This window comes from Sarcophilus harrisii, chromosome 3 (assembly GCF_902635505.1).
Source record: "Sarcophilus harrisii chromosome 3, mSarHar1.11, whole genome shotgun sequence".
Lineage (NCBI taxonomy): Eukaryota > Metazoa > Chordata > Mammalia > Dasyuromorphia > Dasyuridae > Sarcophilus > Sarcophilus harrisii.
Window position 1 is genome coordinate 302,258,415 of NC_045428.1, and position 126,247 is coordinate 302,384,661.

At 35.8% G+C, this 126,247-nt stretch overlaps 2 protein-coding genes across 2 annotated transcripts in view; one reads left to right on the forward strand and one right to left on the reverse strand.

The window, feature by feature from the left end:
* Positions 1 to 1,179, forward strand: part of NDUFB4 (NADH:ubiquinone oxidoreductase subunit B4) — a 9,166-nt gene extending 7,987 nt beyond the window's left edge. The window contains exon 3 of the mRNA XM_003763614.4: positions 1,006 to 1,179. Within this exon, the coding sequence (XP_003763662.2) occupies positions 1,006 to 1,068 (63 nt within the window). The 3' untranslated portion in view covers positions 1,069 to 1,179. The remainder of the gene's footprint in view (positions 1 to 1,005) is intronic.
* A 43,329-nt stretch (positions 1,180 to 44,508) lies between these two features.
* On the reverse strand, positions 44,509 to 121,419 carry HGD (homogentisate 1,2-dioxygenase). The gene is made up of 14 exons (XM_031959711.1): positions 121,190 to 121,419; positions 104,375 to 104,446; positions 103,591 to 103,679; positions 88,748 to 88,853; positions 82,744 to 82,803; positions 79,750 to 79,841; positions 77,422 to 77,456; positions 74,178 to 74,257; positions 71,829 to 71,928; positions 69,834 to 69,958; positions 63,669 to 63,773; positions 57,401 to 57,527; positions 50,646 to 50,827; positions 44,509 to 44,842 (listed from the first exon to the last, which is right to left on the reverse strand). Exons 1-14 carry the CDS (start codon positions 121,205 to 121,207, stop codon positions 44,693 to 44,695), a joined length of 1,341 nt encoding a protein of 446 aa, XP_031815571.1. The 5' UTR covers positions 121,208 to 121,419; the 3' UTR covers positions 44,509 to 44,692.
* Positions 121,420 to 126,247: the final 4,828 nt, after the last annotated feature.

Below are 126,247 nucleotides of genomic sequence, written 5' to 3' on the forward strand. Positions count from 1 at the left end.
TGTTCCTAATTCCTGATTTGTTCAATATTAAACTATTTTAGTCATTTGGAAAATTAATTAATTATTAGGGAAAGAAGTTCAGATAGACTCCTTATAATTTTTTTAATAATTACTTTCAAATTAAATATGCAATGGATGGATTGAAAATAATTTATGGAAAGTTTGTATTTTGAGGATTTCTTGTACTTTAATGTTCAGAATGTTGTTTCAGCAATCAGGATGCTGATCATGTTTTTAAAGTAAGAAAAGGCATATTTATAGGTATAGAAAAGCTTTTGATAAAGTTACTCTTAATTCTACCTAATTTTCCATATAAAGAGAAGCATCACTTTAATTGGAGTACTGCATTCTCTCAATATCTTAATAGAAGCTTTGTTGTATTTAGTAATTCAGAGTATCATTCTGTTCTCTAAGTTTCCAAATACCCTATTGAGATATTCCATGAAATCTACTTACTATCTAAGTATAGCATGCTCTGAAATAACTTCTCTTTTTCAATACTTTCAATGAAGGATAAGGGTTGGGAAAGCAAAATTTTCATTCCTGAGGAAGGTTATTAGATTTCATTAAATTTCATCATCTAATTATCTGTTATATTGAAGTATGAATGACTTAGAGGTTCAAGGTAGGATATATAGACTTAACAGTAATATAATATTACCAGTAATTACCAATAATCATTATTTAGCATCTATTTTCTCATCTCTAGTATTGGGGGTGTTATAGTTTATTGACTCAAATCAGCCACTGGTTAGTATAATTAGAACTGTGAGAAATCTGAGGAGAGAGGTTTCTGCTTCTTCTTTGCTGACTCTATAGATGTCCTTCTATTTCAGAGTGTCTTCTGGGTGTCTGGGACTAAAGTAAATATTCAAGCACAAACAAACCACAAACTGGATAAAGATGTTTATCTTCAATAATCTTTGACTGTTTTCTTATAATTGGATTTTGGTTTTATTAGAGTACATTTATATATTTAAATTTTTTTTTTTTCTGTCTTTATAGGACAGGAAAGAAAGACTTATTCAAGAAGGAAAATGGGAAAGACCACTGAGCATTACTTACTAAGTCTGAAAAAATATGATTGCTATGTATTTAAATCACTGTATTGCACATCTTGAAAAAGATGAATTCTTGCTTAAATAAATTTTATGATACTCATTAAACAGTCTTTTTCTTAATAGTGTTTTTTATTTTTCTTCAGGGTTTTCTCCTATATTTTCTCATTTGTTTTTCCTGATAATACAACAAGGGAGGTAGAAGAGGTACTATCTCTATTTCATATTATTTGGCGGTAAAATCATATAAAAAGCAAAGATTGAAAGCATATTGCTCTCTTTTCTATAATGCTTCAATGTGAGGGTGTCCCAACACACCTTGAAATACTACATGAACTTGTTGCTAATCCTACCAAAACAATCCTTTTGCTATATGGTACTTTATCTGCCTTATATAATATGACTGCAGGTTTAAAAAGTCCCCTTAAAAAAGAGCTTGATCTCACACTAAATTCTTATTACTAATAAAGATGGAAAGACTCAAATGGGCAAACTTCTGCCTTGGTAGTAGTGAAAAAGGCCACCAATAGCAAAATGAAATTGAAGTCTTATTTCAAATGATACTTTTTAAAAAATTATGTAAAACAATATAAAATTTTAAAAAAACATAAAAAGAAAGAAAAACAGAAAATGGGGAAAATTTGTCATAGAGAATTCAAAATATATAACAAATTTCCATTTCGAGAAAACATATAATAGAAGACGTTATATTCATAGTGTCCATCTTTCTTTGTCTTTGTGTAGATTACTTATTTGTTTTCTGCTGTGCACTTTTTGCTTTATTCTTTTTTTCCCCTTTCATCCTCTCCACCTCCCTCAAGCAGGCCACAATTAAGCACAAATATATATATATATATATTTTTTTTTTTTTCACATTTTTAATAGTATTTTATTTTTTCAAATACATGCAAAGGTAGTTTGCAATATTCACCTTTGCAAAACCTTGTGTTCAAATTTTTTTCCCTCTCTTCTACCCTCCCCTCTCCTCAAGACAGCAGGCAATCTGATATAGGTTAAATATAAGCATTGCTATATTTATGTGTATGTATGTATACATACCCACATATAAATGTATGTGTATGTATTTTGTGTGTATATTCACCTGGATATAGGCACATATCTATAGACATATACCTACATGCATGCGTGTGTGTGTGTGTGTGTGTGTGTGTGTGTGTTTGTGTTTGTGTATATGCATTTACATGAATTTAGACATTTATATAAAACAATATGGTTGATATGTAGATTTCTCTCTTGGTTGAATTTTTTAGTTTGACTTTGAGATCAAGGATTACTAGTCCTACTTTTTTTTCCTTAATAAATTCTATTCCTGATCTTTGTTATTCTATTTGTGTGTATCTCTTAATTCCTATCCTTGCTAGCACTTCTACTTTAGTTGTAGTCTTTAACTTGCCTTGCTGTTATTTAACCTCCCACCTACCTATTACATAACCCTAACCCCATCCTCACTTACATTCTTTCCCTCTGGTTTTCTCCCTCTTTTATCCTTTTCCCATTAATCTACACACTTAATTCTACTGCTTTCTGTATTCCACCTTATCCTATTTCTTCCCACCCTCATTACTTTATAGATTTTGAAGAGTGCTATACCCTTCCTGGTATACACACACACACACATACACACACATACATATGTCTGTGTATGTATGTGCTGGGTCTTCTGCATTTCATATAATTACTGCTTTTATCTTACTTTTTTAGAGTCAGATCAGCTTTGCCCCAATCTTTTAAACTATGCAATTACTGATGTCAGTCTTAGACATATGACTTATATTTCTACATATAAAATATAAACAGTTTGTCCTTGTTTGGTCCCTTAAAATTAGCTTTTGGTGTTGGCTCTTATATGTTAAATTTTCTATTGAGTTCAAGTTTGGTTGAGACAAAATCCTGAAAATCTGAGAGTTTGTTGATGTGCTTTTTTTTTTTCCATTCAATACTATGGTTAATTTTGTTGGGCATAATATTTTTGACCATGGGCCTAGTTCTTTTGGTTGTCCATATATGTTATTCCAGACCGTGGTTTTTTTAATTGTAGCTGTTGATAAATCCTGTACAATTCGAATTGTAGTTCCAGCATATTTGAATTCTTTTTTCACATTTTAATAGTATTTTATTTTTTGTTTGTTTCTTTAATCTGGAGGTTTCAAAATTTAGCAATAATTTTCCTATGTGTTTTTCTTGTAGGATTTCTTTCAGGAAGTGGTTAGTGATTTTTTTTTTTTTTTTCTATTTGTACTTTTTCCTCTTGTTCTATCACTTCAGGATAGTTTTCTATGATTATTTGATTATTATGTCAAGGGTTTTTTTTTTTTTTTGGTCACAGCTTTCAGGTTGTCCAATTGTTCTTAAGTTTTCTCTTGATCTTTTGTACAGATCTGTTGTTTTTCTCATAAGAAATTTCACATTCTATTTTTTATATTTTGTTTTGTTGTTTCTTAGTCTTTTGTAGCTTTATTGACTTCCCCTTGCACAATTCTAATTTTCAAAAAAATCATATTCTTTTAAGATTCTGGATGGTCTTTTCTAGTCAGTTGACTTTCTTTTTATAGTTTGTTTTTGTTGGATGATTTTTTTTTAAAGTTTTACCTCAATTTTTTTCTTGATTTCTGAAGTCTTTTTTGAGTTCTTTAATAAATTCTTTTTAAGCAGGTAGCTATTTAATGTAACTCTTTGGGGTTGGAGAGATGTTTTTTTACTTCAGTGTCCTCCTCTGAAAGTGAACCCCAATGTTTCCTATTCCCATAGTAAGTTTCTATAGTTGGCTTCTTTCTCCTTTGTCAATTTTTTTTTTTTTTTTTTTTAATGAGAACTTAATTAGTGTAACCATCTCTAGTCCTGAAGTTGGGGAGATGATGCCTCTGGCTTCCCATCAGTTCTTCCCTCTGGTCTGGAATCCCCAACCAAGACATCCACCCTCCTATAAGTTCCTGCAGCCAGCTTTCCTTCCAGGACTGCATCTCAGCAGGGTCTGGCTTTATCAGGTGAGGTTCCCTCAATCCTTGAGGTAGAACTACCCCCACTCCTCAGGGTGTCTGGGAGGTGAAAGTTCCAGTTGTTTGAACTGAGGTGACTTCCAAACCGAGCTAGTCCCAGGGCTCCCCCTTTGCTATTTTAGTGGAGCTAGCCTGGAGGTGATTACACTTCATACCAATTACCTCTTTCCTGGACTTTTTTTTTGGGGGGAGGGATATGGGGGGGTCCTCTCTGGTTGTCTCTGGAAGGCCCCTGTTATACCTCTAGTTTTATTTTTCACCAGTGTTCATCTATAGGTGTAATTTTGTTTTGTATTTAGGGAGAATCTGGAGAGCTTGGAATTTTCCAATCTGTTCCACCATCTACCCAGAATCCTAACTATTCCAAATGACTCTTGAGGGTTTTGATGAAATCTTGTATTTGGGAGCTTGCCTTCCCTCTATCTCCTACTTTCTCAAAGAAAAAAAAAATGCCTCTTTGTCCTCTTAGTTCCTGCTAAATATAAGCTGCAAAAAGGAGGACTAGATTTGCTACCATTATAATTATCCATCGCAGGAAAATGATGGCTTCTCACTAAGTGTAGTTTGGATAATTTTTTACTTGAGAGAATGCTGTGGACAGAAATAATCATGTACAATAGAAACATAAAATAATGTTGGAAACAATTGGTGGCCAGTCTCATAACCCAACATATTAATAGTCCCTTTTTACCACGTACCACTCAAGAAGAATACTCCTAGGCATAGGGAGCTCAGTACCTTATGGGACTGTTCCACTTGCAAATAGTAAGTTCTCCCTTATATTGAGCTAAAAACAGTATGTCTATAACTTTCATTGATTTTATTTTGCTCTTGGGAATTGTGCAGAGCTAGTCTAATTTCCTTTGTGTAGTAATTATTTAAATATTTATGGAGTTATGTCTTCGTCAATTTTAGATTCTTTTTATTAGGCTAAACATCCTCAATTTCTTCAAGTGAACTCAAGATAGTTTTAAGTTGTTGCCTTCATGGTTCTTTCTGCCTTCCATTTTGTCAAATTTTAATACCTGTTTGTTGTTTTGTTTTATTTTTTTAATGAAATTTGAGCTACATTGCATTTTAATTAAGAAGCAGCCAATGCAGCCCTTTTCATATGTCTAGAAACTGGAGATTGAATGGATGCCCATTAATAGGAGAATGGCTGAGTAAATTATGCTGTCTAATGTTTTGGAATATTATTGTTCTGTAAGAAATGACCAGCAGGATGATTTCAGAAAGGCTTGGAGAGACTTACATGAACTGATGCTGAGTGAAATGAGCAAAACCAGGAGATCATTATACACAGCAGCAACAATACTGTATGATGATTTCTGCATTTCTGATGGACGTGGCTCTCTTCAACAATGAGAGGATCCAATTCAATTCCAATTGGTCTGTAATGAAGAGAACCGATTACACTCAGTGAAAGAACACTGGGAAATGAGTGTGGACCGCAACATAGCATTTGCATTCTTTCTGTTGTTTGCTTACATTTTTGTTTTTCTTCCCAGGTTTTTTTTACTTTCTAAACCCGATTTTTCTTACGCAACAAGATAACCGTATAAATGTGTATACATATATTGCATTTAACATATGCTTTAACATGTTTAACATGTATGAGACTGCCTGCCATCTAGGGGAAGGGGTGGGGGGAAGGAGGGGAAAACTTGGAACAGAAGGTTTTGCAGTTGTCAATGCTGAAAAATTACCCATGTATATGTTATGTCAATAAAAAGCTATTATAATAATAAAAAGAAGCAGCCAATGTCCTCTGGTCTCCTTTGAGAGCTTGCCTTCTCTCTCTCTCTCTCTCTCTCTCTCTCTCTCTCTCACACACACACACACACACACACACACACACACACATCTTCATTCTCTCCTCTCTTTGCTCTCTATAACACTCAAATCTATCCATACTTAGGAAGCTTTTGCTTTAACCTACCATCTCTTTAAGCTGTCACCCTCCATCTTCCTTTTCTTTCATAGCCAAAAGAGGAAAAACTGCTTGCTTTTCCTCTCTCATGTCAAACTCTGCTTCCTGCAGATCTGGCTTTGGAACACATTGCTCCACAGCTGTCCAAGATTCGCAATGATCTTGTCACTGGTACATTTACCTTTACTTAGTCCTCATCCTTCCTGAGCTCTCTACTTCCCTTCCACACCATCTCTTTGGATTTTCCTGTCATTGCTTTCGCCTGGCTCTCATACCTATATAACCACCTTTGCTGGCTCCTCATCCTTGTTCTGCCCACTCTTGTATGGATATCCCTCAAGCATCTTTTCTAAACTCTCTTTTCACTTAATGAGCATCTTTTCTAAACTCTCATCATTTAACTCTTTTCTCTCTTAATGATCTCATCAGTTCCTATCACTTTAATATCTTTTGCCAACTGACTCCAAGATCAATATATCTAACCCTAGCCTGTCTCCTAAATACTAGTTTTGTCTAATAAATCCACAAGCATTTATTAGAGATCTATTATATGCTAAGAATTTGCCAGACAGTGGAAATACAAAAATAAAATTGTCCTTAACCTCAAAAAGCTTACCTTCTAGAGGAAACAGTATGTATATACATAAACATGTGCAAAATCAACATGAGGTGGAGGAAGCATGCATAGCAGCAAGGGCATCGGGAAAGGTTTCAAAAAGAAGGTAATGTTTGAGTTGAGCATTGAAGGAAATGGAGGGTTTTAAAACAAAAAAAAGTGAGGAGGAAATGCTTCCAAACATGGATGACAAAGGTACAAAGCTCCAAGATGAAATGTCATGGGAACAATAATTAATCAAGTTTGGGTGGCCTAAAGGGGGCAGGAAGAAAAGGAATGTGTAATAAGCTTGGACAGAATGGTGCAAGCCAAATGGTGAAGGGCTTAAAACAGCAGAGGAGTTTGAATGTATTTTAAAGGTAAGAGGAAGCCACTAAGGATTGCTAAGCAGGGGATTGTCAGTGTCCAGAATATATTTCAGATGTTTGAATGTATAAGCAAAATAGAACCATAGTTTGGCACTCTAGCTAAAAACGTCCTATAATACTTCTCTGAACTTGGTGCTTCATCTCCTATCCTTACACATTCTTAGAAACCTGGGATGTACTTTGTGCTCGTTTCTATCTCCTACAATCCCAAGCTTTCTTCAAGGCTTATATCTTAGCTGGTATTCCATTTACAAAAATCCTTTCCTGATCCCCTTAGCTATTAATTTTCTTTCCATTTTCAAATTATCATGCACATATTTTATTTGTTTACATGAAAATTGTATGAAGATGCTGCCTCTGTGTTCATCTGAGGCATTAATAAAAACATCTGCAATACGGGGCTAAAAATAGAGAATTCTTTGGTACATTACTAGAGTCCCTTCCAGGTTTTCATCATTCCATTCATCAACATTTGGATCCTGGCTGTTTGACTAGTAACGAACCATGTATCTAGCTTGCCTCTCTCTATCTTGTCTATTTTGTCATGAGAAATTGTTCAAGACTTTATCAGAATGTTTTTCTTTCCCCAAATAATTCAAGACTTGTAAAAATTTAGACATGGCATAAAGAATTCTTTTTGAGTAAAAGTATGAAATAGTGATCCAACTTGAGGCTCATGTTTGGTGTTATGTAATGTATTATTACATAATGTATAATATACATAATGTATGTTGTATTATGTAATTTTTATGTAATGTAGATTTATTATGACTTTTTTGCTATTGTTGAGCTGTGTCCAGCTCTCCATGACCTCCTGGACCATAGCATGTCAGGTCCTTGTCCTTCCCTCTCTGTTCAAATTTATCTTAATTGTTTCCATGGCACTCTCTAGCTATCTCATCTTCTACCACCCCCTTTTCCTTTTGCCTTCAGTATTTCCCAACTAAAGGGTTTGTGTATTTTTTAATAGTTATAAATAAATTCAAATAATTTAAATTACCTAATTTGGATCCAAATACAGATGTCAATACAACATATTATGGAAATAGGGGAGCTAGGTTGGCATAATGGATAGAGTGCTAGGCCTGAAGTCAGGAAGACTCACCTTCCTGAGTCCAAATCTGGACTCAGACATTTCCTAGCCATGTGACCCTTGGCAAGTCATTTAATCCTGTGTGCTTTAGTTTCCTCTTTTGTAAAAATGAGCTGGAGTAAGAAATGGCAAGTCACTTTGATGTCTTTGCCAAAAAAAAACCCAAAAAAGGTCATGAAGAATCAGACATGAAAAACAATTGAACATTGTTAGAATTAGTTAAGTAACAGATTTCTAATTTTTTTTTTAAAAATGAAGTCTAAAACCTTTTAATGATCAAAAAATAATTTAAGAATGAGTGAGAAGTCACTCCAGTTTTCAATAAATTCTGGAAAACAGAGCTAGAACGGCTATACTACTATTGAAACAGGCATTCTATGGTAAACTAGAGAACTTGGGTAACAGGACTGACACTTGGGTTAGGGAACTTGGGTACAGGACTGACACTTGGGTTAGGGAAGGTCTCTGGAGGATATCAGAGCCAAGAAGACAAATACAGAAAACCAGAGTTTAGGAGAGCCATACAGACTGTGCCCCAAACTCCCTAGTCTGGCCTTTAGAAGGCCCAATCTTATGTGGCCCCTGACAGCACTCCTTCTAGTCTCGTATGATATTTTTGCTTTGCTCTAAATTTACCCTTCTACTGATTTATTACTTTCTAACACCATATGAGGTATATGTGTGTTCACATGTACATACATACATAATTCTTGGATATAACTGAGAAGAATAGATTGTTTTGTCCTAGCTTACTCTAAATTATAAGTCCAGTGTCAATACCAGGTATGGGACTGGGGCTCTGGGTGACGGAGCAGGGTTAAGAGTCAGGCAGTTATTTGATTTAAAAATAAGGTAAGAAGGAGTTTGATGGATAATTTTTTTTAAATTAAAGCTTTTTATTTTCAAAACATACATGGATAATTTCTAACATTCACCCTTGCAAAATTGTGTTCCAGATTTTTTCCCTCTCTTTTGCCCCCTTCCTATCCTAGACAGCAAATAATCCAATATATGTTAAACATGTACAATTCTTCTATACATATTTCCACAAATATCAAGTTGCCCAAAACAAATCAAATAAAAAATGAGAAAGAAAACAAAAAGCAAGCAAAGAATGACAAAAAGAGTGAAAATGCTATGTTGTGATCCACATTCAGTCCCCACAATTCTCTCTCTGGATACAGATAACTCTATCACAAGTCTATTGGAAGAGGCCTGAATCATCTCATTGTTGAAAAGAGTCCAAGTTCATCACAGTTGATCATCAAATAGTCTTATAGTCTTCTTGTTGCCATGTATAATGCTCTCCTGGTTCTGCTCACTTCATTTAGCATCAGTTCATGTATGCCTCTCCAGGTCTCTCTGAAGTCATCTTGCTGATCGTTTCTTATAGAGCAATAATATTCTATAACACTCATATAACATAACTTATTCAGCCATTCTCCAACTGATCCATTTAGTTTCCAGTTCCTTGCCACTACAAAAAGGGTTGTTAAAAACATTTTTGCATATATGGGTCTTTTCCCTTTTTTATAGTCTCTTTGGATACAGACTCAGTAGAGATACTGCTGGATCCAAGGGTATACAGACAGGATGGAAATTGTTTCCACTGATGCAGACCTCTAAGAATTATCTTAAGTGAATTTCTTCTTGGTTCACTGAGAGCCTGTGACTTGCTATATATATGTAAGAGGCATAATCTAAACCTGAGCCTTATTGATTCTAAGGCCAATACCTCATTCCTACCCTCTCACTCCATTTATATCATAGTTTCTAATATAAGAAGTAATGTGGAAAATTGGAAATTAGTATGGCAGAAATTAAGATAAGATCAAAATGGGTTCAGGATTTAGACATAAAGAGTGATATTATAAGCAAATTAGAAGAACAAAGGATTGTTTACCTCTCAGATCTGTGGAAAAAGAAGGAATTTGTGGCCAAAGAAGAACTTGAGTACACTAATGAATGTACTCCAACAAAATGGATAATTTTGATTATATTAAGTCTAAAAGTTTTTGTACAAACAAAACCAATGCAGACAAAATTAAAAGGGAAGCAATAAACTGGAAAAAAATTTACATTCAAGAATTCTAATAAAGGCCTCATTTCTAAAATATATAGAGAATTGACTCAAATTTATAAAAATCCAAGCCATCATCCAATTGATAAATGGTCAAAGGATATGAACAGACAATTTTCAGATGAAGAAATTAAAACCATAGCTATGACTACATACAAAAAGGTGCTCTAAATCATTATTGATCAGAGAAATGTAAATTAAGACAATTCTGAGGCACTACTTCACAACTCTCAGATTGGCTAAAATGACAGGAAAAAGATAAGGATGAATGTTGGAGGGGATGTGGGAAAACTGGGACATTAATACATTGTTGGTGGAATTGTGAACTGATTCAACCATTCCGGAGAGCAATTTGGAACTATACTCAAAGGGCTATCAAACTGAGCATATCCTTTGATCCAGCAGTATTTTTACTGAGCCTGTTTCCCAAAGGGATGAAGTGATTCAGACCAATTCCAATGGTCTTGTGATGAAGAGAGCCATCTGCACCCAGAGAGAGAACAGTGAGAACTGAATGTGGCCCACGATATAATATTTTCACTCTTTTTATTGTTGTTTGCTTGCATTTTGTTTTCTTTCTCATTTTTCCCCTTTTGAATCTGATTTTTCTAGTGCAGCAAGCTATTTGTGGAAATATGAATAGAGGATTTTGAAAATACATATAGAGGAATTGCACATGTTTAACAATATATTGGCTCACTTGCTGATTGGGGGAGAAGATGGGAGAAAGGAGGGGAAAATTAAAACAGCATTTTGCAGGGGTGAATGTCAAAAATTATCCATGTATGTATTTTGAAAATAAAAAATTTTAATGGAAAAAAAAGAAGAAAAGTGGTATATTGGGAAGAATTCATTTGGAATCAAAAGATTGTAATCTTAAGACTTGTTACTTAATTATCTATTTGTAGCAAGATTTTACACCTCTATGTGTATACTGGAATTATATAACATTCAAAATACTTAGGATCTAATAAGGATCTAATTCTTAGGATCTAATAATAAGATCTAATAAGAGAACCAAATAAGGTAATATTCATAAAGTGTTTCCTTAAAGCCCTGTGTAAATGTGTGCTTAAAAGTACAAACACTATTTCAGAATGTTCTACAGTTCTGACTTTTACCAAGCCTAGACATTGCCCTACCTTATTTTTCTGAATTTATTAAGTTTTACTATGTTTTTATTAATGTTGCAAAGATTTCATTTGTGCTGGTGGCTGGGATTGGAGATAATTTCCCATCATTTTCCCTCTGGCTGCCTTGCCCCTGACTCTCATTGGCCCAGACAGAACCTCTTCATGCTTGATAACTTTTGTGGTCTTGGAAAGAAATGGCGATCTGTCACTCTTCTTCATTGGTATTTCAGGGCTGGCCAGGCTAACCTTCATCTCTTATCACCTGCAAAGCACATGGTGCCTCTCAACACTGAGCTTCAAACCTCCAGCACAAAGGAAAACGAAATGAGAACTTCCAACTTCTGAAGCCTATTGGAGAGGAAACTGGGGTTTGAGTTTTTGAGACTATGGAAATAAGCCTGATGTACCCACATACAGCTAGCTCATCTTGAACTCTTACTGGTCCAGAGGAATACCTTTTTTTCAGTGGGTTCATTTTTTTATCCAGCTGATTCTGGTGCAGTGTGGGGGGGAAATGGTTCTAGGGTATTATTTTTTTTCTAAAAAGTATTTTTGACACTTTTATATTCTGGAAAAAATATCAATCACTTATCAATTTTTTTTAAATAGCTTTTAATTTTCAAAATACATGCAAAGACAGTTTTCTACATTCATTTTTGCAAAAAAAAATTGTGTTTCAAGTTTTTCTCCCTCCATACTTTCCTCCCCTAAATAGCAAGTAATCCAGTATAGGTTAAACGTGCAATTCTTCTAAACGTATTTCCACATTTGTCATCCAACTTCTACTCAGTTTTAATATCTGCCCATAACTTTGTATCCAAGTTCTAGGATGATTAACTCTGCCACTAACTAGCACCATGACCTTAAGTCCCCTTATGTTCTCTTCCCCTCAGTTTCCCCACTTGTTAAAAAAAAAAGAAGTGAAGGGGTTGGACTGAATAAAACTCTAAGGTTTATTCAGACAGCTATGTGGCACACTGGATAGAGTTCTGGGTCAGGAGTTGGGAAGACCTAAATTAAAATCTTTACTAGTTGTGTGACTTGTTTCCTTTAATTTCCTCAGTGGTAAAAAGGGAATAATAATAGCATCTACCTCCTAGGTTGCTATGAGGATCAAATGAGATAGTCATTATAAAGCACTTGCCTACATATCATAGGCACTATATATAAATGCTTTGTTGTTATTCAGTCATTTTCAGTTGTATCCAGCTCTTTGTTTTCTTAGTAAAGATACTACAATGGTTTGCCATTTCCTTCTCCAGCCCATTTTACAGATGAGGAAACTGAGGCAAACAGGGTTAAGTGACTTGACCAGGGTCACACAGCTAGGAAGTGTCTGAGGATGGATTTGAACTCAGGAAGATGGGTCTTCCTGACTCCAAGCCTGGCACTCTGTGTGTGCTATGGAGCCAGCTAGCCACTCTGTAAATGCTCATTCCCTTCTAAGGTCTTCTGCTTTTTATGTCTAATTAGAGTAGGGAGAGCACTGAATTTGGAATTAGAAGACCTAGGCTTGAGTCCCAGCTCTAACCTCTCATAGCCTCAGTTTCTTCACCTGTATAAATGTATTATAGCATTTTGTACAACTTAATCCCCAAAAGATTGTTGTGAGAAGATGTTTTGTAAGATGTCAAGCATCATGTACATGTATTCTTAACTTGGCCCCCAGGATCCATCCAGGCCGGCACTCCTGAAAAAAGGGACCGATCTTCTCTTCCTCAAATATAGACCCATATACTTTGGCCATTCCACACCCACCTCAGGCTGACCCAGCAACTGCTTCACTGTTTCAGTGGTTGAGATGGATTAATCTTGAGACCTTCTAAAATTGAGAAACCCACCCCCTCAAATAAAAGGCTTCCAGGCTTTTAATAAGGATTTTATGAATTCCCTCAGATGAATCCAGTGTAAATAACCCTCCTCTAATAACCACATTCTAGCCAGACTCTTTTTAAAAATAATAGCTTTTTTTCAAAACACATGCAAAGATAGTTTTTAACATTTACCCTTGCAAAAACTTATATATATACATATAGAAATATGTATAGAAGAAACAAATTTTTCTCCCTCCCCCCTCCCTTGGTCCACAAGTAATCCAATATAGACTAAACATATGCAATTCCTCCAAACATTTACACATTTATCATGCTTCACAAGAAAAACCAAATCAAAAAGGAAAAAAAAAACACACACACACACAAACTTACAAACAACAACAAAAAAGGTGAAAATGTTATGCTGTGAGACACATTCATTCCCCATAGTCCCTTCTCTGGATGCAGATGGCTCTCTCCATCACAAGACCATTGGAATTACCCTGAGTTACCTCATTGTTAAAGGAGCCATGTCCATCACAGTTGGCCATACATAATCTTCTTGTTGCCGTGTACAACGATCTCTTTCTGACTAGACTCTTAATGGCAGTGTGTACTGAAGGCCCCTCATTACTAAACTCTCTTACCAGAAAAAGCTCTGTCTTCCTGTAGGAGTCCTGCAGATCCCAAGCCCTAAGTGCTCAATGCTCAGTGAGGGTCATGGTGGAGTGAGAAGTGATGGCCACAGAATCAGGAGATCTAGATTCTAGTCTTGGTTTTGCCACTGCTTGAATATGTGGCTTTAATTTATGATATTTATATAATATTATATAATTATATGATAATGAGGCATTTAATATGTAATATGGGCAAATCATGTGACTTCTCAGGGCCTTAATTACCTCATTATCTATAAAATGGGTGGAATGGCAGTAGGAGTTAGACTGCACAATCTCTGAAGTTCCTGCGTAGCCTCCAAATCTGTCTGGTGTATGGTATTCTCTAAGCTTGTTTTTCATACTTGCTGCATAAAGCTATTTATTTCATTGGTCCAGAAGAGATTTATTTATTCTGAGCTTTAAAGCGGCCCACTGAACAATCTGGCCTCCATCTACAAGTGTCAGATAGAAGGAAGGAAATTTACCTTTGATAAAATGGCATGGTCTGTGATTCAATTCCTAAGGCCACAGAGAGAGAACAACCCATCATCAACTTTGTTCCAATTCATTTCTATTTCCAAGACTCTTATGAAAAGAGTCTAAATGTTTTAAACCCATTGCATCTCCAACTGCTTTTGTTCCACAAGCTCTGGCAGAGGCTATGACTCCCACCTTGCATCAATGTTATGAGTCCACCTCAGGGACATAGTCATATGGCTTTTTCTTCATGTTATAGATTATGTGGCAACCCTTTAAGATTAAAAAAAAAATCTGCAAAATGAGGATGGGCAGAAATTTTGACAGAATTGCAACTGAACTCTCTTGAATCTTGATTTCAATATCTCTAGGCTATAGGTAGCAAGCTTGGAGGGATTTGCTGTCACAGGAAATGGATTCAAATTCTGCTATGGCTAATTATTACTTATATGTTCATCATTTAAACTCTCAGAGCCTCAGTTCCTCATTTGTAAAAGGAAAACAAGATGATCTCTAATATCCCTTCTAGTTCTAAATAATCCCCAGTAGGCCCTTCTTTCCTATTCTCACTCTTCTTCCTTCACCCTGTTGGTGAATTCGTTATGTGTATCATATCTCTTAAAGTTTCAGCAATGCTTCATGTTATTCCCCAATCATTTTTTCATCAAATTCATTGCCTCCTTGTATCTCCTTTTCAGTGGATTCATTTTTTACTCATCTGACTCTGGTACAAGAGTAAAAAAATAGTTCTAAGGTGTTATGATTTTTTTTTCCTAAAAAATATTTTCTACATTCTCTACTTTGCCCTACTTTCAGTTCTAGAACCATACTCAAATCAGTGCAATCATTGCTACTGAAAATAGTGTATCAATCTATTCCAAAGAGTCCTACAACTTTCGAGGCCATAATATCTCTTCTTTCTCATAACCCCATTATACATATTGTCTCCTCCATTAAAATGTAGACTCCTGATGCTGGGGATAATCTTTTTTATTAATTGTATCCTCAGTGCTTAGTTTGGGGCACAAAAAGCAATTAATAAATGCATTTTCATTCATTTATTCATTCGCTTCCTCTAGCCTACTGTTTTGCCACTTAAAAGGCTAATGAATATAAGTTGAGGCTAGGGATAGTAGGTGGTATCACATAGGAGTTAGGGCTTAGAAGAAAGTCGGGAAAAATAGTTGCATCATAAAAATCAAAACCTGAAATTTTATACAGAAAAATTCAAAATATATGATTCCAGATTGTCAAGCAAAGGAAAATATGGCCCCTTTATCCTGATCTCATCCCCAAACTGATATTTGAAATATACCTGATTATTTTACCAGTGAAATTTCTGTTTAATTTTAAATGACAATATATTAAATAACCTGGCACTCTGTCTCAAAAATCAATGATTCTATTTTGTTTTATGGGCCAGACTCCCTCTTTCAGGGATAGGGTTAAGATAATCTTTAGAGTTCAACTTTCCACTCAGTGTAGAAATTTATCCTATATAACATCCCTGACAGAAAGCTGATGTTCATCCTCTCATTTCTTTAATCACTTTTAGTGATTGGAGGGGAAGGGGGGGGAGGGAGATCAATTAACCTCATAGGGCAGCATTTTCCATTGTCAGGAAGTTATGGTTGATGGAAGATTCTTATGTCGACTGTAGCATCTTTGTTGTTCAGTCATTTGTCATGTCTGACTCTTTATGACCCCATTTGTGATTTTCTTGACAAAGATATTAAAGTGGTTTGCCATTTCCTTCTCTAGCTCTGATTACAAATGAGAAAACTGAGGCAAACAGAGTTAAAGTGACTTACCCAGGGTCACACAGTTAGCACGTGATTGAGACCCAAATTTGAATTCAGAAAGATGAGTCTTCCGGACTCCAAGCCTAGCACTCTACCCACTGCGTCACCTAATTGCCTCCTACTGTAACTTTCACTGTATCTCTACTAAACTACTTTTAGAAGAACATAAATGTAAATACAATGACCATTTTAAAAATACCTACTTGGATAAATCATTATACAAAGTTTATATAAAAAAATTAGATCTGCTCTTGAGGGGCTTCCAATTTAGTAGAAGAATGAGACATGAACACATATAGCTATAAAATACAATTTTACATGATAAGTATATTAAAGAGTTGCAAAGCAAAATGCTATATGGGGTCTGAGGGGGAAGGTTATCACCAACTAAAAGAAATCAGAGAAACTTCCTTGGAAGTAGCAAGTTAGGAATGCAACAAACACAGAAATGGAGGAAAGATAGTTCAGGATGGAAGAGCTTGATGAAAAGTTCAGTGGTTTGAGATCATTGAACCAGTTCTTGGGAATGAGATGTGTGTGTGTGTGTGTGTGTGTGTGTGTGTGTGTGTGTATGTGTGTGCATGTGAATGTTTATCCATTTTATCTGCAGTATAAAGTGAAGAGAACTTAGTAATATGACATAAATTTGGAAAAGTAAGCACCAGATAGTGGAGGGCCTTATGTACCAGGAGTTGGAGGAAAGAATTAACTTTATTCAAGAGGAAATAGGGGGACAGTGATGCAGTGGATAGAGCACCAGTCCTGAAAGTCAGGAGGACCTGAGTTCAAATCTGATCTCAGACACTTAACACTTCCTAGTTGTGTGACTCTGAGCAAGTCACTTAACCTCAGTTGCCTCAGGGGGGAAAAAAGTTATGAAGAGGAAATAGGGAACCACTGAAAATTTCTTATTGAGGAAAGATATGAACAGATTTATCATATTGATTGTGATAATGTGGATAGATTGAAGAAAGGAGCAAGTGAAGATAAGAAGAAAGAAAGAGAGAAAGAGAGAGGGGCAGCTAGTTGGTGCAGTGGATAGAGTACCAGCCCTAAAATCAGGAGGACCTGAGTTCATATCTGGCTTCGACACTTAATACTTCCTAACTGTGTAATCCTAGTCAAGTCACTTAACTCCAATTGTCTCAACAAAAAAAAGAAAAAGAAAAAGAAAAAAGGGAAAGAAAGAAAGGGGAAGGAGGGAGGAAAGGAAGGAGGGAAGGAAAAAGAGAGAGGGATGGAGGGAAGAAAGGAAAGAGGGAGGGAAGGAAGAGAGAAAAAAAGGGAGGGAGGGAAGGAGGAAGGGGGAGGGAAGGAAGAGAGAGAAAAAGAGGGAGGGAGGGAAGGAGGAAGGGGGAGGGAAAGAAGACAGAAAGATAGGAAAGAAAGGAAACTAGAAAGAAGGAAGAAAGAAAAGGATGAAAAAAAGTGAAGAGGGAAAAAGACAGAAAGGGAAGGGAAGGGAAAGAAAGGACATTAACCAAAACTGAATACAGTAATCCATATCTAAACAGATATGGACAGAATATAATAGGAAAATAGCTTCCTGTGATATAGACATTATACTTTTATTAAGACTCTAAAACAGATGCATTCATATTCTGTTGTTGGCTTCAATTAAGCTTATGGTCAATTAAGACCTCTCAGAGATTTGACATGAGCTGCTGTTAAGTTAAATATTTCTTATCTCCTTCTTCTGCAATTAATCATTTTAGCCTTCAGATGAGACTTCACACTTATCCCTGTGAAATTATATCCTGTCAGTTTTTGTCCAGTTCTGACCTGTCAGTATCACTTCATGCCTTAATTCTATCTTCTGTTGTATTAATGACCTCTCCTAGCTTCCTGACATCTACAAATTTGATAAGCATCTCTTCTGTCTTCATCCAAGTCATGGATTGTTCTGTTCAGCATTGTCCTATTCAATAGGACAGAGCCACATATAGATGTCTGTGACACTTCGGGTTAATAAGATCATTAATCAACAGTTTTTGGGTGAGGTTGTTTAACCATCCTTGAATCCACCTGACAGGGCTATCATTCAACCCATATTTCACCATTTTATGTTCCAGAAACAGCTTATTTTTGAAGATTTTAAAGTTGTTCTCTTGTATCTTCCTCTTATACATTCACAGTTAGATCTCCTTTAGTGACTAGTAATCACTCATTTAGAAGTTCATCAAGTCTTAAAGGCAAGGACAGAGGAGACATAGGCAAGTAGAAGCTTAGGAAGTAAAGTGATTTCAACCCAAAGGAAGCCCGTCGTAGTCTACCATCATTGTTATTATTAAAGGCTGCTCATAGAGCTAATCTCTACCTCAAATCTCCCTCCACGTACCCTTATGACACAAAAGACCTTCATATACAATAAAAGACTTCTCATTTTTCTAGCTCTAAGTCCTCATCCAAAGAATGGAAAGTTCAACTACAATATTGTCATGAATTCCCTATAAGTACATGGCTCATAAAACACAAAGAATGAAGAAGTTTATTTGCAAATGAATGAAAACAAATGGAATTCATTCCAAATAAAACAATAACTCCTGTTATTCTTGTTTATTATTATATTGTTTATTATTAATAAATTCTTTATTATTGTCTCGTTTGGACAATATGCTCCAAAAGACCTGTACAATTTCAATCACAGTCTTTGTCTTGGGTAGGATTTGCAGTAGATATATTGCCTTTAATATGGCTCTTCATTAAGTATTTTTTTTTATCATCACTCCATGTCTGCATTCTCATTCATGTCCTTTAACAGCTTCAAAGACTAGTCTGCCTACACTTCTCTTCAGTTCTAAGCACAGAGCATCAACTGTTCCTTTCCCTAGGAAAACATCTCTTCATCACGAGCATAATAGTAAAATACTTTAGAACTTGTCATGGCGTACATTACACTACAAAACATAGCTCTACACCTGGGTACCTCCCTCTGAAACTTTCTCTTCTATGTAATTCTTGTCTTCACGCAAAAATTCTTCCAGGAGCCAGGAATAAAATTCCCTTTGCCTCTTTCTGGGTGAGACTTCATCCCTAACACCAGCTTAGCTTAGGGTGAATTTCAGCCTGATGTTCTTTCTCTCCTGGGGTAAGGTTCTCTCCTTACCCTCATATCAGCACTTCCCCCAAGTCCAGAGTATTACAAAGTCCATTCCCTAATTGGAACTCTCCCAGGGCTAACTGTGTTGACTCAGATTCCTTGTTATTCAAAATGGAACAAAGGAGGCTTGCCTGGATACCCAGAGAGAAACCATTTTATTGTCATCACTGCACTGAGTTATTTTTCAGTTTTAGAAAGGTAGGTGCAATATAGCCTATTCAACTGCTATTGTAAAAGATATATTCCTTGGATCTGGAACATAAAATGAGATTCTTTAGTATGGTAGGTAATTAGAGATTCACTGTGCCCGTTTATCTTGGTGAACTATGAGAATCTGAGAATGTTCCTGATATTCATTTATGCTTGTACTTCATACATATGAGGAAGACTAGATATTTTACTAAACCTCCAAGATAATCAGAGTTTGTATAATTCCAAGAGGAAGCAACAATCATTATTAGTTTCTAGAAAAGGAAACTGTGGAGACAACATAGCCTTATCAAAGGCAAATTATGCCATTCTAACAGTATTTCCTTTTTTGACATATTTATTAAATTTGTAGACTAGGAGTATATTGTAAGTATAATTTAATTTACCTGGATTTAAGCAAAGTATTATTATAGTATTCTAACTCAGAAGTCAAGATGGGAAGAGATGTGGGCTGGGTGATAATATAGGTAGATGGATTTGGAAGTGGTTGAATAGCCAGATCAATACTCAAGTCATTGATAGATTGATCTGTTTGGAAAAATATTTTTCTGAATTCCCAAGGAGTATAACCCTAGTTTTAGTCTATTTAACATTTTGACTAATTATTTATAATGTAGGTATAGAAAACATCCTTATCAAACATGCAGATTGCACAAAGTTTGGAGGGATAATTAACATCTTACATGAAAGATTTAAAATCCCAAGAGATTTTGATAGGCTATAATAATAGACCAAAAGTAGTAAGATTACATTTTTTAAAATTAATATAAAGTCTTTTTCTTGGATATAAAAAATTAACTCACAAGTACAAGATAGGAAGCCATGGCTAAGAAACAGTTTGTATGAATAATATTTATAATTTCCATGAGCATTTCATCATTATCTTTGTCTCTCTAGGACCTATCACACAATAGGTGCTTAATAAATGCCTATAGATTATTTGGGAATTTTAATGGATTACAACCAAAAATTGGATTACAATCATCAACAGTGTGATATGGTTGCTTGCCAGTAAAGCTAATACTGTATCTAATTTATATTAAAAGGGAAATAAGAGTCCAGAACAGAGAAGATGATACAGCTAAGTCCTAATTAATGCAGGTTATTTGAATTTACATCCACTGAATATTTCCATTGGGCTGGAACCAATTACCATATTTTCATAATTATAACTTTGAATAATATTAATTAGATGCATGCAACCACTTTGCAGGATTCATTGTTGGTGTTAATTTGGACTTAGCTGTAGCCCTGCTGTACTCTGTCTTGGTCAGACTGAATTTAGAATATTGTATTCAGTTTTGATCACCATATGTTAGGAAAGACATTGATAAGCTATAGAAGGTTGAAAGCAGGGACTATTAATCTGGGTTCCATGAATTTTTTTAGCTTGTTTTGATAACTTACTATAATTAACTTCTTTTATAATCCTATATACTTTATTTTGTGCATCTAACTTAGAATAAGCTCACCTTTCATTATAATATTCATTCTTATTAATTGTTTGAATTGACTGCCACCCTCAAAACACCCACTCTTCCAAGGGCATATAAATGTTAACTGGGTTCTTTAAGGGATCTTTGGCATTTGAGAGTGCTACTAATCCCTTTTATTAATTATCTGCTAGCATGATTAATACAATTATTAATTATCCAGAAATTATGTATCTTGAACATTTTGTCATAAGCCCATTGGTTTTATCAGATTACCAGATTCTATGATATTTTTTAAAAAAGGTTAAGAACCCTTGGATTAGAGGTATGTGATGGTGAAAAACCTCTAGATCTTGGCATGTGAAGCAATTGGGAAAGAGGATGGCACAGATATGATAGTTATTTTCAAGTATTAGAAAGGCCATTTAATGTAAAAGGGATTATATTGATTTTCCTTTATCCCAGGAGGCACACATGGGAACAATGTGTTTAGGAGCTGAATGGGGGCAAATTTAGTCTATGCAGAAGGTAAAAATAAACAAATAAAGAAAAACTCCACTTTTTGAGAATTATAACTATCAAAAGTGCAGAGAGGTTCCACTTCTTTAGGGCGTCTTCAAGAGGCAGAGTGACTGTATGAACATCTGTTGGAGATATTGTAGAAAGGCTGTGCTCCTTGAGATTCATTGTAAATATAGTAATCTTTCTAGTGATTCTTAAGCATTTTGATGTCAATACCACTTTCAGTTCTTAAAAGTCATTGAGGGGGTTCTCTCAAAATCATTTATTTGTGTCAATTTTATATTTATTGATATACTGAATTAGAGAATATAAAAATAATTTTGATCTCACAAGACTCCTGAAAATGTGTTGGGGATTCCCAGGAGTCTACAGACCACACTTAAAGAACCAATACTATAACCAGAAGATGAATGTTCTTAGGATCTGCCCACGATTCTTAAATTTCCAAATTGAAAAGAGAGACCGGTGAACACAAAGAAGAAGATAGAATCAGAAGGAAAGAGATGTTTTAAAATATAATGGGGTACCCAGAAGCCAAAAGACCTGAGCAACCCACTGTGATGAGCTAGAAAATGTGGAGAAGCTCTGGGAAGGAGAAGAGAAGGAAAAAAGAGTATTTACATAAATCTCCACTCAGAGGCAAAAAAGAGCATATCAACATCCCACAAGGTGGAGAAAACCATAATGCTTTCAGGTAGCATTGATGCAGATAATAATATCTCCATTGAAGAATATTTTGGGAACAAAACTTCCCCCTTCAACAATAACCCTTGCTATCCCCTTCAGATATCCTTCTACTATCTAAATTCCTCTCACAAAAAGAGCTTGATTTAGAGTCAGAGAAAACTGGTTAAAATCTGCCAATTAATTACCCATGTGACCTTGAGCAAATATTTCCTCATCTGTAAGATGAGGGGTATAGATTTCATGGCCTCTAATATTCATTCTGATTATTCATGTATGATCCCATTATTCTCATTAAAGGAGAAACACATATTTGTTGATTAAATTGATGATTATAATCTACCATCTGTCACCAATTCCTATGCTCTTGGGCTAAAACTTGACCTTTCTAGACCTCATTTTTCAATTAATAAAATGAAGAGATTAGAATAGATATCTTTAAGGTCGCTCAGAGTCTTAACAAAAATGTCTGTGTAACATTAACTCAACCAGCTATTTGCATTACAAATCTTTTATCTTTACTTGTATAATCAAAACTGGTGTTGAGGGACTGCATTAGGATTCTGGTTTCTGCTGTTTTCACTTTACACCATCCTTCCATCTCTTTCCAGCAGAGTGGCTAGTCATGCACACGTTGGCAGTCTTTACAAATCCCCATCCTTTACCTGCCTTTGATGTTTTGCTTTCTATTCATTGTTCTGGGATTGTCTGTCTTCTTAATAGGGGAACTGAGCCCCCTGCTCAAGGAAATATTCAAAAATATTTCATATCTAAGAATCCTGACAGAGAGTTGATAAAGGAGAGAAGGGACCTTTAAAATCATGATTCTCAGAAGACTGGTCCTCAAGAAAGCTAATTTAGTCCGCTTGTTGTGAACAGGATGCAGAGAGATAGGAGTGTCAGCTAGAAAAGACCCCATTTTTTCTCCCTCCCAAGCAGCCTTTTGATCCTTCAAAGAAGTTGCCCAAGGCTAACATGCTATCATAATTCAATTTCAGTTTACAAACAGATCTCCCTCTCTTCTTTCCTCCTAAGCCTTCCTATCTGAGCACATCTAAGACCATCTTAATCCCTCCCTCTCTTTCAACTAAGCTCATTAAGAGTGGGCTACCTTCCTTGGAACTCCTCTCATATAACTTTATTTTGTTTTTAATGTTTAATGTTTTCATATCTTTTCCTTTACATTAACTTCAAGGTCAAATATCTTCTTCCTAATTTGTTTATCCAATAAACCATCTCTGATAATAAAATGATGAAAAGAAAAGAGAAAACCCACAAAACCCAACAAATTCAGCAAAACTAAGTGACATTGGGAGGCAGTGTGGTACATTAGAAAGAACATTGCTTTCTAAGATAGCTTAGTTTTGAATTCTATTCTCGGGTGCTTCCTATCTGTGTAACCTTAGGCAAATTACTTATTCTCCCTATGGCTCTCAGTTTCCCCATCTGTAAAATGAAGGATTGAGACTGGATGATCTCTGAGGTCCCTATGAGCTATCATCCTAAATCTTTTCACTTCCCAGAACTTCTGTTTCTTCATCAGTAAAGTTATTCTAATGTTTGATAAATTCTTGAGATCTCAGCTACTGGGCTAAAGACTCATCATTGAGAACAATAGCTAGATTTGGAACCGTACCTCAAAAGCTATTAAATTGTGTATATGCCAATTGTCCCAACTATATGGCTATTAAGAATATTCCAAAGGGATTTAAAAAAAAAGGCCAAAAGGACTCATATGTATAAAATATTTATTGCAGCTCTTTTTTTGTGTTGGCAAAGAATCAGAAACTGAAAAAGTATCAATCAATTGGAGATGGTTGAACAAGTTATAGTATGTGAATGTTATGAAATACTATTGTGCTGTTAAAAATAATGAAAGGGATAATTTCAGAAAAACTTGGGAAGATTGGTATGAACTGATGCAAAGTGAAATGAAAGAGACAATTTCAGATGAATCTGGGGAAAATTGTATGAATTGCTGAAGAATGAAACATATCCAGGTGAATAATTAATACAATAACAACAATATTGTAAAAGATAAAAAACTATGAAGAATTAGGTACTCTGCTTCACCTGACTCCAGCACCAATACTTTAACCACCTTGCCATCTAACTGCTTCTAATTATATATATTTGTAATGGGTTTTGTTTTTGCTTTCTCAGTGGGCAAGGCAGGGAGAAATGGGAGGGAAATAATTTGGAACTGAAAATAAAATAAAATTGAATTAAAAATCAGAATATTTTCTGGGAAAACTGGAAAGGGTTCTGACAGAAATTGAATTTAGATCAACTCATACCACATGTCAAGGTAAGTTCCAAATGAATACATGATTTAGATATAAAAGATCACACTATAAACAAATTAAAGAGGCAAGAAAGAAATTACCTTTTGGATCTATAAATAGAAGTCATGATGAAACAAGTGTAAGAAGAGATCATAGAAGATAAAATTGACAGTTAAACAATTGTTATTACATTAAGTTTAAAAGATTTTGCATCAACAAATACAATGGAGCTAATATTAAAAGTGAAACAGTTAACTACAGGGGAAAATCTATGCAGGAAAGTTCTTATTTCCTAGTAAGACTGATTCAATTTATAAAAACAATACCTGTTCCCAAGTTGATAGTCAAGAACATGATCAGGCAGTTTCAATGGAAGAAAGCTATCAATAGTCATATTTAAAAAAAAAAAAAAAGCTCTAAACTGCAACTAATTAGGAAAATACATATTAAAAGAATTCTGAGGTTTCAATTAATACCACTGCATTGACAACACTGATAAAAATGGAAAACAATAAATGTTGGAGGAATTGTAGGAAAATAAGCACACTGATGCACTATTGCTAGAACTGTGACCTGGTCCAGCCATTAGGACAATTGTAAAGGGCTGAAACTCTTGAGTTAATGCACTGAGGTTGGACAACTGAGCACTTAAATCTAATTACCGATTGGACAATACTCTATAAGCATATGCTTGGAAAATGGCCCTTTCCTTCATCCTGTGCTGGCTTGATAACTGGTGTATATAGAGAAATGTAGGTGGGACTAGGGGATAGAGTAAGACTAGCCAGGGTCACTTCTGGGTGGGAGATGAAGAGGAGAGCTTGTGGAGATTCTGTGTCCATCCAATTCACTTCTACCTCTAAAGACCAAGAATAAAGACCAAGAATTTTTGCTTATCCTGACTCTGGCTGATTCTAAGGTATCCAGGGAGCTAACGCGGCAATCACAGACAATGCTTGCAAAGATATTAAATTGTTTCTGCTCTTTACCCAGCTATACACATTAAAGAAAGAATAAAAGTAGCTATATTCACAGAAATATCCATAACAGCTCTTTTTGTGGTGACTAAAAACTGGAAAGTAAGAGGGTGCCCATTAATTGAGGAATGGCTCAATGAATATAATATAATACTACTGATCTATAAGAAATAATGAAAGAGACAATTTCAGAAGAATCTGGGGAAAACCGTATGAACTGCTGTAGAATGGAGCAGAACTAGGAAAGCAATTTATATGATACTAATGTTACAAAAAAAAAAAATCAATACAATGAGCAACAATGATTCCAGAAGACTGACTATAAAACCTCTTCTTGTTCTTATGGGAGAGAGGTGATGAACTGATGAAGAATGAAACATACATTTTAAATGTATGTGGCTAATATAGGAATGTGCTTTATTTGACTATGAATATTTGTTACAGATTTTTTTCCCAACAAAGGAGAAAGTGAAGAAGAAAAAAATAAAGGCTTGTTAATTGAAAACATATTACTTACAAATAAAACCAGGGTGATTGGATTACATGGTGTCTGGGGCTTCCTCCAATTCCAAATCTATCAATTGAATCTGACAGTATATGCAATGTCAGTGAGTCAGTAAACACCTACTATGTGCCAGGCACTGTACTAAGCATTGGGAAACAAATACAAAGATTATATCCCTGCAGTCAATGAGGTTACAATCTAATGATGAAGACAATTTAAAAAGGAAACTGAAAAGCAGGCAGGTGAAGGGAGTTACCAGTCACAAGACATGATAGAATCTAGTCTGAAGGAATGGGACCAAGTGGAGAATTTATATGGCTGGCTTGGGGGCCCTTTTCAAATGGAGCTTTGTGTGATGTGCTTGTCCTGATCACCAGACCTCCAATTAGAAAGAGAGAATATTGAGTACCAGTGATGTGAATCCCAAGGCAGAAATGATACTCAATATGATACTCAATAGCCATAGTGTCCCATCTCTGCAAAAAAGGGGTTGTTTGTTGTTTAATCATTTCAGTCATGTCCAACTCTTTGTGACTTCACTTTGGATTTTCTTTGCAAAGAGATATTGGAATGGTTTGCCATTTCCTTCTCCAGCTTATTTTATAGATGAGGAAACTGAGGCAAACTATGTAAAATAACTTTTCTGATGTGATCTGAAGTCACATTTGAACTCAGAAGAAAAGTCTTCCTGACTTGAGACTGGGAATTCTATTCACTGTACTACCTAGAGGGAGATACATTTTTGTAATCTCTTCTCTAGGGTTAAGCTCAAAAATCATGACACAGCTGCTAGGTGTGTTGTTGTTATTGTTTTATTTGTTTATTTGTTCTTTTCAATCAAGTTGTTAGAATTGTGAATTCTAATTGGAGTTTCAAATATTAGATGTTCTACTGCTCTTAGAAGAATCTGAGACAGCTTTACTGTTCAAAGGAAGCTGAGCAATAGCTGAAGATGATTAATGCTCAGTTGGAGATTTCTCCCTTATGAATTTTGAATTGAAAGAAGTAACTGAAAAAGAAAGTGATTTAGGGAGAAAAGTAGACAGTCATCTGAAGCATTTTTTCTATCAAGAACCAATATCAGCAGATTCGTCTATTATTGAAAAATACCTTGTATTCAACCCTCTTTTATGAGTCAAGTTAGCAAGCATTTTATTAAGGACCTATTTTGTGACAAGCAATGTTTTAAGTGCTGAGGATACAAAGACAAAAAGGCTCGAGACAAATGTATTGGCCTCCTATATTATTTATAACTTCAGTAATAAAATATGTTTCATTGTAATAATAATCATTCATACTTAAACAGTATTTTACAATCACAATGGTGACATATAGAAATGCTAAAGATTTGTTTTTTTATTTCATATCCTGCTACTTTGTTAAACATTATTTTCAACTATTTTTTTAGTTGAATCATTAGCTTTTTCCAAGTTTACTATCATATCCTCTTCAAAAACAGAATTCTATTATCTCATTATCCATTCTTTTTCAATTTCTTCTTCTCTTATTGCTGCTGCTAACCTTTCTATTACAATGTTGAATAAGATTGGTGATCATTAGTATTCTTATTTCATTTCTGATCTTATTGAGAAGGCTTCTAGCTTTTTCTCATTATAGATATTTGCTGTTTGTCTTAGGTACATGCTTTTTATCACTTAAAAAATCCATTTGTAACTATACTTTTAAGTGTTTTTTAAAAAATAAGAATGAGTCTTGTATTCTATATCTACTGATACAATCATGATTTTTGTTATTTTTCTTATTGATATCAATTATGCTAATAGTTGTCCTTATATTGAACCATTCCTACATTCCTGCTATAAATCTACACAGTCACAATGTATAATCTTTGTGGTATATTATTGTAGTTTTCTATTATTTTTTAAAAGATTTTTGTATCAATATTAATTAGGAAAATTCATTAGTGAAAGTATATACTATGCTTTTTTTCCTTTGCTTTTTTTTTTTTTTTTTTTTGTTCTTCCAGTTTTAGGTATCAGTACTACCATTTCTTTCAAAAAAAAAGTTTTTTATTGGACTCATTATTTGCCCACTAATCCAAATAATTTAATAATATGATTATATGATCTTTAAATATCTGGTAGAATTCACTTGTAAATCCATCTGATCCTGATACTTTTTTCTTAAGAAGCTCATTTATGGCCTGTTCAACTTATTTTCTTTAAAAAAAAAAAAACGGTTTATTTAGACATTCTATTTCCTCTTTTGTTAATCTGGGCAGTTTATATTTTTGTAAGTATCCCTTAATTTCACTTAAGTTGTTAAACTTATTGTTATACAATTAGTGTATTTCCCTCCATCCTATTTAGTCTATTCATTAAAGTGAAAGGGGCATTGTGCTAAGCTTCCTGTGCAGCTCAGAGCCTTGACTTTGAGCATAGAGACCCTTTGTGTTTGCAGGGGTTAACTTTGCCTGCTCTTTTGGGGAAACAACCTGGTTTCCCAGAGTTTGCCTTCTGAGCTGGGACTGGGGACTGCCCCACTGATCTGCTTCTCTACTGAGCCAGGACTAAGGGTTTCAGTTGCTGATTTGCTGGGATTAAGAACTTCTCACTGACTTTTCCTTGACTTTGTCTAAGCTGGGCTAAACTCCCTTTTTTACCTTTTTTACCTCAGTGAGACTGATCTTTTTTGAAGTTTTTCCAATCTGTCTTGAAGGGGAAAGTAGTTTTAATTCCATCCTCTGTTCAGAGGCTTGGTTTTATGTGATTTTTGAGGGAACCCTGGAGAGCTTGAGCAGCTTCCCCACTTCACTTCATCATCTTGGTTCCATGCCTGGAGCACTCATATATAATCTATATCAAATTGCTTACATTATCAAAAAAGTGGGAGGGGTAGTAAGAAAGGAGAATTTGTCTGTTCCTCTACTGAGCCAGGACTGAGGGTCTTAGTTGCTGATTTGCTATAATTAAGACCCTTTCACCACCTTTCTCAGAGACTGTCTGAGCTGGACTGAACATCCTTTTCACTCCAATGAGACTGACCTTTCTTGAAATTTACATATTTCCCTCCATCCTATTTTTTCTATTTAAAATTTTTTGTCTCTTTATACCTTATTTCTCTTCAGAAATTTAATTTACTTTTGATTACAGCCTTCCTAATCTGCACACCCTCTAAGAGTTCCTTCCTTATCCTGTCCCTTGTCCTTCTACTTCTCCATTAAGACTTTAATACTCTAATAAATGTATATGTTATTCTATTTTTAACCCAAATCTGACAAGACTAAGGTTCTAGTACTATCTAACCTCTACCCTATGTTCCCCTCCTCTCTAACAATTCTTTTATTCATACCTCCTTTATATAAGAACATTTTCACCATATTTATATTTGCCTACTCAGTTTTATTTTTTAGCATCATTCTATCATAATCATAATAAATATATATAATAATGAAAATATTCCTGAGTTACAAATAAAATTTTCTTATATAAGAAGTAAACAATTTAAATTATTAAATCTTTGATAATTAATCTTTCATCTTTATCTTCTTTTGTTTCTTCTGATTCTTATAAGTCAATTTACTATTCAATTGTGTCTTTTTCCTCAAGAATACTTAAATGTCTTTTAGTTCACTAAAAATAATTTTCTCCCTTTCAGAATTACTTTGCTGGGTAGGTTAATTTTGATTGTGACTCCAACTCCTTTGCTCTTTAGAATACCATATTCTGTACACATAGGTGTTTTAATGTAGAAGCTGCTAAATCTTGTGTTATCCTGACTATAGCTCCATAGTATTTACTTTTTTCTTTCTAGTCACTTGTAAAATTTTCTTCTGGACCTGGGATCTGTGAAACTTGGCTATATTATTTCTATGAGTTTTCATTTTGGATTTTTCAGTTTCTATTTTACCAGTTCTAAAACTTAAGGGGACTTTTCCTTAATAATTTCTTGAATTATAACATCTAGATTCCTTTTCTGATAAGTTTTTAGATAGTCTAATAATTCTTATATTATCTCTCCTTGACCTACATTCTCTCCTATTTTTCATTCTTTGGATTTTTTTTTTTATTATTTCTTGATATCTTATGAAGCCATTAACTTCCTCTTGCCCAATTCTAATTTTTAAAAAGTAATTTTCTTTGGCAGATTTTTGATCTCTTTTTCTTGATATTGTAGTTTTAGAGTTTTGCAACAATGTTCCTTGGGGTTTTCCTTGTGGGATCTCTTTCCAAAGGTGATTGATGGATTCTTTGAATGAGTATTTCCCCCTCTGTTTCTAGAATATTGGGCTGTTTTTCTTGATAATCTCTTGAAGAATGCTATCCAGACTCTTTTTGGGGTTATGGCTTTCAGGTAGGCCAGTGATTTTTAAACTGTCTCTTCTGGATTTATTTTCCAGGTCAGCTATTTTTCTAATGAGATATTTCACATTTTCTTCCATTTATTTCATTCTTTTTGGTTTGTTCTGCTGATTCTTGCTATCTTATAGAGTTATTAGCTTCCATTTGATCCCTTCTAGTTTTTAATGTATGATTTTCTTCAGTTGGCTTTTGTATCTCTTTTTCCATTTGGTTAATTCTATTTTTAAAGGTGTTGCTTTCTTCAGTGGATTTTTTTCATTTGGCCAATTGTATTTTTTAAGGAGTTGTTTTCTGCAGTCAATTTTTTCCTTCCTTTTTCCAAGTTGTTGATATTCTTTTGTATATTTCTCAATTCTTTTCTCATTTTTTCTCCTGCCTCTCTTATTTGCCTTTTAAAGTCTTTTATGAACGCTTCCAAGAAGCCTCTTTGGGCTTGAGACCAATTCATATCATTCTTTGAGATTTCCTCTGTGGACATTTTGTTCTCATCTGAGTTGGTGTTTTGATCTTCCTTGTCACCACAGCAGCTTTCTATGGTCAAGGGTTTTTGCTGTTCCCTCCCCCCCCCATTTTCTTTCCTTTTCTTTTAGTATTTCCTTTTTTTTACTTTTATAGTTGAGCTCTGTTCCTGGGGTAAAGGATGGATAGTTCCAGAACTCTGCCATCTACACAGTTGTCCCTAGGACTTGCTATTTGTTGACTCAAGTATATCTGCCTGGCAGTATCTGCACTTCAATCCACACAGACTACCACACCAGCAAGTCAGATATTTCCTAACATCCTCCCATATTGCCTTACACTGGATAATTGCTTTATCCCAACTTTTAATTATTTCTATTACTTTTAAATTCACACAGAGCCATTTAAGTTATGGGGAGAGGTGTAATTTAGGAGATCTAGGTAATTTCCTGCTTATTTTGTCATATTTATGCCAGATAATTTTCATTTGAACCTGAAAAAACACAAGTCATTCAGATGATCCAATTTCAGGAAAATCTCTGTGAATGGTCTTGTGCTAGTTCCCTATTTATCATCTGTCCAAATTTTCTGTTTAGTTTCATTTTTCTAAATATTTCATTTTCTAAGAAATATATTTGGAGTAAGAAGAACTGGGTTTGAGTTTTGTCTCCCCTATTTACTATGAAACTTCTAACAAATCAAATACCTCTCTGAGCTCCATTTTTCTCATTTGTCAAATGTGAATGATCTGGACTGACAAATAATCAAAATGGTGGCACTCTCGGGAAGGATTTAGAGATTTAAAATGGAAGAGAAAAGTGAAAAAGGTTCTCTCTTTTAGGAATGGGAGTCATTCTGAAAACATACATCTCTCCATCAAAGAGATTTGCTTCTTCGTCTATATTCTTATTTCACTAAACGTGTCAGTAAAAAAAAAAAAAAAAAATGGAAAAGACAATTTAGCTCACCTCACCCATCTCAGGTATCAGCTCAACATGGTTCCCTGAATAATGATTTTTATTTATTTATTAATAGTATTTTTTCCAATTACATGTAAAGATATTTTTCAACATTCATATTTGTAAAATTTTGAGCTCCACATTTTTTTCTCTCCTTCATTGCTCTCCTTTCCTTTCCAAGACAAGAAGCAATCTGATATAGGTTATACATGTACAATCATGTTAAACACATTCCATGTGTTTATGGAGTTATGTTATGAACTAGCATGTATCTAGAACCATCAGCAAGCATCATATTTAATGGAGATAAACTAGAAGCATTCCCAATAAGATCAGGGGTGAAGTAAAGTTGCTATTCAATATTGTATTAGAAATGTAGCTTTAGCAATGAGAGAAAAAAAAGAAATTGAAGGAATTAGAGTAAGTAATGAAGAAACAAAATTATCACTCTTTGAAGATGATATGATGGTACATTTAGAGAATATAGAGAATCAATTTAAAAACTACTAGACACAAATAATTTCAGCAAAGTTTCAGGATGTATTCTTAACAAAGTCTAGCAGCAAGAGATAGAAAGAGAAATTCCATTTAAAATAAATGTGATGATATATAATATTTGGGAGTCTATCTGCCAAAACAAAGCCAGGAATTATATGACACAATTACAATTACAAAACACTTTCCACACAAGTAAAGTTAGATCTAAACAATTGGAAGAATATCATATGCTTGTGGGTAAGCTGAGCTAATACAATAAAAATGACAATTCTACCTAAATTAGTCTACTTATTCAGTGCCATACCAATCAAATTGCCAAAAAAATTACTTTATAGAGCTAGAAAAAATAATAACAAAATTCATTAAGAAGAACAAAAGGTCAAGAATTTCAAGGGAATTAATAAAAAAAAAATAAATAAAAGCAAATGAAAGTACTAGACCTAAAAACTATAATATGAAGCAGAGGTCATCAAAGTCATTTGGTAATGACTAAGAAATGGAGTAGTGATCAGTGGAGTAGATTATGTTCATAAGACACAATAGTCAATGATTAATCTAATGTTTGATAAACCCAAAGACTCCAGCTTCTGGAGTAAGAACTCAGTATCTGACAAAAATTTCTGAGAAAATTGGAAAATAGTATGGTAGAAACTAGGCATTGACCAACACCTAACATCCTATACAAGATAAAGTTGAAGGGGGTTCATGATTTAGACATAAAGGGTGATTTATAAGTAAATTAGGAGAACAAAGGAGAATCTATCTTTCAGATTAGAGGAGAAGGAAAGAATGTATGACCAAAGAAGAACTAGAAAATGGATATACAAATGAAGTGCAAAATGGATAATTTTGATTATTAAATTAAATTTAAGAGATTAAATTAAATTAAATTTTGCACAAACAAAACCAGTGCAGCCAAAATGAGAAGGGAAACAAAAAACTGGGGAAAAAATTTTATAGCCAAGGTCTTGGATAAAGGTCTCATTTCTAAAAAACACAGAGAATTGATTCAAATTTGTAAGAATACAAGCTATTCTTCAATTTCTAAGTGGCTAAAGGATATGAACAGACAATTTCCAGTTGATGAAATTAAAGCTATTTCTAGTCATATGAAGAAAAATCACTATTTATTAGAGAAATGCAAATTATGACAACTCTGAAATACCACTACATACCTCTCAGATTGACTAAGATGACAGGAAAAGATTATGATAAATAATGGAGGGAATGTGGGAAAATTGGGACATTAATACATTGCTAGTGGAGTGTGAACTGATCCAACCATTCTGCAGGGTAATTTGGAACTATGCTCAAAGGGCTATCAAATTGTGCATAACTTTTGATCCAGCGGTGTCTCTACTAGGCCTGTATCCCAAAGAGATCATAAAAAAGGGGAAAAGACCCACATCTGCAAAAATGTTTGTGACAACCCTTTTTGGAATGGCAAGGAACTGGAAAGTGAGTGAATGCCCATCAGTTGGGAAATGGATGAATAAGTTATGGTATATGGATGTTATGGAATATTATTGTTCTAAAAGAAACAGTCATCAGCAGGATAATTCCAGAAAGGTCTAAAGAGGCTTAAATGAATTGAAGTAAATGAAGTGAGCAGAACCAAGAGAACATTGTATCTAACAATATGAAGATTATATGATGATCAGCTATGATGGATTTGGCTCTTTTCAACAATGAGGTGATTTAGGCCAATTCTAATAGACTTGTGATAGAGAGAGTCATCTGCATCCAGAAAAAGGATTATGTAGACTGAATGTGGATCACACATAGTATTTTCACTTTTTTATTGTTACTCGCTTTTTTTTCTCACTTTTTTTTCCTTTTTGATCTGACTCACATCATAGTATTTTCATTTTTTGAAAACAGCAAATAAACAAAAAACAAAAAAAGTGAAAATGGTATGCTTTGATCTGCGTTCACCCTCCATAGTTCTTTTCTGGAATGTGGTCAGCACTTTCCATCATGAGTCCCTTGGAATTGTCTTGGATCATTGCATTGCTGAGAAGAGATAAGTCTATCATAGTCAATCATTGCAGAATGTTGCTGTTACTATACAAAACGTTCTAGTTTTGCTCACTTCATTCAGCATCAATTCATGTAAGTCTTTTCAGGTTTTTCTGAAATCTGTTGGCTCAACATTTCTTACAGCACAATGGCATTCCATTACATTCATATGTAGATGAAGACTTGTTCGCCAATCTCTAAATGATGAGCCCTCAGTTCCCAAGTCTTTGCCACCACAAAAAGAACTACTATAAATAGTTTTGTATATGTGAAAAAACTATAAAATAATTTTTTCCTTTTTTATGATCTTTTTGGAATATAGATTTAGTAGTGTTACTGCTGGATCAAAGGATTATGCACAGTTTTATAGCCCTTTGGACATAGTTTCCAGATAATGATTTTAGCCAAAGGGGAAAGCAAATTAGAAAATGTAGATCTGCGTGGCTTAAAATTTTCTGGAATTGAGAAGCTTGTAAGAGTTATTAATAGGATAAAAATTATATAAGATTTATGTAAATTGGAGCTTCCTGCTTAGGGAAATCCTCAGCATTTTCAAAGAGAAGTTTTGGATCTCTGTCCTGTTTGTCTCTATATACCATAAAGGATTCATTGGCTTACTATGTGGTATATATTACTTCTTGAAATTTCAGATATATACACATACAAAGAAGTAATTATCAGTCATAATTTTATATAGAAAATAAAATAGTTTTAAATGAGCTATAAAAATCAGGAATTATGAATAACTTAAGGAACAGAGAAATCTTGGAATAAAAGCTTGCCTTCAGAGAGGGAAGGCAGGGAATTTAAGCATTTCACCACTCTTTTGCAGATTTCATCTCCAAAACACTTCACTCACATGCCTTACAATTTGAATAGGCAGAGGCAATGAACTGGGAGAGAACTCAAGTCATTTTTTACACCCTAGTCTTAGTTTCCTGTTATCAAACATGTAGTGAATTATCTCTTTCACTCTCTCCATAACCACCACTTTTCAGCCTGCCAATGTGATACTACTTCTATATCTTTACTCCACATTCTTTCTCTGCTTCTGGTGAATTCTTCTTTCTAGTCTAAAGAACTTTATACTGTCTGTCTGAACTATGATTCCTATGTATCTAGGCTTTAGAAGCCTTTATTCTCTTTCTGCACAGTGGTCATTTCCTCCAAAACCCTACTATATTCTGATTCTATAATCTGATATTGCTACTATCCTTCATTAGACAAACAAGAGGTTTTTGAGGTTTCCAAGGTCTAAATAGGGACTAAATAAAATAAAACTTATTTTAAAATATAATGAAATTTCTATACAATAATGATTATATTTACTAAATAAAAATAAATATAAGATTTTATAATTATATGATTATATATAATTTTAAAATTATAAAATAACTTGTAAAAAAAAAGGAATGAGGGCCACAAAACTAAAACCATGAATTGTAGGATAAATACTCAGATTTTATGGCAATAGATATTAACCTACCCACCAGGAGGCATCACAATAATGTTCAGATGTCAGCCCTAAAGGTCAGTGTTGTCAGCTCATGTATAAAATATTCAACAGAGGAAAAAACAGTTCAGAGGGATAAAATTCCTCTCAAATATTGGGGCATGTTTCTCAACTCTACAAGTAGCAAGTGCAGGAATATTTTCTCCTTTGTTTATGCATTCTTATGCGTCTAAATGAGGAAAATTAAATGTTACTCCAAAGGATAAGCATGGTGATGAGTTGGATGGGTTACTGTGAGAAACTGAAGAAAAGGAAAATTTTATGGGGGTCAGCAGTAAGAATCCAGAGAAAGAACTCTGAGATGTAATTTTGCACATTCCAGGGATGTACCAGGGAGATGACATAAAAAAGACAAGAGGGTGTTACAATAGGTTCATCCTGGTCTCATCTGGGAAACTAACGGACTGTGGGTAATAGAGTCATAAAGATCAGCAGGAACTCAGACTGAAAAAAGAGGGAAATTCTATTATCCAATTGATATTTCCTTTGAGCAGTAGGGCACAGTGGTTAAGAGAAGACTTGGGCAGGTGACTTCTGCCAGAGAAAGTGTTATACTCAAGTCAGTGACTGAGAATTACATGTGTTGGTGGATGCTCATTCAAGAATTTCTGCTTTGTTTGTTCCTTTAAAAAAAAATCTGTATTTTATATTTTCTGCCTTCTGAACCATGTGCTTACTAGTGAGAAGCCGATTTCAGCTTGCTAGAAAAGCATTGCTTTTATGCTTTCCCAAGTTTCCTGAGTCAGGGCTGTGAGCCAAGAAAAAATAAATAAATCCTTTCTTATGTACCTGAGCATTTTGTATCATGAGAAATTTCTATAATGCTTTAAGGTTTGAAATGCGTTATCTCATTTGATATCAACAACAACCTTGCTGGAAAGATATTATGGATATTATATATTATAGCTATAGGAAGGCAGACTGTGTTATTCGCCCCATATTATAGAGTTACTTAGGCACAATTTGAATTTGAATCCTCCTGACTGCTAGGTCCAGTGCTTCTGCTATGGCAACCTAGTGAGATTCTCTGATATTGGTGCTATAAACATTTATCCTTCTTGGGACACAAACGAGCTTCCTTTCAGAGAAAATAATGGCCACCCGGTATTGTGTGGTGGTAAGAACTTTGGATTTGAAGTCAGAAGATCAGTTATTCCTTAGCTATGTTACTTACTATATGCTGTGTAAATTTGTTATCTTTTATAGCCAATAAGATGTCCTCTAGCTTTTAGACCTCCTATCCCTTTCAGAACAATTGGTCTACCTTTGGGGCAAAATTACTAGTAGTAGTAGGAGGTGCTTTGAATATCATTATGATTGCTTCTTCAAATCTCTCTGTGTTTGATCATGAGGTTGCTTTTTCTGAAAATCTTCCCAAGATTCTTCTGTAGTTTTTCAGTGACCCTGACTTGGGCTCATGTCAGCAATCAATAATATAGAAGAAACTGAGGCAGTTTGCAAAAGAAGACATCTTAAACTGTTGCTAGTTGTAACATGGTTGCTAAATGGTGGCTGGTTGTCATTTTTAGTGTTGTTAGGTTGCCATTGTTAGTGCTGAGTTACACTGTGTCCGATTGTGACTGATCAGACCAATATGAGCAGCTAATGCTGCTCTGCCACGGGTCAGACACAAATATTCCCTATGACCATCTGGGGTGCTTCTGGTGCTTCTCTAACTTTACACATCTCACGTTCCTTCTCAGCTACTTCAGTTCTGTTTTGCTCATAGAGCACAACACCTTCCCTGTGCCAGTATCTCTTATGTCATACAATCAATTCTAAAGTTCTGAAGAGAGACTTTGAGAGTATCTTTATATCGCTTTTTCTGACTACCTTGTGAGTGCTTATTCTGTGTGAGTTCGCCACAAAATAGTCTTCAATTTGAGGTAACGTTGCAGGCAAATCAAAACTTCTTTCCTGTGGGAAAGAGAAGGAAGCCTAAACTTTTCCATTCCTCTCCTAAGAAAAACAACAGAAAAATGTTAAGATAAGCTCAAAGAAAAATCTTTCAGAACTGGAAGAACCAGAAGTGTGTTGCTAAATGTTTAACAACTGGGCAAAAAAAAATGCAACAATATCAGCACACACACACACACACACACACACACACACACATATATATATATATATTTAATTGTTTATTTGTTGTTGTTATATACATATATTAACTTTTTAAAATACACATTTTTAAATGAATCATGTTGGGAGAGAAAACACAGAACAAAAGGGAAAAACCATGAAAGAGAGAAAAAAAAAACAGAAAAAAGCAGCACATAATACTTTTTCCCCCTGAGGCAATTGGGGTTAAGTGGCTTGCCCAAGGTCACACAGCTAGGGAAGTGTTAAGTGTCTGAGGTCAGATTTGAACTCAGGTCCCTCCTGACTTCAGGATTGCTGTTCTATCCACCGTGCCATCTAGCTGCCCCAGAAGCACATATACTTTTAAAGTTTAATCTGAAGTGTTAATAGGGTTTGCTGATTTCCAAATTGTTAATACACTGAAAACAACACTGGACACATACCTGGAAGGATGCTTTATCTTTATAGAGAAAAAGAAAACAAAATATCTTAGGGAGGAGAGAGTTTTGAACACCTGACCTCTTTCTATTTGCTCTCAGTCCTCATCTCAGCCTGTTAAAATGCTGGGGTCTCTTCAAGACTCAGTTTAAATTACTTTGAGTAGGGATGACTTTTCCTGTTTCCCCGGGTGCTAGTACCGGCTCCTTTATGTGTTTCTTCTCTGTATGGATTATGCAAATACCTGCTGAGGTCCAAGTTGGCTTCCCTATTAAAATGAAAGCTACTTGAGGGAAGAACTATTTTTGGATTTTCTTTGAATCCTCTGCACTTAGGAAATGCCTGACACATTTGTTGTTGTTGTTCAGTCTTGTCTGACTCTTTGTGATCCTGTGGACTATATCGTGCAAATGCTGCCTATAGTGTTTTCTTGGCAAAAATACTGAAATGGCTTACCATTGCTTTCTCTAGCTCATTTAACAGATGAGGAAGCTGAGGTGAATTGAATTAAGTGACCTGCCTAGGGTCACACAACTAGGAAGTATCTGAGGTTGAATTTGAACTCAGGTCTTCCTGGATCCGGGACAAGTGCTCCATTCACTAAACCACCTAAGCTGCCCCAACACAAATGCTTTATACATGTAGACCTGTTAATAAATGCTTTTTGATTGATTTGTGGTTGATCAGGGACAGAGAAAAACACACTAAAACCTTCTTGTCGAATTCAAAACAGCTTAGATAGGGAGAAAAGAAGATGTGTGACTAAAATATAGAGAATTCATAGTTGGCAATTGAAAGATGATTTACCGCAACTGAGCCTGAAACCAGGAGGACTTCACAAACTCCAGAAAGATTTTGACACAAAGCTTAAAATCAATATGAGTTGCCATGGAACATTTCAAACTATCTGCATACAATATTCTTGAATGGAAAGGAAAGGCTCAATAATTGTGTGTATAAATGTGTACAATATATGTATACATAATATATACATACATGCATGTTATATACATATATGTATATTATATATACATATATTTTAGGTGTTTATATGATTAACAGGGTTTACTCTTCAGAAAAAGCTTTTTCCCCCTCAAAGGGTAGGGGAGAAGAAAGGAAAGAATTTGAACTAAAAATAAAATTGAATTTTAAAAATTAAATCCTTGTTGATGAATCAACTTGCAGTTTTTGTTTTATGGTTTGGATCATGTGTCTTGTTGGTGGTCTCATGGTTACCTGTTGACAGAGTACCTCAATTGTGGGAGAAATGACCCAAAAGGGGAGAAAAACCCAGCCTCTGGTGCTGAAACTGCAAAACCAAAATAAACAGAATATAGCCAGTGCTAAATTAATATTTCTATAATGATGTCAGCAGTTTTGGCATAGCATCTGCAGTGAATGGAAAGGCCCCAGGTTCCCAATTGTGTAGCAATGGGAGAGATACTTACTAGATGACAACCCAATTATTGGGGATAGTGACAACCTTGCTCCAGGGACGACACTAAGGGATTATTTCCTGGAATATATTCAGCCATACAGTCAAAGAGCAATCATGTGTTGAGTTTGCCTAGGTAATAAAAGGAGTAGCTGCTGAATAAAGTGAATTTGGAAAAGGACAGCCATATTTTCATGCCATGCTCAATAGCAAGGGCCACAGGTCTCACAGCAAACTCACCTTCAAGTAGCAGGAATAGCAATGCCTACCCAACAAGGTAGGGAATGTGGAGGTGGACAGTCAGGGCACAAAGGGGGCAATTGTTTAGCCTGTTTCTGAGGCTAAATTATTTCCAAATCAAATAGGAGCCAGGAAATGAAGGCAAGCTTATTTCACATAGCAACAGAATCCCTATGAAGCTGATGATTTTAATGTTGACCATCTGGGTTACAGACAAATAAGACAGTGTCATTCTGGAGGATTATCTATTTAGCAGAGTAATAATACAATTATGTAAATACAATATAAGACTTTGGAATTATTCAAAGAACTAGACAAAAAAGTGGTGATTAATGTACATATGTTACCCTGGAGGGGATTCAATAGTGAATTGTGCCAGGGTTTTGTTCTTGGCCTGTTCTTATATTTTTACCAATGCAACTTATTTGTCAGTCAAACCCATGACTTTGACATGATAGATTCAGGTGGAATTTGGGGGGCTCTTTTACATATAATCTCATTGTTTTGGGTTTACAGAAGCTCTGGAGACATCAATTTCTGGCTCATGTTTTCCACAAAATCTCCATGCTTTTGGCCCCACACAGGGAAATCCTGGGAATTTCACTATCCAATTCATTTCGTTTATCATCCAAAGAGGCTTCAATTACCTTTAAAGCACTCAATGCTAACAAAAATTGAATATATTTCACCTGACAAAAAGCTCAGAACAGGCTCAGAACAAAGCTACTTAATCCTTAGGAAAGATTTCTGGAGGGTATTTAGCAATCCGCCACCTCTCCTAGTTTCCATCTTTTTCTCAGATCTTACTATCCGTGACTCAGGACACAAAAGGATAAGTCTGGATTACCCCACAGGCCCCTTCTGTATCCATAGGATTATAGGATCAGAACTTTGGAGCTGGAAGAAACTTAGTTCATCAAGTTCAAAGCTCTATTTTTATTCAGGAGGACCCAAAGATTCAGCAAGGTTAATGATTTGACTGAGATCACAAATTGGCTGAACTGATGCTAAGTGAAGTGAGTAGAACCAAGAGAACATTGTACACAGCAATAATAAGATTATGTGGTAATCAATTCTGATGGACTTGACTCTCTTCAACAAAGAGGTGATTCAAGGCAATTCCAATGGACTTGTGATAGAAAAAGCCATCTGTATCCAGAGAGAGGACTATGGGGACTAAACATGGATCACAGCATAGTATTATCACCTTTTTTGTTGTTTGCTTGCTTGTTTCTTCTTTCTCATTTTTCCTTTTGATTTGGTTTTTCTTGTGTAGAATGATAAATGTGGAAATATGCTTAGAAGAATTGCACGTTTTACCTATATTGGATTACTTGCTATCTAGGGGAGAAGGAACGTAGGGAGAGGAAGAAAAATTTGCAACACAAGATTTTGCAAGGGTGAATGTTGAAAACTATCTTTGTATTTTGAAAAATTAAAAGCTATAATTAAAAAAAAACTACAAATATGTGGCAGAGATTTTAACCTAGGTCCATTGATTAAAATCCATCATGCCATATTGCTTTCTTCTTCCCTTTCAGAAATGAGATGGTACAGTCTTTAAGTCTTTATCTAGGTCTTAATAAACCTGGCTATTTCTTTCTATCTTCTCTCTTACCCTCTGTCATTCAGATTCCAAATCATTTTCTTCTCTCATCAAGGTTTTGAATCATTTGCCTTTTGTTCTCCTTAAGGTGCCATTTCTCTTAGCTCTGGCCATCTGGTCTCTGTTTCTATTTTTACTTCTCTCTCATGCCTTCTCCTGCTCTTCTTGGCCTATTGCATTGAACTCATCCTTTAAAAGCCAATTCTACCTCCATTTCTCTGGAAGATTTTCCCTGACTTTCTTTTAAATTTCACATACTACTTTGTTTTAAATACACTTCTAGAGAAATCATGCTGTTATTTATTGGGAGGAGGGTAGCACTGGAAAGGAAGGAGGAAAGAAAAAGAGAAAGAAAAAGGCCACTAGCCTTTTTAGTTTCCACCTAGTTCATCCCTTCTCATTTATATAAAACAAAGGAACATCGTAGAGGATGGTTAAAATTGTTTCCTCATCAATTTCAACTCTTTTCCTCCTCCCCTAGTTTGAATACATATGCTCCTGAGAATATTTGCCTGGCAAAGTGATAATAAAATGACATAAAATTTCAAGGGATATCTGACCAAAAAACATATGACTGAGGAACCCAGGGGAGACAGCAGGAAAAAAAATTCAAAAAAGAGTTAAAAGAGCAAATGTTATCTTAGTCTGGACATTTGTTATATTCTGTGAACAACCTGGATTAAGAGAAGAGTTTCATTGCCATTAACTTTTTCATAAACATTAGCTGAAGAAGAATTTCAACACTATTGACTGAGAGCTCATTAAGGAGAGTTGTACTCAGCTCCCCCTTTCAGGAAAGTCTTATTGACTACCCCCGCCAAGAGGTAGCATCTCACCTGAAGACCATCACTGAAGTATAATGTTTGTGTGTTTGAGGTGGAGTAAGGCAGAAAAAGATGTGTCCTTCCTCTATAGGAAAGGCTTACTAATCATACTGTTCCTGATAGATGATGAATAGACCATTAGGTAACCCAGAATATAACTAAATAAAGACCAATTGAAATAGAGAATTGATGTCCACCATGGAGCAACAGAAAATGATATCCATTAGGGAACAGACCCTGCAGAGAGCATTCCTTTGATGATATCACCAGAAAATATCAGCAGCTTTGCAGTGTTAAAGGCTTGCTTCTCCTCTCTGTCTGTGCTCCCTAGCCTTTTATGTTTTCTGTATGTATTCCCCATCCACATAAATGCCTCAGTTTTATAAGTTCTTCATGTGTATAAGACCATAAATAAACTTAGGCAAATATTTTTCCAGCTAACAATATACATTTTGATTTATTAGGGAATTTTCTTGTATTATATTATTGCTGTGTCATTTCAATAAATCTTTGCTGTGAACTAAATTTGTTCTTTAGCTGAGTAGTAAGAATAAACATTCAGTAGTGGTTTGGAGAAGATTAGGATTCACAATCTCCCTTCTGATGTCCTTGGTTCTCTTTGGAAATGAAGAATGAATGGTAATCTGGACTCATAGTATCTAGAATCTAGGGTAGTTTTCTGGAGGTTTGGGGTGTTACATAGTTATATTTCACTGGTAAAGGAACTTACTGGTGAGGAAATTCCTTCTACTAATGTAGGTTGCTTTTTTCTCTTCAATTTAAAAGTTTCGAGGAATTATCTAGTGCATTAAGGGGTTGCTAAAAATCACACAGCCACTATGTGTCAGAGGATACATGTCTTCTTGACTCTGAGGCTAGCTTTCTCTCTGCCAAACCATGCTACATGTAATATGGGTATTGTGTGTGTTTACACATATACACATACACACATATATTTATTTATGTATGTGTATATATAGGTATACATGTATACCTATGTACAAACGTATCTATATAAGTACATTTCTATGTGAGTATGTATAAGTATATACATATATATATATACACACATATATGTGTGTTTGTATAGATGTATGGATATGAAATAATATATGCTCATCCATATATAAGGATCTCTGAGGGCAACATTTTAATTTTAAAATGTAATGTTATCTACGCTTTATTTTATTTTTATACATTTATTAAATATTTCCCAATTGCATTTTAATTTGGTTTGGACTGCATTTAGGAATGTTAAGGGTCTGAGGTTTGAGATCCCTGTTTTGTACCATATAAGGGTAAAGAATAAAAAAATCTTAAGTAATCTTTATGTGGTTAGAACTGGAACTATGATTGAAGTCTTTAGCAGGCATCCCTTGGCTTCATCAGAGAATGTTCACCCTCAATGGATGGTTACTATCTGCCTGTGCATGAATTAAATCACATGCAAACCAGGGTAAATGAAAGTTTGTGATGAATATGTAGGATTTCTTCAAAATCTTAGTGCCAGCTTAAGCTTCAATTAATTTAAACAAAATGGTTTTAATTAGCTTGAACAAAATGGCAGGAAGACTTTAAAAGATGCTCTGAATGTTAAAAAAATGTTTTTTTTCATATTAAGCATTCACTTCTCAGATATAGCTCAGAATCCGTTGGTACCCCTTTGTAGAAATATGACTCCTTTTGTGGAAAAAAAAAATCACTTATTGACTAAGCTTTAGCTGATGAGCTCTAATGAATATTTCCTTTGGTAGTTCTTATCTCTTTCCCCTTTTATCTTACATGTATGATTAGAAGCATTGTCTACTTAGCATCCTTCTTATGAGTTTTAAGATCCCATGATTTCCCATTGATTGGGACCGTCCCAGCTGCTGCCAATTGTGCTTCTCCTTAAAAATTTTTGCCGAACTTGTCTTATGCCTGACTGGATCAATTCCTAGATCATAGCTTCAGTTTTAGCCTCACATCAATCATTGGAAAAATACCCTCCTAGCCAGGGATGTGCTGAAGTCAACTTCTTAAATTTTCAGTGTTAAGTCTTTTTATACTTTGGAAATCTATAAATGCTACAAACCAGGACTTGATTTGTTGTTTTGCTGATTATCTAGATTCAAAGCAATAGATAATGTGTTAACAATTTAGATTAAACTTAAAAATATGTTGTGGGTGCATCCACCCCACCCCATAACTGCCCATAAAAAATTTGTGAGTATACCACTCCTCTTAGCTGTGCACCCATAACTACCCTCACCTGTCTTGTATATTCGGCCCAGACTTGAAAGATTCCTGCTAGATTTCTCTTCAGACTAAACTACCTATTATGTGATTGTCCACATTCTGGCCATGATGTTTGTTATTTCCATATACTTCGGGTAGGTCTTTATTGGGTAATTAAGCTTACAATAATGTCACTTGAAATACAATTTTGCACTAATTTCCATGGAAGGATGGGTAATTATTTTGGCTATAGGCTTATACGACTATATGCAGAGACGCTAACTTTTCCAAGAAGGATTCTAAACATGAACTCTTCCGGCTCATTTATGGCCAGTGGGGTTTCTGAGCTTGGGCGTGAAGTGACTTCGTAGATTTTCCCAACACTTGTAATAGTTCTCATCCAAACAGCTGCATGTCTTGAGACCCCACTTGGTGACAGCCAAACTGAGTGAAGACTCAAACATAAATGCCTGGTAGAAATGGATAAAAAGGGAGAGGGGGTGGTTAGAGAGAAGGGTAAATTTATATCAACAATGGAATTCTGAGGCATAAATAAATAATACAATAACAACATTTTAAGATTTGCAAAGTACTTTGCAATTATTATCTCATTTTTATTATCAAAATTATCCTGGGAGGTAGATGCTGTTATTAATCTAATTTTATAGATTAAAAAAACTGAGGTAGAGAATAAATGATTTACTTAGGATTTACCTAGGATACCTAGTAAGTGTTTCAGGTTTTCAATTGAGGTGTTCCTGACTCTTGGTTCAATGCTATAGACCAGTAGTGTCAAGCTCAAATAAAAACAAGGTCCCTGTTTATAAGGATCCCCGAAGGCTTCATATTGACTTAAAAAACCACATATTAAGGTTATCCATGTTCTATTATATTTTTATTTATTTTGTTAAATATTTCCCAATTACATTTTCATCTGGTTCATGCTATCATTGCAGCCTATGATGATGGGTTTGACACTTCTGCTCTTGTCCCTGTACCACCTAGCTAATATTAACCAGTTTGGTGTCTAAAGCAGGGATTCTTAACCATGAACTTAGATGGCCAAAACAAAAATCCCATCTTTATTTTCAATAATCCCTCACTGAAATTTAGCATCTCCTTTGATTTTGAATAGAGGCAATTAGTCATTATTCTGAAAAGGGGACCTTCAACTTTAGGAGCCAAAGGTCTATGACACAAAATTTAAGAATTTCTGGAAAGAAGGACATTTTACTAAGTACTTCACTGTGTGTTGTGGTTGGGTGGAAAGAAAACTACAAATGACAACTTTAGTCTTGAGCAAACCCTGAATTCTAAAGTGAGGGAGACAAAGTTAACTTAGTTCAACTTGTTGTTCAGTCTTACTCTAACATGATATTAATTGGGGTTTTCTTGGCAAAGATTCTGGAGTAGTCTGCCATTTCCTTTTCCAACTCATTTTACAGATGAGGGAACTGAGGCAAATAGGGTTAAGTACCCCAGATTTACACAGCTGTGTATGAGTTGTAAATATCTGAGGCTGGATTTGAACTCAGAGAGATGAGTTTTGCTTACTCCAGTCACTGTACTCTATCTACTGCAGCTGCCCCAAGGCTAGGAGAACCTTAAAATAATATGTTGGCCACTAATCTTGACCCCCTCCCAACCTTATATTCAGTACCCTTCTGCTAACTCCTAATTACCTAGGGTACTCCATGATGTTGCCCTTTCTGAGAATTTACCCTCTGAAAATGTCTTTCCTTTGTCCCATTTTTTTTAAACCTCTCTTATGTCTGATAAATGACAGCTAACTATTAAGTCATAGGTGCTCATGATAATTGTGTTATCTTTCTCAGATATAGACAAAGAATCTAAGGGAATGACTTAGATGGTAAGAATTCAGATATCCTTGTAAACTTGAGGAGAGAGACTCCGGTATGATAGAACCAGATTGAAAGGCTGAGCCAATTGTTAAATTTTCAGTATCAGTAATTTATTCAGTATTCAGTAATTTTCCTGTATTTTTTTCTCTCGTGGTTTTTCCCTTTTATTTTGATTTTTCTCCTTCAAGATGATTAATAAAGAAATGTCTATTAATAAAGTTAGTATAATGTATAACCAGAAAAAATAAAACAATTATTAATAAATAAATAAATAAAATGGCAGTGTGAGCATTTAACACCTTAGAATAAATCATGGCTTCATTTATTGTTTGGTTGGATGTCTAGAATTAAGAAAATGATGAAGATATTAATAATGAAGTTTAAACTCAAAAATGTTTCCTGTTTACATTCCCCTCCCCTCCACCAGAGCTGTTTGTTAAACATTTACAAGCGCATCCCTATATCTGTCACTTTACAGAATCCCTCACATTATTCCACAGAGACCACAAATAGCCTGAGGCAGTATAAAGGAAGCACTGGATTAGGAATCAGAGTCTCTAATATTCTCTAGCAATACGATTTGGGGAAAGTTACTTTCCCTTCTCTGGCCATCTGGAAAATGAGGAGCACCATACAATGGACAATGCCCCTGGGGTGACAAAGATATGGATTTGAATCCAGAGTCAGACACTTATTAGCTATTGGCCTGAGCAAATCTGTAGCCTCAGTTTCCACATTTGTAAAAAGAGGGAGGAGGGTTGGACTTAATGGCCTCTAAAAGTCCTTTTTAACTTGATACCTATGAGCTTATGATGTCCATAGATAGCTAAATGATATCAAGGCTCAGTTTTGACATTCTAGAACTCTCAAGTTTTCATCTACCTACCCTGGCCCTACCTACCCTGAATTTAAACTCTAAATTTGGGTTTAAATTCATCCAGATTTGACATTCTAGGACTATATAGTTTTCATCTACCTACCTTGGTCCTCAGTTTGGGTTTAGCTCAAAATCTAAATCCTAGGGGCAGCTAGGTGGTGCAGTCCATAGAGCACCAGCCCTGAAGTCAGGATTCAAATCTAATCTCAGACACTTCTTAGCTGTGTGACCCTGGGCACATCACTTAACCCCAACTGCCTCAGCAAAAAAAAAAAAAAAAAATCTAAATCCTAATGATCGTTTCATGTCTCAGTTCATTTGTAGAGTGAAAATGTTGTCTAGCAAGGCTTATTATTATTTTTGAATATTAGGTAGCATTTAACTTATTGTTTTATTCTTTTTTAAAAATAAATTTGCTTATGATTTAGAATAAACACTCTTATAGTCAGTAGACCCTACCTGCAAAAATATAATAAAACCAAAGAAAGCAGCCTGCTACTACACTTATATTCCAATTGAATATTCAGAGCACAGCATACAGGAAATGCAGAACATATTATAAAAGCCAATTGGTTTCCTTCTATGCCAGATGAAAAAGAAAAAGTAATGCAGATGAAAATGTGGTTCATTAGCACTGGCTTTGATGAGACTGGAGCTTCTGGACTCTTCCTGGTTCAAAAATATAGTTGAGAGGTATCATTTTGCCTCACTATAGCCCTGGTCCTGGGAGCTTACTTTGTTCTAAAAAAAGCAGGAAGAGAAGAGACTTGGAAAGACTAAGTGCTTAGGGCCATAGGGAGGAGAAAGGAAGTTCAAAAAGGCCTTTAATTTAGCATTACTTTGCCTTTTCCCTTCACTCACCAAATAAAGATGGGGCAGCTAGTAGAGCTCACAGTTTAATCTGGGGAAAGTTTCATATTCTTTTAAGACTCAAGCATTTTAAAATGTTTGGATTCTTATTCCTGTCCTACTAGAGACAAGAGGCTGTATTTCTAGGGCCTCAGGGGTTTTAGCAATAGGTTGAATGGTTTGTTAAAATATGATTTCTTTACAATAGAAGCTAGACCACCAGATTACCACAGATATATATCCTATCACCATGTATGGCATAATAATATGAACAATTATATAACACTTTAAAATTTATAAAGACATAAATATATATAATTACATACATAAACACACATATATACTGTCAGGATCCAATATCATCCCTCTCTTCATCTTTCTCTTTTTCATCCCTTGATTTTCAGAGCTAGGGCCTAGAAAGTAAGCTGTGCACTGAGGTTGGCGTAGCAACAATCCCTTACACTCATCTTCTGGATGAATGCTGTTGCAACTAAATTATGGAACTGATAGTCCTTGGGGGGGCCTGACACATGACTAATTTTTCTCTCCCAAAAGAATAAAGAAAGTTCTTTTTGCTTGTAACCTGTTCATATTGCTCTTTGGTATTTGGAGAGTTAACAGAGATTGCAAAACCTGTCATTCTTTGGTCATTAGTTACCAAGTTAACACTGCATATATATATATATATATATATATATATATATATATATATATGTGTGTGTGTGTGTGTGTGTGTGTGTGTGTGTGTGTGTATGTATATAATACATTTACATTTATACATATATACATACATATATAATGTATTATATGTGTATGTATAGATATAGATGTAATTTGACCTTCACAACTGCCTTGAGAGGTAGGTGCTATTATTATAATGCCCATTTTAAAAATGAGAAAATTAAAACTCAAAGTGGTTAAATTACCTGTCCAAAGTGAAAGAACTATTATATTCTAGAAGCAAAATTTCAACTGACATCTTTCTAACTCCATGACCAGTTTCTTATCCACTCTATCACCTAGGAAAGGCTCTCCCAATTTGATGATTTCAAAATGTAACCCACATCTCTGAGCCAATTGCTATCATCTTATCTACAACTTATCTACGATCTCAGTTTGTTGGGATTCACAGCAGGAAAAGCACCCTCTCCTAATTTGAGACTTCATAATCAGCAACAACTCCCTTCCTTTCTCCCCCTCTTTGTGCCCTCCCTCCCTATCTTTTAGGATTTTTGTTGTCTGGTTCCTTTATTTTATTTTTCTTTTTTATTTTCTGTCTTCCATGTACCCCACAACATTTAAAATTTATATATATATAAGCAAATTTCTACATTGTTCATGTCTGAAAATGTGCCTTATTCCTCCCTTGGTAGGGACACAAGATCAAGGAAGGAAAAATAAGATAATTTCTTCTTGTATTTCTACTCTATGGCAAAACAGAGAAGAGGATAGAAATGTCTTCAACCTCTCACTTTGCACATGTATCAGATAGATAATATGTATATGTATATACACACATATATACATGTGTGTATACATGTATACATCTAGCATACATAAAGTATACATAAATACATATCAATCAATAAACATATCAATTTATTAAATGCCTATTATGTTCCAAGTACTGGCCCTATAGAGACAAAAGACAGCCCTTGCCCTCAAAGAGCTTACAATCTAATGATTGAGACAACATGCAAATATAATCAAAGCAACTATATGCTCAATAATAGGAAATAATTAGCAGAAGGAAGGCACAGGAATTAAGAGGGGTTAGAAAAGGTTTCTAGTAAAAGATAAGATTCTAGTTGGAACTTAAAGGAAATCAGGGAGATCAGTAAATAGAGATGAGGAGGAAGAATTTCAGGCATACAGGACAGCCAGGAGCCAATAGACTGAATGTCTTGTTCATGGAAGGGCCAGTAGGCCGGTGTCACTGGATCAAAGAGAACAGGATGGCAACTAAGTGTAAGAACACACACATGCATGTACATATACATACATATATACATGCATATACATATTACTTTTTTTTTTTAAGTAGGCAAAAGAGGCTCATTTTTTACCTAGCCTCAATCATTAAATGAGTACTGCCTCAGACAAACTGAAAATTGGGAATGAGATCATAAAGAATATAAATTTTTTGGAACAGAACTCTGGAAACCGGCTATTGATAAGCCATTGAAATTCAAATGGAGTTACTTGACTATGTCTTAAATCCAAATCACTCTGGCTCTCACTGATTGACCAATAATAAGTCCCAGCTCAAGCTTCTGATAGTCATTGGGTTCTGAGGGCTCAGAGTGAATCTAAATATCAATTGTTTCTATTCTGGTCAGAAATACTAAGGGTCTTTCCCTGACATATTGATTTCTTTTTCTTTCTTTCTTTCTTTTTTTTTTTTTTTTTTTGGAGTAGGTAAAAGAGGTCATCTTTTTGTCCCATTTCTTCTCTCCTTTAATAATTGAATGGGAAACTTGTGTCACACATTGAAACATAAGCCTATAAACTCTGTGATCAGATATTGTTTCATTTGTGTATTTGTATCTTCAGTCACTAATGGAATACCTGGCACACAGTAGGCAGTGAAGTTCTTTTTAATTTATTGATTGACGATCTTGGGGCTTTGGGGAGATGAACAATGAAGCTGGGGCTCAGAATGACAATACTGTTAGACATGCTTACCATGGTTCCATCTGCAATCCTCTCTGGCTCCAGTTTGGCTTTGCTTGCCTTCTCAAAACAATCTCCATCTGGCCCATGAGGAGTCATGGCACTGTGTAGGCTGCCTCCTCCAGGCTGGAATCCTTCTTTCTTTGCCTCATAGTGCCCTTTGATCAATCCCATAAATTCACTCATACAGTTCCCTAGGGGATTTGAAAAAGGGTTTTTAAAAATAAAAATAACATATAAGAAAACAGTTAAAGTGTTTGATACTACAGTCCCCAAAGACTTCAGAGAAGGGCAGGTGAGCTTTAGAGAATGACTAGAATACTAAGGAGAAAAAACAGTGATAAGATTTTAGATTTGCAGTTGGAAGAACTGTGTCCAAATGCCACTTTTGATGCTTTCTACCTGTGAGTTTGGACAAGTTACCTGACTTAGCCTCAGTTTACTAATCTGTAAAATGAAGAGGTTTAACTAGATAACCTTTAGATCTTTGAATCTATGATCATGAAAGACTTAAATCTAGAATGCAATATTTTACTAGGGTAGGTGTGAATTTGCCCAGAACTAGAGTGTAAGGACTTAAAGAAATGAGACTTAGCTAAAGGAAATCAGGCTGCAGCAAGAAATTTTCATAAAAATAAAATCTGAGCTGTAATTGTACTCATGGTATTGATCCATAAACATTTGAAACTCTTGATCTTGAAACTTTCCTTCCACTTGGTTTCCATGACATTGAATCTTCCTCTTTCTGCCAAGGCTTTTTAGTCTCTTGCTTACTACCCATCCTCCATCCCCTTTTCATGGATTTTCATCTACCAACCTTTTGTCCTCAAGTCTCTGCAGTTCTATTTCTTCACTCAGTCATTACCTTTGTGAACTCATCTGCCTTTATAAGGTTTCAACTATCACCTCAATGGGGATGACTCACAAATCTCCGCCTCCACTCCTCCTCCTCTCTAGTCATATATTTCCAGCTTCTTACAAGATGCCGCCACCTGTCTGTCTTGTCACAAAGATATCTTATTTCTTTCTGATTCTAATCCATCATCTTTGGTGACCACATTGTCCAAATGGAAAAAAGAATAATAAACTGAAAAGGAAAATCAATTTTTAAAAACTATAACAATTTGTGGTCCATTATTCTTTCTCCTTACCTCATCTCTCTATAGAAAGAAGGCTTCAGAAAATCAGTGAGAGTCAAGAACAGTGCCATAGACCCTTGGAGAGGAGGGAGCATTTAATCCTCCAGGAATCCAGAGAACAGGGATGTTTGGGGGGGATGGACACCATGACCTGCTCCTAATGGTCTCCTGAGATAAATCTGGTATTCTCATGATTTCAGCTTTTAATCAACCTCTTTTTCATCATGAGTCTTCTTGTCCTAGGCTGTTTTGACTCACATCTTCAGAGCTACTCTATGGGTCATGATTCTCCACTATATTTGACCTATCTGATCTTAAATCTGATTATCTGATTTTTGTCCAACTCTCATTTATTGTTACTCACTTAGCTCAAAACACTTTGGTCAGTTTTTATCAACTGTTTAATAAGTGTGTATGATAGTGGCTACTATCACTTATTATTCTATACAATCTATCTTCAAACTTTTTGGTTTAGGGACCCTTTATATGCCTAAAAATTATTAAGGAACTCTCCCACCTACTCGAAACTTTTATTTATGTGGATTATGTCTATTGGTATTTATTGTTAGAAGTTAAAATGTATTATTACTACTATTATTATTATTATGAAAATTGTTTTGATTCAGGGAGTCCTGGACCATACTTTAAGAACCTTAGCTTTACACCTGTGCTTTTTCCTCTATGTCTGAAGTTGTAGATCAGAATGCCAATCAGCATTACCTTCAGAAGTCCCCTACCCGGCTCTTCTCAAGCCCATTCCCAGAAGGTTATTAGCTGGGAATGAAAAAAGAATAAATGCCATTTCTCTTTTTATAAACTGTAGATAGATAATTGAAGGTTTCTTTTGCTAGTGAGGATTAAAAGCTAGAGAAAAGCCATTTGCAAGGGCTTTTTCTTAGAAGGTTATCATGACGTCCTTAACCTCTGTAGCCAGAGATGGAGCTCTATCTGTATTGGACACACTTTTAATTAAAAGAAAATGTTCAGGGTGAGTTTGAAAGTTAAGTTCTGTTGAAGCCTTTGTAAGAAGGTCTGGTTTCTGGGTAGCTTTATGTGATACTGAGCAATTTCCCTAACCACTCTGGACCTGTGTTTCCATATTTGTCAAATGAGGACATTTAACTAGAGCTTTCCAAATCTAAATCTATGGATCTATGAGTAAATTAGTTAAAGCTGAATGAATGAGGTACCTAATTATATTTAGGTGTATGTATTTCTTCAACTCTGGTTTTAAATTCTAGTGTTTCATGATTTAATGGATCTGTGGTTTCATCAGTGTGGGTGCTTCCTCCTATCAGAATATATAATAACCTCTATATGCATTTTATAAATTTCTCATATAAAGAACCACTGGATGTGTTGGGGGAACTTCTTTGATTCTTTAATATCTTAATGGTACTGATGGAGTCTTTTTTGCCTCAATTCTAGACTGAACTTATTTATTTGAAGTGTTTACCCAAGATATATAAATCTATCTATCTATCTATCTATCTATCTACATGCATGCATATATACATGTGTATATATGTTTAGGGGTAGCTGTATGTACATATATGCAATTATATGCATATATACCTGTATGTACATATGCATGTATGAATGCATGCATGGATGTTAGAAAGATGAACTAGTTCAATGAAGAGATTGTCCACCCAATGGTATTTCATAATCCAATAGAATATAAGCCCCTTGAGAACAGGAAGGGTTTCATTTTTATTTTATATGCTTAGTACCTAGCACATAGTAGGCATTTTAAACTCTTGTGGGATTGAATCTAGTCAATATAGATTTTTTACCACCTTACTTTATTGTTTAGATTGTTCAACTGATCTCTTACGGGCGATAATGGATTTCACCGAGGAGGTTTAGCAATATTGCATAGCTTACTGCAGGTAGTCCTATGAATGACACATCCAAATAAGAATATTTAGAAAAGCTCATCAACATTTTATATTTGGATTCTCTCTGTGCAAGATTTTCTCCATACCACTGGAAGACGCCTCAGGTGAGCATATGTTTCCAGAGCTTTTGCCTCACTTGATGCTCACAGTCAGTAAGTTGAACAAAGTTATCTCTGTAGGTACATCTGTCATAGAATCTTGTATTATTTTAACATATGCGTGGGCAACACTTTATTTGAGAATCTTTAAAGCAGTTGGATTGTATATCATCTTTTAAAACGTCATAATTAGCTATTGTTCTGCTTCACTCTTGGAGCAAAGAACCCTCTTTTTATAGAAGAGGCATTTATTTGCAAAGGGGAAAGCAAGCTTTGACATTTGCCTGGGTCCATCCTGCCTGCAGTATGAGCTTAATCTTGGACCATGAGGCCGTCCACTTGGTGGCAGTTTATTCCAATCTAAATTCCCAAAACTAAGGGGAAATGCACACTACCTGAAGTATAGCTCTGCAAACCAAACCTATAAAATGCTAGCCAAAGTCACACCCCCCCTTCTCTCTGTGTGAGTCCTAGCAAAGTGCCAAACCAAACCACTTTTTTTTTTGTTGTTTTTTTTTGTGCTTGGCTCCACAGCAATTCTGCTTGAAGCTCTGAGGAGATGACTCTGGCAGAACCCGACAGGAGGCTGGGAGTGTGACAGCCACAGTAGGGAAGGTGAGACTCTCATCACAGCTCCACTCTTTTTTCACCCATAAAGAGGAAATGTAGGAAATGGAATAAGTTTTCACATAAAATTTATATGTTTAAAAGGCAGCCTAAGAGGCAGTGTTTATAGTCAGCCTCAGAACCAGGAAGGCTCAGGTCCCTCTACCTCTGACACATACCCAAGGCAAATAAATAGCTTAACCTCTTGGGGTTCTGCTAAGTTCTCTAAGCCTCTGTACTCTGACATACATTGATAGGAGTTTCCTTATCTTCATGTTCTCAATGACACTGAGATTTTTCTTGCTTAGAAGAAGAATAGTGAAGTAACTAGATGGGGCAGGACCTCAGTTCAAATCAGATTTTTAGCATTTACTTGCTCCAATTGCCTTGCAAAAATAGAAAAAAAAATAAGTATGAGGTCACTCATTTTCACTCTTGTTTAAAGTGTATACCCTTCACTGATATTCCCCATAACTGATTATCAACCTCCACATTCAGTGACAGTAACTGACTTTTTCATTATCTCATCCATTTCACCTTTGGTCAATTGAAAGACTAATCTAAGGACTCTTAGAATTTTTTGCTCTTTATCTTGAACTGAAATTCTCCATTCTTTGTCTTCCATATATTGGCCTTACTTTTGCTTTCTGGGATCAAACAGAATTACCTAGTACTTTTATATGACAATCCTTCAAACATCTGAAGACGTGATATTATTCTCCACTCTCCACTTGTCTAGTTTTATCTTCCCAGGATTTAAATCCAAAGCCTTCAATAAATGCTCACTTGTCATAGGGCTAAGGCCCTTCTTACCTTCTCGGGTACCACCTAGTTATGTTTCAATTTGTGATTATTCTTTCTGCAATGTGCCACTCAGGAATGGATGCAAGATTCTAGCTGTGGCCTGACTGGGGCAGAATCTTGCCACTGGAATCTTGTCCCGGGCATTCTATTTCTATTAATACAGCCTAGGATTAAATTGGGTTTTTTGGCTGCCACATCACACTGTTGACTCATAAACAGGTTTGCTCCTGGCTCCAATGTGCTCCAGCTCACTCTTTGCTGTTCTCAGTGAAGCCTGAAGGTGACCTTCATGGCTCAGTGGGAGAGAAGAGCAAGGCAGAATTCTGCACTATTCTGAATGTAAATTGTATGTGTCAGTGGGTTCAGTGCTGGCATTTTTACATCACTTTTCACAGATAACAGGAGAACATTTCTTGCCTGTCTGATTAATGCTGAATTCAGTTAGCTAAGGTGGTTTCAGGCTACCTAGAGGCAATATTTTTATGGGAATAATTCCCTGTTTCACTCTTAAAATTATATCAAAGTTACATAGCTTTTTGCTTATTGCTTTAGCAATATTTTTTGACATCTTTAATAAAACTCTCTTAGAATTAGTGATTCTGCAATTGTAGCTTTGGCTTAGTATAATCACGTATTTACAAAATATAATTGAAATCCATTACAAATTACAAGAGAAATATCTATGGTATCAGCAAGCATAGAGGCATAAAGTAATAGACAAAGTACTTGGAATCAAGAAGGCTGGGGTTTGAATTCTGTGTTACAAATTGTGTAAAAATTCATTTAACTGCTCACAAGCTCAGTTCTTTCATCTGCATAATGGACCTAATAATAATTCCTATGTTACAGGGTGACTGGGAGGACCAAACTCAGTAATACTAGATGGCCAAATGGATAGAGTGCCAGGTCTTGAGTCAGGAAGACCCAACTTCAAATCTGGCCTTAGATACTAACTAGCTGTCATTTAAATTCTGCCTCAGTTTCCTCCTCTGGAAAATGGAAATAATAATAGTACTTACCTCCCACGGCTGTTTTGATCCCACAGATCAAATGAGGTAATGTTTGTAAAATACTTTGAGAACTTTAAAATGTTTTGTGTATAAATATGAGCTATTATAATTATTTTGATACAGAAAGACTGTAATCTAAGCCAAATTTTCATTCTTATTACCTTTTAGTAAGGCACCAAATTTTATTATGCTCAAACCTATAAACTTTCAGCAGAAAGTTACTTTAAGTCAAACAGACATGAAATGCTGAGTCATTATCCTGAAAGAGACCTTACTTCAATAGGTCAAAGCTCACTAAACCTCATTCTGATGAAGATCAATTGACAGCCATCATGACTGCTGACTTCTGCTCATTATGATAGGCCAGTAGCCACAAGACCAGCTCCCCTTCCACCTTATCCTGCTTCAGGGCCAGGAAAAGTACAAAGTTTAGGTAAGATGTAGTTTTTGGCCTTTGTGAAATTTATTATCTTTGCCAACACAGATAACTATTCATGATTTCATGACAAATAAATGAGAGAGTTGCAAAACAAAATGCTTTGTGAGGTCAATGAGGGGAAGAGGAATCAGGAAAGACTTCTTGGAGGTGATAGCATTGAATTGAGTTTTTTGCTTTTTTCCACAGTTCAATAAAAAAAAGCAAAAAACAAACATATGGATCATTATTATTGCTTCTTTCCCATTTTCAACCTCCCAATCTTCTCTCTTTAGGAGACAGAAAGGGAGTAAGAGTCAAGGATAGCACCATCTTCATCATCACCATTGCTAGTGTTTACTTGGTGCTTTAAGGTTTGCAAAGTGCTTTACAAATATTGTATCATTTGATCCCGGAAGGTAGATGTTATTATTATCCTCATTTTACAGAAGAGAAAAGCAAGGCAGACAGAGATTGTGACTTGTCAGTTTTACACAGCTGATAAGTATCTGAGGCTTAGGAAGTGTCCCATCTTCCTTACTTCCAGTCCAGAGGTCTATCTGCTGCATCACGTGGTTGCCATGGGCTCTTGGAGAAGCAGTAAATTTGACTATTCAGGGCTCCCTGAAACAAGACCTAGCATTCTCATAACCTCAGAATTTTCAGAAAATAGCTAGACCAATTCTAAGTATGCAGATCTCTCTGTTTTTGCTCGAATTGCCTTACAACTCCTTTACTTGGTTCCTCCTTGGTTTTCTGGTTGTTTAACATACTCTATTAATTAACAGGCTTACTGTGATAATAAGGAGGTCGGAAGGTATGGTCAGCAACTCCCCAGCGAGGTGGGAAGATGACGAAATCAGCAATAGCCACTCCAGGACGAAGCGATTTAGCCGTCAACACAGTGAAAATGGAAGGATCCTGTGAAAATCAAAAGGAAAATTACTAAATTTGATGAGATAGTAATTCAACAAAACCCTTGTTCTTCTCTTACTGGAAGTATCTTTTGGTTATAGTTCACATTTTTCCTAGATGTTCCAGTTTTCTAAGCCAGACATCCTGCCTCAATTGAAGGTACCCGAAGATGTCTAGACCTATTGGCCTTAGTATGCCAGTAATTAAACCTCTCTGGGTTTTCCCCCTGCTATGTTCTGTAGCAAGGTGCATTAACACTATGTGAGTGGAGCCAAAGCTGATTTTCATACCACTAAGTTTGTGTCTTATAAAACTTATGGTATATAATATCCCACTGAGTTAGGAACCCAGTGTTCTTATGATCCTACAAAAATAAGGACATAGTGATCTAAAGTTAGATAGAAGGGGACAGTTAATAGCACAAAGAGTCAGTCCAGAGACTTTGGGTAAGAAAGTTAAAATTAAAATCAGGTTGAGAGAGGATTCTGGGAAGATGGCAAAAAGGTCAGAAAATTTCCAGCCCTCCAGATCTCCACCACAAACAAGACAAAATAAAACAAAACTGCACCTCAGGACAAGTGTAGAGTGGTTAAAATACAAATAAGGGATGGAGCAGAATAGTGTTCCTCCTGGACAATTGGACAAGATCTGAAGAAAGGTATCAGAGTGAAGATTAGTCCCTGTGAAGTATAAACACCTCCAGGCTAGTTCTGCTGAAACAGGAAGGGGGGTAGAGCCCTAGGGTTAGATGGATTGGGAAGTAACCTTGGCTCTAACCATAGGAATTTTTACTTCCCAGATAGAGTGGGGAATTGGGGGGGGGGGAAATGGGGGGTCTGAGTCAAGGAAAACTAAGGGAATCTCTGCTGGTAAGAAACACTAAACTCACATCATTACTCTGGTGAGTAAATATTATTGGATAAGTTATACCAGAAAGGAAGTGGAGGGAATGCAGAGTAGTTAGATGTCATTAGCAGAATTGCATGGGAAAATAGAATGACTCTAGAAAGGTTATTGGCAAAAAAAGGAGAAAACATATTACAACTGGAGATAGTTTCACTCCTAATATAATTCTAACATAAGAATTAGCAGAGAATTCTGGGATTAATTATCTATCCTGTGAAAGGAGATCTGTGTAGAGGTTAATAGACTTTTATGAAGTGGAATGTAAAAAATTAGCCAAATTTGAGGGGTTGGAAAAGGATGTGGAAACCAAATTATTAAAAAAGAAAAAAGGGGGGAAATCGTGAGAAATGGATTGGTAATTGGTTTCCACAGTTATGAAGATTAAATTGAAGAAATGAAACTTAAATTAGAAAACTGAAACTCACAAGGATATAAAAGAATAATCAAGGATGGAAGGTATCTCTCCCCCAGCAAAAAAAAAAAAAAAAAAAAAAGAATGTAAGTTCCTTAGGGGCGATTAGGGATGATGGCCTGAGATTTGAAAAGAATCATTTGTTCTTTGTCCTTAGCCCTCCTCTCTTACCTCTCCCCTTCTAGAATATAAGCTGCTTGGAAGGAGGGACTGGATACATAATGAAAGATGAAGATTCATGTAGTGTAATTTATATAGCATCCAATTAATGGGGAATCAGGAGAGGGACTTGTGCTTCAGAATAGGAAATAAAATGCTGCCTTTGGAGTTTCAAAGGTGCATTTACTCACTGAGGCATCCGTTCTTGCAAGAATGTAAAATTCCTGCATTCCTGCATTCAAAACAAAACAAAACAAAACAAACAAACAAACAACAACAACAACAAAAAAAAAACCATACCAGACCCAACTAAGTTGTGGAAAGGTGGCCCTAGGTAAGAAGGAACCAGCACATACCAGGTGAGTGCAGAAGCAGTGGAGCAAGGATGCTGCCTGTAGGCACTGACAGAAGAGTGGAGTTCTTGGTTTTAGGTTCCAGACCAGAGGAAAGAACTGAAGGAGGACCTGAGGCCAGAAACACCATCCTCCATACCCCAAAACTAGAGATAATTATACCAACAATCTGCTATAAAATAAGCAGGCAAAGGAGAAGGAACCTTAGACAGTTACTATGGGAATAGGGAAGACCAGTGTTCATCTTCAGAGAAGAATACTGAAATTAAAAAAGCCTTTCCTACCCCAAATGGTCACCTGCCATTAAAAAATTCATAGAAGAACTTTTAAAAAGACTTTGAAAATCAAATGAATTTGAGGAAAAACTACAAAACAAAATGAGAACAATCAAAGAACAACAAGATTATGTAAAGAAAGTTAACCAACTCTTAAAGAACAAAATTAACTTTTTGAAAATTAGAATCAAGGAGGCAGCTAGGTGTCACAGTGGATAGAGCTCCAGCTCTGAAGTCAGGAGGACCTGAGTTCAAATTTGACCTCAGACACTTAACACTTCTTAGCTATGTGACCCTGGGCAAGTCATTTAACCCCAATTGCCTCAGCAAAAAGAAAAAAAAAAAAGAAAATTAGAATCAGGCAAGGGGAAGCCAGCAAAGTTATAAGAGACCAAGAAATAATAAAACAAATATGAAGAATAAAAAAATAGAAAAGAATGTGAATCATTTCATAAGAAAAACAACAAATGTAGAGAGCAGACCAAGAAAAGAAAACATAAGAATAATTAGACTACCTAAAAACTATGACCAAAAAAAAATAATCTTGATATAATAATATAAGAAAGAATGAAAGATTGTCCCAAAGTGTTAGACCAATAGGGGATAGTAGAAATAGAAAAAAAAATCCACCGATCACCCCCTGAAAGAGGTCCTACAGGAAATCATATAGGAACATTATAACTTCATTCTCAAACCCCAGATCAATGATAAAATATGAGCAACAAGAAAAAAAAAAAACAATTCAAACACCACAGAGTCATAAAAATCACCCGGTATCTAGCAATGACTACATTAAAAGACTGCAGGTCATGGAACATAGTTATCAAAAAGAAAAAGAATTGGGTCACAGTTGAAAATATCATAGCCAGCAAAGTTAAGCATAATCCTGAATGGAAAAAAAAAGGATATTCAATGAATTATCAGACTTTCAGGATTCTGTTGCAAAAAGACCCGAACGTAATAGAAAATTCAACATATAAGATACAAGGGAAATATCAGGTAAACATCAAAGATTAATTTCAAGGGATTTAGTAAGGATAAATTGTTTATGCTTTACACATGGAAATGGGAAACCATATGTCTAAGATTATCATTAGTAATTGGGGAGTTCAATAGAAATATTGAAGTAGAGAAGGATGTGATTCTAAAAAAGCAAAACTGTATAGGAAAAGATAAAAAGAATAATTAAGCTATATGAATGAATTGCAAAAGCAAGAACTAACACAGAGGAACTAGATGGGGGAGGAGGGTTGATAAGTTCTAAAATCCTTCTCACTTAGGGAATGGATTAAAGAGCAAACTACATACACACACATGCACACACACATACGTGTGTGCATATATATATATATGTATAAAGGTATAAAACTCTTCTAAATTTATTAAGAAGTAAGAGGGGGGAACAGGATAAGAATGGGATATAGAAGGATGTGTGAATTAATAGGAATGGGATAAAGAGGGAGGGAAAGGGCATGAAGAAAGGGTAAGGGGGAAAGGATAAGAGAGGGAACCTTGGAGGTAGGATAAGTAACAGCAAGGCAAAGGAGTGTGTAGAAGTGAAGCAAAGGAGTTAATGAGGACAGGAAACAAGAGATACACATAAACATAATAATAATGATCAGGAGTAGCACTGGGAAAAAAACAAAAGTAGTAATTAATCTCAAAGTTAAAGTTAAAATAGATTCAATCAAAAGAGAAAAATAGGGAAATCACTATTTGTCAGTCATATTTATCAATATTATTTTAGACTACTTAAAACAATTAGATAGTATAAAGTTGCAATTTGTGTATATATGTATCTATATATATATATATATATATATATATATGTATATGTATGTATGTGTGTGTTTGTGTATATATCCACATACCCCTATACACTTAACTGTAGTCTTCTTGGGGGAGGTAGAAGGGAAGAAAAGGGAAAAAAAGAATTTAAAAAAAAGTACATAGCAGAGAATAAAAGAAAACCTACATGGAAGAAAAGAAAAGATGGGCAGTTCTGAATATAATGTGTAGTATTTATTATATATTTTCTATTTAAGTTTTAAATAAATATGTTTTTAATTGTATTGAAATTCTGCATAGATGAAACAATTTCTCTACAAGGATTTTAGTATATCCCTGCTCTTTTCAGAGAGGCAGCTATGAAGAATATTGTATTATTTACTTTCCTTCCATTTCTTTTTCTGGTCCACAGTTCTGAACCTGAAGTTTGTGAATTTTAAACAAGTTTTTTTTGATGATTCTGTTTCAACTTAATTGGTTTCTTTTGTAATTATGTATATTTAAATGGACATATTTAAAAACATTATGCTGAGGAGTACCCAGGCTTCTTCAGAGTGCCAAAAGGGGAGTCTCATGGTAAAAGTAGGCAGGAGTTTATGTCCTTCCAGGGATAGCATTACTCATTAACTGGGTAAAGAGATATACCAGTGCTGAAAAGGAAACATAACAAGAGGAAAGAGATTAAAAAGGAAATAGAGAAAGAGCCAAATAATGATGAAGGGGTTTGACATCTTTGCGCTGTAATAGATCTAGGTAAGTGCAAGATAGTGAGATGATTTAAAATTTAATTAAAATGCCAACTCTTAACTTTAAGAAAGGGCAGGTAGGTGACTGAAGGGATAAAATGCTGGGCCTGGAGTCAGGAAGACCTGGATTCAAATCCCGTCTCAGACAATAGCTGTGTGAATCTGAGCAAATCATTTAATTACTTTTTGCAACAGTTCCCTTATCTATAAAATAAGTTAAAAAAGAAAATGGTAAACCAGTCCAATATCTTTGCCAAGAAAATCCCAAATGAGATAACGAGGAGTGACTTGTGACTGAAAACAACTGTGAACGTTAAAATTGCATAGGATCATGGCACTTAGACTTGTGTAGGATCTTAGAGATCATGTAGTCCAAATCTCTTATTTTATAAAGAAGGAATCAACCCCAGAAGTGAGGAAGTAATTAATTGACTTAAGGACACAAAGAGAATTAGTAGCAGAGCCTCAATTTAAATATAGGTTTTTAGACTTAGAAATCTAGTATTCTTTCTACTAGATGGAAATATCCACTAAAGGAAAAAGTAGTAAGTCTACTCTGTTTTTTAGAATCTCTTAAAAAAAAAAGATTGCTACTAGTTGTTATTTTCCCTTTTGGTATTTTTTTTAAAGGATTCCTGTTTCTCATACTGGTATAGAAATAAACTGAATTAGCTCAAAGTAATTCTCTCTGCCATCCTGCCTTCTGTTTTATCTCTCTGTATTGTAGATTAAGTTAATCTAGTATGAACAAATCTCATTACTTCAATGTTTGGGACTCTCTTAACCTTTGTTCTTCTCAGATATTATATTTTCTTAGTATTATGGTTATTTGAGTCTTTCCCCTGATATTGGACTGTAACCTCAGCGAGGGCAGAGAGAAATGTTATTTTTTGGTATCCCTCTGATTCCTTATATAGTGATAGACACATTGTAGGAGTTTAATAAAAGCCTAAGGAAGGAAGGAAAGATTATGGAGATGTAGCACTGTGTTTACTACTCTGGAGATCAGTGACATTTAATAATTTCAATTCAACAACCATTTATTGTGTTTACTATAAAAGCCACTGTATAAGCTTGATACTGTTGATACAAAAAACAAAAACAAAAAAACTCTGCCTTGAAAAAGTTTATGTTATAGACATTAGATTATTGGAGCTAGAAGGAAACTAAGAGATCATTGAATGCAACTTCCTCACTTTAGAGATCATAAAAATGATCCAAAGAAATGCAACATTTTTTTCTTTCAGCTCAGTGACATTTTGACCTTATTTCTGTGAAATATATCCCAAAGTTCATGCTCTAGAATTTTCATCGGAATTCCCATTAATCCAAGTATTAAATTCTGTGGATATCTTGTATTACAGCTAAAGCTACTTAGATCCTTCATCATTGCAAGAAGATTTCCAGAGTAAATTATTTTTCTTCCAAAGGAAAGTATATTCTCTCCATCCCCATCCCACTCCAATCGTCGCTTTAGTCCTGAAAATTTCTTCCACTTTAAAACTTACCGCATGGTCAAAGGCAACACTGTTGATGACCATAAAGTTCTCCAGATTGTATTTATAAGGAGTGTAGTTTCCATGCCATGCAACAACATTGAATGGAGAAACATCCTGTTCAATAAATAAACAAAGATTTGGTACATATCTGTCAGTTAGGTAGCTATAGAAAAGAACAGCCTTCCTGACTTCTTACTTACCTTTCTTCCTCATTCCTTTCTTCCTTCTCTCTTCCTTTTATCTCTTTCTCTCTTTTTCCTACTTGTATTTTGTTTGAAACTGAATTATTTTTATTAATATTATCAATAACAAATTTATATGATACTTTATGGTTTATAAAATATTTTACATTATCTATTTTGACCGTTATAACCTTGTAAGGTTAGTACTATTATTGTCCTCTTCTTAGAAATGAGGAAACTGAGATCATTAATTAATTTACCACAGGGACACACAACAAATAAGTATCTGAATCAAGATTTGAACACAGGTGTTTGTGACACCAAGTCCAGCACAAAGGGTAATGAACAATTCATATTGATTGTGTGTAAGGAGGCTATAGTTTGATAATAACAATGACTTGAATATAAAAAAAATAAGATAAAAAATCAAAGATATATTTGCCTAAATATGTAGATATAATGAGGACAAGATATTTTAAATGGAAAGCTCAAGTAGTGCTTTTATATACCCCCAATTTTTTTTTTAACATTTTGGATAGATTTTTGCAATTTACTTAAGGGGAATCCAAGGAGGCTTTAATGGAAAAACACAAACATTCTTTTTTTATTATTATTATTTTACATGAGAGATGGCTAAGTGGGAAAGAGACAAAATATCGATCTATGTGTAAATATAGACAGATATAGATATGGAAATAAAGGTGTTAAAAATAAAAAGACATTTTTTAAAGGAAAGGCATGGACAAGAATTGTGATAAAATGGCATAGAAGATGTCTGTACAAGTGGAGATGTCTGTACTATGAGACGATGGATCTATTAAAATATAAAAACAAAAAACCAACCTTGGATCAGGGAAAATCTTATCACTTTATTTCTTCTTCTACCCATTCATTTCCTTCTCTATCTACTCTCTGTAATTTGGCTTTAATCACTCTAAAATAATCTATATTTCTGAATGATGGAGAACTATCTGACTCTATCCCTGTTTTTAGGTATCATTTGGTTCTGTTTATTACTAAATAAGCATGGCCAGCTTGCTGCTTATGTTTGAATCCTGGAGTTCTGTGTTTCCCATTTTCTTCTTTTCTTCCAGAAGTCTCTAACATACATCCATTGGCAAAGGGCTGGAGGGGCTTCAGAGTCCATTGAATACAACCTTCCAATTTTTTGATAACTAAATTGAGACCCCTAAAGGATAAGTCACTTGTGACTTTGGCAAAGTTATGAATGATCTATTGCTCTAAGCTGCCTCAGAGTTGTATGGACTAGCAAAAGATATTGAGTGCTTTTAGGTTGTCTGGTACTTATCTAGTGGTGAAATATCATAGATGATGGTCAGTTCTGGAATGAAAAATCATTAAGGCTGGGAGATTTGGATGGATGACTGGCATTTAATAAGCTTCAGTGGTTCAGGTTTTTTTTTTTTTATTTCAATCTATTATCCTATTTACTTACCAGGAAGCCACATTTCCTCATATTCATCCTTTGAGTGTATGCTCAATGGTACTAAAATAACTTGGACATCTATGACTGAACCATGGAGTTTGGGGACATACCCAAACTGTTTAGACCTTTAGTTGCGTTGTTAGCCAAACCTGACTTCTGTACTCACTGTCCCAGATCTTAAAAAAAGAGGTTTCACTCCCATCAATCATAAATCAAATGCCTATTATGTATTCAGCACTGTGCCAAATATTAATGATGGCAGAGTGTGTGCAAAGAAGAAATTTCACATATATGTATATACCCATAATAATTTAAAATATTCTAATTCAGGTCAATTAAATAAGCATTTATTAAATACCTACTAACTTCAAGGCACTATGCTAGAATTAAAGAGTTGTCATAGACTCTTAAGAATGTGAGATGGTACAGTGAATATGATGCTAGGTTTGGAGTCAGAAGCATTTGAGTTCAAATATGACCTCAGACATTTCTCAAGCTCATCTGTAAAATGGAGGTAAATATTAGCACTTACTTCCCAGAATAACTTTGAAAATCAAATGAGGTAATTGTAAAGTGCTTACTATAGTTCCTGGCACCTGGTTATAAATATAAATATACATATATATATATAAATGTTATTTTATATAATATGTATATGTTTTATATATGTGTGTGTTTAAATGTTAGCTATTACTATTATTGAAAATTATCTGATGGGCTATGCAGATCATTACTGACCAAGAATCTTCTCTCCTAGCATCACCAATCAGCACACTTATCATTGTCATATTGTAGGGGTTGTAGGCACAGTGCCCCTGCTATTTGGCAAATATGCATAAAATTTTTTAGTCCTCCCTTTGTACCAAAGAAGTCTGATTTTTTTTCTGTTTTGTTTACAGAACGTTTGTAATACCTTATTGTAAAATTGGGTTTAAGTATTTGGTCATAGGTTATATACAGGCCAATGTTAAATAAAAATACTTTTTCTGTGTCATCTGCTAATCTTTGTCATCTATGGCTTCTGCAAAACTCCCCCCCCCCCCAATTCCCATTTAATTTCTTATGCCAATCTGTAATATATAGTCAGGAAAATCGCAATGTAAAAGAGATAACTGTAGTCATCCATCTAATACTTAATCTCCAGAAGTGAAGAGCCTGCTATCTATCTCACTTTGCAACACTTCTAATTATGAGTAAAATTTTCTCCTTATATTAATCTTATATCTACTTCAATTCAAATATCTACCCATTATCCCTAGTTTTGTTTCTAATGCTTCAAATTTAAGTCTAATTGGAGACTTAACATCTTTTTTTTCCCCTAAGAAGCCTAAGAAAGCTTCTTTAAAGGTGTTCCCTAAGCTGTCTCTGGCAAATAGAAAAAAAATTGCTTGAATGTCAGAAATGTTTACCCAGACACAATAGTCTGGGGCTTTGGTGCCAAGGATAAACATTTATTGTATGAAGGAGTCCCTTAAGAAGGGTGGCTTTGGGAGCTAGAATTGCCTCAAGAACTAGTTATAGCCAGACATGAGAGGAAGTGAGATAGAGTAAAAAGAACACCGAATTTGGAAACAGATAACCAGTCTCTTAACAGCTGTGTGATGCTGGGCAAGTTTTTAGACATTTTGTGCTTGACTATAGAAGGCAGAATTAGTAACCAATGGTAGACATAGTACAGAGACCAATTCCAGATCAGTATAAAGGAACTTTCCCTAACAAACAAAGAATGGAGAGTTTATTAGAAATCTTCTAGCAAAAGATTGGGTGATCCCTTATGGAAGCATGAGAGACAGGATTCATGATTTAGGAAAGGGTTTTATTAGATGACCCATTGATATTCCATTCAGCTCATTTGTGATTTTAAGGCAGTTCAGTTAGACAACAAGGAGAAATCATTGGTAATTAAATTTTAGAGTTAGGAAGCATGTGCATTGGGTTAAAAAGAGAATAGATAATGAGAAAATTAAGGTATTTATCCCATAAGTTTGATGGTAAAAAAAAAAGTACAGAATCGGCACAAATCAATCACTTTTTTTTTATTGGAATGAGGGGGATATAGTCTGCTTGAAGGAGACATTGTAGATGGAGAAACATAAAGGATGTTGGGGGATAGAAAGCATAAGTAGGAACATAGTCACTCTTAGTGGGTAAGGTATGTTATTTAAAGTAAAACTTCTTAAATTGTGAGTCATGACTCCATATGGGTTATGTAACTGAACATAGAGGGTCTGCTTGCCATCTAGGGAGGGAATGGGGGAAGGAGGGGAAAATCTGAAACACAAGGCTATGCAAGGGTCAATGTTAAAAAAATTATCCATGCATATATTTTGAAAATAAAAAGCTTTATAAAAATATGGGGGGTGTCTCAAAATTATGATTTTTATCAGTGAATGTTTGATTTGTATGCCTGTTTTATATACCTATATACCTGGAATTGTCTACAAATTTATCAGATGAAAAGGGCTCATGAGTAAAAAAAAAATTTAAGAAGCCCTGATGTAGAGAGGCTGGGTAGAGTGCTAACTTTGGAGAGGAGATGTACCTTCCTCTGTTTTGAGAGAGAAGAGCCAGGGTGTAGATGTGGTAAGATGTAGACACAGGTAAATATGAGAGCTCTTACTGAATGGCCTCAGGTTTCTTAGTGAATTAGGAGACAAGGATATCTGTTAAGAGATGGTGTGGGGACTGGGACTTATAAGATAAGAAGTTCTAGAGTAGCCCAGGGTCGCCCCAAGGTCCTGAGATTGCAGAGTGATCCTAAATTGAGTTCTACTACTACAATGCTGTGGTTTAGAAGAATGAAAATCTGAGGGTCCTTTAAGTGGCAGCTCTGTTGCCTCTTATGTCACTGTCTCAGGAAGGAATAGCCTTTGTCTTATTTTGATGGTATCCACAGAATTAAAGAATTTTAAGATAGCAAAGCTAGGAGAGATCTTAGATGTTATCTATTACCTCATTTAAAGACATCTCAGTAATGAAGTAGATAAAATGCTGGATTTGGAGTCAGGAAGAATTGAGTTCAAATTTGGCTTCAGATATTTACAATTTACATCATCCTGGGTAAGTCACATAAACTGTGTGCCTCAGTTCCTTTAGCTGTAATAGGCATAAAAACACCTACCTCCCAGGGCTATTGTGAAGATCAAATGAAATATGTGTTTCCTGTTATACAGTTAGCACTTAATAAATCTTTTTGCTCCATATATGGGGAAAGTAAGACCAGTAAAAGTAAAATGACTTGCACAGGACCTCATGGCATCTGAGACCCAACTCTTGGCCTTCTGCCATTATTGATTCTGCCCTTTCCTTCACATAACTACTGCATGTTAAAGCAGAGAGCCAGAGTGGTTTCCAAAGAGAACAATCAAGAGTCAAAGATGATAAGTTGGAGGTTTAGAGAAAAGATGATAATTTCTCTCTGCCCAGGGACCACCTCTGTCCCCTATTCCCTGTGTTACTTTGAATTAACTTGTCTGGACCTTAGTGTCTTTAGATTAAAGGTGTTGGACCAGATGATCTTTGAGGTCCTTTCTAGTTATAAGGAATCCTGTGGTCTTCATGGGCAGCCAGGTGGTACAGTGATTAAGCACTAGGTTTGGAACTTCCTGAGTTCAGATCTAGCTTCAGACACTCTCACTATCTGTGTGATTCTGGACAAGTCACTTAATTTGTTTTGCTTCAGTTTCCTCATCTGTAAAATGAGCCAAAGAATAAAATGGCAAACCATTCCAATATTGTTGTCAAAAAAACCTAAAATGGAATCATGAAGAGTCAGACCCTACTGAAGTGACTCAGCACAGTCACTCAGTCTTAAAATCTCAGAATTCTCTTCTCTCTCCCATGCTCTCTATAGCTAATCATTTATCAACTGTTTCAGAAGAGATTTTCTCCCCATTTATCTCATTGCTTAAAATCTCTCACAATCTTCAAGGCTAAACTGATAGGATATCTCCTCCATGGAGCCTTCCTTAATTCACTGAATTTGTGGTTTCATCATAGTAGGGAGCTCTCCAAGGAAGAACTTCTACCAGTGCAGATATGAACTTTTCCTCATTTTTTAGTCTTAGGGAAAGCAGAATTGAAGTAGCTCAGAAGAAACATGAGATGCGCAGTTAGAGAAGCACCTCAAATGTGCATAGAGACTATTTGTACCCAACTTGTGGTAGAACTTTCTGAACTTGTATTGGTCTGATTAGCCACAGTGGGACACACTATAACTCAGCACTAATTTAATGATGTCATTTTGGTCATCTTCTAGAACAAAGGACAACAACCAACCAATCAACCAAGTGACTTTCCCAGGATCACACAGGATATGCAGACATAAGACTCGATCCCAACCCTTCAAGACAGCTTCCTAACCATTATACCACATTGCTTCTCAAAGTATACTGTCTATCAATAGGAATTGTTATTGTCAACCAACAAGTACCCACCATATATCAGAAATTATTCTGGGTATGCAAATATAACATTAAAACCGTCCCTATCCTCAGGGAGCTTATTATTCATACACAGAGATCATCACAGAGATAATATCATTACCTGTTTGGCAGCAAAAAGCTTGCCCTGGTACTTATTAACCACTGTGTAACCACCTGGTACCTGACGATCTTCATACCAAGCAACAGGTACCAAGAAATCTCGAGGGTTAGCCAACCCATTGGCACCTGAAATGAAAAGACACAAATGGTCTTGTCAGTCACTTCTTAAATTCCATCTAGGAATTTTCAAGAGTAGACATGATATTTTAAAAAATATATTTTATATACTTTATTATTATATTTATATGTTACATTTAAAAAAATAAATTTTATTGATCTGTTTTTTACATCACTATGGTATCCAACATATCCTTTCCTTTTCCCCTATTCAAGAGCCATTCATATAACCCATACAACAATTAATATATATTTTTAGAGAGAAAAATAAATCATCACCACTGGTTGATATATTAAAGAAGTATGAAAACAACATGTTACATTTGTGGCCCTTCCCCTTTCATGAAGTATTTGAGTTCCACTTGATCTTTATAATTTTGTTACATATGCTTTTGATTTTTTGGTGTGCTATTGTTCTTTCCATTTAAATGGTTATAGTTACTGCCTATATTAGATTCTTGGCTCCATTTAACTTAACTCTATGTAAGTTCATATAAATTTTCCATGTGTCTTTATGGCAAAACTTCCTATCTGGTGTCCTCTCTCCCCCCAAAAATTTGTGTAACTCTCTCTTGTTGACGTTTTCCCCCTGCATTTGCCTGGAAATCGCCCTGCATCCATGTTCTCCCAATCCTCCAGTTGCCAATTGCCCCAAAGGGTTCTTACTTTCCGACCTTCCAGGACAAGTAGACTTTCAGACAGCAAATTCCCTAGGTTTCATCAAGTATAAGGTCCTTATCTCCCTTCATTCACAATAGCATTCATTTGTAGAACCTCCTCCCACATCCAAAGGAAGGTGTCCTTCCTTCCCCCCATTTCCCAATCTTTCTCCCTTCCTCCCTTCCTTCTCCCTGTAGGCTTTTTTCCTTGCTAGCTCTTAATTAGATTATGATACATCTCTCTTCTCTTTTCTCATGTTCTTCTCTCCTCCTTTTACATATCTGCTGATGTTATAGTGTAACATCACACACACACAAAAGTAGGCAAAGTATCATCATGTTCTGTCAATAATTCCCCCATTTGTCTCCTCACTGTTACCTCTCCCAGATTTCTGCCTTCATCTGTCTCTTTGTATACATGTAGAAGGAAGTTTCTTCCTGTTTTTTCTGTTCTCCCTCCATTGCTGTTGAAGTATTCTTTGATATTTTTGTTTTCTCCCCCTCCACCTTATTGTCTTTATCATTCATTTTCTGATTCCCTCCTTTCTGTTGATGATTTCTTTGGAGATTTGATCTCAAAGTGTCTCAGTCTCCTCTCATACTAAGCAACTCACTATTCTAGATTCCTGCTCTAACTGTGTTCTTTTTCTCAGACTTTTGTGAAATCACAGGTCCAGATCAGAAAAGGAATTGGGTCTGAGGCTGTGATTTCATTGCTATAGGGAATACGTATATGAAGATGCTGTTTCTAATAATTCAAGTTGACACTATCTAGTAATTTAAATTTTGGGGATTTACATGGGACATTGAAAAAGGAAGTACCATGTTCAAGGATACAAGCCAGTGTGTATGTTAGAGTTAGAGCTTGAGTTTGAATCTTCCAGAATTCAAGGTTGGCTCTCTATGCACTAATATCATGCAGTTAGACTGAATATAAATATCTATGTGTTTGTATGTAGATATATGTAGCTCAATGTTACTCTAGTCCTACCCTGAGCCTTATATCAATGAAATCATATCTATCTTCTATCTCTTTATCCTTTAATACTACTCTAGGGATCAGTTGGACACAATAATTCTCTACAGTAAGAAAGAAAATTGATTTATCAAAAGGCAAATGAGGGCCCAAATGAAAAAGTGAGAGGTAAAGGGTATCCAGTTTTCTTATTATTGTCAATATCCCACTGAGTGATATTTTGAGATCTAAAGTAAGTCTTTACCAATAGGTCCTAGGTCAGGCAGCTCAAAGTGAACTCCATAGACTTCTAGAATGTAACCTCTGGTCTCCTCAAATACCTCCACGCTGAACCTCATTCCTCTCTGGAAAAAGAAGAAGACATTAGGATTCCCCATAGAAATCACACCTGCAGGGACAAAGAAGCTTCATATAGCCTCCAAATGCAAAGACCACATTTATCCAAGAGGCCCCCAGGTTAGTGTGAGTCAGAGAAGTGAATTTGCAATCACATTTATGTTTCTACATAATTTTAGGATTAGAAGATTGGAGGATAAACACTTCAAATGTACCTCACCCCTTATAACTTGCCAAGCCTCAGGGCTCCATTTAGCCCTGCTTTGACTACTAGCCAGCTTGAGGGACTCACCATCTACCCTGACATAGGGGTATCATTTCCACTGAGTCCCTTCCTTACTTTTCTATTTCTTGTTCAGGGAGTGAAACCAATATCACCGGCTACTGCAAAAGTATGTGACAATTTACTCTTCTATAACTTTACTCAGAATGTCTATGATTCTGAATATTAAGCCACCTTGGCCAAAGCTCCTTTCCCTGGCCACCACTCCCCAATGCCTCACACCTATTAATGTCATTCTCATGTCTCCAGTGTCCCTTATCCAACTCTACCTTAACCTTGCATTCTGTCCTCTGAAGCCTCTTATTCTATTGTTAACATGTTGTCCTTACTATTAGACTGATGTTCTTCCCCTGAGAAATTAGTTTTTTAAATTAGTGTCCTATGTACATGTTTCTAATTACTCCAACATAGTCTTTGTGAGCAAAGGCTCTGGATTTTGTCTTTGTATACCTGGCACTTAGTACAGTGCCTGACACAGAGCAGACACCTAATAAGTGCTTACTTAGTTTGTTTGAATCTCAGCTTGAGAGCATCCTCTCCTTGGGGCCAGCCTAGGTTAAGCACAAGACAGAGCTTCTTCAGATCTGACTCAATGAAGTTTCTCTCTCTTTTTTAAGTAGTATTTTATGTAAAGACAATTTTTAACATTCATTTTTTTAAAGTAAAATTTCAAGTTCCAAATTTTCTCTCTCCCTCCCTTTTCTTCCCTTCCTTTCCTCCCCTCCCTAAGACAGTAAACAATTTCAATAAGATTTCAGTCAAGTCACTCAACCTTATTCCTCTTTCTGAATCATCTACGGGAAAAACTTTGTTTTGTGGCTTTATCCTATTTTGAAAGAAATTTGTGGGAATTTGTTTTGCTTAAGTATAATATGTGGGTTTTTTTTTTTTTTATTAAGAAAAAGGTTTTCTTTTTCTTTTTTTTTTTTCTTTCTCAATGAGGATTAGAGGTAAGAGGGGGGAGTGGGGAGGAGAAAGTAAATTCTTGTTGATTAGATAGATTGATAAGGCATTCATTAAGTGCTTACAAAATGCCAGGTACTATGCTGAGTGCTAGGGATACAATTAAGTAAAAAATAAAATCAGTTCCTGCCCTCAAGGAGCTAACATTCAAAGGGGAGAAGATCATACAATAAAAGGGACCTAAGGAGAGGGAAAAGATTGGAGAGTTGGGAGAGAGCATAGAAAGAACAAATTTCAAAACCTCAGACTTAATAATAATAACAACAAATCAATCTGCAGGCTATAAGGAATTGACCCTATTGATCCATAAGCTCTTTGGCATCTCTGTCTTCCTTTTCAGCAACCAGAGTTGCTATTTAACCATTGAAACAGTAAATGCTTAGGATCCTTATCACCTCACTCTTGGGTTATTGCAATAACCTGCTGGTGAGTTTGCCTGCCTCAAACCTCTCCAGATCCAGCCTCTATTCAGTCACTAAAGTGAATTTTCTAAAACTTGGATGTGAGAAGGAGTGTGACATAGAACACCCTTTCTCCTGACTCAGTGAGTTTCAGTGGTTTCTATTGCTTCCAGGAGCAAATACAAAATGCCAAAAAGGTCAAAACCTTTAAAGTCCTTCATAACCTAGTCCCTTCCTACCCCTCTCTCCAATGTTCATTCTTCAAATCTATGACAATTCTCTCCTGAATATTTTGAGTCTGGGCATTTTCTCTGACTGTCTCTCTCACTTAGAACATTCTCCTTTCTTCATCTTATTAACCTCCCTGGCTTCCTTTAAATCCCTAAGCCCCAACTTCTAAAAGAAGTCTTCCTCAATCCTTGAGGATAGGGGCTGTCTCTTTTTTATATTCCCAGTACTTAGCAAATAGTGCTTGGCACAAAATGGGCACTTAAATGTTTTTTGACTGATTTATTGATTTGCTTCTGTTGGATTTAATCTAAACCTGGAAAGGGTATATGTGGGAATTATGAGGGGGGAATTGGATGGAAAGGAGAGATATTTTACTTACTTGAATGACACAGATCTCATTGGGTTCCACCAACATCTTGCCAAACTCAGTATAAATAAGAAGCTTCCCTAGCTGGGGAACTGAAGAGAAAGAAACATTTAGAATTCCAAGGGACTAGAAATTTTTCCATCTCTGCAAACATAGAGAAGAGAAAGCTAGGCTTAAGGGTGAACCTCCAGTTAATTAAAAAAAAAAGTATTGGATTCAGGGCCCTGGAGGCTGACACACAGTTAAAGGAATGAACTGAACAGTCTTCTAGTAGTGGTAAGTACATTCTTAAGAATTCTTAGATTGAGTTTGCCCTGGAGCTCAGCTGTTGGCAGTAGTAGTGTATGGAAAGTAGGAGAGGGAAGGAAAAAGCTGACATTTATTTGGTCTTTATAGTAATCTATGAGGTAAGTGCTATTATTATATCCATTTTACAGATAGGGAAAAATGAAGTTCACAAAGGCTAAATGATTTGTATGGTTCATGGTCAAACAACTGATAAATCTAAGACAGGATATGAATTCAGGTCTTTCTTACTCCAAATTCAACAATTTATCTTTTGCAGTGAAAACCATTCCTATTGTGGTTGCCCTGGGAGACTGGTTCATACTTGTATTTTTCCTGTACCTGTAGATTCAAGGAAGATCTAGTAGATTCAGGGAAGATTTAGTAAATTCTATACCATTTTGAAGAGTTCAGTTTGCTATGAATAGCATGACCAGAAGTTTGGTCTGATCTACATGTACCTATTATTCACCTGTCTGGAGCATATCTTTAATCTAGTCTCCTTTCCATGCTGGTATTAGAAAGATACTTTGAAATTGCAAATAATTCACCAATGTAATTCAGGGTCTCTGGGATATCTGCCATAGACTTGCTCTAGTTCAGAATGGCTTGAGTCCAAATCTGAAGAGATCAGTTGCATTAAACAAATTGTGGCAATACTTTGGCTCACAATCTCTCTTCTGCTGGGACTGCTTCCAAGGCTAATCTGATTGTCAAGAGAATATTTCTTTCCAAGAAAGTCACCCAAATTTAAAACCTCAGTGTCATCCTGGACTTGTCTCTCACCCCACATATGCAATTAGTTGCCAAATCATGCCATCTCTTCCTTCATTACATCCAGTCCCCTGATTTAAGCCCCCTTCTCTGCTCTCCCACATCCATCATTCTAGTTCAAGGCTTCATCACCTCTCATCTGGATTGTTGTAATAGTCTTTTAACTTAACTCCCTTCTTTCAGCCTCTCCCCACTCTATTCCATATCCACATAGCTGCCAAAGTGATTTTTGCTGCAGTGAAGTTCTGGCTATGTCATCCTTGGTGACCTCCAGTAGTTCCCTACTGCTCTAGGATCAAATATAAATATAAATTCATGACCTGTTCCTTTCCTACCTCTTCAGGCTTCTGACATTGAGTTCCCTCAACATACTCTATAATCTACAATAGCTTACTTTTTATTCCTTATTGACAAGATTCCATCTAAGTTTTTGTGCTTGTCCTCCATGCCTAGCATGGTCTGTCTCCTCACCTCTGTCTCCCAGAATTCTTAAATTAAGATTTAGTTCAAGTGCCATCTTTTGGAGGAGTCGAGTCCTCTCCCTGTCTTTAAAGATGCACTGCTCTTTCTCTCAAACGAATCTTTTCATTGATTCTGTATGTATTTAATATGTATCTAATAATTTACTTGCTAGCCTCCTCTCCCCAACTAGAATCTAAATTCTTTGAAGATAGAGACTTTTTTTGTCTTTCTTTGTACCTCTAGTCCTTGGCACATAGAAAGTTGTTTGTCTTTCCCATTCAAAGAGGATCAAGATGACATTATGATGTTAGAGTCAACATATAGGTATCTGGACTGGGGCAGATTAGACCAGTACAAACTTGGAAGGCTCTACTGTAGTTTGGGCACAAATAGTCCATTCCCAGTAAGTATTTAATAAATATTTGTTTATTAGAGAATTATTTTTATAACCAGAGAATCTAGACTATTCAAGAAGAACAACCATCCATCCTGGAGGGGCCAGGATGACAGATTTGACTCATTGAAAGAAAACCAGAAAGACCCCAGCACTACTGTGGGATCAAAGGGAATTCTACCAGAAGATTTCATTCATTGTACATAAATAAAAATAAGGCTTGATCCCAAGAAACTTAATTTTCTAATTCTTTGGATCTACAGGTGGCTTTTTTAGATATTAAATTTTCCATACTTGTTTTCCTTGACTCTGCTAATAAACCCATACATAGCAAGATAAGGAGCCTTTGAAATAGATATTCCAACTAATGTGGTTAATTCATCATATATTATATAAAAGAGGAAACAAGCTGGATCTAGGGAGATTTAGAGTTCCATATATAACCCCCTTTTCTATTCTTTTCATATGGAAAAGTTCACATTTGTTGGCATTTGTCAATTTCAGAGTAGCTACATATAGGTGCGAAATACAGCAGATTGATCAAAAACTGGCTGGAAAAGGAAGTCACAACTCTTTGCTAAGGTGGGCAGGGAGTATTTCTAAAGACATCTTCATAGATATTCCCAAACCCTTAGTGTGGTGGCAAAAAGCACTGGGGTCAAAGGATTTGGGTTCAAATCCTGATTTTAGTTCTCTATGACACTAGTAGTCAATTAACTTCTCTGGGTATGGTTTTCTCTTCTATAAAATGAAGGGAATCATTCCCTAAAATCCCTTTCAGTTCTAGCCTATGACGGCTGAAAGAAAACCTTAGAAATTCTGTCTACCAAGGAGTGAAAATTTCTTTTAAATTGTCCAGAGGTCAAATTCAGAAGTATATAATAGTTCAGGTGATCATTATGTTTTTGTATATTCAAATAATGTATATAAATATATATGCATATGTGTATATTTGCTTATAATATGTGAAATGCCCAGATCTTATTGTCCTATCTTTTCTTGAACGACTATATTGTACTCAAGAGTTCAGTTCATCTTAATTTTTCTTTTCATGTCTTCTTACCTGAGCCAGATGTCCTATGAAAGAATGGAAGAGCTCAAAAAGGTAGACACACAGAGCAAAAGAAAATGGAAGATGGGATCTTAAGAATCAGCAACACTCTTTTCTGGGCCATTAATGAATGGGTCTTTAGATTTCAGATGACTATATAAGGCTAAAACTGTTGGAAATTAGAAAATTTAGGAAAGAAGTGCTATTTTTAAAGTACTAGGAAATAAAAAAAGCAATTTGTGGCTAGAGACTACTTGAGAGTCAGAGGAAAAAAGCTCTTTATAACTTACCAATCAAGAAATCACCATCTGAATTGTAAAAACATCTGGAAAGAAAGTTTATAAGATGTTCAATATCAGCAAAATAAAAGCAAAATAAGGGGTAGCACAATGCTCCAGGAACCAAATGGGATTTGAAGTCAAAGAATCTGAATTCTAGTCCTGCTTCTGACAACTTGTTCCACCCATGGGATCTTCAATAAATCATTCCCTCTCTCTTGGTCTCATTCATTTTATCTTGTGAGGTGATAAATCCCTTCTGCTTCTAAAATTCTATGATCCTAAATATGGCAAGCATAAACAAGTAGATACTGACTAGTTTCAAAGTCAGGAAGAACTGGGTTTAAGTCTTATCACACTGACAAGAACTGGTTGCAGGATCTTGAGCAAGTCATTTAGACAGTTAATGCTCCCAGGCAATTCCAGTACTCTCAAAGAGACTGGAGATGGATCTGAATTATTAGTAGGTGGGGTTTCTTAATGGGAGCTCCTTGCCCAAAGGTGAGATAACTTTAAAGGAGAGTGTTACAGTAGAAGGATAGGGAATTTCTCCAGGCATAACCATGAGGGAACATGAGGAACTGTATGATTGCCTAAGAGCATTCTTTATCCATATATGAGCAGATTGATAATAGTGTGACTATACTCTCAAAGTAAATCATTTAGTGTCTGGGATATGCCTATTTGTAAAAGCCAGCAGGAAAATAAAGTAGGAGTGTTTAAAATTTTCCTTCTTTTTTCTCCCTTCCTCACCCCTCCTGTCTTCCCTCCATTCCTCCTTTCCTTTTTTTCATCTTTCCTTTCTTCTTTCCTTTCATTTATTGAGAATCATTCTTAATAGGTTAATATCCCAAATACTGATGATCTTTGGGAGGAAAATTTATAGTAATTGCAGAATTCATGCTAGAAAAGTATAGAAAACAGCATGCTTTATGGTTAAAGAACTACAAATGGAATTGTTGGTTTTACCCAGCAAGTGTTGGAGTACATTTAGAGAACTCTCTAAATATATTGAGGTTTTAGGATTCCCTGTACAAGCTAACAAATGTTGAAGTTCAGGAGTGTTGGACTGCAAAAGTATTTGGGGGTTAGGGATCAGTGTCATAAGAATTTGTAGGCTTAAACTTTCTCCAAAACAAGAGGCAAAGTTTTATTATGCTATTAACAGCTGGCTAAATCCATATGAGGTTTTTTAGCAAGGACAGTGGTTTTAGCAATTAATAAGGGATTTCAATTTTAATAATTGATAAGAGCTAGCAACTTAAAATTAACCAGTGGAAAGATATCAGTAAGGAGGAAGGCACCATTAAGGCATGGCAATGAACCCTCACCCCATTGACTGGTGCTAAACCTTAAAAGGCGTGAGTTAAAAGAACTGTAGCTTCTTTTATAGGTGAAATATAACTTCAGAAGCCGACATCGTAAGTTCACCTTCTGACTGGATACAGTTACTATGGAGTTATGGTGATTTTGCCAATGAAAAAAATTTGCTTAAAAAAATCAACCTGAGGTGGGACTATAATAAAAGTCCATTTAAAGAACAAAATCAAAAGGTACACTTATAATCTTCTCAATGCTCCTCCCAGTTTATTTCAGGGAGTAGCACTGTTTATAGCAATTTAAGCTCTGTCTCTCCATCTAGCTACCAAGGACCAAGGACCTTTCAAAACCAGACCTTGCATTCAAGTCTGGGTTCCGACTCTACAACAAAAATTGGGAAATCACTTATCTGAGCCTCAATTTACTCCTCTGTGAAACAGAGATAATAAAGCTCTTTGCCCCAGAGGTGGTTTTTTTTTGTTCTTTTGAGGAAGACATTTTAAAGTTTAAAACAGTTTATAAAAAAGAACTACTTAGGGAGATTTGTAACTTATTGATAAATTGAATTATTTAATTGATTTCTTTCAAAGAATGCATGACTCAATTTCTTTATTTGTAAAATGAAGAGTTTAGAGTAGATGATCCCTTCTGGGGCAGCTAAGATCTAATGATTAGAGTACCAAGTCTGAAGTCAGGAAGACTCATTTTCCTGAGTTCAGATCTGGCCTTAGACCCTTACTAGTGATCCTGGGCAAATCACTTAACTCTATTTGCCTCAGTTTTCTTATCTGTAAAATGAGCTGTAGAAGGAAATGGCAAACCACTCCAGTATCTTTGCCAGGAAAATCACAGATGGAGTCATAGAGTAGGACACAAATGACTGAACCACAAAAGGTCTCTTCTAGCTCTGATACTTTGTAATTCTAAGGTCATAATTCCAGAGAATCAAAGTCTCAACTGGAAATCTTAGAATTAAACCTACTTTGGGGCTCAATCCATTTCAGAGAACCAGATACTTACTTGTTAACCATAGAAATGTTACAGAGGAAAATGTGGACGGCAATTCCATTGTTGGATCTGATGTCTCCAGCTCCACACAAGGTATGAAGTCCCTAGGAAACAAAGGCCACGCCCACCAGGAAAGAAGTATTAAAATTCAGAGTTCCTGACAGACCCTTCCATCCCTCTGTAACTAAAAGAAGTCAAGGTTGGGAGACAAATACGAACTCTGAGACAAGCAAAGACTAAGAGGAGCTGATTGAAGAACTCAAGATGCCTCATGTCTATATATCCTTCTTTAATCTGTAAACTGAAACTATAGGTTATAATTATAATCTATAACCTATAACTTCTATAACCTATAACTTTAAAAAAGATAGCTAGTAATGGCAACACAAATAACATATATGAGAAGCAATTGGGCAGCTGGTGATGCATGTTGGGAGGACCTGATTTCAAATCTGACTTCATACTAGCTGTGTGACCCTTGGCAAGTCACTTAACTTATAATCTGACTCAGTTTCCCCATCTATAAAATTGAATAATAATAGCATTTATCTTGTAAAGTTGTTTCAAGGATAAAATGAGATGACATTTGTAAAGTGCTTTGCATAGTAGCTGGAAAGTAGTAGGTGATTAATAAATGCTTAATAATTAAAACAACTTTTTTTAACCTTTTTTAAAAAATCTTTTTGCTTGATATTCATGTCTTATTAGCTCAGCAAAACTGTCTCATTCTTCTTTCAGGACATATTTATAAAGTATCTACTAAGCTGGAAACTTCATAAAAGCAAATTTATTTTGTTTCACCTTTATAGCTCCTTCAGGACTGTGCTGTGCACATAGGAGATACTTGATAAATGCTTGTTGAAAAAATGTATGAATGAATTTATGCGGTGTGTACTGCATCAGAGGTGAGCTTTCCATATATCCCTTCATACCCAGTATAGTGCTGAGCACACGATAGATGTTCAACAAATGCTTGTGAAATTAAATCAAAACTCATCTATCTGCCTGTCCATTCTCTCAGATCCTCTCTTTCGGTTGTGACAATTAGCTAATTTCATAAACTATTTTTCATTAATATATTAATGGGCTATTCAGTTGCTTTAGTTATTTTCAACTTTCTGTAGCCTCATTTGGGGTTTTCTTGGCAAAGATACTGGAATGGCTTACCATTTCTTTCTCCAGTTCATTTTGCAGATCAGAAAACTGAGGCAAAAAGGATTAAGTGGCTGACTTTCCCAGAGTCACCCAGTTTAGTAACTGTCTTGAGACTAGATTTGAACTCAGGAAAATGAATCTTCCTGACTTCAGCCTTAGTGCTCTATCCAATGCCCCAGTAATGGGTATTTATGTTTCTTCATTCCTAAGTGATTTTAATATGAGCCTTCTGGGGACAATGCTTTCATTCAAAGGAATCTCTAATAATAGACTCATAACTGAGGAATAAGATACTTGGGAGGTAGTTGTGACCTTGTGATATTGCTCAAACCTCATTGCTAAGTTCCAATTTAGAAAAAGATTCAACCTTGAGATGGGACTTTTCTGTATGATGTTTCTTTATCACTGCCAAGAAAAGCAGTATGGAGATTTGATTCCTATAGAAAGACTGTATGGTAAGAAGTCTGGGAAGCTGGGGCAGAACTGAGTTGGTACAGAAAATTCCCTTTCTCTGGAAATATTGAAGCAGAGATTGAATAAACTGGAAATGGAGAAGGAATTCTAGGACTGGGTGAGTTAAATTTCATGATCACTAGGTTTTCCTGAATAAATGCATGTAAACCTTAAAATATAATGTAAACAAACTCTCATTGTTATAATTATCATTCCAACTCCAACATTCTATGATTTTTCCTTTGTAATATTAGGTATGTCATTTCATGTCTCAGCAGCTCACTTCCCTCTTTTGCACAAGGAGGGGCTTGAACTGGATGTTTCCCTAATTCTTATGGGGGAATCATTGGATCATAGGGTTTATATCTAGATGAGACTTCAGGGATAATCTGGTCCAATGCCCTTATTTTCTTATAAAGAAAATGGGTCAGGGCAGCTGGGTGGTGCAGTGGATAAAGCACCAGCCCTGAAGTCAGGTGGACCTGAGTTCAAATGTGATCTCAGACACTTAACACTTCCTAGCTGTGTGACCCTGGGCAAGTCACTTAACCACAATTGCCTCAGGGGAAAAAGAAAGAAAGAAAGAAAGAAAGAAAGAGAAAGAGAGAGAGAAAGAAAGAAAGAAAGAAAAAGAGAGAGAGAGAGAGAGAGAAAGAAAGAAAGAAAGAAAGAAAGAAAGAAAGAAAGAAAGAAAGAAAGAAAGAAAGAAAGAAAATGGGGTCCAAAGAAAGGAAGTGATTTGCTCAAAATAATATAAGTAGTAAATAAGTGGTAGAGATGAATTTGACACAGATCTAATGCCAAATTCAATGTTATGTCCACCATACCATGATGCCTTTTTCTAAAAGTTGGGTAAGACATGGTCTCTGCTCTCATTAAATTTATATGGTTCTATCATTTGCCACCTTCAAATTCTCCCTAACTCGTGGCCCACTTTCTGTTAAGTAATATAAAGATGAATTGATAAAAAGTCTCAGTGGTAAGCAAAGGATAAATATGTGATTTTCTTCCAGAAAGATGTGCATTTTAAGCAAAAAGTAGCTATCTTTAACTAATGATGAAGATATTAGGCTCAGGGACCGGCATGTGAAGGCCATATTTGGATTAGAGGGATGCTTTCAATGATCCTCCACCCTATTCATGAATGTGAGGCTGACCCTATTTGGCACCCAACTGGATAACAGTTGGATTATCATGTACCAAATGAACCTTTTCCAATAGAATATAATTTCCTTGAGGCTACAGACTATTTAATTTTTATCTTTATATTCTCATCCCTCTGGAATATAATAGGTACTTAATATATGGTTATTGGATGAACAAATGAATGAATATATGAATGAATTAGACACAGAGGAGAGAAGAGGGCTAAGAAGGAGGGCTGGAATAGTGACTTACATTCACAAAGTCCATTTTTTTCTGGGATGCTTTTGGAATCTTAAATGGTTTCCACCTAAGCTGAAAAACAAATCAAGATAAGAAAATTATTTTACAAAGAGAAGTTAGAGATTTTTAAATGAATGGTGTCTACATCATGGAAGATGAAGCAAGGAGCCCTGACTGCTAGTGATTTTATTTTGAAATTGATCATCATTAGTCACTTTCTTCCAGAAACTTGCAGGATTCATTAAAAAAAAAAGGAAACAAAATCACCCATTTTTTCAAACGATTTGCAGGGTGGCACCTGCTATTGCTCCAAGTAGCAGAATGTGTCCCCTGCTTCCCTTGCTTTCTCCTACAGATGCTGAAGCTTTGCTTTTTGACATTCTGCTCAGGCAGATCAGGGAGTTTCAACTGATCCCATTTTTTATGCTATTTATAATCAGCTCCCCTTCCTGGCACACTAACTGCTCTGTGTGGGCTCCCAACACTGCAGAGGCTGTCTAGGGCTGCTTTTTGCTTTCAGCCCTCGTAATTCTGAATCATGACTTGAAACAAGTGAAAAAGCATTAAGTCTGGGTGACTGGGGGCAAGCTAGTGCCCCTCTTTGAGCCTTGGTGTTATTTGTAAAACTAAGAGGTTGGGCTAAGTGATCTCAAAGGGCCTTTCCAGTGCCTACATCCCTGTGATTCTGCAAATTGATCGTTGACTTTATAAGTTACAGAACTGCCATTCAGTTCCTTCCCCAAACTTAGGATTTGTCCCTAGGCTGCCTGGCATTTTCATTTGATTCATCCCAATATGTGATTTGTTAATTATGCAATATTTAGCTTATTAATTAGACAATTGAAAGAATCAGAAGATGTCAGCAGGCTCGGGGCCCTGCTATTTGTGCCAGCCAGCCAAGTGGCCCAGGGCTTCATGATTTATTAATCAGCTCTGCATTGGGTTTAACTGAGCAAGGTGATGCTGTCAGAGGTTGATAAATAATGCCTCTGAGCCCATCTGCTTCAAGCGTGACCCTTCTGCCTCAGCTCCCCCTGCACAACGACTCCCTGATCAGTGTCTCCATTAGTCCAGAACAGCGGGTGGTGCTCATGCCCCAGCACTTCATGCTACAAAAAGTGAGTCAAAAAGGTGGAGAGAATATGGTTGGCAATTAGTCTACTATCTACCCACAGTCATGTAGTAGTCCTGATTTTTTTCTAAAAGAAAATAAGGTTATCATAATTGGGAAATGTTTGCTTTGGGAATTTAAACTACACATCTGAGTCCCTGCATCCCTTTATCCCCAACTTCTAGTATCTCCCCTCCCCCAAACTATATTTTTTATGTATTCATTTTGCACATATATGTATATATATATACATATATACGTATATGTATATATATATATATATATATATACATATACACATGTGGGTGTGTACTCTCTCCTTTGAAAGACCATAGTCTTTTTGAGGGCAGCGACTATTTGTTTTTAATTTTTGTATCCCCAGTTCTTCTCCCATTGGCACATATTGAGTAAATAATAAACGTGTTGATAGTTTGCTTGAGAATACCACACACACATATGTATATTTTAATAATATATTTCAAAGATTCACAACTTCATTGGTGAGACTATTCCATCTCAGATAGCAACCACTGGTTTTAGCCCCTTCATAGCTTGAGATAAAGGCTTTGATAATTGCTGTGGCTATAAAAGGGGGGTCAGCCAGGTAGCACGGTGGCTAGAGTACAGGCCTGGAATCATGAAGACTCATCTTTCTAAGTTCAAATCTGGCCTCAGATACTTCCTGGCTATGGGACCCTGAGCAACTCTGTTTACCTCAGTTTCCTCATCTGTAAAAATGGGCTGGAGAAAGAAATGACAAACCATTGTAGGATATTTGCCATGAAAATTTCAAATGGGGTCATGGAGAATTGGGCACAACTGAACAACAAATAACAAATGGCTAGAAAAAAATTCATCACCTGGTTGACCAACCAGAAGAAATGATGAACCCCTCTAAATTTAGCTAGGCTGAGCCTTGATTGACAGGCATTAAAACTTTCCCTCAGGCTCAGATTTGAAGACTTTCCATTGGGAAGACTTGTCAAAGTTCACACTCTTTTGCCACAGCCCTTTGAAAACCTGATAAGATTTGGAAACAAGACTTTGATGAAGGATTTATTTATTTATTTATTTTAATGAAAGGAAATTATGATTCAACTCAAATCTCAACTTTTGTAGGTGACCTTTCCCAGCTTCTCTACTGCTAGTCCCTTCCCTCTGAGATTACCTGCCATCTACTCTGCATATATAATTGTTTGTTGTTTCTTCCACTAGATTGTGAGCTACTTGAAGGCAAGATCTCCCCCCCCCCTTTTTTTTTTTTTGCCTTTCTTTGTATCCTTATCCTGGAACATAGAAATAACTTAAATTTTTGTTGAATGATTAAAATTCCCAAGTAACATTGTTGAAGCTTTTGCTTTCTCTAGCACAAATGCTGAATAATGAAATATCCTTCCTCCATCTCTTCTCTCTCCCCAAAATTGACAGCTTTAGGATTTGAACTCAGTGTCTTCTACCTGGAAGTTAAAAAATCAACAATAGTTTCACTACCCCCCACACCTTGTTGTTCAGCCACAAACTAACTGTTTGTGACCCAATTTGGGGGTTTTCTTGGCAAAGACACTGGAATGGTTTGCCATTTCCTTCTCCAGCTCATTTTACAGATGAGGAAACTGAGGCAAACAGGTTTAAATGACTTGTCCGGAATCACACAGCTAATAAGTGTCTGAGGCCAGATTTGAACTCACAAAGATGAACCTTTGGACTTCAAGCCCAGTACTTTACCTACTATGCCATCTAGTTGCCCTATTTTACCTTACCTCATAAGAGTAGTTGACCTAGAGAAGAGAATGAATCAGTTTTATAAGTAAGGATTTCTTCCATAGTATAGATCAGCCCATTTTTCTAGGATTGCAGCCCTCAGGCAAGGAAAACAAAGCTTCAAGGAAAAAAGGGAAGAGATCCTAGGAAACAAATGTACTCTTAAATAGCAAATTTTCCCCAAGTGATGCTTTATGGTCCTTTGGCACTGAAGGCATTTTCTCCAAGGAAACATTCTCAGGGAGGAGGGAGCAAGTGATGGGAATGAAACATTACACTATTAGGCACAGGAACAAGATTGTCTGATAACCATGGAAAGCTCAGAATGACTTTCTTGATGGGAGTGGAGTTGAATGAGACATGAACCTGCAATACTATAGAGAATGGGGAGGAACTAGTGGATTGTGGAATAGGTAGGCAACAGTATAATAGGTAAGTGAATAAATGGGGAGCTCTAGTTTAGGATCTCTGGGGAAGTTATGCATAAGATTCTGTCTGGACACAAGTTCTAAGAAGTGGACAGAAGACTCTAGCCTCCAAGTAAGATGGAGGCTAGGAAGAGATGACAATACACAAAATGTCTTAGAGTTGGTGGATGAAATCTTTAACAGGACACAGGAAATCTTTAGCTAGGGCTTGGTGGGCAGCTTAATTTGATCCAGTACTATATGTGATGAGATTAATCACATCTGTTTCCTCTCTGCTGACTTGCTATAACTATGCTTTTCAAAGTGGAACCTCTGAAAACTTGGTAAAAGTAACTGAATTATATCCAGCATAATAATAATTTGAATCTGGGAGCATGTATGGGATGTGGAAATTGTAGGAAACAATTGAGTCCAAACTTCCCACTTATATGAAAAAACTGTGAGATAGCAATAGTTAACTCATTTGTTCTGAAGATTTTTTTAAAAATTGATAAGAGAAATTGATCAAGACAATGGTCCAAGGCAATTCTAGAGGACTCATTATGAAAAATACTATTTATCTCCAGAGAGAGAACTAATAAAGACTGAGTACAGATTGAAGTACAGTTTTTTTCACCTTATTTTTCTTGCTTTTTGGGGGGGCAACACTGCTAATATGGAAATGTTTTACATGAGTTCCCATGTATAATTGATATCATATTGCTTGCCTTCTCATTGGGTAGGAGAGTGACTGGAAGGGAGGAGGGCATTTAGAAGTCAATTTTTTTTTTTAACGATGAGAGATATCAGGGAAGGATAACAGAAGGAGAGTCTTTCACTGGAATTATACAAGTGAGAGATGGAGATAGGGGATGTGGAAAGAAAACAAGCATTTATTAGCATCTACTATATGTCAAGCCTTGTGTTGTGAATCTTAGTGCTATTATCTCAGTTGATCCTCACAACAATCCTGTGAAATATTATTATCTCCATTTTATGATTGAGAAAAGTGAGAAAGACAGAGCTTAAATGATTTGACTAAGGTTACACAACAGATTGGTAGTTGAGGCCAAATTTTAATGCAATTCTTCCCTACTTCAGAATCACTATTCTACCTACTGAGCACCTAGTTGGAAAGAGCATAAAGCCTGGAACTTGAGAATCTGGGTTCAAACCCCAGGTCATTTATTTGTGAGATCATTTGACTACTCTTACTCTCAATTTGTTCATCTTTTACAAAATGAAGAGCTTGGACTAGATGATGTGTAGTGTTCTTTTAAGCTCTAAATCATAAAATCCTATAAAATGTGAAAAGAAATGGAGTTGTTTAAATCATTGCTTCTGGTATGTAAAGTTAATTCTTTATGAAAGAATCACTGAAAGATACTGACAGGAGTTGCATTAGATCAGAAAGCATAGATGAGTTGCCTTCTAAACTGCCACGTAGCCTAATGAATGGATAATGTTCAACTTGGAGCACAAAATCCTGAATTCAAATTCAGCTTCAGATACCCACTACCTGTATGACCCTAGTCAAGCCACTTAACCTTCCCTAGTTTCAGTTTATTAATCTATAAAACAAGAGGTAGCTTGGTAGCACAGTGAATAGAACATTGGAGTTAAATTCAGGAAGACTTGAATTCAAATTCAGATTCAGACACTATCTGTGGCAAGACTGTGGACAAGTCACTAAACCATTATTTCTCTTACTTTCCTCATCTGTAAAATGGAAAAATAATAACATCTATTTTCCAGAGTTGTGAGGATCAAATGAAATAGTATTTATAGAGTGCTTTGCAAATCTTTTTTTCCTTCTTAATTATTTTATTTCTGTATAAGCTAAAAGGAAATTTACCTAATTAAATCTCAAAATATCTGGAGAATGCATATTTACCTTGTTAAAAGTTCTTCTATAGCTCTTTTTCCCATAGGAATTTCCCCATTTCAATTTATAAATAGTCTTACTGTATATAGATGTATGTGCATATATATGTATATATATAGCACCTAAATCATAGCAATCTATGATTATTTAATTTTATACTGTGCAAAATCCTCAAACAAAATAATGATATAATGGAAGGAAAAAAAAAACACTAACAGATCTTAAAGTGCTATAGAAATATTAGCTTGTCATAAGGATTTACATAGCACTAGGTTTTGCACTAAATATAATGCTACATCTGAAGTCAGAGGGACCTGAGTTCAAATCCTCCCTACCTACTATGTGACCCTGGACAAATCACTTACCCCTGTTTGCCTCAGTTCTTCATCTGTAAAATGAGCTGGAGAAGGAATGGCAAAACATCTTTTCTAATAGGGTATTTTTTTTAAGGATAAATGGATATATGAAGAAGGATAAGTAGAATACATATTTATTTAAAATCTCCAAAAGCCTTTTTAAAGATAACTCATAAAAATAAGCCATTGTGGGATTGAGAGGATATTTTGTTATGAATGGGGAATTGAGTTTGAAACGGGAAAACAAGAATAAGCAGAACTGAAACTTTACTAAATAGTACTAATCTTATTTAACATTTTTTTAAATGGATAAGAGATATTGCTTTATGGATAGAGAGAAGACCTTGAAACCAGGAAGACTTTGATTCAACGCCAAACTTTGATACTGGCTGTGTAATGCTGGGCAAATCACTTAATCTTTTAGTGGTCTATGCAGGGAGTTTCCCTGCATCAATTAATTTAGAGGTCCACTGCTTATCCTCTATGTACATCTTACCTGGTTAGGATCTGGCTCTACTTCATCCCAGTTATGGGTGAGATGACCTTGGTCAATGGATTCAAAAGGCTTGTGATTGACGGAAGGTAAAATTCTGTATAGCCAGCTGTGGGAGAGAAGAGAAAGTGAAAGATTTAGGAAACTTAATGTTGCAGAACCATGTCCAAAAGTTCATAATCCAGGTGGGTAAGTACATGTGTGAGAAGAAACAGTCAAACTTCTTGTGGACTTCCATGGTGGTCACTGACTTTTCCTACCTTTCTCCTTGACTCCCCTCCCTAACCCCTCCGAAATGCTTCAGAATATTTGGTGCACTGATTAAGGCAGTAAATGATTGATTTGTGAATTGGTATGATATCAGAAGACAAACAAGAAATGAAGAATTGTAACATGCTTTCATTTCTCTATGCCTCAGTTTCCTCATCTGTTAAATGAACATATTGGTTTTTAATGTCCCTTCCAGCTCTAAATATTATGATTTTGTGATGCCATTGGGGAAACCTGTTTTAGTTCAAATATTAAGAAATCAATATTGTTTTAGTCCAGAACTCTTTCTTTTAGGGTCTTTTTAAAGTAAAAAAGTCAAGACCAAAAGTCAAGGCACTGGAAAGTAAATTAAGAGAGATAACCAAACTTAGAATTAGAAGTACTTTCTCTTATTCTAGCACAATGCCCAACACATGGTAGACACTTAATAAATGTTTGTAGACTTGAATAGTTAATAACCTTGCCTTTCCCTTTCCCTTAAAATAGATTAGAGTTCTGATCCAACTAAAGACATCACCCTTTCTCTCCTTTTTCTAAAGGGTATTGATTAGAGCAAGGAGGTTCCTTTAATTACTTCAAGACAATCCTTGAAACGAGGGGTCACAGAAGTATGAGTGATTTTTCTCCAAGCATAGTTTTGGAAAGGTTAAGTGACTATTATTTTACTATGTGAATTAAGATATTAAGCCTAAACTCTGTTTTATTATGCTATGATATTTTCCTCATTCAAAATTTCTATAAATGTTACTTTACAATGTTTTGACATATCTGAGGGGATTTGGGAGGGAGGGAAGAGGGGGTACTCTTGACAATGTGGACATTTCATTCCAAACAGAACAATGCTGGAATTTAGAATAATATTAAATTAATTTAAAAATGTCTCTGGCAGACTCATGTTAGAAATGCAGATTATATATATTTTTTGACACCATGATCCTTCTCAACTAAAACTTTAAATGGAATTTGGGGAGAAAAGAATCTTTTGTGACAGCATTTCAAAGTTGCAATGAAAGTTACAAAAAATAAGGAAATGAACTCCTTATATTTTGAAAACAAATAACAAGAATAACAGCTAACATTTACATAGTGCTTTAAACCCTTTAAAAATGAAAAAAATGTTTTCTGAATATGACCCTTATTTGACCTTTACCACAACCCAATAAGGTAGGTTTTACAAGGTAAACTATAAGGAAACTGAGACTTAGGTTAAAAGAAGTTGTCTTGCTACTACATCTAATAACAATAATAATGATAATACCATCATTGTTAGGAGCAGCAGAATCATATTTAGTACATATCTCAGGCCAGATTGGGACTCCAGTCTTCTGATTTCAGGTTCACCCACTGCACCAGTTAGCTCACTTTCTCATGGGCACACAGAGGGAAAATAAAATTATAATCTTTGCTAGCAGGGCAGTAAGAATATGGTGGGACATGTATGGTCTTGGAGGGTAGGTACTATTTTATTTTAGCTTTTTTTTTTTGTCTATGATACTATTGTACATTTATTCAATGCTGTTGAATCATTTACTGGCTGATTGATTGGATTTGGGTTCTGAGATTTGGGCTCTTAGTCTCAGGCTAACCACTAATGAACTAGGTAGTTTGGGCAAGTCTCCTGTCTGGACCTCTGTTTTATTAGAATTGAATTAGATTAGGGGATCAGGTCCTTTCCAGCCTAGATTCTGTGAAGACTGAGTTAGCTCTCTGTTGACCTCAGGATCAGCAAAAGTCCTTGGTCTTTATTCTTGGTCTTTAGGGGTAGAAGTGAAGGGAATGGACGAAACTGCTACAAGCTCTCCACCACCTCCCTTCTCTTCGTCCACCGCCAAAGTGACCCTAGCTTGTCTTACTTCACCCCCTAATCCCTTCTACAATTCTCTGTATACACCAAAAGATCGAGCCAGCACAGAATAGTGAGAAGAGTCATTTTCCAAGCACATGCTAATAGAGTATTGTCCAATAGGTAATTAGCCTTAAGTGCTTGGTTGTCTGATTCCAATGCACCTATCCAGAGTTTCAGCCCTTTACAAGATTCTATAATACTTATGGATCATTTCTGAACAACTACAACTAAGAAACAATCACCTTGAGTCACAAACAGTTAATTGTCTTCCCTTTGTCTTGATTTAAGGAGGATCATAGAAGCATAGATTTAGAATGAGAAGGGATGTTAGAGATCACTGAATTTACCCTTCCCCAATACCACCTCATTTTACATATGGGGAAGGGAAGGTCAACATTTTCCTGGTTGCAGTATTATACACCTACTGGGATAGATTATTCAGAATATGAGGAGTCAAATAAATATTCCCTCTAATAAAAACAATCAAAAAGTAGTCAGTTATAAATGACCAGGAAAGTAAAAGTCTGCCAACAAAGAAATTAAAAACAATTGATAAGAGTTTCCTTGGGATCTTAAAATGTCTCAAGGGATCTGGAGAACTCTTTGCTAAATTCCTAAAAACACCTTTCATATTCTTCTTGCTCAGTGGACCCATGTCTAAGTTCCAGATGAATCCATCTAGAAACAAAGTTCGATGAAATCACCCATCACTTCTGTGCTGGCAACAGTTCAGGCTGATGTTTGAGTGTTTAACTTTGAGTTAACAAGTACCTCCCCAGTTCCACCAGTATCCTGAGTCACAACAACCACTATAGTATTCTTAAACTTTTACATTTAAATAAAAAATTGATGAACTTAATAAGCATTAACAAGCACCAATGTTTTAACATCCAAGGAACAAAATAGTTGCCCTACTCTTCTTTTTTTTTAACTTTTAAATAGAATATGCTTGAAGGTGATTTCAGAAAAGCCTGGACTTACATAAATGGATGCTGAGTGAAGTGAGCAGAACTAAGAGAACATTGCACATAGTAACAAGATTATGTGATGATCAACTATAATGGATTTGGTTCTTTTCAACAATGAGATGATTCAAGGCAATTCCAATAGATTTGTGATGGAAAGTGCCATCCACATGCAGAGAGAGAACTATGGAGCCTAATGTAAATCAAAGAATAGTATTCTCACTTTGTTGTTTGTTTATTTGTTTGGTTTTTTCCACTTCTTGTGTTTTCCCTTTTGATCTGATTTTTTTTTTGCTCAGCATGACAAATATAGAAATATGTTTAGAAGAATTGTATATGCTTAACCTATATCAGATGGCTTGCTCTCTTGGAGAAAAAGAAGAGGAAGAAAAAATTGAAACTAAAGATTTTGTGAAGGTGAGTGCTGGAGCCTATCTTTGCATGTATTTGGAAAAATAAAATACTATTAAAACTGAAACAAAAGAACATGCTTGAGGAAAAATTGAAACTTGCTTCTCAACTTCTCTTTTAAGGCATTCTTCCTAGTCCTGCCATCCAATGATACTCTGGTCACCCTTGTTTCATCAGTGGCTTGATCCCCTACATTTACACTTCCCTATATTCTATTTCTTTCCCTCTAGATTCAGGATATCAACTACCTAATCAGACATTCTAATTTCACTCATTGTGCATGCATTGTGACTGTGGTCTCCTCAAATCAAATCAAGTCAATAATTATTTATTAAGTACTTACTATATATGTACCAGGCTCTCTGCTAAGTGCTGATAACATAAATACAAGCAGAAACCAATTCAGATCATAAGCTCCTTGAGGGCAGGAACTAGTTTTTGCCTCTTTATATCCCTGGCACATAATGCTTAATAAATGTTTATTTATTGATTGATTCTATTGAGGGAGACAACATTCAAACAATTTCATATAACCAAACTATACACAGGATAAATTGGAGATAACCTGAAAGGGAAGGTACTAAAACAAAGGAAGTCATGAAGAAAATTTCTTGCAGAATAACATGAGCCAACTTCTTTTGTTCCACAAAATATAAGGACATGCTTAGCCTAGGGACTGGACCTGGGTGCTAGATGCTAAAGAAATGTTTATTATATAATAGGTGTTTAATAAGATTTATTATATATCATTGTTCAGTTCTTTTCCAGTTGTGTCTGACTCTTCATGACTTCACTTGGGACTTTCTTGGCAAAGATGGTAAAATGGTTTGTCACTTTAGTGACAACTGAGGCCAATTTGAATTTAGGAAGATGAGTCTTCATGATTCCAGGCCGGATACTCTATCCACTGTGCCACCTAGCTGCCCTATTAGGTGCTTAATAAATGTTTATTATATAATACAGGTTTAGTTAATGTTTATTGAACTCAAGGAGGAAGATAATATATAACAGAAAATAGAAAAGTAAGTTGATGCAAGGGGAGAAGGTACTAGAGAGAGGGCATTGCAGAGAAAATGCAGAAGTCAGGAGTGAAATCTAAAAAGATATTAATTTATGGCTATCCGGAGTATTTTCTTTAAAATTAAGATTCTAGGAAAGACCAACCAATTAGAGGAAGGGACCAAAGAGACAGAATATATTTCTTATGAGAGCAAGTTTTGAGCATAAAGAACATGCAGAGGAAGGTGCTGTGGAATGGTGGGAAATGTCTGAAGGATCAGGAATGGAGACTTTGGAGAGATAACACTCCTGACAGGATGCAAGGATTTTGTTGTTGTTTAGTCATTTCTAATTCTTTGTGCCTCCTTTTGGGGAGGCTTCCCTTTGCAAACTTACTGAAATGGTTGGTCATTTTCTTCTTCAGTTCATTTTACAGATGAGGAAACTGAAACAGAGTTAAGTGACTTGGCCAGAACCCCACAATTAGGAAGTATCTGATTCCAGATTTGAACTCAGATCTTTCTGACTCCAGACCTGAAGCTCTGTCCACTGGTCACCTAACTGTCCTATAGCATCCCTCATAGTTGGAATTCTAAGTTGTTGGTAGAGAGGTATATGGCAATGGCTTTCCTGGCTCCCTCATGCTACTCCATCTGTGTCTATGAAAGTTTTCCCAAAAGAGTTTTTCCCATATTAGCTTTGGTGCCCAATGTTCCCCATTGGAGTTTTGTTTAAAAGACAAGGGAGACATGGTTGGGTTTATGCAGTAGTTGAGTCAGTTCATAAAGCTCACTGGGCTGCTCAACTGAGATTTAATTCTGTTTCAGGGAAGAATGCCAGCTCCTTAATGAAGCTCTGACAGCTCCTTTCCAGTTTTCTGGAAGAGACTGTGGTTTGGGCTATTGGTAATTACTGCTGAGTGATGTGAGCAACAAAATATTGAGTCTAATTCTCCTGTTATTTTGATGGTTGTTAAGACCAAATAAATGGGTTTAGGTAGAGCCAAGTTATCATAAATGAGACCAATAGAGGTTGCATTTTTCAACCTTGGCTTTACAGGTACCATTCTCTTCTGCTTCTCCCCATGATAGGGGTCTACATTAGGGGAACATTTAAGGATTGTGACTAAGCAGTATCCATAATGAGCCTTACCTGTGTTAGGAAGTGGCTAGGAGAAAAGCAAAAACAATTCTTATTCATTATTCTTATTGAAGGCCTATTATGTGCAGCTAGGTGGTACAGTGAGGGCCCTGGAGTCAGGAATTCAAATCCTAAATTCAAATCTGGCAGCAGACACATTCTAACTGTATGACCCCAAGCATTACTTAATCCTCTTTGCCTCATTAATTTCTTCATCAATTGCCTCAGTTTCTTCATTTGTGAAATAGGATGGAGAAGGAAATGTCAAACCACTCCAGTATCTTTACCAAGAAAACCCCAAATGCGGTCATGAAGAGTCAGACATGACTGAAATGATGGAATAACAACAACATAGGCAAAGCACCATAGGAAGGGCTAGGAACACAAAGATAAAAGCAAACATTCTTAGGTCTCAGGGAACATATACAACACACACACACAGATACATAAATGTAGGAAGTCAGGAATATTACAAGTCAATACCAAGAACAAGAACCTGTATATGAATCATAGAATTAAGAAGGCCAGATCATGTGAAAGTCCATGTTTAAAGTACCATTGGGTCAAAATTAGATGAGGAGTGACATTCAAGTTTCAGGCTGTAATTGTTTGTTAATGGGGGTACCGGTAATAGGGTAATCATTTTAGCTAAGTTATTTCAATTTGTTGTATTTTGTGGGTTGGTAGGCACATGGCATAGTTCTAGGCCCTCCATTTTCCTGGGAAAACTCTTCAACTAAAAAATTCATACTCTTCCCTTCCCCCCCCACCCCCTCACAGTCTGGGACACTGGACATAAACCTTCAGACCTGAAATAGGTAGCATAATAGTTAGTGTCCTGGAATTGGACCTGATTTCAAATCTGGCCTCAGACATTTGCTAGCTATAGGATCTGGGATCAGTCACTTAACCTTTGTTTTCTTCATCTGTAAAATGAGGATCATAATAACACTTCTCCCTCAGAGCTGTTGTTAGGATCCAATGAGATAACAATTATAAAGCAATTAGCACATTGCCTGGCACATGGCAAGCTTATATAAATGTTAGCTATGGTTTTTATTCACATGCAAATTATCCAGATCAGGAATTATATGTAGGTGGTTTTCAATACAGTAGCAATATCACTATTATTACAATAATACCTCAACCAGCCTGTATCTTGACCCAAAACACAACCAAGAATCATGAAGAAAACAAAAAAGCTTCTAAAAGGCCATAATCACTATCACAGTCTATGAGCTGAAGCTCATGCAGTTGGCTTTTGTAGGAAAATGTTTCAAAACCCTCACTCAGAGCCTATTTTTTTTACATAGAATTCCGACAAGCTTAGTTATCTAGTTTATAAATCACAGAAGATGAGGATTAGCAAATAAGAGCAAGAAAGGATCCCAAGAGCAAATAAGAGCAAGAAAGCAGGCACATTGCTAGCAAGAAGTGGATAGTTAATAGCCTAACCAAAAAAAAAAAAAAAAAAGTGTGTGTGTGTGAGAAATAGAAAAACTAAACACAAAAACTCAAAAAGCACAGCAGGTTGGGAATAACTTTGTATTTAGGCAATTAGTCTTATATCTCTCAATGAACTGCGTGATATAACAACTGATTTTTGCACTGATAAAATCCATGACCTTAACTGTCACTTTAGCCCTCTTGCCAAATGCCTAAAACTCCACTACAATATCTTTGACAAAGTTTTTTGAGCCCTTCTAGTGAGAAAAAATGCTTATCCCATTAGGGATACACATTTTTTTTTCAGACACTTTTAATCATTATAAAGTTATTTCTTGTGCTAACTTGAAATCTCTGTCTTTCATCCACTGGTCTCAATTGGGGCTACAGAGAACTCTAATTTGTTGTCCACATGTCAGAGGTTCAGAGGTTTGCAGACAATAATGTTTTCCATCTCAGTTTTCTGAAATACTCACAAGCTGAAATACATACACATAATTGCTTCAACTCTTTCTAATATAAGATGATTCTGTATAACCTGCATCAAATGCTTACTGTCTCAGAGAGGGGATAAGAGAGAGAGAGGGAGAGAATGTGGAGCTCAAATTTAAAAAAAAAATAATGCTAAAATTTGTTTTTATATGTAATTGGGAAAAATAAAATATTATTAAAAATATATAAATGATTTCCAGTTCATGTATTTCCAGTCTAGTATAACATTACCATCCAGTTCACATGCTCCAGCTTGTTAATATCCCAGGATATTAAAAGGAGAGGGAATAACACTGCAGAAGTGTTCTAATGAATACAGACTAAAGAGGAAGTATCATATTAGGTCCTAACATCAAGAAAAGGTTGGGTTATGTATATAACTCTTTGTTTAAGAAGCCAGAAAAGAGCATAATTTTCTTGTTTTTTTTGGGGGGGGAGACTTCATCTTAATTTCTACTTGAGTAATGTAGACTTATATCTCCCCCCCTCCATCTAAAGTCAATGTATATAAAAATTTTCTACTTGAAAATTCTTGCCAAATAAGGCAAAATTGTAAAGTAGAGAAGTTTGTCAAAAGAGCATAATTTTCAAGAAATTTCCCCTAAAATTATTGGAATTTAAATGTTTTGATGTTTAAGGCTATGGCTTTGTTGTTATAATATTATCTACAACTTATTTCTTGTGTATCATTTATACATAATTGTTCAGATATTATCTCTCTCTTTAAATTGTGATCCCTTTAAGAGCAGGGATTGGGGTTTATTTGTTTTTGCTTATTTTCTCCTTATCCTTATTTTTTAGCATAGTGCTTGGTACATAGTAGGTACTTAATAAGGTACTTAATAAATGCTTCTTGACTTTGGTTGAGGTTTGTATTCAGCTATCCAGAAAACTCAGCTATCAAGAATGATTCATTCCATAAGCGTAGTTGAGGTTCTTCATCTTAATAGTTTTTGTTCTTTTATTAGGTTAACAAAAACACATCTATTCTGTTGGCTAGAAATTATTGGTCTCATTCTGTTGAATCCCATATTTCTTATGGTGGCTACTTTCCAACATCTTTTTTGGTTCATCTCTATAATGATTGTAAATATTAATCCATTTGTTTATCACATTTTGAAGTTAATTGTTGTGGAACACACTTGCCAACACTATTATGTCTGTTGGCATAATTCACAACAATGAGGACAACTCATTTGCTGCCGTTTTTATTAATAATAGAATTGATAATAATTGTTCTGTTGTCGCTTCAGTTCACATGAATTTTTCATATTAGAGTTACATGAACATTGACCAAATCTTACAGAATTGGAAAAAGTTTTGGAAATGGAATATAAAGAGCTGAATTTGAATTTTAATTCCAATTCAAAGTGTCTGAATCTCAGTTTCTTCATCTGTAAACTGGGGATAGTCTACTGGCATTACCAACCTCAAAGGACTATTGTGAAGACAGTGCTTGGTAAATTATAAAGTGTTATTTAAAAAAAGTGAGGTGGTAATAATAGTAGTAGCAGCATCAGCAGTAGCAGCAGTATACGAATGTGAAAGAGTAGTTGGAAGAAGGAGGAAGAGAAGAAGAGGAAAAATAAGGAGAAGCAGGAAGGAAATAAGGAGAAGAGGAAGAGGAGGAGAAGGAGCAAGAGAAAGAAGAAGAGAAAAAGAAGATAGGTACTATTATTATTATTATTATTTCTATTTTACAGATGAGAAAATGGAGGCAGGCAGCAATTAAACTACTCGCCCAGGGTCACAAAGTAAGAGTCTGAGGCAAGATTTAAATTTAAGTCTTTCTGATTCCAAGTACTCTATCCACTGGATAACCTAGCTGCCTGTGATAAAAATGAGACAGTGATAGCAATGGTATTAATATTAAGGCCAAAGTGCTCTAGGTATTTGCTATCTGACAAATAAACCAATACAGAGCAACTATGGCATAATGGAGAACAATATACACCTGATTCAGGAAACCCTGGTTTGAAATAATACTTCTAATATTTGCTAGCTCTGTGACCATGACCAAGCCCATTTAACTTGTTTAAGTTCCTTCATCTATTAATTGGGGATGCCAGTAGGCATTGATTTCAGGATGGCATGATGAGGTTCAAATGAGATAACTTATATAAAGTGCTTTGCAAACTTTTAGTGGCTAGGAATTATGCTCCAAAATCTCAGTGACATTTTAGTTCAAATTAGCATTATTTATTTATTATTAATCCATATATAAGACGCAATTTTTATTAACCTTAAATCTTAAAGTGCTTTAGCCCTCACAGTTTCACTGTGAGAAAATCACTTTACCTCTCTCAACCTCAATTTCTCCATCTTTAAAAAAGAGGGATTGGACTAAATAAACTTTAAGGTCTCTCCTGCTCGAAGATTCTTTGAGAATGAAGTAGCTTTGGCAGAGTGGATTTGAAGTCAAGAAGATCTAAATTCAAATTGCATATTGAATACTTATCATCTGTCCAAGGTCACTTTAACTTTTTCAGTCTCAGTTTCCTCATCTGTAAAATGGAGATAATAATAGTTCCTCTCTTACGGAGCTGGAGAACCAAAAGAGATAATGAATGTAAAGTGTTTTGCAAGCCTTAAAATGCTAAAAAGAAGTGTGAGCTATGATTATCATGATTCCGTGCTTCTGGTTCATCTGGCAAGCTTAGGATACTGCTTGTGACCTACTTATTCAATAAATTATTCTGCTAGAACACTGACATTCTAAAAAGCTGCTTATTTGGGAAGAGTGAAAAGGTTAATGCACTTTTGAGAAATAGGAGGCGTGAAAACAGCCAGATGATCTGTGGCAAGGTTTCCTTGTCCATACTCATTTCTTATTTCATGTCAGCTACTGGATTTGCAAGGGATGGAGGTATGCCAGACTTACAAGAGGACATGAGTCAGATTGTAGCTTAAATTTTGTAATTGTTGTTGCTAAAAGAGTCAGATTGTATGTCAGAGAATGGGAAGGATACAGCCTTGAGATGAGTGGCAATCTCTGCTCTACTACTATGCTAACTCTGCTGAGTGGGGAGGACCTTGCCCTTAGCAATGTTAAATTTGACTCACAGATTCAGGGGAGTTGGGGAGGAAAGGTGGAAAAAGATGGAGGACACAAGATTGTGTGTGTGTGTGTGTGTGTGTGTGTGTGTGATCAAAGAACATGTTTGTAAAAACCTACAAGCTGGGGATAAAGGGATTTCAGTAGAAATAGCTTAAGGCTCAAGAATAAGGTTCCTATTCAAGACAATTTTAAGAGTACCTGGTTTAGACTGGCCATTCATCTGCTCTCTGCACATTTGGTAAATGGTTTCATTTTGATGTTGACTGACATTACATACAATTACTAGACAGGGATGGCTTTAAACAAACTTGTAAAGTAAGTTTAACTTATCTTCAGAGTCCCAAGTTTCTTCTTTTTATTCCCTGTTCAGATACAATTTTTGCTTTGTGGATTATGCAAATAATGTTCACAGGTGAGTGTCAACCACAATTAAAGTTCATTTGGACCAACAAGTAGAGTGGGTTAAAATAAATTTCATCATCAAAAGGTCCTAGAATTTGAACTAGAAGTAACATTAGGGGCCATTGAATCCAGCCCTTCCATTTTGAACATGAGAAAACCAAGACAGATTAAGTGATCTGTCCAGAATCAAATAAGAAATAAACAAGCAAAAGAGATAGGATTTGACTGTAGGTCCACTCGAATCCAAATCCAATGCCTCATTGCTCTGCCTCATGCTGTACCTCAATTCAATTGAATTCATGTTACATTTTTCTACTGTGTGTAAAGGCACTCTACTAGACTTCAATTTCAGTGAAGTCTGATGTTGCTAGTGCAAGTAGTGCAAGAAGAAAAGGGAGGGAAGGAGAAGGATGGAAGAGAGAGAGGAAGGAAGGGAGAAGTAGAAAGAGAGAGCAGGCGCAGGGGGAGAGAGACGAGAGAGAGAGGGAGAGAGAGAGAGAGAGAGAGAGAGAGAGAGAGAGAGAGAGAGAGAAGAAGAAGAAGAAGAAGAAGAAGAAGAAGAAGAAGAAGAAGAAGAAGAAGAAGAAGAAGAAGAAGAAGAAGAAGAAGAAGAAGAAGAAGAAGAAGAAGAAGAAGGGAGGGAAGGAGGCAGAGAAGGAGAGAGGGAAGAATAGAAAGAAAAAAAGAAGGGGAAGGGATAATGGGAGAGAAAAGAAGGGAGGAAGGAAGAGAGAGAGAGATAAAGAAACAAAAATACAAAGAGACACAGAGATAGAATCAGAGACAGAGACAGAGCAAGACAGAAACATAGAGAAAGATAGAAAGATAGAAGGAGAGAAACTCTAGAATATGGATAGGATGTGAATGGATGTGGTAGCTCAAACTCCTTTGGCTGTCTGTTTTAACTCTATTTTTTCAACTCTGTATCTTGTCAGCTCCATATTTCTAACCTCTTCTACCTACTGCCTCAGTCTCTAACCACCCCCTTCCTCTTCTTCTTTTCACACGATCAAATTAAATGCCAAGCACTGTTCTACATGCTCAGGATAAAAATTAAAAAGCAAAGATTTGCTGCTTTTAAGGAATTTACATTAGGAAAAGGAAAGACGATTCATCTTAGGACTTAGTGGGCAAGGGAAGAATCTCATGATTCTCTTGCTTGCAGCTCCTCACAAACTGAAAATTGATTGCTATAAATTCTCCCACCTGCAAATGCAGCCTCATTAGCATTGTGTCTGCATGTCCACAAATCATGTTATCCAGGAGAATCTAATGGTTCTCCTCACTTCCTTCAATTTACTAAATAAGGTGAAGTATCCAATCACTATGCCTCAAAAAAATGGTCAAAAATCAAGCCTCAAAGACCACTGACCTGCCAGTGGTGCTAAACATATGATTACCTCATTATTCTTCCAATATTATCCATCTTAGACATGTACATATAGCAACAGACCTATAATACCTTGTAATATGACTCTGATCCTTAAGGGACACATACTCTGAGAGAAAATGGGAAGTGTCATACACAACTGCAGGGGCAGTAATTGTTCTTGAGATATCCAATAGTCTTGATAAATAATTGCATAGGAAACATTGTCTAGACTCAGAGCTAGCATGCTACATAATTTGAGAAAGTTAAAGCATTTTTATGGAGATGACAATCAGCCATGGGTGGAAAACATCTGCTAGTCCATATAGCACCTGTTCTCAATTGGGAGAGTAATACTCAACCACACAATGCTCATTAGTAAACCTATCCTGATAGCAGCTCTGTCTCTGCTGCAAAAAGCAGTGGTGACCACATGGGCAATCCACCATGCCCTTAGCAACCCTAGAACTCAGCTTTTGCCAAAGGTCCCAAAGCAATGGATCATTCATTTTTTTCTGTCATATGGAAATGATCAGAGAGGTAGCTGATGAGGTTGACATCAACAGGAACAAATAACAAAACAAAAGAGAGAATGCGAACTTCCCTTGCTCCTTTTCATAATCACTGAAGTAATAATGACATCTAATATTTAAATACTGCTGTAAGGTTTGCAAGACAATTTGCAAATAATAAGTGTCTGAGGCTAGATTTGAAATCAAGTTTTACTTATTCCAGTTCCAAGTTTCTATCTACTATACTACCAGCTGCCTCTGACATCTTCCTTACCATCTTGAAAGTTTCTAGACTATTTTGATTTCAAATGTTGGAGAACACTTTTCACATTTACCAGGTTCTCAAAACGTATTCCAGTAATGGAGAAAGCCAGATGGCTCCCACCTCTGAGAAAGCTAGGAATGCCCTTTCATTGGCTAAAGCTTTGGACTTATGTATGTCTTCTCCCCACAGAGTAATTTCATATAGTCTGGGAGCTGCTATTGGAACCTAAGACATTGCAGAGAAATCAGTTTGAGATCAATATAAAGAAAAAGCTTTCTAAGCATTAGACCATTCTGAAAGTTGAATGGACTTCCTTCTAGATAATGTTATCCATCACTGGAAAATTTAAGAAAGAAGTTAGATAACATTCAAGATTGATAGGTTCTTGTATCAGGTGAGAAACTAACCTTAACAATAGTTCACATATATCCAACACTTTAAGGTTTTTCAAAGCCACCCACGCCATGGCATAGTATCAATATCATTATCTCCATTTTAAAGATTATGGCTCAGAAATTAGAAGTGATCTTTCCAAAGTTACACAAAGAATGACAGAGTTGGGGTAGGGGACACTTGAACTCAGATCTTCTGACTTTAGATCCTGTTATCTTTGAACTTTGCTCTGACTTTTAAATTCCCTTTTAACTCCAAGACAGTAAAAGCATGATCACTCTGGGACTGTCTTTGATTTCAGGTCATTTGACTTTGTTAAGGTTAGTGAAAAGGCAGACAGGGGTTTGGAAGAGTTATAATTATTGTCAGGACCTCGGACGGGAACTCCGGGAAGACTGAATGCTGGGATTAAAAATCAGATTTTTGAAAGGGATGGTACCTAGGTTCTGGGTCTGTTTGTATGATCATTTTGGGTGTTCCCAGGCAAAGAAAAAAGTGTAGAAGAAAATGTTAAGGAGGAAGAGTGATCTTCTGCTCCTTATGGCGTTTGTAATAGTTTTGGTGCTTTCAGAAGATGACTCAGATCCAAGTGATTCTCTAACATTTAGGAAGAACATGACTGTATACTTAAAGATTCCTGAGAAATTTAACAGAAATGGGCATGTCATTTTATGTCTCCACTAGGAGATCAGCCTCTAGAAAGTGACTAGGTGAGTCAGGTGTGTGTGTGTGTGTGTGTGTGTGTGTGTGTGTGTGTGTATGTGTGTGTAGGTAAGGAGGGAGGGGTAGTGTTTCCCACTGACCCTCTCCCCTCAACCCCATGCAGTTGTTTTTAACTACACTTGGTATATCCATTACCAATGTTTAGGTTTTAAATAAACTTGCAATCATGAAGCCTTTCTCAAATAGTCTAGGGATACAGCTTTGAGGTGTAATTTTTGAGACTCTGCAGCTCATCCCTAAGGGCTGGTTCTAGACCTAAGAGTTCTTCAGACCAGGGCTTACTTTATTCTCCATTCCCTTTCTCCTCCCAGGGTTGTTGAGCTGGGAAAATTGCTTACTCTTTTTATATATCTCACTTCACACATTTCTAAAATGTAACGTCTGGACAAAATGTCCTCCAGACATTTTGATTTTATTATCTTTTGACTAAAAATGGAAGCAATTGAAAAGGACTTATTGACTCCATAGTGCCCTAGAATAAGAGAAGGAAGTTGACTCTGATTTAGAATTTTCTCCTAATCCACAGAGTGGAAGCAATAGACAAAGTTTCTGTACCTTCTTTTATTGGTGCTTCGGGGGCAAGTGAATGCTGATCCTGAGAGCTGCTCAGCATACAGGTTATACGGGCAGATCTGAGGATTATTCTGAAATTTTAAAAGATAATGAGTAATATAAAACTATTCCAAAATAAAAATGATTCCAGTCATTAAGCACTCATATTAAAATGTGACAAAATCCAATGCAAGGAGAATCAGGTATAATTTTCTATGCACAGGGATTGTAGAAGACTGATTCCATGAACCCCTAGAGGTTCAGATCAGAAATGATCTGAGGAGGTCATTTGTCATTTACCCATAGAGAATAGTATAGTTTTGGATTAAATCAGATCTTAATTTAGGGGACATGTCCTCTTCTATCCCAACACACACACACACACACACAGACACACACACAAACACACACACAAACACACACACACACAACACGGAAATCCTGTAATTAGCTCACACCATACACATTGAGCCTAATGCATGGAATTATGTAGTAATTGGGTCCTAACAACTTGCACTTAACCATTGTATAGCCAATGGTCTACATGATGAAACATTGCCAACCAATGCATTGATAGTCATTATTAATCTATTCCAGACAAGGGATGCAAAGATAAAATTGAAAAAGTCTCTTTCTTCAAGGAACTTAAATTCTGTCTAGAAAATCCTACATGGGTCCTAATTGTTTTAGTGACTAACTGAAGTCTATATAAGAATTTGGCCATATGAAAATTAAACCTCCTTTTTTCAGCAGAAATAATATATGAGCTATACAGAATACTCCATACCTGACCCTCTGGCAGGGCTCCTGGGCAGCGTGGATCCTCTGAGGCAAACTCATTTCCAAATCCTGAAATGTACTGTATTCAAGAAAGACACATTACATTAATGAATTAAAGAAGTCAAATCTCAAAAAGCTTTTTGTCACTACCACAACTTTGTCTATAGAAGAGTTAAACAATTAGCCTCCAGTGGTTCCTTGGATGATGACTCACCTTTTTCACTCCTCACCTGCTTTGGCATCCAGTAGTTTTCATTGTCTCACTTATTATCTATTTTCCCACCCTTTCTGACATCCCCTGAGCTGTATTCTTTCACATACAAAAGCCTATAGAGTTAGAAGAGACTTAGCAGGTCATGCAGTTCAACTCCATACCTGAAGCTAGGATTTCTTCTGTCACTTGACAAGTGACCTTTACTCAAGCTTTATTTTAAACGCTTTATTATGGGTAGCACTCTATTTCATGATTTTATATTTGGATGGGTCTATTTGTTAAGTTCTTGCAATGGTCTGAAACTTGCTTTTCTGTCACCTCTATTCCCTAGTTCTGTTCCCTGTAATCACACAGAGTATGTCTAATTCCTCTTTGATATCATATAAATTTTTGGTTTCTTTTTTAAAATAGCTTTTTATGTTTCCAAATACATTCAAAGACAGTTTTCAACTTCATCTTTGCAAAACCTTGTGTTCCAAAATTTTCTCCCTCCCTCTTTCCTACCCCCTTCCTTAGGCAGCAAACAATCCAATATAGATTAAACATTCATAATTCCTCTAAACATATTTCCATATTCATTATGCTGCACAAGAAAAATCAGATCAAAAGGTGAAAGGGAAAAAAAAAAACATGAACAACACCCACCCCCTCAAACAAACAACAAAAAGGTGAAAATACTATGCTTTGAAGCATATCCAGCCTCCATAGTTCTCTCTCTGGGTGGCTCTTTCCACCACAAATCTATTGGAATTGCCTTGAGTTATTTCATTGTTGAAAAGAGCCAGGTCCAACACTGTTGATCATCACATAATGTTGTTATTGCTATGTACAATATTCTCTTGATTCTGCTCACTTTACTTAGCATTTAATTCATGAAAGCCTTTCTGAAATCATCCTGCTTGTCGTTTCTTACAGAACAATAATATTCCATTACATTCATATACCATAACATATTCAGCCATTCCCCCACTGATGGGCATCCACTCAATTTCTAGTTCCTTGCCACTGCAAACATTTTTGCACATGTGATTCTTTTCCATTTTTTAAATAATTTCTTTGGGATACAGACCCAGTAGAGACACTGCTGGATCAAAAGGTATGCAGTTTGATAGCTCCTTGGATATGATTCTAAATTACTGTCTAGAATTCACAACTTCATCAAATATACATTAATGCCCCAGTTTTCCCATATCCCTTCCAACATTCATCATTATTTTTTTCTGTTTTCTTAGCCAGTCTAAGAAATATGAAATGGTACCTCAGAATTGTCTTAATTTGCATTTCTCTAATCAATAGTAATTTAGAGCATTTTTTTCATATGACTAAAAATGGCTTTAATTTCTTCATCTGAAAATTGTTCATATCCGTTGATCGTTTTATCAATTGGAAAATGGCTTGTATTCTTATAAATTTGAGTCAGTTCTCTATATATTTTAGAAATGAGACATTTATTAGAAAAATTGGATATAATTTTTTCTCCCCAGATTTCTGCTTCCCTTTTCATCTTGGCTGCATTGGTTTTGTTTGTACAAACCCTTTTTAATTTAATGTAATCAAAATTATCCATTTGCATTTTATAATGTTCTTCAGTTCTTCTTTGTCCATAAAATCCTTCTTTCTCCACAGATCTAAGAGGTAAACTATCTCTTATTCTCCTAATTTGCTTATAGTATCATCCTTTATGTCTAAATCATGAACCCATTCTGATCTTATTTTGGTCTACAATGTTAGGAGTTGGTCTATGCCTAATTTCTGCCATACTATTTTCCAATTTTCCCTAGCAATTTTTGTCAAATAATGAGTTCTTATTCTAGAAACTGAATATTTGGGTTTATCAAACACTAAATTAATATAGTCATTAACTATTGTATCTTGTGAAATTAACCTATTCCACCAATCAACTCCTTCATTTCTCAGTCAGTACCAAATGGTTTTGATGGTACATGTAGACTTCCTTCCTTCACATTTTTTTCATGAATTCCCTTGAAATTCTTGACCTTTTGTTCTTCCAGATGAATTTGGTTATTATTTTTTCTAACTCTTTAAAGTAATTTTCTGACAGTTTGATTGGTATGGCACTAAATAAGTAGGTTAATTTAGGTAGAATTGTAATTTTCATTGTATTAGCTCAGCCTACCCATGAGCACTTGATATTTTTTCAATTGCTTAAGAGCCAATTTCAAAAGTCTGTTAATCATTAAGGCTCTGGGAAGGAGAACAAAAGACTTGTTCTTCTAGTAGAAATATTAGATTTCCTGGACCTTAACTGCTTAGAGAAGAATTTAATTATTTAATGGCCTGGAGATATTCTAAGAGGTTTATAAACTGGATAATCTCTATTTGCTGAGGAAGCCTGAGGTAAACTAAGTCTCCTTGGTTATTCTAGTTTAATGAACTACTTACCTCTAAACAAATCTCCTCTTTGTGGGAGATTATATGGTTTCTTATAAAATCATTAACTAAGGTAGATTGAATTTATAATTTAGATTCAGTTTATCTGGGAAATTTTGGGAATTGAAATAGGGTAAACAGTTGTAAGCAGCTGAAAAACTGACTACCATAAAACATACCTGCAAACAGTTGTGAAACTGACCATCATAAAATTCAGGTCAAAATTTAACAATTTAAATTTAACTTCCAAGCATTATTCTTGTGGTGAACTACATAACTCATTTCAATCTCTGTGGAAATTAACCTCTCTCTACTGCCTGAATCTCAGTTTAGAGATGTTTGCTTCTTGCAAGATTCTAGAATAAACATTTCTATTCTTTACTTGAGATATCTCTGAGTATTTGTAAATTGGATTTGCCGTACCACATATGACTGACCTGAATTCCTGTGGTTGGAGCCATCCAGATGGCCACTTAATGTCCTAGACTATACAATAATCTAACTTCTAGGGCAGGGGGACATATAAAGAACCATGGTTGGCTTAGTGTAACATTGCTGATTTTGTGGACAATGAATCCTGGTTCTTATAAGTAGATTTATTGTTTTCTTCTTTAACACTCCAGTCACACCAAATGGATCCCTGTTTTGTTTATGTCATATTCAAATCCTTATCCTGGTACCCTGCCTTGTGACTTTGTTCCTCCAAAATTGTGTTTTTTCCTTGCTGTCACCAGTCCTACTGAATCTTGGAGGTCTCTCTTCCATCCCAGTCCTAGTAGGTAAGTCTCCAATTCCTGCTACCTGATTACCTCCTAATTATCCACCTTCTTGGGTCACTGGCCACTGAACCCTGTTTGATGCTAAATTAATCCTAATACTGTGATGATGACTTTTCATTCTAATGGTACCCACACCAATAGGTGCATATTGGCCAGACAGTGTTCTTCTTGAGGAAAAAAATAGATTTCTGAATATCAACTGTATTCATACTCATGACCCTAGAGACTTAATGACCTTTCATTGTATAGTAGTGTGAAGAGTGATAGGGATTCAAGGGATGCTTAACAATCCTACCAGTACAGGTGATTCCAAAGATCATTCATTCTACTGGTCTTTATCTCTGGGAGTATATCTTAGTATAGTTTCAATAAAAGAGCATCTCTATTTGTACACATGTGTTTCTTTGAATCTTTGCATATTCTAAGTTTTTATTATGTAGGAAATAACACTGTATTTATTCTCTAATATCTTTTAATACATTTATTGTATCACTTCAATTAAAAAGTTTTCTCTTCTCTCCATCCCAATTTTCCCCTATTGAAAAAAGCAACACCACTTGTAATTATTATGCATAGTTAAAAAACACAAATCCTTACACTGATCATGTCCAAAATCATATGTCTCGTTCTCTATTGTGACCCTCTCTGTCAGAAAGAGGGTAGCATTCTTCATCAATGGTCCTCTAGAATTATGGTTGATTATTGCATCATTCAGAGTTCTTGGGTCTTTCAAAGTTGTTCATCTTTTCTTAATATCTTTACATTTTTGTCATTTTTCTGATACCTAGATATATATTTCCCCCAAAGTTCAATGTATTACTTACTCTTTTCTCTATGCAACTGATACTGTCTCTGGCATAAATCATCTAATTTCATGGTTTAAAATTTTCAGTAGATTCCTATTGTCTATTTATTAAAATCCAAATGCCTTAGTCTGGACCCTCTTTAGGGTGAAACATAATAGCTTTACCCTATCAAGAAGTTATTTTTTTTTTCCTTCCTAGATCTAATGAATTTTCCTTTTCATTCCTTCCCTCTTACTATTTCTAGGTCTGAATTATTATTTCTTGCCATTGGGTCAGGACTCCACTTAGCTCCCATACAGAGAGCAGGAGAAATAAGGGGTTAAGAAAGAGAGCTCAGAATTAACTTGACCCATCAACGTTTGTGCAGGAGTAATTGCTTTGACATGCAGAGGATCTCTCTTCTAACTCTCATTATAATTCTCTTTTCCCATTCATGGACAAAGCTCCAGAAAAACTTCACTTACTTCTTCTGCTTCCTCAACTTTTTTTTTTTTTTTTTTTTAACATATCTTCTTGGATATGTAAGGGAAGAGACGGGGACAGACACAAAATATTTATGAAGGCACATATAACATGATGTGACAAGTAATTAGCTATAGAGTTGAAAGAGTCAATGATGGTCCCAAGATTGTGAGTCTATGTGACTGGAAGAAGTTGAGTATCCTGATTAGAAATTGGGAGGTGTTGAGAAGAAGATGAGATTGAGAGGAAATCTGGTGAGGTTAATTTTGCATTTAGAATTAGAGATGTTTTTAGGTCATCTTGGTAGAGACAGCTGGCAGGCAGCTGGTAATACTGTACTGCAGTGAGAGAGACAGAGAGAGAGAGAAAGAGAGAGAACAAGAGCCGAGAATGAGAGAGTGAGAGTGAGAGTGAGAGAGCGAGGGAGGAAGAGAGAAAGAGAGAGAGAGAGAGAGAGAGAGAGAGAGAGAGAGAGAGAGAGAGAGAGAGAGAGAGAGAGAGAGAGAGAGAGAGAGAGAGACAGAGAGAGATAGAGAGAGATAGAGAGAGAGACAGAAGACAGAGACAGAGACAGAAACAGAAACAGAGAGAGAGATTATAATGGATAAATAGATTTTGTAATCTGTCTGATGAGAAAACCAAGTGGAAGGGTATAAAGAGAAAAGATATTCAAAAAAGATATAATTACATTTAGAGGGCAGAGGATGGATGGTGATCCAGCAAAGGATCCTGAAAAGTAGTGATCAGATGAGGGGTATGATGAAGAATGAAAAGAAGCTATTAGAGTTAGCAATTTAGAGATCACTGATAACCAAGGAGGAATCAGTTTTAGTAAAGTGGTAAAAGCAGAAGTCAGTTTGAAAGGGAATGGAAAGTGAGAAGTGAGGGAGGAGAAGCAAGTGGAGATGACTTTTTCTAGTATTTTGAATGTGAAGAAAAGTAAACATAAGATAATAGCCTGAACACTTGGGACACCTGGGAATATTTGTAGGCATCTAGGATGGAAGTAAGATATAAAGAAATATAGTTAACTTGGATGACTAGTATTGTAGTATTGCCTCAACAGAAATAGTGAAGAAAGGTGAAACTGGGAGGAAGATAATATGATATTGACAATGCAGATTATGTATGATCATTCTTTGAGACTCAGTGCAATCTAAAATGAAAAGTAGGGCAGCCTTACTTAACAGAGCTCACTCTGCTAAAGATGGCTGTCATAGCTAGTAGATGATCTGGAGGGCAGGGAAATGGGAATTTTTTTCTCTGATTTTTTAAAAATCAAAATTGCTTTTTAATTTTCAAAACATATGCATGGATAATTTTTCAACATTAACTTTTGCAAAACCTCACATTCCAATTTCCCTCCTTCCCCCATTCCCTCTCCTAGATGGCAAATAATCCAATATATGGTAAACATGGTAAAAATATATGTTAAATCCAGTATAAGCATACATATTTATACAATTATCTTGCTGCACAAGAAAAATCAAATCAAAAAGGAAAAAAATGAAAAAGAAAATAAAATGCATGCAAACAACAACAAAAAGAGTGAAAATGCTATGTTATGATCCACACCCAGTTCCCACAGGCCTCTCTCTGGATGTATATAGCTTTCTTCATCACTACATAATTGGAACTGGTTTGAATCCTCTCATTGTTGAAAAGAGCCACGTCCATCAGAATTGATCGTTGTATAATCTTGTTGTTGCATTGTACAATGGTTTCCTGATTCTGCTCAGGAAATAGCAATTCTAGATGTGGTAGAATTTTCCTGATGATACTTGGGTAGCTGTTTTTGTGGATATCCACATAGTGGCTAAATTATGATTGTCCCAAGGCACCAACACTCATCCTAGAATGAGGGAAATTATGAACTTGCTTAGTGGAGGGATAAGGCTGGGTAGGGGAGTGTTGGAGAGATTCAGGTAGTGTGATTGAGCTAGAGACACCATGACTGTAGCAAGAAAAGTCAGAGGAAACCATCTTCCCCACTTCCAATCCATTGATCATATTCTTCTTGCCGTCAAGATACAGCCTCCTTGGAACTGAGCTCTAGATACCCAGAGATCTCTCCCACTATAAAGTCTACTGCTCTATATAATGGAGTTGGAACACTTATGGGTAATATGATATAGAGATAGTATGCAGAACTCAAGGATTTTGATTTCTGATCTCAGCTCTACTAGTTCTTACCCATGTAAACTTAAGAAATTCATGTAACCTTCCTCATTCTCAGTTTTCTCATCTGAAAAATGAAGGTTTTAGATTAGATGAAATCTAAAGTACCTTCTGATCCTAAATTCATGATTCCATGTTTTTCCTAGACAAACTGCCTTATGTAGTGCATAGTCAGTCAGTAAGCTATTATTAAACACCTACTATTGGTCAGGTATTGTGCAAAACTGGGTACAAAAAGAGGCAAATGAGAGATCTGTTCTCAAGAAGCTTACCTAATAGGGAAGACAACAAGCAAACAGATACATATAAACAAGCTATATTTAGATCAAATCATAAACAATTAAATGAGACATTTTATGATTAAGAAAGGTTGCAAACTCCCTGTAGAAGAGGGAGTTTCAGTTGAGACTTAAAGGAAGGCAAAGATAAGGAGGAAGAGTATATTACAGGAACCAGAACAAATGCCTGAGGCAGAGTGGAGAGATGGAGTGATGGAATATATTGTTTGTGGAACAGGAAGGAGATTAGAGTCACTGGATCCAGTAACTGGTGAGGAATAAGGTATAGAAGAAGTGGGGGTAGGCTATGAAGCACTTTAAATGCCAAACAGAAGATTTTATATCTAAATAGACAGACATAAATTTATTCTTGGAGGTATAGAAGCTTGAGTCCCTTGGGTGGGGGATTGGACAGGGCTGGTCTTGACATGGTTAAATCTGTGATTTAGAAAAATCACTTTAATGGCTGAATGGAGATGGATTGGAGCAGAGAAACTTGAGGCAGACTATGTAGGGAGTTGGCCTAGGAGCTAAGGAAGAAATGGTTTCAAGTCCTATCTTTGACATATGCTGGTTGGGTTACTTATTCCATTGTAATCTAGGCTGTGGGACGGGTTGGCTGCAAGACCCCCTTCTCAATCCAATAAACTAATCGGAAAACATCATCAGGTACAAAGAGGAAGTATTTATTTAATCCCTGCAGGGAGAGGCCCAGACACACACCTGGGAGCCATCCCAACTCTCACTTTGTGCTCCTGGAACCTGACCTGCTTCTGGCTTGTCCAGGGTTTAAAAGCAAAAAACTTGCGCCTTCTCATTGGATAGACTAACAGAATGTAGCCATCCTTGACCAATGGTCACTAATGCTGGCTGCCTCTCACAGGTCATTTCCTGCAACTTCCTGCATCTCCAGGTTCAAAGTCCATTCCTCCAGAGAACAAAGGATCTTTCAAGGTCCCAAAGTTCTGGGAACAGGGATCATGTGACAATACTGAGAAATACTTCATCCAATCAGTCCCATTCAGTAGGAATCCTACAATTTTCCCAAACTTCAAAGGGAGACCAATTGAAAGTAAATACTGTGGGTCCATTTTTTCTCACATTTCCAGTTATACTTCTTTAAGGTTTCTATGGTTGTGCCACAGTTCTGTTTTAATGTCCTGACCTAGTTTCCTCATTGTCCTATCTGCCTCAGGTTATAACCTTTCCCTCTTAATGTTTGGTAGGATAAAGGTCTTATATCTTAAGACTTGAGGGTATACTTATTCCTCTTAATGTTTGATGGGATAAAGGTCTTTATCCATTTTGGACATCATTAGAATATCAGGAGCCCCTCCAGTACCTCCCATTATGTTATCCTAGGTGCCTCCCCCCATTAAGTTAGCCCATCCAAGTACCTTCCCCATTATGTTCTTGTTATCCTATAAAAAAGCTTGCTGTCTAATACTTGGTGCTGGATTCTTTGAGATGATAGTCTCGTCTAGCCCTGGGACCAAGATCCATTTGGTCCCAGTATATTTCTCCATTTAATAAGCTATTAAATTGGTTTCTAACCTCGGTCTTGCTCAGTTTCTCCAGCATTACATTATTAACCTCTCAGTGACCCAGGCAACAAGATATTGTAAAATAATTACCTATCTGCATTGGTGAAGGGATTTAACAGCCCTGAAGTCCTCTATAACAATAAAATCACAGACATTCCTTTTCTTCCCCTCCTCCAAAAAAGTTTTTTTTTTAATTTTTTTTTTTTATGAGGCTAAGTGGGTAGCTATAAATATATTTATTTTTCCTCTTTCCTGATGAGGCAACCTGGGATAGTAGATAAGGACACTGCCTAGAAGTCAAAACCTGGGTTCAGATTCTACCACAGACACTAATTTCTCTGTGGCATATATTCTCCTCTGTAATGTGAAGGGTTGGATTCTTTGTCTTAATAGAGTGCTTCCAGATCTTAATTTATTATACTATGATTCCCTAACTTCCTTCAGTGATCACTAAACATGAATAGTCAAAATACCATATCCATACTGATGGTCCTAGTAAATGCACTCTCCCTCCAGCTCTTTTTCAAATGGAAATCAGTTGATCAGTTTTCCATTCCAATTTTTAAAAGCTCGGGCCTTTGAAAGTGAATCTAGCAGGATTTTTTTTTCCCCCCAAAAAAGGAAGCCCATTAGCAATTGCAGCAGCAGAGAGAAAATTATGTTTTGATTCCAAGGGCCTGGGTATGCAAATAATGTTCAGGCAAATAACCTGGAAGGACTGTGGGAAGGACTATCCATTTGGAAGGACTGTCACATGTAAAATGTTCTGACCTGTAAACTGATAAAAGCAAAGCAATTTGTCTGCTTTCAGACATGATTGGTCTATACATCTTCAAGTCTATCAGCAAAAACACTAAGCTCTTTTAGGTTCAGGCTAGTTAAGCAATAGCACGGTCCTGCATTGACTCATCTTTGGGCAAATACAAAGAACCATGACATAGTATTAGGGATTGTTTTTTTTTTTTTTGCACAATTTTCTTATCTCAAAGATAATTGTTGACATGAAGGAGATAGCATTCAGTCTTGCATTAATCATTAGCTGTATTCCATTTCAATTGGTTGGGGTCAGGGATAGGGGGTGGGAAGTAATGACCAAGTCAAATTGAATGTGGTGAAATGGGGGATTGTAGATCATCTCAAGGCTGGAAAATGTGAGCATGGTGATCAAAAGAGAGTTTGTACTTTCCTTAAAGTGCCCAAGTGACACACGGCAACTACAGCAAGAGAGAAAAGGGGTAGGAAGTGCTGAGTCATCATTTGCTAAATAAGTTAGTTATCCAAAGCCACTGGAATCAAAAAATAAAATTAAGTATCTTTAGGTTTGCCAAAAGACTACATGCTTCTCTTTTCCACAGTTGCAGAGGGAGGAGGGTCAGTGTCCTGGCTTTGAAGGCAGGGTCACATTCTGAACTCTGGACTTAACACAAGAATTATTAGGGATAAGGACTTGGGATCATATGATCATAGATCTATAATTGGAAAAGACTTCAAAAATCATCTAATACAACTTTTATTTTATAGATGAGGAAAATGGGGATAGGGAAGTTAAATGACTTCTCAAGTAATACAGATAGTTAAGCATCAGAAATAGGGATTTGGATACAGGTCATCTGACTTCAGAGCCAGTGTTCTTTCTTCTATGTCCTACTGCCTCCCTTATTTATATACCATAAAGTAAAAAAAAAAAAAAAAAATCACTTCATCTGAAGTATTCTCAGAATCATGCAAAAACTTAATCATAAAGTCAAGCAAAAGGGTTTGAATTGATTTCCAATGAGAATTCTTAGGAATTTAATCCAATATTTTTTAAGGTGAATTATTTCCAAGAGAACTTCACAAGCACAGTATTCTCTGGATGATTTGGAGAACAAGTACCTGGACATATTGTGTTGTGTGTTAATTCAGAATGCCTAGTTTCTTGGCAGCTCCCAAGCCTACTTTCTAATTCTCACCTGGCCCCCAGGATATTTGTTTATGAACCAGAGTAGTTTGATGAGGCAGTTGCTTTTGGCTCTGATCCCCAATATATCACCCCAGTAGAGGGAACAGATGGTCCATCTTCCTATCTTTTCACTGGGTATAAGGTAGAAATGGAGTGGGGGTAGGAGGAGTCTACAGAGCTTAACTGTCTTTTCACATTATTCTCCTCTCTTCATATTAAGATTCAGCAAAACCAGGTTATTTTCCGATTTTTTTAAACATGATCTGTACTTGCCTTAATTTCTGCTCTTGCTCTCACTGTTTCCTATAACTGTGTCAAGGGTGTACTGGTAAATATTTAACAACCAGATTCTTCTGAAGGGGAAAAAGTGGCCCCGACCACATTGTATATATATAATCTGCATTATTATCATTTTCCCCATTACTTTCTCAAGTTTAGAAAGCAACAAGGCAATAAATTAAGAACCCATTTGAAGTGTCTGCTTATTTCTAAGATGTAACAATCATACTTATTTTCTACTTAAGAAAACAGACCTAGTGAGGGGAAAAAAACGGGAGGCCCAGAAAAGGAAGTGATTGACTTATACCCAGAGAATTTAGCACCCTCTTTAGCAACCTCCTGAATCCAAGTACTCTTTCTGCTGGACTATTCAATTAATTCAATCCAATAAGCATTTACTAACCACTTACTATGTATAGAGCACTGTGGTATTTGCTGCAAATATAAAGTTTAATAAAAGGAAATAGCCCCTGATTAAAGGATCTTACATTCTACTGAGGGGATAACCTATGTATACAAATAAATCACAGGAATAAAGACAGCACCAACAAATAGGGGCAATAGGAAAGGCCTTCAGTAGGAGCTTTGAAGAGAGGTAGAGGGGAGGGAAAGGGGGAGGAGAATGAATTCTAGGAAAGAGAATAAGTGTTTTCCTATAGAGGAGGCAGTTAGATGATACAGTGGATAGAATACTGGGCTTGGAGTCAAGAAGATTTGAATTCAAATTTAGCTTCAGAAATTTCCTAGCTGTGTGATCTTGGGCAAAATCACTTAAATCCTATTAGCCATTGGCAAATCACTCCAGTATTTTTGCCAAGACAATTCCAGGGACAGAGGATGGACATGATTGAAACAAATGAAGAACAATAATAATAACAACAACAACATAATAGATAGTAAATCATTTCCATAACAAATGAGATATTTGTAAAGTGTTTAACACAGTTACTGGTACATAGTAGATATTTAATATATGCTTATTCCCCTCCTTCAGATGTGAGGTCATAAGGACCCAAACAAGTGTTAATACATTTCAAATAATTTGTTGTCTTTGAAAACTTGGTCTCCATTGTTAACTTATGCCCCCAAATATGTGATTTCCATGACTGAGCTCTCCCTCCACTGAGAGAGCTCACACTCTAAAGGAGTGAGAAGGAACTGAGTTCCAATCCTGCTACAGATATTAACTAGTTGTGTGACCCTTGGTGAATCATTTCATCTCTGTCCATTTCAGTAGCTCTTCATATTCTAGTATTTTCACTGACTATCAGGAATTTTCTCCTTCCTTTTTTGCCTCCTGGCCTCCCTTGACTCCTTCATGTCTCAGCTTAAAAAATTCATTTTTTCTTGCAAAAGAAACTTTTCTCAGTTCTCCTTAATTTCCTTCTGAGATTATCTTTAATACAGATCTTATTTGTACAGTTGTTTATTGTCTTTCTTATTAGCTCCTTGGTGTTTTTCTTCTTTTCCCATCATTTAAACATAAGTACCTGACACATAATAGGTGCTTAATAACTGCTTGTTTACTTGACTCGGTTTCCTTATCTGTAAAATGGGGATAACATCTACATCCAGGATTGTTGTGAGGATAAAATGAGATGATATATGTATATATTGATATGTATTTATACACACATACACACACACACTATATATATATATATATATATATATATATATATATATATAATCTTTTAAGTCCAGGGTATTCATTACTCTTTCTCTCTTTTGTTTCTTTGCTTTACTTCCCTTATTCTGCTGCTGTTCTCTTTCCTTTCCTATATTTCTTTTGTTCACTACCATCCCACTGAAATGCATATGTGTTTGTATATACACACACATATACATATGTTTAAATATGAATATATACATACAATTATGTGTGTATAGATAATATGTATATTTTTGTTATTGTTTGTTGTAATTGTTGTTATGAGTTATATTAGAGAAAAACAATCAGACCTTGGAGGCCAGTTCCCTGGAGCTAAGTCTCTTCCAGCTTAGCTAGATTGACCTTCTATTAACAGATGTACCTCCTAGGTACTAGTCTTACAGGGAATCTTTCTACGGTCATTCTGCTGTATCTAATACAAATGGGACTTTAAGGATTCATTTTATTTGGGTCTTTGTTTTGACATCTTGACTAAAATAAAGAGATAAAAGCTGAGAAACATAAAAAATTAAATGCTGCATCACCATCATCCTAATCAATAAACATCATAGCATTTCTTTCTTTGGATCCCTGGGCTGACCTCCAGCACTAACCTTTCAGAACAGAGATTAGACAGCAGGCAGGGATGAATGCTTTTGAAGTCTAATAGAGAGACCAGAACATAATTTACATTGGTGGGCTGCTGGAGCAGTGCATAATAAATTGCTCTATAAACTACACCCACTAACAGTTGAGAATCATTTATTTATAAATGGTAAGAATGTTTCTGGCTCCCCTTGAACTTCCCCCAAGGGAGTTTCATCAGGAAACTAAGTTTCCTAGAGTTGATACTTAACTCAACTTAAAAAAACAACTTATCCTTAGACAAGACTTTATGAAATTTTTTTCCTGAAAAAAAAAAAAAAAGGAAGAAAGTGGAAGAAGAGAAGTTTTAAATGGCATGGGTTTTAAGCTGTGGCCATGAAAGACATTGTTTCTTTGCTTCTTGGTTTCTCTACTATAAAATGTAGGGATTGGTCTCCATTATCTATAATTTTCCTTTCCTTCCTAACTTTCTTTGGTTACAGGAACCAGCAATCTTAATAAATAATCAAGTGAATAAAACTTTTTTTTTTTTTTGCAAGTCTAGCCTAGGAATTAAGAAATCTAGATTCAACTAGACATTAACATGATCTTGGGGTTGATAGGAGAATTCAAATAGGACCTTCTGGTAGACCAAAACTTGCATTTATAAAATTTGACAGACTTTTGATAAAAGGAAAACAAAGGCCAGGAATAGTGTGCATGCTTGAAATTCCCCACCCCTGAAGCAAGAAATAAAAGACATTTTAAAATATAGAAATAGATGACAATTTTCAGAAAACTGCAATTTCTTATAAATACAGACATTGCACATGTATGTATGTGTGTATATGTTCCAAATTACTGAAAAAAGAAATGCAAATTGAAGCAATTTTGAAGTTTCAACATACACCTAACAAAGTGGCTTTTAATCTATACAATTTTTGATGTAAAAATATTCAACATTTCAATCCTGATATTGAAATAATCAGTGCTGGAGAGACTGTGGGAAAGAAAGGCACATTAATATACTGTTAGTAGAGCTGTGAATTGACCCATTTTTTTAAATAGAAAAAAATTTGGAATTATTTAGGAAGTTATTAAAATGTGATACTTTGTTCTACTGATCCATCTACTGGGCACATATCTCAAAAAACATAAGTTCATATTTGCCACAATATTCATAGCAATGTTTTTGAATACAAGAATGCTATTGTACCATGTTATTGTTGTTCAGTCATATCTGATTCTTTGTGACCCCAGAGGACTATAGCATACCAACATTATCCATTGGGTTTTCTTGGCAAAGACACTGAAGTGTTTTGCCATTTCTTTCTCCAGCTTATTTTTAAATGAAGAAGTTAAGGCAAATAGGGCTAAGTGGCTTGCCCAGGGTCACACAGCTTGTTAAATTTATGAAGCTGGGTATGAAGTCCCGTCTCCTTGACTTCAGACCCAGGACTCTATTCTCTGAGTTACCCACTTGTCTCCTATTGTACTATAAGAAGTCATAAATAGAAGTAATTCAGAAAAACATAGCAATATTTATATGAGCTGACACAAAGTGAATTAAGCAGAAACGAGAACAATATAAAATAATGTAAATGAAAAAACTCTAAAAGGTATTCAAAGCATAATTAATTGTGATAAACAAGCTGTCTTAAAGAATCAAAAATGAAATACATTTCCCTCTTCTTGGTATAATATGCATGGGGGCTTATGGGTACCAAATGTTATATTTTCTATAAGGCTTGTCTCCCCTTTCTCCTTCCTTTAATCTATGCTCCTTATGCTCAAAGTTTACTTTTCTCCTCCTACTGTACCCTCATCTACTACCGTACTTATATCTGAGTAGGGTATTTTGTGAAACAGATATGTAGTGAGGGGATAGATCTAGTACTATTCTTGATCAGTCCCAACTTACTAGCAAATATTACTGGTAACACTTACTATAAACTTGGACAAATAACTATCTTTTCTAATTCTGTTAAATTGTAATGGGAGGTATCAGATTAAGTGTCACTAAGAATGAATTATTTATTTCTTCTTTCAGAGAAGTTTTCCTGATGACTTGCCTGGATGACTTTGTCCCTATAACAAGGGCAATTAGGTGGCACAGGGATAGAACACTGGCTTTGAGTCAGGAAGACTCATCTTCATGAGTTCAAATTTGGCCTCAGACACTTAATAGCTGGGTGACCCTGGGCAAATAGTTTAACTCTGCCTTAGTTTCCTCGTTTATAAAATAAACTGGAGAAGGAAGTGGCAAAAACCTTCAGAATCTTTGCCAACAAAACCCAAAATGGGGTTGTGAAGAGTCAAACAGGACTAAAAATGATTGAACAAATTGTACCTGTACCTCTATCCTAGTCATGTTCCAAAATGCCTACTGCATTCCCTACCCCTGAAAAATCTAACCCTCTTAATACGAAGGAAAACAGGAGAGAAAAGCCAGTTTACAAAATGAACTTGGCTGATAACTTATGCAATATTTTGTACCTATAGCCCCTACCTTTTATGAAGTGGGAAGGGGGGGAGAGGAGAGATACTAGAGAGTATCAAGATTGATCACTGCAATTAATTTGAATTCATATGCATATATTTGAAAAGTAGACACTATTCTATCATGATATCCAATCATCATATCATATCATTCAGAAGAAATAATGTCTGTCATATCTAATGTCAGACATTAAAATTACATTATTTTCTTTTTTCCCCATTAAGTCACACACTTTCTTCTTTAAGTACACAAAAAAGATTATTTTCTAGGGTAAAGGAGGCTAGGGGAAATCATGCTTGTTAGCCATGATTTCATTTTGAGTTTCATTATCTGCATAGAATGCAGATTGGATGATTGAGGAACATTCCCTTCCACTACCCTTTCCTCCCCAGTCAGCTCCAGTAGTTGGAGAAGATATGTGAAGCCAGGAGAGGGAAGCTGTGAGCAGTGTCAGTCAGTGTCAGCAGAGTAGTGTGTCTGATTGCTGCTAGCCTGCTCAGGCAGACAATACTGGAGGTAGCAGCAAGCAGCCAAGCCCTTCACCTAGGAGGGAAGCCCTTCACCAAGGCTGAGGGCCACAGAGTCCTGGGCATGGGGGTAAGGAAGAAGAGAAGGTTTCTAACTGCAAAAGTCCCTATGAGACAGTGGGAGGGACAGCATTCTGCATGTACTTATCCCATCCCTGCCACTGTGTGACTTCAGGCAAGTCACCTCTCTTGGTGACCTATTTGCTCATCTGTAAAATGAGACATTTGGTCCTAAATAATCTCTGAAGACATTTCCAATTCTAACACTCCAAGGTTCTGTGTCTTAATGCAGTCAGAAATAATTCTTAAAAAGATAGATTTAGCTCCCCATTGCCAGAATTCCTTGCTATGTCATTGTTCAGTCATTTCAGCATCAAACTCCTCATGACCTCTTTTGGGATTTTCTTGATAGAGATACTAGAATGGTTTTCCATATCCTTCTCCTGCTCATTTTACAAATAAGGAAACTGAGGCAAATATGACAGTGACTTGCCCCCGGCTCATACAGCTATAAAGTGTCTGTAAAGCCAGATTTGAATTTAGGAAGATGAGTCCTCCCTTCTCCAGGCCTGGAACTCTTAACCACTTTGCCACTTATTTATCCCCTTGCTATATAACCTGTTAGATAATTTCTGTGGAGTATTATAGAAGCTTCTAACTACAGAAATTTCTGGATCATTACTTACCTTCAAATCTGCCAGCATTTTCCTCTCGTAGGCTTTGGGAGCTTCACAAAACACAAACACGAAGACAGCGTGGGGCTAAAATGTTGGTCTTTCTAGGGAACAGTTCTGAATCCAATCTCTTGCTTTCCTTCTTCCTACCTATCTGCTATTAGTGAACTGCTAAAGAAATTTCCAAACTGCTTGGTGTGCAAGTGATAAAGTCCAACAAGTCTCGCTTGAGGTTATTGACATTGGTTTTACATGGTTTGTTTGTAGTGTGTGTTTAAAATCAAATGTAAAACTATTTCTTAGTGGCTGCCAGAAGGATTTTTTTTTCTTTTGCGTCACTAGAGTGAAAAGGAGATAGGCTAAAGATACAAAGAAGGAAAGATTTTAAAAAAGGGGGGGGGGTAATCCAATTTAGTAGTCAATGATTTTTAAATGGAGAAGATTTTCAGGGCATTTGAATAAAGTGATTTCTCTTGCCAGTCTTGTCTTAATGAAGCAATAAACATTTTCTTGTCCCTAAAGAAAAAGAAAACTCTTGTAACATATTATACCTAGCCAAGTAAAACAAATTTCTACATGGCCATGTTTTTTTAAAAATTTCTCATTCCATAACCTAAATCTGCTTCAAGTAGCATGCTTCATTAATGCTCCCTTGGAATTGTGACTAGTTACTGTGTTGATAAGAATATTACAATTGTTTGTATTTACAATGTTGTCAAACTGCTTCTTAAACATGACACTTCATGCAGTATACGGAGCACTGTGACAGTGTCACTGAAGGGTAGGAATACTTGTGGGGGGAAAAAGTGTTTAAAAAACTGCAAAGAAAAGACTACCAGCCCTGAAGTCAAGAGAATCTGAGTTCAAATCTGACCTCAGACACTTAACATTTCCTAGGTGTGTGACCCTGGGCAAGTCACTTGATCCCAATTGCCTCAGCAAAAAAGAAGAAAAAATGAAAGAGAAAGAGAAAGAAAGGAAAGAAAGCAAGCAAGCAAGAAAGAAAGAAAAGAGAGAAAAAGGAAGAAAGAGAAAGGGAGAGAAAGGAAGAAAGAAAGAGAAAGGAAGAAAGGAAGAAAGAAAGGAAGGAAGAAAGAAAGGAAGGAAGGAAGGAAGGAAGGAAGGAAGGAAGAAAGAAAGAAAGAAAGAAAGAAAGAAAGAAAGAAAGAAAGAAAGAAAGAAAGAAAGAAAGAAAGAAAGAAAATACACTTTGTAACTAGGTTGGGTCCCCCAAAGCAAGGCCATATCTTCCCTTGCTTGGAGGGTGCTAGTGTCTTCTCAATATAAATTTCATTACAGTTGATTGCTCCCTATATCATCAATACCCTCCAGTAGACTAATGTTCCAGTACCATTTAAAAAGTCAGTACTGTATAAATTCATTCTTACAAAAATTTGTAAAATATTTGTAAATTTCCTGAGAAGAGAGCAAGAAAAGAAGTTGCAAAGAATTTCCCTTCCCACACTGCGGGGCACTCTCTCCCATGTACCACCTTAGTCTTTGGAGAGATCAGTTCATATTTAAAGGAGTTTCTGCATAATATTGGCTCTATCAACTCCACTTCCAAATGTATAGTTGATAGATACTTATACTCCATTTTAGCAACCTTCTATACACTTAGTCATTTATGACCTAAATCGTCCTCTCTGCAAAATCCAGCATGGATTCAAACTCCTTGACTTCTAAGGGCTCATTTTTCTGATCTGAATTTCACAGAAACAAGCATGTACTAGTACCTTCCAGCTGGCTACATTAATAATAATGCAATAAGTCAAGATGTTGAATGTTATTTACATCACTCTGCTAATATATGGATACTTCCCATGATCCTCAGTGCTTTTTATGTGGTAATAAATGGCCTGTCCCATTCCGGATTCATCCAGAAAGTGCTGAGGCTCAACAGTTCCCTGTGGCCTCAGCTAGACATTGCTATTGGCTTCTATACTAGAATATACATACCAGTACCTTTAGATTTATAAAATTTTCTAATACATTCTTATCCAAGTCTCAAAATTGTTATGTGCCTGAGGTAGGTAGGATATAGGATCTCAGCATCATATTTTTATTTCCTTCCAATGGGAAAAGGGAAGGGAATAAGCATTCACATAGCATTTAACCAAGTGGTAGATGCTTTGCTAAATGTTTTACAAACATTATCTCATTTGATCCTTACAACAACTTTCCAAGATATATGCTATCACAACTTTCATTTTACAAATGAGGAAATTGAAGTAAATAGAGGTTAAATGATTTACTCAAGAGTCACACAGATAGGAAGCTTCTGAAGCCAGATTTGAACTCAACTCTGTCTGATCCTATGTCTACTACTCTATCAGTTATAGGACCTAGATTAAACTATTGTTGTTCAATAATTTTAGTCATTTCTGATTCTTTATGATTCCAATTGGAGTTTTCTTGATACAGACATTGGAGTGGTTTGCCATGTCCTTCTCTGGCTCATTTTACACATGAGGAAACTGTGGCAAAAGGGGATACGTGGCTTAGGCAGGATCACACAGTTAGTAATTACCTGAGCTAGTAAGATTTGAACTCAGAAAGATGAGTTTTCCTGACACCAGGTCTGACACTCTATCCATTGCATCATCTAGCTTCCCTCAGAGAAAATAAGTGACTTGTTCACACTAGGAAATTATAGAATTAGAATCCATTTCTTTATTAATCCATGCTATTCCATTTAATATTAAATTAAGTATCATTATGGCATGCAGTTATAATAAATCCATTTTCCTGTTTTTTGGGCAACCACACACAGAAGGATGATTTTGCTAATGTGAACACAATGTCCCATTTGAATGAAACATATTTTGAAGGAAGTACTTTCATCAGTCCCTTTCAATTGAGCCACCAGTTTGTTTAGCAAAATGTACTTTTGGAACAGGACTGAGTTATAGTAACCATGGTTGAACAAAGTAGCTAGGTGGTACGGTGGATAGGATTGGAGAAAGAAAAGATTAATTTTCTAAACCACTCCAGTGTCTTTTGCTAAGAACACTTCACTGGGATCATGAAGAGTCAGGACCAAACAACAACAAACAGAATTGGAATTCTTGTACAATGGGGAGGCTGCTCGGTATAGTTGAAATAATACCAAGTCAGGAGACAGGCCTAAATCCAAACCCTGGCTGAAATATCAGTCATTAGCTCCAAGAATTTTAGTGTATCCTTTCCCTTCCAGGACCCAACTCCCCCCCAATTCTACAAAGGATGTTTCACATCTATTCACATTCCCCTTTTTGTCTTGTTTTTTTTTTCCCCCTTCATTTTAGAAAAGTATTCCTTAATTTCTCAAATTCCATAATCTCCACAATGTCTTCTCTGACATTTTTCCTCATCCCTCAGAGAAATGGATCTTTCCTTCTTCAAATTTATTACAGCACTTTGTCTGCATTCCTTACTTGATTTTCCTCAGTTACAATAAGTAAAAATACTTAAGCAAAAAGTAACTAATACAAGTATGGTTTGTGTCAGCATATGAAACATTAGACATTTAGTCCTTCACCTCTCTAGTGAAAGAAAGGTTTATTTCATCATTTGTCTTATGGAAGACATATTTGGCATATATATTCAGTTTAATATTTTTTAAGTGTTGCTACCCTTTACATTATTGTGGCCATTGTACACATTGTTCTCTTGATTCATCCTTTATTCTGCATCAATTCATACAAATTTTCCCAAATTTCTCTGAATTCATTTTAACCTTTTATTGCACAAGTGTGGCCTTAGTAGAGCACTGGACTTAAATTCAGTAAGACCTGGGTTCAAATTCTGCCCTAAACACTAACTAGCTATGTGACTGGACAAGTCATTTAACCTCATCTGCTTCACTTTCTCTATATGTAAAATGGGTATAATAAAAATCTTTATCTCCCAAGGTTGTTGTAAGAATATTTGCAAAGTATTTAGCAAACTTAAAAGTACTATATAAGTGGTCTTATTACTGTTATCATTTCTTCATTCATATACTGTACTATCTTTTGGATTGTTCAACGGATAAAGCACTGAGTCTGGTTTCAGAAGATCTGAGTCAAATATGCCCTTTGACACTTACCAGTTGTGTGATCCTTAATCCTTAATCCACTAGAGAAGAAAATGACAAAACATTCCAGTATATTAACCGAGAAAATTCCAGGGACACCACTGGTGTGCTATGGCCACAGAGTCACAAAGAATCAGATGTGACTAAACAACTGTTTTTTCAGCTAATCAACAGGAACCTGTTTCCATTTTTTTTTTTTATTAATATGAAAACTGCATACAATGTTTTAATAGGCTCTTTCTGACTTTAATTTTCTTAGTATTTATATCCATTTATGCAGTGGGTATACAAATGGCTTGGGTCATTTTTTTTTTCTTATATAATTCCAAACTATTTCCCACCTTCTCCAACTGTGCACTACAGTATATCTTCCTACTCTTCCCTTCACTCCCAACAGTCTCTGCGTCTCATCACCTTTGCCATTACTCTAGAAACCAAATGCTCTCTCTCTTGCGAACCTATCCAGTTTGAGTTCATAAAGTCTACATTCTTTTATCCCCAACTAGTGTTTTATACAATCATAGATTTAGACATGAAAGGGCCCTGAGAAATCATAGTTAAACTCCCTTATTTTACAAATGAGGAACAAAAAGGCCATCAAGACTTATCCAAGTTCATACCAGGAGGGAGCAGTAAAGCCAGGATTCAAGCTTAGGGCATCTAGCTCTAAATTCATCTGTTTTTTTTTTTTTCCCCCCATCACATTACTCTATAGGCCCAGCCTCAAATTGCTGAGGAACTATAGAAACTAGCTGGGAACAATACAAGTGACAAACTAAAAAGAAAATAGTGGCATGCAGGGCAATACATTACTTTCAACTTTGCCTCTAAAACACTTTTCTAAGTATCTGATGCATTCATGACTTCAACCTTCCTCCCTATTATAAGACAAAAAATCTTATAATTATCTGTTATATTAGTCACTCATAGTTTAGTGTTTTGGGTTTTTTTTGGTCATACGTAAAAGAAGGGATAGATCACTTCTAAGGTGTTTTCTAGTATTCACTTTTCAA

Bases quoted from the DNA above. Each gene is read 5' to 3' on its own strand.
- HGD (XM_031959711.1), bottom strand. The intron at 103,680-104,374 runs GTATGGAGTATT...TTAAAATTTCAG, and splicing joins GAGCCCTGCCAGAGGGTCAG to AATAATCCTCAGATCTGCCC. The intron at 88,854-103,590 runs GTACAGAAACTT...TCTCTCCCACAG, and splicing joins CGAAGCACCAATAAAAGAAG to CTGGCTATACAGAATTTTAC.